Here is a 144,179-nt window from a genome sequence, read left to right as displayed (position 1 = left end):
TGGCTACAGTGGGTGTACCGATCCATGCAGCAATATAGCTGAGCACCTCAGGGCAGGAGGTTTACCGACAAAGTGGGGTACCTCCAGGCACTTGTCAGCAGAGTTAAGAGCTTTGTAACCCTTTATGACCAGGGCAGAGGCCAGGCCAGAGAGAGGGCTAAGGGCTGAGAGAGGAGGCCAATTCTGAGAGGGCTAAGAGAAGCCTGTCCTTGGGCGACCGAGAAGAGCCCTGCACAACTGAGAGTAGCTGAGAGAGCTGTCATGCACTGAAGAAAGGAGACTTTGTCTACTTGATTCCTGATCTCAAGTTGTAACCTTTTGATCCTGATCCCCAATTGTAACCTGTTACGTGCCATCAAGTTGCTTCCAACTCATAGCAACCCTGTGCACAACAGAACTAAACACTGCCTGGTCTTGAGCCATACCCACAATCTTTGCTATGTTTGAGCATATTGTGGCAGCCACTGTATCAATCCATCCTATAGAGGGGCTTCCTTTTTTTTGCTGACCCTCTACTGTACCAAGCATGATGTAGTTCTCCAAGGACTGTTCCCTCCTGATAACACGTCCAAGGATGTGAGACAAAGTCTCGCCATCCTTGCTTCTAAGGAGCATTCTGCCTTACTTCTTTCAAGACAAATTTTTTCATTCTTCTGGCAGTCCATGGTATATTCAATATTCTTTGCCAACACCATAATTCAAAGGCAATAATTCTTCTTTGGTCTTCTTTATTCATTGTCCAGCTTTCACATGCATATGAGGCAACTGAAAATACCATGGCTTGGGTCAGGCACACCTTAATCCTCAAAGTGACATCTTTGCTTTTCAACACTTTAAAGAGGTCTTTTGCAGCAGATTTGCCCAATGCAATGCACCATTTGATTTCTTGACTGCTGCTTCCATGGGCATTGATTGCAGATCAAAGTCAAATGAAATCCTTAACAACTTCAATCCTTTTTCCATTTATCATGATGTTGCTTATTGGTCCAGTTGTGAGGATTTTTGTTTTCTTTATGTTAAGGTGTAATCTATACTGATTACACCTCAACTGTGGTCTTTGATCTTCATCAGTAAGTACTTCAAGTCCTCTTCACTTTCAGTAAGCAAAGTTGTGTCATCTGCATATTTTAGGTTGTTAACGAGTCTTCCTCCAATCCTGATGCCCTGTTCTTCTTCATATAGTCCAGCTCCTCGGACTGGTACTGGAATATGGTTGTTGCCTCTCACTGGTCAAGAATGAGCAGGTAAGGCATGCAGTTTTCCACATGAGCAGCTTTATTGAAGAGGCTTGCAAGCGGGAGATAAAGAGGGCCTAGAGCAACGCATACCTTTATCTCACAGAACAAAAGGCAGGCCTGAGACATGGGCAGGAAAAGATTCATGTTTATTCATAGGCAGGGATATGTTAACTAAGGTGCCCACGCAGCAGCTTTCCAAGATGGCTCCTGTCCTGGAGGCCTCTGGGATTTGTACCTACCTTGTGCCTTTTTTTTTTTTTTTTTTGCCGTTGAGTCAATTCCGACTCATAGCGACCCTATAGGATAGAGTAGAGCTGCCCCATAAAGTTTCCAAGGAGCACCTTGTGGATTCGAACTGCCGACCTATTGGTTAGCAGCCATAGCACTTAATCACTATGCCACCAGGGTTTCCTGGGATTTGTAGCAGGACTTATTATGGGGTGTTGTGCCTGCGCAGTCTCCTGCTCCCCGGGTTCGATTCCCCGGCTGAGGCCGTAGCCCCTCACTGCCCCTTGTGGAAGGTCACACAGCGGTCACAAGTGGATGTTCTGTGCATGTTTCCCTGGGCCTGGTCTTCTCCAACTGTTTCTGAAAGGCAACCTTAAAGATGTTTGCAGGCTATTTTTAGATACCCTGCTCCATTGTTCTGGGGAATGGCTTTGATTCTGCGCCCTGGCCCATTTCTCGTTTTTTTGTTTGCAGATTTCGGGGCCCCTCTGTTACTTGTCTTACTAAATCTCTAGGTTCCACACTTAACCCCCTATTACCTCCCTTATAGTATATCTGTTTCTCTTTTACTTGTTTCTTCTCTAACCACAGCAGTCTCTTTGCTGTTTCTCAAACAGGTACCCTCTGATCTCAGGGCCTTTGCTCCCTGTTTTAGGACTATTTGCTCAGCATACAGACTGAATAAGTATGGTGAAAGGATACAACCCTGATGCACACCTTTCTTAACTTTAAACCATGAAATGGTCTGTAAGTTCTGTGTGGCCATTGCAATGAATTATCAAACCCAGCAGAGAAGTAGAGAGTGCTGTGGAAGGAACGGCTGGTGTCAGAATTTGTAAAAAGGTTGGAGAGATGAGGTTTGTCTGAACTCCATCTCATAGGAGTCAGCTTCAGGCTGATGTTTGATCTTGATTCTCTTGCCCCTTGTGAGGTTAGATGAGGAGGTCTGACATTGCCCTGCCATTCTTATAGAGGGCAAGAAAGGCAAGGGGTTTGGAGCTCCACTGAAGCATAAAACAATAGCATCGCTTCCTCCCACCTTCCTCCGGTTCCCCTAAACCATGCCTGCCTTCCTCCTAGGGAAGGAGTAAGGGATGAGATTCAGAAATATCTTCAGAGATGAGAATATGGAGGGCCTTGTAACTTAAAATGAAAGAGCTGGGGCATTATCCTGAGGGCAGTGGAGAGCCTGACGGACTCTTCTGGCAGCACTGTGGAGGCTGAGTGGGGGAGAGGCAATCAAGAGCAGAGCCAGGAAGCCCATTAAGAGGCTATTGCAGGCGTCCAGGAGGGAGATTCTAGTGGCTTGAATTCTGGTATATTCAAGAGAATAACTCATTTCTCTTTTTCATCACTTTCCCTTGGGTTCCTCTGCCTTTTGATCCAGAAATTTGCTTTTACTATCACTATCCAGCAGGAATAAAGTGGCGATGCCGGTCCTTGTCCTCTGGAGCTTACAACTCTTCCCAAGTCTGTGATGACTTTGGTCCCCAGCACAGGAAGGAAATACTATTTCCCCAGTTCTTTCTTCAGAAAAGTCATTCTTTATTTGCTTTTGTGAGATGTTTGTCCCTGGCCAGTGTCTGGATTCCGTGTGCATGTGTGTGTTCTGCAGCCCAGCGTATGGAGTGACTCTGCTTTTCTTGGTTCCCTGGATCCAAGCAAATTTAAAACAGTGCAGTTTCCTCTTGATGCTTATCTCCACAACCCTTTTCTCAGAAGATCTTGCCCATTAACTTTCTAACAGCATCATTTTCAGTGCCAAGCTGCTTGCTTCAAGGTTTGGAGCTCCACTGAAGCATAAAACGATAGCATTTCTGCCTCCTACCTCCCTCCCCATTCCCTTAAACCATGCCTGCTTTCCTCCTAGCCTCCAACAAAACAAAGCTATACAAAACAAAGCTCCCTGAGAATCCCCCCGAGCCTAAATCTGCCCTTGTTCCCTGGAAAGTATTTGGTTCATAGGCAGGGGCAGATTATCCAATAGAAAAGGAAACCTTACTTATTAAGTAATCCACCCCTGTTCATGGGTCATCTTTTTAAGAAGATCTGAAAACACAGGGAATACCATTCCTGAAAATGTGGTTCTCCAAAGAGGTCAGACATACTGCAACTCCACACATCTCTGAAAATCCTTCAGCGGCTCCATAGTGTCCTCAGGATAAAACACAAACCCACTGAGCATCTGTGTTCTTTTTGGACAGCGGGGTTCAGCCCTGACTCCTTGCTCTTCAAGCCTCAGCTATGTTTTATTCACAAAGGATGGGTGACTTGGAGATCTGTGACGACTGCCTGAACCAGGGGAAGAGCTCCCCCTGCTGGCGGGCAGGTTCACTGAGCCTTAGCCCCAGTTGCCGGTGTACCTTGTTTTATGCACTGGGTATGTTCCTGGAGATTTGTACATTAAATTGAATCACATGGTGAGTGTTCTTGGGGTGTGCACTTTTAAAAGGGAACCCGTGGCGAATCCTTTTTGTGAGGCGAGAAAATCCTTTTGTGATGGGGAATAATCACTGGCCCTCCCCATCCCTTCATTTGTTGATGCTGGGAATTAGGGGGTTCTCTTGATCCTCGTTTCCCTGCTGAAGAACCCGAACATGTTTCCTGAGGCAAGGCCACAGTAGCTGAAGCAGAGCCCAAAATGTTTGCACATTTGATATTTCTATGGTTTGCTGAGGCTCCTTTTAACTCGAAACTTGTCTCCGTGAAGTGGTTGGTGCTTCTCGAAGCCTGACTAGGGAATGTTGTCAGCAGTCCCAAGGGCCCTCCACTGACTGGCAGATTCCACTGCACCAACATACACATTTGGAAATGGGTCAACTCCTCCTATGGGTCTTGGCTATAGAATGATCGGGAGGGAGCAAGAAGGAGAGGGCAAAGAAACACTCCTCCATTGGAAGGGTATCGACCATGTTACCCAAAGGGATTGTGCCTGTCACAATTAGGGATGTTTTTCCTCCCTCCAGATGTTGTGTGTTACAGAATCCTTTGTTGGTAAGCACACACATGGCAGTCGTAGCCGTAGCCAGTGCCAGCTCCAGGCTTGAACAATGGAGGCTGCAATTGGGCATGAAGTCTGATGTGCCATTCTCGGCATATGAATGCCCTGCATCTGGGAACATCATTCTGTGGTGTTCCCAATAACAGGGACCCAGTCTCACTTTGTGAGATCTTTGTCACTTGATATAATAAGGCCCCCATCAAAGCCTAGAGATGTAGCCCCAGGCAATAATTAAGAGGATTAAGCTTCAAGACTCCATCTCTCTTGTGATTTGAACCCTTGCAGTGGGAACTCGCCTTCAGGCTGGCATCATGGTTTTACCTGGATGGATGGGCCCTGGTAGTTCCCAGACCAAAGTCCAAGAAAGTCAAAGTCTAGGGGGTCCAATTTGCTTCTCAATAGACTGTTGGTATGCTAGAATCACCAAGGAGACCGCCTTGTGGGATCCCTGCTAACCCAGTCATCTAAGGGGGCCAGACACCACTGGACTTGAAAATTACGTGCATGGCACCTTGAGCTCAGGGCATGAAGAATAAAAAGCACAAAGGCTCTTTCCTTCTTCAATTGAGAGGGCAGACAGGCTACATGCATTTGAAAGTGGTTATAAACACCAGACCCACCAGCTACAATTTAGGAGGTCTTATATGTAATCTGCCCAGTCCCAGATATTTTAATTCTATGTTGCAGGAAAGTAAGTGCCAGCTGGCCGCTGACCGACCATGCTCAGAGTTCAGTTCTAAACAGCACTGTTTGGGAAAAGCTCAATCTAAAACAGACAGCTCTGGATGTGTTTAGGTTTTGCTTTCTTTCCACTTTTAAATATTAAAAATTGACTCCAGCTGTGGGGTAGAAAGTAACGCCTAACCTATAAAAACATTGACAAATAAATCACAATGCAATTTGCCGCGCATTTTTGTGAGGTCTAAACATCAGTTCTTGAAAGGAATTTTCCATTATTGCATCTTGGGAAGATAACTTCTTCATGAAAAATTCATTTGACTTTTATATTTCATAAAATCATCACATAGCATTCCCACATTTGGGATCTGTGTGTGCTGGAGCACCCATGGCTTTTAGCTCAGCTTCCCAGACTTCTAGGCCCCTCTTCTTTGATTTTAGCAGGAAGCGGGGCAGCATCAGGATACTTACCTGGTGGTTTGGGGTTATGGTGCACCCCGTGCCCTGGAGCCTATCCTTCTGAAAACCAGGCTGAGCCTCACCAACGGGATAGCCCTTTCTGAGTCTGGAGTGAGCACCAAACTCCCCCATGTGTGCATAGCCCGGGGCTCTACCCTTGTCCAAGTGAAAAAGAAGCCCCCAGCTGCATTATTTCTTGGTGTCATCACTACTAGGAAACAGCATTTCCCTTTGTAAGTGGGGTTGAGGGTTTCATGGGGGACTCAGAACCGAGGAGGGAAAAGGAATCTGTGTGACAGATATGGTGCTACGAATTAAGTCTTCAAATGTCCTTTCCAGAAATGGTGCTGACCCCAGTTCAGTTCACATGGTATCAGTCATGATAGGGTGGGTGTGCTGCAGTAACAAACATCCTCAAATCTCAGTGAGTTATTTTTGCTTATGTTACACGGCCATTGAAGATTTTATTACATGTCCATTGTTAATTTGCTTAATTACATATCCATCACAGGTTTGCTTATGTTACATGCCCATCAGGTATGCTTATGTTACAGGCCCATTGTATTGTATTATTTACACCAAGATCCAGCTGATGGAGCAACCACTATCTGAAACATTATCAGTGATCATGGCAGAAGAAAAAGACCATATTTGATCTTTCCCAAAGACCACAAAAGGTCTTTGACCAGCAATTAAATGCTCACAACTCATTGGCCAGAACTAGTCACATGGTGCCATTCAACCTCATGGGGTCAGGAAATGAAATCCTTCTTGCCCAGAAGACAGAGAGCTGGAAAGACTTGATGAAAAACATTGGTGGATATTATACCCATCAAGTCTACCTAACTGTGGAAGTCCTTCTGTGGTATTTCTATCAGTTAATAACTCTTCTAGGCTCTAGCTTTGATAAGATCACAGCCCTCAGAGGGTAGCCCCAGGAATGAGGAAGCCAGGGTGGATCAACTTGTAGGAGAAACCCTCCTGAGTTATCTGTCTAATCCCTGTATCTCTTTCCTGAGTGCTATATCCAAATATCTTACTCATAGGGATGAATGGCTCCAGAAGTTGTCTTCATGCAACCTTTATATGCAGTTGAGGGTATGCACTTAACCAAAGCTGATTCAGTAGGATCCTTTCTCCCAGGAATTTAAAATTTAGAAACAGCTAGTTTGTATGGTTACAAATGAGTGCGTGTAATTGGAGGAGCTCATGCATTTTTTACCACATGCATGGAAAGCTAAGGAAGTTGAACTGCAGGGAGAGAAGAATAAGCCAGACATGCAGAGAGAAGTAGACAGGAGAAACCACATGGGAGAGAGAAAGAGAGAGAATACAAGAATCCCAGCCTCATCCTAGAACACAAACACTTGATACCAGAACAAAACTGGCACTTTGTTGGCAAGGAAGGATGAATGTTGAACGCACAAATGAGAGTGTGCATGATAGGAGACATACATAGGTCAAGGGCATTGAGCAACTGAAGATTCCCGCTAAAACACTGACATTCCCGGAAAAGATAACAGCCAGCACCATTACCAGCATAGCCCCTTTACGCCGAATACACTTAGCAGTTTAGGCAGTCATTTGGCAGCACCCTTAGGGGAAAGAGCCCAGAACTGGTTGATTTTGATATATTGGAATACATGAGATTATAATAATGAGAAAAATGTTTACTTGTGTATAACAGAAAACCTCTCCAAAACAATGGCTTATTTCTGTCACACACACACACACACACACACACACACACACACACACACACACACACACACACACACACACAGTCTGGAGGTAGACAGCCTGGGGCCAGCACAGCAGCTAAACGAAATCGTCACTGATGCAGGTTTGCCTTCTCCCCCCGCCCCAGCTCTCTGCTCTGCCTTCCCCTACAACATCCCATCCCTATGTTCTAAGATGGCTGCCGCAGCTCCATCGTATTTTTGTTCCTGGCAGCTGAATGGAGAAAGGAGAGAAGAGTGTTCTTCTTAAATCTTTTAAAATTTCTCTGAAGTCTAGATATTAAAAACAAACAACAAAAACAGTTGCCATTAAGTCAACTCCTACTTGTGGTGATGTGTTGGAGTAGTCAGAGTAGAACTGTGCTCCAAGGGGTTCTCAATGGCTGATTTTTCAGAAGGAGCTCACTAGGCCTTTCTTCCAAGGTGCCACTGGGTCTACTCAAGCTTCCAGCCTTTCAGTTAGCAGCCGTGTGCACTAACCATTTGCGCCACCCAAAGACTCCTTAGGTGTAAGATGGGTAGGAAAAAACCACTAGACAGTCTTCCTACGTGGAATTGCCTGAGCTCCAACTAGGTGCATCCGGTAAAATTAGCTTTGTTACCCTGTTTCCAACTGATTTCACTAGGAATTAGGACCCAAATTAAGACAACCATGGGTAAATCACCTATAGGGCAAGCCAGTCTTGAAGGTGAGTTGGTTGGAAGCTCTATTCCTTGGGGCTCTCCCTAATGAATGGTGACAGATCAGCTACATGACCAGATCAGCTCCTCCCTTGGGGAGTGCTCCACAAACAAGCAAGGAAGTCACTTCGGTTCAGGCTACGCCCCTTGCCGAAGGTTATTTGAAATGTTTTGTCGTCAAACCTTAAAGACCCTAAGTAATACAGGAATTATTGTTGTAATTGTCATTATTATAATTAATGTAGAAGAGTTTCTGGAAGGGGCTGAGCACCAGTAGGGGGAAGGGAAAGAGGATGATGTCAAGGTTCTATCTTAATGACTTCACCACTTTGCCTCCAACTAGTCTGGGCTTGGAGAGGGCTATGGTCACTATAATTTCTGTCTCCTCTTGGTCCCTTTGGGCTGTGTATCTATATGTTCCTGTATTTGTTAATTCCTTAGGAGTTGCAAATTGATGATACTCTAATTTTATCATTTCTTTTTTATTTATCAGTGGGCTCTTTCTTTTATGTACTATTTGGTTATCCGATGGTATGGTTCATATGGGAAAAAACAGGATAAATAAGGAACTCATTTCCTCTCTAGGTGATAAATTCTTTTTTGAAAATATCATTACGAAATTGTGTATTTAAACTTAATAGGCACTAGTTTTTTAATAGGTTTTAATAGGTTTCAATCCATTGTAATGATTATTATTGAAGCTAAAATTGTCCTTTCATTGGTAGGAGTCTCTTCACGTTGGCTCCTGGGTCCTTTTGACATAACCCTAGTAGTCTTCGATAGACTCCTTGCTAACTTGTGTGACATGGTGTTCATCTTATACATTTCCTGTCTTGCATTTGGAGTCAGTCATCTCTCTAAGGAGCTCTGCTTTCTTCGAGTGAGAAGTGGCAATTCAAAAGCAGTCTGAGTGTTAGGGATGTCTATTGCTACTGGGTTTACCATTGTCTCTAGGCTTTTTAGTGGACAGAAATGGGGTTTAAAAACTTATATACATAATAACTATATATATAAACTGATATGTATAAGATTATAAATATATGCATATATGATTATATATACTATATGTATACATAATTATACATATATAAACCCCCCCAAAAAAAACCCAGTGCCATCGAGTTGATTCCAACTCATAGCGACCCTATAGGACAGAGTAGAACTGCCTTATAGAGTTTCCAAGGAGCGCCCGCCAACCCTTTGGGTAGCAGCCGTAGCACTTAACGACTACAGCACCAGGGTTTCCTCTAATCATATTGGATTACAGGACTTTTGTTGATTTCTTAAATCCTTATCTCCTTTTATCCACATTGAGAATCCTGGTTCTCAGGGACACAAGGGATGGTAGAAGTAAAATATTCCATAACCCCTCTATTGTTTTATTGAATATTGCATACGGATCAGACTCAGAATAACAATACTAATCCTACCTAAAAAAAAAAAAAAAATTTTTTTTTTTTTTTTTTACCTAGGACCCTTAAATTCTAATATTCTGTGCTTCTAAGGGTCTCAAAATATTTGATAGATCTTTTATTTTACACCTTCTTTATATCCTTGGAAATGGAATTCAGGATCTCACCTACCCAGCTACACTGAGGTAGGTGGTAGAATTAGTATCCCATGGTGAGAAATTGATGAGCATCCCAGACTTCCTACTCATGTTCTTGTTCTCCAGTCATACTGCTTTTCCCAACTGAGTCTGTCTAGCCCACTCTTGAAAACAAACCCAGGCCATTTGCCAAGAGTACTAAAAGGCATCGGGCAGTAATATGCCTAAGGAGTGCTAAGTATACTTCACCTTCCTGGACTGTAGGGCTTTCCTGGCAATCGACTTTGTGGGGATGTTTCAGGTGTTTGGCAGAGGTAAACGTTTGTGTTTCTTTGACTAGAGATATAGAGAATCAGGGAAGGAAGTGGGTTGCCCTAGATGAGGACTGTGGCACTGGAAAGCGTGGTGGAATTAGGGTCAGCTTTATCTCCACATAGAAACGGGACCTTCCTAAGGACTTGTCAGATGACTTGCAGAACAATTGTGTTTTCTCCAGTGAGATGGGATAATGTCCAAATGAGGTATTTAGGGTTCTAAGGCCCCACATAGCCCAGTTTCTGTTCAAAATCATATTAAAAGAAAATGTAATCTAGAAGCTAAAACTAATTTTAAAAGGACACTAGTCTCTACTTCTGTCTCTCAAACATGGGGATCCAATTTTAATGCTAGGCAACACAGTTTATAATCAAGTTTTCACTCCTCTGCAATTCTCTCACACTCCACAGCTACCTCCTAACATCTAACTCTCTTAATTTTCTCCAAAACTTTCCCTGACATCTGTCTTATGGGGTCTTTCTTCATACATGAGCCTCTCTACTCTCATTATTCCCTTTCCTGATACCCTCAGATATTGCCACAGGGGTTCTTACTCCACTCTGAGTAGTACCACTCAGTTCTAGGGAAGCTAGAAGATCGTGTGGCTCCATGTCCCCTGTTCTTCCCTTGCTCCCCACAGAGGAAAGCTTGCAGAATCCCTGGGAATTGTTCTTACCTTGCTCTCAATGCTTTTCTTACAAGTAAATCCAGGAGAGAATTACTAATGAATAAAGCTCTTCTCCTTTACGTATTTAATCAATAACAAAAACGCATTAGAAAAAGCTTCCAAATGGGCCTCTAGGGTCATCTGTAGTGATGTGAAGAGGCCTAAGAGGCTGGGAAAGACCTTTAATTGCCAACCCATTGGGTGGGCAGAGCTTTCAAAAGGCAGACCTCTCAGAGAAGGCTAGGAAATGGCTCTGGTTATGGCAGAAACAGAAATGGGTAGTCCAGGTACCCTGGCCCCCACTTTAGGAAAATTCAGGTTTCCTTGTAGGTCACGTGCAAATGTTTCATTGCCACCTGGGGTGGTTTAAACCTAGAGGCCAGATGGGGAAGTTGACGTGGTGGTACTGGGTAGCTGGGGATGGTCAGGAGCTTACAGGTGGGCCTAGGATATAGCAGAATATGGGAGGTCAGAGAGAGGCAGTGGCTCAGGCAAGTAGGCCCCTGTTGCCCGTAATGGACCATCCCATTGCCTCTCAAGGCAAGGATTTGAGCGGGGGAGGGCAGCAGTAATATGCCTTGAGCAGAGATAAAATTTTAAAGGCCGTACAAAGGCTCTCCCGGGCCCACCTTCTCTTGTCGCCATGAGACAGCCCAGCTCTTGGTGAGTTATAACAAATGCCCCAGAATGGAAGGCCAGATGCTCCAATCTTGGGAGTTGGGGAGAGGAAGTGACTGGACTCTGCTTCCTGTTATCCCTTATCCTCACTCTCCTTCACTGCTCCTGCTGAAGCTGCTCTAGTGAGTGGGAATGTCTGCTTTTGCCATTTGCCAGCTGTTGTAAGAGAATTAAGAGCCCCGTGTGAGGCTATGATGAACAATTTAATGATGAGGCTGTGAATTAGGGTCCAACGGCAGAATTGTCACTTCATTTTCAGGCTTGGATTAGTGGAGCTCACTTGATTCTGCCTGCCCTTGAAATGGGCCATGCAGTGCAGCTGTGTGCAAGGGCAGGTGGGATCCTCCTGGAGGGTGAGGAAAAGGAAGAGGAGGAAGAACAGCACCTGCACAGGTGATTCTGAGCCAGAGGAGAGGCAACGGAAAGTCTGGAGCTCAGTTTAGATGGGAGCAGCAGCAGTTCCTGACATCTCCTGAATGGCTGGAGAATAAGGAGCTCTAAATTAACGCTTTTTTTTTTTTTTTTTTTACACAACCAAAAGCATTTCTTTTCCCCAAAAATGGAAACTCCTAAAAGAAAATTTGTCGTGGTTCCATGCTGTACTGGAGCTGTGTCCTAAGGAGCTCTGGAGGCATGTAGGGCCATTTGCCCTGGCACTAAATGACCCCCAACTAATGTGTTTTTCTATTTGGGGACACTTTTGTCTCTTTTTTGCTGCAAGCTACGACCTCTCAGTGTGTCATCTCCCAGCATCTCCCACCCTGCTTGCTTTTCTTTTAACTCGGGAGAAACTGAAAGTTACCAGGGAAAACCAGAAAATCAATCTGCTAGAGCAGTAAACTTACATTTCATTTGATTCTAAGGCAATAGAGTTAGATTAAGGGGCGGGGAGGGGTTCTTTCTCTTAACCCTCTGTTGTTATCACTGCCACCCACCTCCCCAAAACACACAAAGACACACAGACATACACAGACACACATACTCATTCCAGATTAGGGCCCTGACTCAAAGCCTTTCTCTCCATCCCAGTCCTTGCCAGTATTGCCCTTAGACCTGAGCAACCAGGGTCCCTACCCTGAGTCCCATCCTTCAAAGAATCCTTCTCCTGTCCTTCTATAGCCATGCCCCTCCCCAAGGGGCAAAGAGTCCAAGGGTCCAAGGAAACCATCCCACAAGGAGCCCATGCTTCCTCTTTCAAGACCATGTCTTGAGTACCTGGAACCCTGGTAGTCTCTGCCCAAATGGCCCAGAGTCCATTTCCAGGACCTCTCCCACAAGCCTGTCATCCAGAGTGTGGATAGCGTCACTAGTGTGTGCACTTTTGGGGTAGCAAAGAAGCTGATGGTTCAAGGGGTACATATGGAGCTTGGATGTGTAGGTTGGAGTCACACAGGCATAAGAGCAAGCCTCTTTCCTCATAATGGAACAGAGCTGGGGTTTGGAAGAGAAGGGGGACATCTCCATTTGTACTATTGTCCAAATGCCACAAATCTTAGGGGTGGAACATAATCCTTGCTTTAATATGGGATATTTCAAAGGCTTTGTGAATGGTTCCTCCAACAAACTACTTACCTTACACGTTCTTGACCTCCTCAACGCCAAATACATTCACCTATCCTCCAGATCTTAGCATTGCCCTGAACTTCAAGAGTATTCCTGAATTAGCTGGTATGAAACACATCAAATACAATTTACCACAGGCCATTCTCCTCCCAGCCTCTGCCATCTTGGAAGCACTGAGCCTAAGAAACCGGTTGCTATTCCTTTCAAAACCTGGGCCCCATTTCCTTGCCATGTCTGTAGGTCCACCTTTTCGAGAAACCAGCTACTCCCTCTTTGATATGCAACTTTATTGCCTTCATGAGACTAGAGAACTTAAAAAACACAAAAGCCATCCTAAGGAATTTACGTAAGATAGCATATCCTCTGTACCTAAAAAAAAACACAAAGATATGAGAGGGAGTCGTACAAGGATGGGAGAAAAATACTTTTCACATCTCAGCAGACTAGACCCATCTCTCAAAGGCCACCTAGCTGCCCAGGGCTCTCCTTTGCTCAGAGGGTCACCATTTGTAGCTCAGTCTTCTCTGGGATGCCCTGTACCATTTGTTGACTCTATACTTCCCTCCTTCCATTACCTAATACAAACACTAATTACTTCTTGCCTGGAATACTGTGCTAGTCTATCGACTGGCCTCTGCTCTTTGAATTCATCCTTTATGCTGCTGCAGCAAGACACAAACCAGCCTGCCTTACCTGCCTGCTTTAAACCCTTCAGTGCCCTTCCCATACAGAAGACCGCTCTGCTCCTGGGCAGGGGTGACAAGCCACCCATGATCTGCCCCTTCACCTCTCCAGCCTCATTTCTCATCATTTGCAATTCCGGCAACATCAGACCATATGAAATGTATCTCCAATATCAAGCCAATACTTAAATTTTCATAGGTTTGCTAATGGTCTTCCTTCTGCCTGGACTACCCTTGCTGCCAGCCTCATTCCTTCATTGCTAACTTCACATGGCTAACTTCAGGTTATCCATTGATACTCAGTTCAGGCATCATATCTTCTGACCTTGCTCTTACCTCCTAGCAAAGTTGGTTCCCCTCCACAAAACTCCCACAGTACTGGCTAAGCCCCTATATTTTAGGATTTCCACAATGCATTGAAATTATCCACTGATGTGTCTGTCTTCCCCAACTAGACTTTAAGTCTTCACATGTAGGGACTACATTTTTTCACCTATATCCCAATGCCACTGCACCAAGTATTCAATAAATGTGTACTAAACAGATCTGAACTAAGAAGAGTATATGGATTTTTATGGTATGTATTTCTTTACTAGTGACACAATCAAGGAAAGATACCTACCTAGTTTATTTGCTTGTTTCTGGGTCCTCTATGACTGAGGCTGCTAGAATTTTAACTGCTAATTGATCAGCAGAAACCCTGGTGGTGCAGAGGTTAAGAGATTGGCCACGAACCAAAAGGTTGACAGTTCAAATCCACTGGGTGCTTCTTGGAAACTCTATGAGACAGTTCTACTCTGTCCTATAGGGTCACTATGAGTTGGAATCGACTCAACCGAAATGGGTAATGGATTAGTTGATCAATCACTCAAACAGTTAATCATTGCACATTTATTGAGAATCTACTATGTGCCAAGCATCATGAACAATTACACTTAGAAGTATAGTCCCATCTCCAAGGAAATTATAACCTGGAAGATTTTTTCTGAAAATTAAAGATAACTTCATTTACAATAGATCAATTTTTAATAATAAGAACTTAAATAATCCCCCTTTCCCTTTTACTGTCTCACAATGTTTGATTATCAGTTTGCCTAAGGTTCCCAAGCTACAAGGTTCTGGGTTTCCTTTGGTAGCCATGGTCTACCTAAAAGGAGGACTGAGAAAATCAAAGTATTATAGGGAAATGTGTATTTCCAGGCTATGAAAAGACTCTAGAAAGTAGACAAGCAACTACAGACCAGAGAGAGAAAGGTGAAGCCCGGTGCTTACTCCTGTTTAGAGAAAGAATATTGGAACCATGATCTACTTAAAAGAGGTTTTGTGGGATGAGCTTGCTTCCATAGAAGTGATGTTGTGGCCCGATGTCAGTGGTCCTCAACCAGGGGCAGTTTTATCCCCAGGGAACATTTGGTAATGTCTGGAGATATTTTTGGTTGCTGTAACTGGGGCAGAGGGTACCATGGACATTTAGTGGGAAGAGGCCAAGGATGCTACTAAACATTCCACAATGTACAGGATAGCCCCCCTACCCCAGACTAAGAACTAACCAGCCCAAAATGTCAATAGTGCCAAGGTTGAGAAACCCTGCCTTATGCTATGGGATAGGATTGACACTAGCCACATTCCAAAATTCCACAAAAACAACTGAACGCAGTAATGGCTCTTGCAGTCACAAGCTTGACCCCTGGGCAGCTCTGACTCATGCCTGAGGACGAAGTGAACTTTGACAGAGGCCGGAACAGAACTTACAGATGATTTTTGTGCCATAATTAACTTTTAAATACTCTCACCCTTCTCTCCCTTCCTCAACCCCAGCTGCCTCTTTTTAAAGAAGGAAATGAAATAAGTAAGAACAACCTTAAAAAAAACAAACAAACTTCTATTTATGACATTGGCTTTTTTTTCTTTGCTGATGAAGTAAAACGATATAATGGGGAAAGAATATCATCAAAGGCTGCTTCTAAGGATTAGTGGTAGCTCATGAAGCATAACAAAAGCCTTGCTTATGTCAACTACTCAGAGAGTCAAACACCTCAAACGCAGATGAAATGTGCGGATGGAATATGATCAACATAATTTGTTCATTGTGCTTTCCCCACTGTAGATATTTCTGGGTTATTTATTTATTTGAGCACAGTGGTATATGTTTGAAGTAAGAATATCTCAATCCATACTGTTCTATTTCTCCCTATGAGGCTCATGTTTCTTCTGTCAATAACACAGGCTCAGTTCCCCTTGAGCCCCAAATTATACTTCCTCATAAGAGAGGAAAATGCCACATTTTCCTTGAGATCTTTATTCCACATGACTCTGCTAATGACTAAAGTAAAACTGAGAAGTTCAGGAAAAGGAAATCTCTCCTTCCATCAGAGTAAACAAAGTGAAAGAAAACAAGACGCCAGAAGTTAGGATGTGTGGAGGGTTTCAAATGCATTCCATAATTCTGGAGGATATCCTAGATCGACAGTTGAACTGACCTCTTTGCCTGTCCACTCAAAACTCCCTACAATCTACAACTGTGTCATCATGGCCAACGCTGACAAAACCCTTTCACCATTTTGTTGTCAATTTTGTCTCTAGGCATTGAAAAGATCGAATGCACATGCTTATCAAGTCTTTCCAGTCTCACCTCACACCCCATCTTCCCCTTCCTTCAGCTTCGTCTGTACCCACCTACTTGGGATTTCCCACATTAACACACCAGTTCACCTTGCCAGGCCTTCATTTTACATACTACCCCTTTGGTGTGAAATATTTCCCCTACTAGTCCACCTAGAGAACTCCTATTCACCTTCAAAACCTTGCCAAGACAACACCTCTATGTTGTCTATGAAGATTTTCCTCCTGTACAACACCCTCCCCTCTGCACACATACTTCTGTATCCATGTAACGGGTGCTGTCAGCACCTCACTCATGACCTGGGTTCACAAGCTTCACTGGACAATTCCTGTAGACATTTATGGCTTTATTTTTCAAGCATCCATGTCTCTTGGATTGAGGGCTTTTTCTGGCCACAGGAGTATGTTTATCCCTACATTGGGTTGGCCAAAAGCTCTGGGGGGTTGACGCCCTAGAAGCACCCTTTAGCCAGTGAGGGACAGGAATTCATAGATAAGTCCTCCAGCTCCTTCACTCCACAGTGGGAAAATTTGGAAGTGTGTTTATCTGCACGGTGTCTCAGAGAGTTCCTACTAGGACTGAGCCCCAGTTGCCCACAGTGTTTACTCGCTTATGAATACACTCTTGACTGGTTGCATCTCCCTTGTTTTACTCCCTCCCTCATTATACTTCCTGGATTCCATCACAAATAAATGAATGGCACCCAAATTCTTATCATAGAGCCTGCTTTTTAATGGAATCCAAACTAAGACAGTCCCTTACAAACTTACATAATCATATCATTGCTCTGGGCTGTATCTATTTGTTTCTGTGTCTCTAAGATAGCTTCACGAGAGCAGGCACTATGTGTTATTTATCTTTATTTATCCCCAGCACCTAACACATGGTGAACCCTCCGTAAGTGCTTGTTGAAGTGAACTAAATGGGGAAACGGGCTGAGAGGCTTGAGGGACTGTCTACAGAAGACCTGGAATGGAGAACCAGTGGGGCACGGGGATGACAAGGAGAAGGGAGCTATTTAGAGAAACTAGGTTGTGAGGTAAAACAAATAAATTAATGATAATTGAAAAACTCCCAGAAACAGCAATCAGAAAATGCACTTAGAGTGGGGAATCTGTCCAAGCAGACAGAAAGCAACATGATAAATGAGTGGAAGGTGGACCCTAGGGTGGGATCAGGGCCAGATTACCCAATAAGCAAGGTACACATGGGCCCAGTTGTGCCTTCTCACCAATCTTCAGTGCACAATTTCACCTGTCCCCCACTACATCAAAGATCTGGTGAAATTGCTCACCACAAATTAGCAAGTAAATACAATTAAATCCATATCTTGCTTATTGGTTAATCTGCTCCTAGGTGGGATAGAAGCCCAGCTGGCATTCGAGTGGCAAGGAAGAGGATTTACAGCTGGATAAAAGGTGTGGACAGGGACTGAACACAGAGTCAGAGTGGGGGATGACCTGGCTGCTTTTGAGGAGGAAGCTCCTTATAAGACGGCAAATCCCCAGACTTTGAGCACCTGCTGACTGCCCAGCAATGAATGTTAACATGGTGGAAAAAAATACTTGCTCTCTAAGTGGCTAAGCTTGTGCTATGCTACAGACCCATTGCAGAGGGGTTGGTGGAGAGAAGATAAAGGGGAAAGACCATGATCTTGAGACAAAGTGCTCTGGATTCCCAGGTACAGGAAGTAGAAAGCCACAGGAGCAAAGCTCTGGGTGTTTATTTGGTGGTGGTGGGGTAGAGGGTGTTCAGCATTGTTTCATCGCAAAGGTATGTTTTTCCTGGTTTTTTCTCTTTGCATCTTCCATTTTTTTCATTTGTAAGGATGCAGTTGTAATGAAAACTTTCTAAACTGATGTGAATGGAGAGTCAAAATGAATACAGTATTCAACTCAGCAAATGCTTAATGACAGTCTACTAAGTGCGGCCCATGTGCCAGGAACTGAACTTTTAGTAGGTAAAAATATAATCCCTACCCTCAAGGAGCTTACAAGGACTACACTTATGCGTGTATCTATGTGTCGTGTAACAACCCAGCAACACCTGAACCAAGGTCGGCTGCATCTCAAAGAGACCGAAGAAAGACTCCGAAACCAGCGATCATGACATGTGGTTTATTGGGAAGCTTATTTATGGGACTGTGGCCCAGGGTAGCGGCTGGACCAGTTTAGTGCTCTGCAACCACCTAGCAAGGGACACAAGCTTATATACCATTCCAGCTAGGACCAAGGCTCATTGTTTCTCTCCCAAGTCCTTGGGCAGCCAGTGTTCCCAGGGACTTCGGGTCCAGGCTTAGATGTTTTTCTTCTTGTTGCTAAGGCGTTTCTTGGCTTTGGCCACTGGCCCAACCACGCCACTCCTGGCCTTGTACCTTAGCCCAAGTCCGTTCCGAGTTCATCCCCAGCATGCTTCAGGGAAGAACAAAGCTGACTCCATTAGGAGGGAATTCATATAGCTGAATAGCATTACCCTATGCTAAGTATATATACACATACAGTATATGTGTGTGTGTGTATATATATATATCCAAATCTATTGTCATTGAGTCAATTTAGATTCATGGCAACCCCAGTAGGACTGCTCCATAGGGTTTTCTTTACAGTAATCTTTACAGAAGCAGATAGCCAGGCCTTTCTTTCAGAGTGCTGCTGGGGGGTGGGGGGGCTTCAAACTGCCAGCCTTTAGGTTAGTAAAGTGCAAACCATTTGCACCACCCAGGGACAACCCATATATATATTTATATGCACATTTCCAGGAGAACACAGAGAAGGGCTTTGCTAGTTCTACAGAGGGGACAGGGCAGGGACAGCTTTAGATGACAGCAGAAATTGGGGTCAGATTTTGAAGCAAAGCAGGAATTTTATCAGAAAGTGAAGTCAGGACCAAAATTCCAGACATTCTTTCCTTTGTTTATTTGCTCATTTTTTAATGGAATATTTATTAAGTTCCTACTATGTGGCAGAGGAAACCCTGATGGCATAGTGGTTAAGAGCTACAACTGGTAACCGAAAGGTCAGCAGTTCGAATCCACCAGATGCACCTTGGAAACCCTGTGGGGCAGTTCTACTCTGTCCTATAGGGTCGCCATGAGTCGGAATCAACTCGACAGCAACAGGTTTTTTTTGGTTTATGTGGCAGACTTTGGGGCAATGATAGTGAATAAGATGATAATCCTGCCCTTAAGGAATTAACAGTCCAGTCCAGAAGCTGACAAGAACCAAGCAGTGTCCATACTGTGGGAAAAGAACAAAACAGGTGGTTGGCACAGTGTGCTATGGCACTCAACCGGGCCTAGAAGACGCTGGACAAGGGCAAGAGTTGAGGATGGTTTTCTGGAGGAGATGGCATCTCAACTGAGATACGAAAGTTAAGTAGGCATTGGCCAGGTGAAGAGTGGGGCAGAATACTTGGGACAAAGGCAACTTCCATGCAAAGGCTTGGAGATGAAAGAGTCTATTTAGAGGAGGGTAATGAGCTTCTTGGAAACTCTGTGGGGCAGTTCTACTGTGTTCTATAGGATCGCTATGAGTTGGAATCAACTCGATGACAATGGGTGGGTGGGTAATGAGCTATGAAGCTAGAGAGGTAAGCTGCGGTGGGGCCACAAAGGCCCCTTTTAAACAGTTTGGACTTTATTCTGCTCTCAACAGGAAGTTGTTAAGAGGTCTTAAGCACGGGCATGCCACGATTAACATTTTAGAAAGATTACTCTAGCTCCTGCGTAGAGAGAGAAGGGATTGGGGGGAGAAAGAATAGAGCAGGAAAACCACTTCAAAGATGGCTGCAGTAATTCAGGTAAGAAATGAAGGAGCTTAGGAAAGAGTAGTAATGGCAGGTAAGGATGGAGAGAAGTGACCTGAGTAACAACACAAAAGCCTGAAGGCATCGAAGAATGTCGTAGAGCTGAGAGATGTCACCAAATGTGGTCACAGCCCAGAGTGGATGGTGGAAACTGATGAATGTCAAGGCTGGGGCAAATGTTGATGGACCTCCAATGTCATGCAGAGGAGTTTGAAATTCACTGCAGAGGCAATAGTGGGTCCTTGAAAGTTTGGTCTGAAGGAAAAGGTGATCATAACTCTGGTATCTCTGAAGGACATACTGGTGTGAGAAGAAACTAGTCAATAGACCAATTTGAAGATCACTGCAATAGTCCAGATGCAAAACTTGAGCCAAGTTATTTACCTACCTTGTAGAATTGTTATGTGGAGGAAGTCAATTAATATAGGTAACGTGGTTTAGAATAATGTCTGACACATAGTAAGCACTTGATGATAACCTTATTTATTTACTTGTCATTGTGAGAATTAAATAATGCATGTAAAATTCTCAGCACAGTGATCATCCATACAAATGAATCAATAAATGATAACTATTACTATTAGTTCTGTTTTTCTATTATTAATTTTTAGATTAATGTACTTCAGAGCCAAAGGAAGGAGCCATGTCATAAATGTCATGCAGAATATAAACTCTGATAAAAACACTTTCTAAAACTTAATGAAAGAGAGAGCCTTTCTTTTTATTTATCAGAACAGTTGGATATAAAAAACGCCAACCAATTTACCTTGAAATATTATGCTAATAATTAGGAAAAATGGGCATGTGGTAAGAATTATTTGATAGGTTTCAAACTCCTATGTTTGAGCTTCCTAAAATTTTTTTTTTAAATGCACAGACCGTATTGTGAGTACAAATCTTTGCAAAAGCCAGTCATTTCTTTCCAGTCTAGATTCTTTTTGTTGCAGGGAGCTTTCAGAGCTTACCCTTTTTGGGTCAGTGAAAAATTGATTTGTTTTCTTCTTTACATACACACAGAAATGTGTCCACTCTAAAAACAAAACAAAGCAGAAGATGCTCAGCATTTGCAGTCTCTGGTTCTGCTCAGGCACCCTCTGACAGCAGCTCTGTGCTGGCCTTGGGAATAGCCACAGTGCTGGAAAAGTCAAGGTTCTGCAGAATGACGCAAAGACTGTGACCCAGGCTTTGGGTCATTCAGAACCAAAGAACCTGCAGAGGGGTGAACCAGAATAAACCCTCATCTCCTGCACAGAATATTCAAACACACACAAAAATGAAAACTTCTCTTTCCATTGTGTCAGAACAGCTGGAATTTTTATGAGACTATTTTTAAGGTTATGGCTGGGTGAAGTGTTGATTGCCCCTCACAGGACCAATTGGAGAGTGAACACCCTGACCAAGACAGTGTCTTAAACTCCATGAACTTCCCCAGTGGGTAACAAAGAAATAAGTAATACTTATGCAATTCTGTGAACTCATTTTCCTTTCCATTCTCCATGGTTACACAAATTCTCCATGTACCCAAGAACAAAATGGTGGCATTTAGGCCAGGAGTATTTACTTAGCAAGTGCTGGTGTCCTTAGGAGCCTCACTCACCAAATACCCTGTGATCTTTTGAGGGCTGGCTCCAACTGACCTCAGGAAGTATTTTATTTCTTTTCCAGAACACTGGGGATCATCATTTAGACACAAGAGTAGGAACTGCCTCAATCATTCAGTTAGAAACAAACAAAGCTACCTGGTAAGGAAAGAGATTTATTTCCCATTGCTCCCACCGTATTGAAGTCTGTTTAAGAACTTGATATCACCTAAGCCTATTGAGATCCATGTTGAGTAAACAAGACTGAATTTTAAACTACATCATTTTTTTACCCTAAACTTGTCACATCAGCCTCACATATCTTTATAACAAAATTTTCAGAGCATATTCACTCTTTTTCTTTTTAATTGTGGTAAATATACATAACAAAACATTTGCCATGTCAACATTTTTTACATGTACAGTTTGATCGTACATGTAATCCAGACATTAACTACATTCATTATGTTTTACAATCATCACCACTATCCTTTGATATATGCACTCTTATTTTTGTCGCTCTCTTTTATTTTAGAAATGATAGTTTCAAATTAGAGGTGAGAAATGAGGGAAAGGTGAGCTACAGAGTGAGAACAGAACATTTGGAGCACAGAGCCAACAGGAGGGTTCTGAGTCCATATTCTCTCTTCACGTCCCATTCACACTAATTCCTCAGCACACGGAAGCCTGCCGACCACATCCATGGCATGTCTGTGGTTAAAACCACGTTTGATTGGTATTCCTCACTGGGATTTCTTTACATTTTATTTCCCCAGTGATTTGTGGATTGACCTTCTCAGGGTGGTTTCCAGGTTTCAAGAAAAAGCAAACCTGCAATTTAGTTAAGATATTGAATATGTGCAATAAATCAGGACAAGCAATGAAAGAAAGAAAAAAAAATTTAGAACATTGTTGGTTAATGAGTAGGAGTTATACTGTTGGACTTCATTGTGAGAATTCTGTTCAAACATAACCCAGTGAATTGGCACTGAGTTTGGTGTCCAATTCTATTATCCCTCATCATGTAATTTTGGATAAGTAACTTAAACGGAAACATCTTGGACTGGACAGACAATGGTTTCTAGAGTCAGATGGAGCTGGGTTTATACCCTGGCTCTGCTACATAAATAGATAGAGAATTTGGGCATGTTAATTAGCCTCTTGGAGCCAGTTTCCTCATTGGTCAAATGGGGAGGGCAATCCTTACCTCATAAGGTTTTGCAAAGGGTAAGTGAGATGGTGTGTAGGAAATACTTTCCAGTTTCTCCTGTTTTCTTTTCCCAGATTTAAAAGATTAATTATACCTGTCATCGACTTGTCTCATGGCCTGCTGGGAAGATTAGTTAATGCCTAGAAACCAATTTTGTGAGTAAAAAAAAAAAAAAATTCCATTTATAATAAAACTATTGTTAAGAATTAAGCAATGAAAATTCCCAGGGGCCTGAGGAGTAAGTGAGATTCCCATAATGTTTCTAGTCTAGGAAACACTGAAGAAGTTACTCCTTCTCTGAGCCCCAGTGTCCCCCAGAGCAAACTGAGGCTAAAGTCCTTCCCAGCTGTCATACCTTTGATTCAACCAATAACTAAGTCAGTAGTTTGTGAAATGTATTTTTACAGGAAACATTCAAGAACAAATAAGATTTGTCTCGGGGTGACTCTTGTAGATTCTTCTTTCTGTTACTAAGTAAAATTTTCTGATTTCTAAGGCTTTATGATACATGGATGCAGATACTCAAATACGATGACTTTGGGGGTCTGTTTCATGACACGTGTATGTTACCAAATTAAAACTCCCTATTTGACTTTGCCCAATAGGGAATCCTTAAATATTTCCTTCAGCAATCTCTGTGTTCCAAAGAAATAATATGTGTGCATGTGTATTTTTGAGGGGGAGAGGGAACTCTGTTTGTAATTAATTTCAAAAACATTTTAAAGTCAAATAAACTTGGAAAAAAAGTCAGATACCTTTTCACAAGCACAATTGTGGGTGTGCAAATATTTTTGTAAGTAGAATTCAAGAAATTTTGTAAGGCTCTCCTTCCTGTTGTAAAGGGTCAAGATTATAGCAATTTTTCTCCTATTAAAGATTAATATTTCAAAGGATTTCTCTTCAAGGGTAAAGCCTGCAGCAATATCAACTTCTAGAATAAAGGACGATCCTTTTATTCTTCAGATAAAGTGTGCCTTCCTCATTATACAGCAGGAAGCCTGGAGCTGCCTTGCAGAGCTGGCCCGGCAGCTGTGCTCAGGGCAACCCCACCAAGAGAATTTCAGTGGGAAGTTCCCACATGGACCTTATTTATACAAAATTAATTTTTTCTGAAAACATAGCAAAGTGCCAGGGGCTTTGAATGTTTCTAGAGTTTACAGTTATCAAAATGCACATATATTCACAAATAAAGGCATAGTGTTAAACAACATATTTTAAATCATATCCTTACTATTCTTTAAAAAAGACTCCCAGATTTATTTTTGAAAGAATGGACCAGTTATTGGTTAATAATAACCTAAAAATTCAAAATTTTGCCTAATTTACTATGACCTTTAATTTTTTGACCACGACATCATTTTCGTTAACCGAAATGAAAACTCTGGAAGGAAGGTTTGGATAACTCGGTGCTAATAATCAGTTGCTGCTGAGTCGACTGACTCATGGCAGCCTTTTGTGTGTCAGGGTAGAATGGTACTCTGTAGAGTTTTCAGTGTCTGGTTTCATGGAAGTAGATCACCAGGCCTTTCTTAAACAAGTTTGAATCTTTCAAGTTGTCAAAAACAGGCACATAACCAAGCTTGCAGGGCAATTATTTTTTTCTTTCTCAGCTGCCTATCATTTCAATAAGATAACAAAGGTAAAGGACCACCAAATATGCAGGAGTTCCATAAAAGGTCTCTTCTCCGTTAATGAAAATTCTACTTACCTAGCTGATAAAGCTTTGGGTTTCAATACCAAATGCCAATAAGACATTTCCTATTAATTAATAGAAAAAAGTACAGTCCATAGGCTCAAAAATCACAAAGGAGAGGTCTAGAGCTGGACTGGCTGGAGCTGCCTTCAGATTTGTGTTCTTCAACATGCTACTGGAGCTCCAAGATCATGCATCACTTTCAGAAAATGGGATCCCTGCTTCCAAGAACCTCAGTGCAGTGATTTATTGGGAGGTTGGGAATTTGCATCTAAACTGAGGGGCCTCTACCATAACATAACAAATGTTGCAGAGTAGGATTTATAATCCTCTGGAGAGCCTTAATTATTTGGCCACTACATCATTTTCATTAACTGGAATGAAAACTTGAGAAGGTTTTGAGAACTCAGTAGTAATCACACAGGGTATACTGACATCTGGTGGCATTGATTAAACAGATACTTACATGTTAATAAGCAGCGCTATAATTAAAATTATTGACTAGGTTGTTTTTCAATACTCAGAACTCCTTCAGAGCTATTCTAACCTCTATTTTAAAAGGCTTTGTTTGTCCACGGGTTGTGTTTGTCTTCTGGCCTACTTCATTCATGTAAGCCTTCAGTAAAATGTTATATTTTAACTCAAAGTTAATTAATCCTAGATTAAGAATGATAGGTATGATCTGTTGACTAATTTAAGACTCCAGAATTAATAATAAGGTCTAAACAGTAATCAATTTTTATGTTTTTTTTTTTTGTGTGTGTGTGTCAAGAGTCATTTTAAGATGGAAGAAATATAATTTTTCTAGTTTCCCTGATCAGAAGCCAAGAATGGAGAAGCTGCCCACGGTAAAAGTGGGGTGTGGTGTGTACAATTTCATGCTACTAAATCATTTGACCTTTCAAAAAATACATCTAATCAAATCTCGGATAGAATTACCACTGCCTCCTTATTAGCATGCCTTCTCTCCAGAGAAGCTGTTAACCAAGAGAAGTAAAACAATAGTTTCCACCCTGTCTTTCAGAGTGAAAAACAAAGACAGATTTTGACTTGTCTAAAGTCAGTGTCGAGTCCATGAATAGAATCTGAGAGTTGCTAAATCTTGGTTCTTGCCACCTTTTGATGTGTGTTTCCATTTAAGATGAGTGACGTGCAGTCAGTTGTCATGGTTTAAAAAAGATCTCTGTAAGGTCTGGCTTTTGCATCAAATTCTGGACTAAAATCATGTTTAAATTTTGTTTCCTCTCATCTTTTCCTGGCTTTGATTATTTTTTAAGAGTAGTTGATGGTCTCATGACACGAGCCTTGTATTTTTGTATTTTGTGTCCCGTGTTTTGAATTTTATGTGAAATTGTGGGTTTGATCTTTGACCTCTGTTTACTATAATACTGATTTGCCACTAATTTGATAGCAAGCCATAGGGATCTACTGTAAACACGCTGCTCACTTTACATAGCTCTGTTTTACTCTTAAGTGAAGAAATGTGTGTGTAGAATATAATTGAGAGGCTCTTGCAGAAGTAATAAAAACCACATAAGTTTTCGACTTCCCAGGTAGCACTCAGATTAACAGAACCACTTTCTGTGGCAGAAGGATCTAGTAAATTGAGAGGAAGTCATCAATGTAAATAGGTATAACCTAGCATTTAGTTTCCCCTTGGTCATCCGTAAACAGAGGAAATATGGTATAGACCACACCATCCCGCCTAGCTGATGGGGGCTCTGAACCCAGAAAATGCTGATCACAGGTGTGGTCAGTGTGGTCCTAGGAGGAGCAGTGCAACTGGGGAGGAAATGCATAGCACATAGACATGGGAGAGAAGCATTGTCTACAAGTGAGTGTGGCAGGAAGTGGGCATCATGAAGGCTTAGTCAAGCCTGCACTATATTCAGTAAACACCCCAACTGTCAGGTGATACTTCCATGAATTTCCTTTTGCATTTTTCTGACTTTCTAAAGGCAACCATGTTTAGCTGTTAATCCCACAACCAAAGATAGAGGCTAAAACCCTGGAAAAGCTCCAAGGAAGGGTTTGCCTGGTGGCAGCTGTACCCTTGGGTCCAAGCCAGTGAAACACAGAGCACCACTAGCCTTAGGAAGGTGGGGCTATAGCAAATTCAGCACTTTGGAAGGAAAACAGTGTCCTTCTCTTTCTCCATGATAATCCAACTGCCTGTGATCCGCCGGCCTGAAGAAGTAAAAGGTACAAAAGGGTTGCCTTATCCATGTATTTTCCAAGGCTTAATTTCTTATGGGCTGGTTTATGTCATGCCCAGTTTAAGATCAGTCAGCCCTTCTGACCCTGGGCTTCAGCTAAACATGGAGCATCAGTTGTTGCCCTTGGAAAGTTTTGATTCAATAGAAAAGAATTTGCTATTAAAAACACATTTCTGATAGTCAACCTGGTTTCCCTGTTTTCAGCTTCATCTCATTTCACTTAATCATATTCAGAGATAGCATGAGAATGAAATCATTTGTTTGTCCAACACATATTTATGGCGCCCCCACCTTCTTTACGCGCTCCGCAAGGCATTGTGGACGAGAAAAGAAATACATGCTACGTGAACATTCACTCAAAGAGCATGCATTTCTGTTGGAGACGTGGGACATACACATGTGCAAAAGTTAAAGAGCAATTCAAGAGTCTCACTGTACAAATATTCAACAAAGCAAGAGATGCCATAAAACGCTGTAGGACTCTGAGGAAAACGGGTGATGTTGACTGAAAGTGCTTGAGTTCAGAGGAAGGGAGTAAGCCCTAAGGGTCGGGGTGCCCAGGAAGGGTTTGCTAGTGGAGACAGTGTTCCACACGCAGAAGGGGAGGGAAGAGCAAAGAGAAGGTAGGAGAATATAGGGTGTATTTTGGGAACAAGTCTAACTTAGAGGATAAGATTCATGAATATGTTTTATGGTGCAGAAGACACAAGTTCCAGTCCTGACTCAGCCACTTACTGCTGTGTGACCTTTGTTGTTGTTGTTAGCTGTCATTGAGTTGGCCCCTGATTCATGGTGACCCCATGTACAATGGAACCAAATGCTGCCGAACCCGGTGCCATTCCCATGATAGGTTGCACATCAGACCGATGTGATCCATAGAGTTTTCATTGGATAATTTTCAGAAGCAGATTGCCAGGCCTTTTTTCCTAGCCAGTCTAGTCCGGAAGCTCTGCTGAAACCTTTTCAGTATCATAGTAACACACAAGACTCCACCAACCGTTGGGTGGTGGCTGCGCATGAGGCACATTGGCAGGAATTGAACCTGGGTCTCCAGCATGGGAAGTGATGGTTCTACCACTGAACTACCTCATCATGTGACTCTAGCCAGCCTATTAAATCAGCAAAACCTGAGCTTATCTGTCAGAAAAATGGGGATACGTACTCCTCCTTTGGCTTGCATGAGGGGTACTGTAAAAAGCAAATAAAGTAATAGGCATGAAAATGCTTTGTGATACCAGCACAAGGGACAGATTGGAGAAAGCCTAAAATGCCAGCGTGGCTTTGACTTTAATCCTTTAAGTAATAAGAAGTTGTTGAAGATTTTTGAAGAAGGGAGTGAATGACATGATGAACAAGGTGTAAGGGACCTAATTCCTGTCTCCTACTCCCTCCTGCAGCCCAGCAATCAGTCTCTCTTCTCTGCTGACAATTCCCTGTGATGTCAATTCAACATCTCCTGCAGGCACTGGGGGGAAAATCCGGCCCAGTCCTTGGGAAGGGCTGTGTAAGCCTTGGAGCAATCAGGCTATGTAAATCAAAAGGCTTGCTGTAGCTCAGTTCTCTCACTCACTTGAGCAAATCTATTCCTTTTGGAACCTCTTCCAGTTTATTCACATTTCAAGATGCTCCATGCTGCGTACAGACAATTCTTGTACGGTATTACCAGAAAGCATCCTTGTTTTATGAGGTGCTGTTTTTGGCTAGGCAGCCTTAAAGATCATTAGTCCTTTTCCTCATTTCTCTGTCTTGCTGAATTCAAACCCACACCTAAGCCACTATATCTCTTCTAGAATACCCACTTTTTGAGGTGAATTTATTTCAGAATATGTTTACATTTTCTTACATTTGACTTTTGCTTTAATCATTGAGCTGCTAGATTCATGATATTACAGAGTATAACTGAGCGATGAGTCCTTTTGATGTAACAAGTTGGAAAAGAATTCATTCTCCAAAACCTTAATCAAATACATTTAATTTTTAAAGCATATTATCCAGGTCTGCTTTCCTTCTCTTTGAAAAAATTGAAATGTTTGAAACAATTAAAAGACAACGTGTAAAGTTCTTGTGCACTCTATGAGCATTTCAACAATTTTTAGCTCCTGTTTGTTTAGGTAAAAGGAGCCCTGGTGACGCAGTGGTTAAGTGCTCAGCTGCTAACTGAAATGTCGGCAGTTCAAATCCACCAGCTGCTCCTTGGAAATCCTATGGGCGTTCTACTCTGTCCTATAGGGTTGCTAAGAGTTGGAATCAACTCGACTCAAATGGGTTTGTTTTGGTTTTTGTCTCAGTGAATGAATGAACAAATGAATGTATAAACAAATGGACGAAAGAATGAATAACCAAATCTATTGAAATACCTGGATCTAGAAAAGCATATTTCTTCTTTGTATCATTCAACTAGCTCAGGACTCAGCAAACTTTTTCTGTAAAGAGCCAGATAATAAATACTTTCAGGTTTGCAAGCCATACGGTCTTTGTCACAACTACTCAACTCTATTTCTGTAGAGTGAAAGCAGCCATAGACAACACAAAAATGAATGAGTGTGGTTATATTCCAATAAAATTTAATTTACAAAAACAGGCAATGGCTGGATTTGGCTTTTGGGCCAGAGTTTACCCATCTGGGGTCTAGTTCACTTGTTCTCAAACTTTGGTGTACATCAGAATTTCTTGAGCAACTTGCAACACATGAAGATGCCCAGACCCCAGATTGTGATTCCATAGATTTGGGCTGGGCCTGGGCCTGGGCCTGGGTTCTGGTGAACCACAGCTTGAGAACCTCTGCTCTTTTTCCTTAAGACATGTGGCTCCGAAGTCTTATATTAACTATCAAAATTTTGATAAGAGACTCATCAAAGTGACAATCAAAGTCTAGCCCCCCAAAATTATTAACAAATTCGAAGTGAAAAAAAAAATTCTGCATTTCTAGAAATTTTAGGGCCCCATAATTTTGCTCCATAGTTCTAGCTAGCATCAATTTTTATGAATCATCTAGATGGTGACATTTAAATACATCATAGAACTATTGCTACATCCAAATGATATTTTGGATTTAGTCCATAAGGTGTAAATTGAATTTAAATAATCTCAATTGATTTTAAAAGGCTTATCAACCTTCCAGCCTCTAAAATGTTTTACTATTATCATTATTAAAATTATCATAACCAAAAAATTACTTAATAATAAGAGCTTTACAGCCCATAAAATATCCCATTGTTTGAGCATAGCATCAGTTGATACTTTATAAATCTGGATCTACACTTTTTCCAAACACTTGTTGAAAGCTACTCAGCAAAGCAATGAAAAGGTAGAAAATATTTTTTTTCCATATAGAAATTGAGAGAAGCGTGGGTCCCACCCTGTACAAAAGCATTTCTCATACAAAGAAAAGACACTCAAATTATAAACAGATGGCCAATCACATGACAATCAATTAAAATATATCAGGTGAGGTCTGGTTCCAAATTTGAATTCCATTTTTGTTGGCTAACCCCACAGTTTCTTTAACAGTGGGATGAGCTGCTACGTGGAACTGTGAGCTTTGGTCCACTCCCTGTCCTCCCCTCCCCAGATGGCAAGGACAAAGACTGCTGCATAAGCACTGAACTTGGCATCTAAACAGCTTACATTATTCTTGAGTCCATCCGCCAGCCGGTGGTGATGGATGGGGGAGTGAACTACAGCCCTTCTTGGCTAGTGGATGAGTATCCATTTGGTGCTCCTTTGTTATTCAACTCAAAGCTAATAATTTTTTTATTATTTTCCTTCTTTTGTTGTAACAGCACACCACCTGCCTGGCACACTATACAAATGCAGACTGGGTTAAAAAAAAAATCACAGTTCAATTCTTGAACTTTAAAACTGGATTGATGAATATATATATACAAATTGCCTCATTTCATTACATGTCAATTTTTGATATATGAGAGAATTAAAAAAAAACTAAACCCACCACCATCAAGTACATTCCAACTCAAAGCAACCCCACAGGGTTTTCAAGGCTGTAAATCTTCATGGAAGCAGACAACTATATCTTTCTCCTATGGAGCTGCTGCTGGTTTTGAACCTTTTAATTTATTTAAGGATGAGACAGTAAACAGGTTAATCTTGATTGTAAGGCAGCTGGACACTAGAACAGAAGAAATTCAATAATCTGATATTGTAAATTGTTCTTATAAGTGATACAAAGCTGTTTTAAATGTGTGGTTAATGATACAAGACTTTACTGCCTGCATAATGAAGAAATGATTTTTATATTTGCACTTGGCAAATATAAACTAACTTTTAAATCCTTAATAACATAGTAATGACCCATCCCTGCATGTGTCCAAATCCTCTTAAAAACCAGAGAACCCCCCGAATGATGACACATTTAGTACTCCCTGCTTTTTGTTTTGAAAAGCTGCTAATCTCCAGATTTTTCTCACTAATGTGAGTACTGGTGATCTCACTGGTTTCATTCAGAGCAAGGTGAACCACACTGGCACCATCTCTGAAGCCCCTGGTGATGTCTGGGAAACAATTCTCAGCAGTGAACCAATGTCCGCCACACACCACAGCTGCCAATCCTGCTCCAATACATGGTCTGTAAATCTTGTCGTACTCTGGAACTGATTCTTGGAGGTCAGACTTGTATCCATATTTTCCTCAAAGACAGTGGAATGGAATGCCTTTATTTTTTTTCCCAAATGAACCAGCATCATGGCCCAAGAATGTTGGTTTACTACCAAACCGATATTTTATCTTTAAAGTCATGATAGTCTCAACCAAGTATATTCCTCTAGATAGTATTTCCTATGTGACTCTCTTCAGTTTGAAATCAACCCCTGTACTTCTATCATATTGTGACCCGAGAAGACATACCTTCGTATCACATCTACAATATATACATCTCCCAGATCTCCACAGTGTGACCTTCCCTTTTGATCTCTAAGTTAAACAAAGAGTTGCTTATTTGTACCCCTAGCTATAAGTACAGCACAGTGGTACTCTGACACAAATGGGGTCACCATGAGTCAACTGACTCGACTGCAGCTGGTGGTGGTGGTGGAGTTATAAAGTGGGGGACTGTTAAGAGCTACTAACCTCTGTAGGAATAAAAGAAGCATCATTTTGGTGAAGCCTTTCAGGGTGCTGTGAAATAGTAATAGCATCAGAACCTGTCTAACTTCATGAGGGATAATGACTCACCATTAGCACAAAGCTGATTCCCATGAGATGGAGCTTAGACATACTTCATCTCTCCAACCTTTTTACCAATTCTGACACCAGCCATCCCTCCCATGGCACACTCTACTTTTCTTCTAGGTTCCATAATCATTGCAATGGTCACATGGAAATCACAGACCATGCTTGGAGTTAAGTGGTTTATTAAAGAAGTAACTCAGGATCACGATCAACAGGCTACAACTCAGCATCAGGATCAGGAAACACACAGGCAAAGTCTATTTTCTTCAGTGCAGGACAGATTTCTTAGCTCCTCTCAGTTGTGTAGGTCTCCTCTCAGCCCCCTCAGAACAGGCTCCGCTTGGCTCTGCCTCTTGACTTTGCCATCTGTCACCACCAACTCAGCCACTGGGCCCTTTCTGGACCTCTCAATGTCTTCAGTGTTATAGCCCTTGTAGGAGTTTCCTTGCCTCCTCTCTCTCTCCTTCTTTCTTCTCTCTCTTTTTCATTCTGTTCTTCCTGCTGTTTCTCTTCCTGCTTTCTGTCTGACTGAAAAACTTCTGTGGGGTTGGCTGCTTATGTACACAACTCCTTGTCAATCTCATGGCATGGCCCCTTCCATGGGAGACCACAAACTAACCAATCCCCTCTTGGTAGGCCACAGACACTTCATTTGCATGGAAGGCTATAGTCTCCTCATTTATATAGCCTATTGCTCAATCCTTGTAAGGTTCATACCAATCACAGGGCAGGCTGTAGCCCAGGACCAGACAAAAAGTATCAAAACCAAGTTTTTTACAGCTTACCCAGGAAATGTCAATCAACCTGGACAAAAGTAACAAACTCTCTGAGGTAGAAAACTAGGGCAAATGTAACTCCAGAGTTTAGGGGAAAAATCTCTTAATCTGTTTTCCCAAAGAACCAAGACAAAAGGCCACATAAAGGAACTCATTTCACCACAGGTACATTTATAAAATGAATATGAATAAAGTAAAATAAAGAACGGTCTATTTCTTCTTTTTTTCTCTCCCATCAAGCATTAAACTACAGCATATCAACATCTCAAATAAACAAGTCTCCTCAGTTCCAAAACAAAGAAAAGGGAAACACAAAGATTGTCTTCTTAGGAGAATTTGTCTTCAATTATCTCTGCTCCAGATGAGGAGCCATCATTTTTTAACCATGCATTCTCCTTCCACTGCTGTACCTGCCTAAATTTTTTTTATCCTTCAACACCCTACTCAAGTTCTACATACTCAGTCATGTCCTCTAACTTCCTCAAACCAGACAGCTACGCTCTTTGTGACTTTGGATTTTTCTGACAACATTTTGTACATAGAGTAGTCTTCAGTTCTCTACAGGTCTTACATCTGTGCATTCTGTGGCTTGCCCAAGGTCACCCAATGACTAAGTGGCTATGAGGAAATGAAAATCCCTAACTGTGGCTCGAAGTTCTGTGATTCTTCTCTCCACAACATGCATTTCCTTCAGCGTTGCTCTCTACTACTCTTTGCTCAGAAGGTAGAGGTTGTCTTGTCCTTTCCCTAAAGGACCATAATTTAATTTTTTCATGTGTTGTCCAACTACGTCCCCATAAGTTTCACTTTTCTAACACAGTTCTCTCGCTCTTTGGATTGCCCCTTCTCTGTCTCCTTCAGGGGTTCCTTGTCCTCCTCTTGCCCTTTCCATTTTGAAGTTCTCCAATGTTTATTTTTAGTCACCTTTTTTTTTTTCTGCTTTTGTGTTGTGTACATCAGTGACTTTATTTATACACAGGAGTTCAACAACTGCTTCAGTGTCGATTGTTCTTGTTTTTGGGTGCCATGGAGTAGATTTTGACTCTTAGTGACCCCATGTGACAGGGTAAACCTGCTCCATAGGATTTTCTAGGCTGTTTTTTTTTTTTTAAATCTTTATGGGAGCAGATTGCCAGGTCTTTTCTCCCATGGAGTGGCTGGGTGAGTTGGAACCACCAACTTTTCAGTTATCAGCTGAGCACTTAACCCTGGCACCACCAGGGCTCCTTCAAATTGTCGTTGTTGTTAGGTGCTGTAGAGTTGGTTCCAACTCATAGTGACCCTATGTACAACTGAAAGAAACACTGCCCAGCCCTGCGCCATCCTCACAATTGTTGTTATGCTTGAGCCCGTTGTTGCAGCCACTGTGTCAGTCCATCTTGTTGAGAGTCTTCCTCTTTTTTGCTGACCCTTTAATTTACCAAGCATGACGTCCTTCGGATTACATAGTTTAAATCTCTAGCCCTGAACTCTTCTCAAGTCCACTACTTTATCTTCCGGTGCCTGCATAACATCTCCAATATGTTGGGTTTTTTTTTTCTTTTAATATTTTACAGGCAGTGTACAAGTTATGAACGTCCAACTTATAGATAACTCCTACCTGCCCTTTAATGTTATGTAAATTTGCCCTTACTTTGAAACGATTAAACCAACCCCTAACCAAAACCAAATACCCATCATCATCAAATTGATTCTAATTCCGACTCATAGAGACCCTATAGGACAGAGTAGAACCGCCTCACAGGGTTTCAAAGGAGCCACTGGTGGATTTGAACTGCTGACCTTTTGGTTAGCAGCCGAGCTCTTAACCATTGCGCCACCAGGGCTCCAAACCAATCCCTCACAACAAATTCTTTATCACAATCACCTTCACTTGCTGCATGTGCACCTTTTAAATCATAGAAAAGGCTTCGAGCCTTTTCTTGCACTAAAGTAAGGCTAAATAAGAACTATGTGCACCTGTTCTGACTTACCTACAAATTCTTAAAGACACAGTTAGGAATAGATCTGGTTCATAACCTGGAAGCTGCCTGTATTGTGTTTTGGTGAGAGTTTACACTGCAAATTAGGTTCACATTTATCAACTTCTATATATAATGATTTTTTTTCTTTTTTATATATAATGTTCAGTGACATTTGTTATATTTTTCACAATGTGTCAGCATTCTCTTTTTTTCCACTCTGGTTGTTCTGTTTCCATTAATCTAGCTTCCTTGCCCCCTTACTGTCTCATCTTTTCTTTAGGGTGAATATTGACCATTTGGTCCCATGTAGATGATTTTTTTTTTTGAAGGGCTTAGTACTCACTAGAATTATTTTTTATTTTATGATCCAATCTGTTATTTAGCTAAAAGGTGCCTCCAGGAGTGGTTTCAGTTCCAAGTTTAAAGGTTATCTCTGGGCGACAGTCTTGGGGGTTCCTCCAGTCGCTATCTGTCCAGAAAGTACAGACTTTTTTAAGAATTTGAGTTTTGTTCTACATTTTTCTCCCATTCTACGTGGGGCCATCTATTATGTCCGCGGTCAGAACGGTTGTTAGTAGTAGCTAGGCACCACCTAGCTCTTCCGGTCTCAGGATAGATGAGGACATGGTTCCTGTGGGCCATTAGTCCTATGGACTAGTTTCTTCTTTGAGTCTCTGGTTTCCTTCCTTCTCTTTTGCTCCAGATGAGTAGAGACTAGTGGTTGTATCTTAGTTGGCTGCTCACAAGCTTTTAAGACCCCAGATGCTGTTCACAGAACTAGAATGTAGAACATATACTTTATAAACTGTGTTGTACCAATTGACTGAGTTGTCCCATGAGAATAAGGTCCTAAGCCTTCGAACCCAGTAACCTAATCCCCTGGGGCATTTGGTTATGTCTAGAAAGTCTCCGTAACTGTGCCTCCTATGTGCCTTATTATATAAAAGAATATACAAGTAGCACACACAAGCATGTATATACGTATGCCTACAGATACCCCTACACATGCACACGCATTTACTCACATCTGCCTTCCTATACACGTATATGTGTACACATCTACCTATGCAACCACACACATTATTTCTTGGTCGTTATTGATGTTACAAAATTGTTTATGTTGTAGCATTTACTACAAACATCCCTTATTTGTGTGTAGTTCTTAATGTCATCATTTACCTTGGTCAAGTTGTGCAGACTTCAGCCACATCCGGTATTGCCTTTTCTATCACCAAAAATTACAAGTGTCTACTATCTAGAAAGTAATTTTGCCTTCCACCCACTTTCATTCCTGGTAACCACGAAAGAACATTGCTTTTTGTGTGTATACCTATTCTCATCTTTTTATAAAAGTGATATCAAACAATATTTATCCCTTTGTGATTGACTTATTTCACTCAGCATATTGTCCTCCAGATTCAGTTATGTTATAAAATGTTTTGAGAACTCATCATTATTCTTTATAGCTGCATAGTATTCCACTGTACGTATATACCACAATTTGTTTATACATTCCAATGTCTTTAAAAATGAACTCATCATTTTTCCTGTATCAGCGCCTCCTCTTGCCTTTCTGAGTTTACCCAAGCGAGAATCTCTAAGTCATCTTTTCTTTCTCCGGCATCCCTAGTGCCAGCACTAGACAAATCTTCTGGGTCTCTGCCTCTTTTCCATTCCCAGTGGCGCTTCCCTACTCAGGGCCTCTTCATCTATCTCCTGAACAACTGCAATAGATGTCTGTTTATCTCACTTCCATCTGTTTCCTCACCCGAATCCTTCCTGCTCATCACTTGAAGCCAGGGTAGTAAACGGTGATGCCAAAGCACAGGAGATAAGGTTCAGCAGGTACCTTTACCTCAACAGAGGAAGAACCAATGTTTAAGGATCAAGGCGGAATAGACTTTTTAAAAACCTTGGCAAGTACAGGTAGAAGAGATACACTGAAGCAATATCCTGAAAGCTAAGTGAGGAGAAGCGGGAAGGGGCCAAATACTGAAGAGATCAAAGAGGATGTTTCCTTATCTCTGATACACCCTACTTTCCTACCATCTGTCTTCTTATCGCCAACAAGGAATAGTACTTAACTTTAAAGCAAAAATAAAAATTATAGCCGTTTCATTTTGGTTTTCATGATTAGTTGGACCTGTCAGAGGAGTCCCTGGGTGGTGCAAATGGTTAAGTGCTACGCTACTTACCAAAACGTTAGTGGTTTGAATGCACCCAGAGGTGCCTCAGAAGAGAGGCCTGGTGATCTGTTTCCAAAAGGTCACAATCATGAAAACCCTATAGGGAATGTAGTTCTACTCTGACACACATGGGATCGCCATGTGTTGGAGTCAACTAAACGGCAACTAGTTTGGCTTTTGTGTTTGGACCTGCCAGAGTAATGACTCTCACAGGATTGGCAGAGGAGAAAGTCAGAGCAATGGTGAATAGCATGAAAGCCTGGATCCTGGGAATGCGCTTAAGCATTCTTTTCATGAAAGCACCAATTACTACAGCACCAGTCTCAACACCACTTCTTTGTAAAGTTGTATTGTGTGTATTTATTAATCAAAAAAAAGAGGGGAGGCAGGTTTTATTAACCTCGTGTAAGCCATTAGACTTTCTCTGAAAAAATAAAATCATTGCATCCTTGAAACAAAGTGTTTCTCATTTGCATCTTAAAGTTATTTGAAACAGAATCAAGAAATTGCAGAATAAGCAACCATTAAAAACTTCTGGGTACAGTTAGGCCTGAGCCAAAGGTAATCAGCCCCTAGTAAGGTTTACACATTACAGAATGAAAGCATCTTTATTTAGAGCAGTGTTTTGCAAACTGTGGTTTGCAATCCATTAGTGAGCTGTGAAATCTGTTTAGTGGGCAACAACCAACATTTAAAATAATATAGAGTAAAATAAAAAAACTGTTAGAGCACATCACAGATTGTAAGGGCACTATTTCATGAAACTTTTATGTCAGTAAACTTATCTGCATGTTGGTGTTTCCTATGTCATGACATCAAACATATTTCTTCTCGAGTGTTATGATAAAAAAGTTTGAAAAACTGGTATCGGGCAGTATAATATACTTCTTGTTGCTTAAAAAAAATAACAGCAGCATATTCCATCAAATTACGTGGGTGGCGCAAGCCGTTTGTGATGCGCTGCTAACTGAAATGCTGGTGATTCGAACCCACTTAGCAGTTCTGGGGAAGAAAGGCCTGGTGAACTGCTTCCATAAAGATTACAGCCAAGAAAACCCTGTGGAGAAGTTCTGCTCTGTAACACTTGGGGTTGCCATGAATTGGGGGACAACTCAGCGGCAGCAAACAACAACATTGTCCTACCTATAAAAAAACCCACCCTTTGGGTGAAGGGAAAGACAACACTCAAAACAAGGAAGGTCAGCCTAATTGGACAGGATTAAAAGTAAAGAGGTTTCCGAGATAAAATGAAAGCTTCAAAGGATAGCGAAGCAGGGGCTGGGGTCTGGGGAACTTGGTTTGAGAGGACTTCTAAATCAATGGGCAAAACAATTCTATTATGAAAACACTCTGCATCCCACTTTGAATTGTGGCACCTGGGGTCCTAAATGCCAACAAGCAGCCATCTAAAATACATTAATTGGTCTCAACCCACCGGGAGCAAAGGCAAAGGAAGAACACCAAGGTCACACGACAACTAAGAACCCAAGAGACAGAAAGGGCCACTTGAACCAGAGACCTACAATATCCTGAGACCAGAAGAACAAGTTGGTGCCCGGCCACAATCGATGTCTGCCCTGTCAGGGAGCACAAGAGACAACTCCTGAGGGAGCAGGAGACCAATGGGATACAGACCCCAAATTCTCATTAAAAGACCACACCTAATGGTATGATTGCGACTAGAGGAATCCCAGAGACAATGCTCCCCAGAACTTCTGATGGCACAGGACAGGAACCAACCCCGAAGACAAATCATCAGGCATGAAAAGGACTGGTCAGTGGGGGGGAGAGAGATACTGATGAAGAGTGAGCTAATTAAATCAGGTGGACACGGGAGAGTGTGTTGGCAACTCTTGACTGGAGGGGGGATGGGAAGATAGAGAGAGAGGGAAGAAGGTAAAATTGGCACGAAACGAGAGACTGTAAGGGCTGACTAAATAGGGGGAGAGCAAGTGGGAGAAGGGAGTAAGATGTATGTAAACCTACATGTGACAGACTGATTGGAATGGTAAATGTTCACTTGAAGCTTAATAAAAATTAAAAAAAAAAAAAAAAACCCACCCAAAAAGTAGCTACTTTAAAAAGATACCCTGCCTCACTCCTATCCACCATCAGTGCACTCTTTGTACCAGTGATTCACAAAGTGTTGTCCATGGACCCCTGGAGGTCCCTGAGACCTGGTTCAAAACACATAGTTTAAAAAATTTTTCATAATAAGGCTAGGATATTACTTGCCTTTTTCTCTGTGCTGACATTTGCTTTGGGGGAGCAAACGCAAGGTGAATAAAACTGCCGGGCCCACTGCAGCAATCAAGGCAGTGGCACCAAAATGTACTAGCAATCGTGATTACCGTCATGTGTCATATGTCACTGCCACCCATCCTCAGGTTTTTTAACAGCATCAATTTTACTTAACAATGACCTTGGTAAAGCAGTAAGAATTACTCGTTTTATTAAATGTTGACCCTTCAGTACATACTATTTTAATATTCTGTGCGAGGAAATGGAAAGTTTTCATAAGTACTTAGATACATACCTATTACAATAGTTTTTTCAAGGAAAATCACTCGTGCGATTATTTGAGCTGTGAGCTGAACTACCTGCTTTTTAATGGAATTTCATTTTTACTTGACAACAAACTACGATTATCCAGATGTGAGTGTTTGGCAGGCTTTTTCTCTCAAATGAACCAAGCGAGGCTATCACTTCAAGTAAAACAACAGCAAATATTTATTGCCGATAATAGAATTCTCGCTTTCAAGTGAAAATGAGAATTTTCGAAAACGTGACAGCAATACCAATACTTGAAGAACGTTATGATGAGATCACTGGTGATATTAATGAAAGTGATATTTTGATGGTACATGACGAAATGTGTCAACATTTAGATGCTCTGCATAACTCAGTGAGCCAATGTTTTCCAAAGGACCAACGTAAGATACAAGATAGACCAATGGATTCTAAGGCAACGGAGCACAGGAAGTCATTAACATGGCTTCAGGATCCACACTGCAACCACCTTTTAAGAAACCGCCACTTGTTGTGTTTCAGTGTCGAATCAAAGAATAATATCCACAATTTTATCTGAAAAGGCTCTGGAGATACTCCTCCCTTTTCTAATTCTGTATCTCTGTGAGGCCAAATTTTCTTCATCTACTTCAACCAAAACGATGTATTGCGTTAGATTGAACACAGAAGTAGGTAGGGAGCTACGGCTGTTTTCTATTACACCAGACCTTAAAGAGATTTATAAAAATGTAAAGTAATGCCATTCTTCTCACTAATATTTACATTAAAAGTATCTTATTTACATTATTAAGTAATGAGTTTCTTATTTTTAATGAATCAGTATTTTTTAAAATTGTTCTCAGCTTTAATTTCTAATGCAATAAACATTGATTGATATTACCCACATACACAAAAGCTCTTTGGGGTCCTCAATAATTTTTAAGGATATAAAGGGATTCTGAGACCAAAATGTTTGAAAACCACTGGCTTAGATGCGATCTGATTGCTCTCTCAAAATTCATCAAACCTAAAAATATGAATTGCATACTTGAGCCTCTGAGTCAACAATCAGTTGAATTGCTTAAGAAAAGCTTACTAACGGCTAGAGATTGGGGATATTTCAAACCATTTCTGGGCTAAAAGTGAATTTCCTAACTAAAGAATATTTAATATACATGTCACATGGTAGGCAAGGATGACTTAAGACCCAATTTAAGACCTTTAATGACTTCTCTCTTGCTGATTTTTATTTTTAAGTATTCATTTGTAATTACTATCCTATCAAGCTGGGTATCATATACAAATGTAACCTTTATTAGGGGTCTCCATCATCAATAGAAGCCACAATTCTAATCTGACACTTCAAATGCCTCATCCCACCTGAGATGGATATCATACACGAGGCAAAATGCCTGCCACACAGTTCCCACCTCCAAGGCCTCTTCTTGATGAAAAGCCAACGCAAGAACCCATGTGCACGTGCCTGCTGGCTAGGGGTATGATGACCGTACCTCTAACACTCCGGAACAGACATATTCTCCTGCAGTGAAAGTTCGTATGAAATCAACATGACTTAATTACATTTATCACCCTGAAAATCAAATTCTATGCCAATGATACATGGCACTTGGAGCTTATTTTACAAACATTAAGTGATTAATCTGCACAACATCCCTGAGAGGCAAGACATAATGATATATGAGCTGACAACCTAATTATGTCTAATCATTCATAAAATTCCCCCATTCCAAGTGTTTTCAATTGCAATTTCGGAGAAGGGGGCCCTGCGATGCTGTGAAATCAGACACAGAAATCAACTATGACTTTTTCCGTGCAGAATTCTCTTGCTACAAAGCACCCACGTTTCCTTTTGGGACAGATCAACCTGCCCCAGTTTCCACTGGAACAGCTCATAGAAAGTCTCAAACCAGCAAAAACCTTAATTGAGTGTTGAACTCATAGTTCTACATCTTAAACTATATTCTTTGCTCCTTTTTTACTCCCAAGCAATTTTGATTATTACCCGAAATGCTTTGATAATTTTGCTCTAATGTTCTCTTTTCTTTTCACAGTCTCTTTCCACGGTAAAGATACTTGGAGGCACAGGCTCTATTATCCATGCAGTTTCTTTTCCTCAGATTTCGTGATCAAAAGGCCACAGTTGCCTTCTCTGTGCTTTCATTTCTATTGCCTCCTTCTCTCAAGCCCTTCTTTGGTTTTCTCAAGTTCTCTGCATTTCCGCATTTCTCACTCCCTTTGAACTCCAGGAAATGCCATTTCATCTAATAACTCCACTTTGGCTTTTAAATTTTCTCTTCAGCAGCAAGTAGGGCCTTGCAAGTGAATGCCTTATGTTTAAAAACATTGCTAGAAGACATATTGCTAAGTGGGATGTTACCATTTGTGTTAAAAAAAAAAAAAATTATACAATTGTGCTTAAAAATGCATAAACTATCTCGGGATTGGGAAATAAATAACAGTTCTACTGAATGCCAGCTTGTTCGAAAGCATTTAAGGTGACTGGGAGCCTGTGTTTTTCATTTATGTAATCCTACCATTTAGCAAAGCTTCTCAGATACCAGGTGTTCCCTACTTATTGAGTGGTCAAGTTAATGAATGTGTGTTAGGTTTGTATTTCCAGTCAAATAGTAAGTTTGAAGGACAACAGTTCTCCTGTAATTCCTATCACTCTGGCAACCACATAGCTCAGGTTGTCCACAGTAGTACGGCTTTCAAATGCTTATCCCATTGTCACACCCTGTATCCTGGTTTTTAATTTTAGAAAACATGGTCACCATACCTCTAACCAATAGTTTCATGCAGAATACAGTCAGTACATCTCAATAAATGCTTACTGATTGAAATGGAGTTTCCAGCCAGTGAACATTTTGTTTAAAATATGACAAAACACAACTGGGGAAAATTATAATTTCTCTCCTCTTTTATTCCTGAGACGCAAAATATCATCTGCTTCTTGTGTTTTAAAATTTCCATGTCCAGCTTTCAGGGCATGGTTAGAATGAATTACTGAGCCAACATGAAGTAAGATACTCGGTAATCAAGTAAAAGTTTAAACAGTGTTGAACATTTTTGGGGGTAAATGAAGAGGCAGGTAACTTACCCAGGACAGGGCTTGTACAGAAAGGAAGGGATGCAATTAGATAAATTTTAAAAACCTACTTATTTATTCTTTATGTAGATAATGAACCTTATAACTTTAGGAGGAAGGCAGATGAACTTTTTAATATATAATAAAACAGTATAATCAAAGAATAAATAGAATGTTAAGGATGATCTTTTTCCAATAAAAATTACTTGGGGCTTTTCTGGACTGCTGGAATTATTTTTCTACTTTATAATCTGATGTGATTTTGAAAACTGCTGGTATGTTCCAAAATGATATCTCCAAGGAGTGAGTACAAATTATACCACTTGGAATTTAGATAGCCTTGGTGAAAATTTAAAGCTATTATAGAAAATTGAGTGATAAATTGTCTTCAGGCAAGCCAAGAAGTGCCTGAACCAAAAGCCTTTAGATATTCAGTTGCAGAATTAGCACAATTTAGTGACAGCTTGGACACAGCGGGTGAAGATATGGGAGGGGTAAATGATGTCTTAGCTCTGGTAGGAGACTGGAATTATGCTGATCTCATTATTAGAGACAGAGAAACTAGGACAGAGAACCTGTTTGGAATATTTAGTAGAGGAATGAAGGTGATGAGTGATTGTGAGCATGTTGAATTTAAGTGAAACTTGAAGTTATCCTGTAAACAGCTGGAAATGCAGAATAAGAATGCAGGAGAGAAATCAGAACCAGAGCTGAAGTTTCCAGGATCTTTATAATACAGTTTAAATGAAACCCTAACTATTCACCATGATTATCATTTTGCCCTCCCCCCACAAGCCTGCCCAAGCCACAAACTTAGTCTTTTATATTTTTCTCTGTTTTATTATATTTGACTTAGCATAATGTTTTCAAGGTTCATCCATGCTGTAGCATGTATCAGTACTTCATTCCTTTTTATGGCTGAGTAATATTCCACTGTATCTATGTTCCACAGTTCAATAGAGTGATTTGCAGGCCCCCCTACTCCATCTTGGAAACCCTGGTGTCACAGTGGTTAAGAACTACGGTGGCTAACCAAAAAGTCAGTGGTTCGAATCCACCAAGCACTCGTTGGAAATGCTATGGGGCAGTTCTACTCTGTCCTATAGGGTTGCTATGAGTCGGAATCGACTCCATGGCAACGGGTTTGGTTTTTTTGGTTACTCTGCCTTAGCACTCTCTAGGATGTGTACTGCCCTCCTCACATGGAATGCTCTCCTCCTCTCCCCAGGCCCACATCCCAGCAACCCTGCACCCCAACTTTAACTCAGCCTTCAGGTCCTACTTTAGATGTTGCTTCTCTGACCGCCCTCTGCGCACACAAACGTGCACACACACACACACACACAGATGCATACACTCACACTCCTGTGTTAGGTTAGTTACCCTCCTATGGGCTCCTAGAGCACCTAGTATCGATTTCCCTCACCACAGTATGTTATACGGTCTTGCTTAGTTTCAGCTCACTCAACTCGAGTTTAAGGTTCCTGAGGGCAAGGATTGCATGTGTCCCTCATTATTACATCTTTAACTGTATTACACATAGTAGGCACTCAGTAAATTGAATAAAAAGATGAATTATCAGAGAGGATTAAACACAGGCAAGATTGGAGTGGATGAAGTTCTCCAAAGTCATGTCTGAAAAAGAGACGGGTGATAGTTGCCTACCTCAAATAACAGGCTTCGCAGCACTATTCACAATAGCCACAATATGGAAAAAACCCAAATGTCCATTAACAGATAAACAAATTGTGGTATATACATACAATGGAATATTACTCAGCCATAAAAAGGAATGAAGTGCTGATATATGCTACATGAATGAACCTCACAAATATTATGCTAAGGGAAATATAATAAAGCATAATAAAATATATTACTAAAATTAATTTCAAGTGTGGCTTTGTTTTTTGACATTTTTAATGTGGTTACTAAAACTTTTAAAATTCCGTGTGTGGCTGTATTATATCTCTATTGGACAGCACTAGTCCAGACTTAAGAGGAGGTCTAGCTGTCTGAGTGCCCTCCTGAGTCGAGCTGTTAAGACAGCAGATGGAAAGGGCCTGAAAGTCTGGGAACTAAGCCACATCTTGATTTAACTGATGATTTATAAGCATCCTTGTTTTGTTTCTACCATTAGTAAAGGCTTTCTTTCCAGTGCCTGCTATGTACTGGGCATTATGCTAGGTGTTGGGGCTACAGGATAAACCAGGCGAACGTGATCCTGCCCTCTTCAAGCTTGCTGTCTAGCTACATGGCTCAGTCTCTCTCCCTCATCAGGTTTTCTTGCCACCACTGTCAACCTTGGAGGAAAGTGGGAGGGTAGGGAGCATAATATGTGTTGTTCATTATTAATTTTTTTCTTTTTATCGTGACTAAATGTATTAAATATTTACTCTGTGTCAAGACTGGCTAAAAAAAAAAAATAAGCACTTTTAATTCCTGTCTTGATGAATCCTCTTAACAATCCTGCAAAGAAGGAACTGTTATTATTTCCATAAAGATGGGGAAACTGAGACTTGGAGAAGTAAAATAATTTGCCTAAGGCCACAGAAAGCTATGGATTGCGCCTCAACATAAAGAAAACAAAAATCCTCACAATTGGACCAACGAACAACATCATGATAAACGGAGAAAAGATTGGAGTTGTCAAGGATTTCATTTTACTTGGATCCACAATCAACAGCCATGGAAGCAGCAGTCAAGAAATCAAAAGATGCATGCATTGGGTAAATCTGCTGCAAAGGACCTCTTTAAAGTGTTGAAGAGCAAAGATGTCACCTTGAAGACTAAGGTGTGCCTGATCCAAGCCATGGTATTTTCAATTGCATCATATGCACGTGAGAGCTGCACAATGAATAAGGAAGACCGAAGAAGAATTGACGCCTTTGAATTGTGGTGTTGGTGAAGAACATTGAATATACCATAGTCTGCCAAAAGAACGAACAAATCTGTCTTAGAAGAAGTACAATCAGAATGCTCCTTAGAAGCAAGGATGGCGAGACTGAGTCTTACATACTTTGGACATGTTGTCAGGAGGGATCAGTCCCTGGAGAAGGACATTGTGCTTGGCGGAGTACGGGGTCAGTGGGGATTGACACAGTGGTTGCAACAATGAGCTCAAGCATAACAATGATTGTAAGGATGGCTCAGGACCGGGCAGTGTTTCGTTCTGTTGTGCATAGGGTTGCTATGAGTCGGAACTGACTCGACGGCACCTAACAACAACAAGGCCAGAGACCTTATCATGGTGACCTTATAAGGTTGCTATGAGTTGGAATCAAGTTGGAGGCAATAGGTTTGTTTTGGATTGATTTGGCTTGGTTTAAGGCCACAGAGTTGGCCAGGGACAGAGCTAAGTTCAAACCTAGATCTGTCTGAATCCAGTGTTGCAGTGCTAATCACTGCACTACACTGCATGTACTTAGAAATACACTGGAAATAGTCAAACTAATGGCTCTTATTTGTTGAATATTTCCTATGTGTAGGCACTGTCCCCACTACTCATCTGTCAGTTTGTCATACTGTGGTGGCTTGCATGTTGCTATGATGCTGGTAGCTATGCCACCAGCCTTTCAAATACCAGCAGGGTCATCCATGGTGGACAGGTTTCAGCGGAGCTTGTAGATTAAGACAGACTGGGAAGAAGGACCTGGCGAAGAATGGGAATTCCAGAACACTTAATTGTACTCATGCAGAACGTGTAAATAGACCAAGAGGCAGCTGTTTGAACAGAAAAGGGGATCCTGTGTGGTTTAAAATCAGGAAAAGTGTGTGTCAGGGCTGTATCCTTTCGCCATACTTATTCAATCTGTATGCTGAGCAAATAATCTGAGAAACTGGACTATATGAAGAAGAATGCAGCGTCAGGATTGAAGGAAGTCTCACTAACAACCTGCGATATGTAGATGACCCAACTTCGCTTCCTGAAAGTGAAGAGGACTTGAAGTACTTACTAATAAAAATCAAAGACTACAGCCTTCAGTACGGATTACACCTCAACATAAAGAAAACAAAAATCCTCACGACTGGACCAATAAGCAACGTCATGATAAACAGAGAAAAGATTGTAAATGTAAAAGTTTGTCTAGGCTCATACTTCAGAGTTGGAAACATTCTGAAAGATTATCTAGTCCAAACATCTCATTTGTAAGATGAAAAAACGAGACCCAGGGAGGAGAAGCAACTTGCCCAAGGCCACACAGCTGGTTAGCGCCAGAGTCAGAACTGGAGCACATGTCAACTGAAACACATCTCTTTCCATAACCCCACACTGCCTCCAAGAGCTTACAAGAGAGCCTTGGGGTAAGTCGGGGTGGCTCCTATGTGGTCTGTCTCATTACTGGACAGGAGGTGGAGCTCATACCGTGTCACCACGCTTTGAGCAGTTTCCATCATGTTTCCAGAGTGCTCATGAAGTACCCTGCGGAGCAGTTGTGGTTCAGTGGCAGAATTCTCCCCTTCCATGTGGAGACCCAGGTTCGATTCTGGCCAATGCACTTCACTGTCTGTCAGTGGAGGCTTTGGTGTTGCTATAATGCCGAACAGGTTTCATCAGGTATTCCAGACTAAGATGAAAGAAGGATTAAGAAGAAAAGCCTGGCAATCTACTTCCAAAAACCAACCAGAGAAAATCTTATGGACCCTAACAGCCTGATCTGCAACCTTTTGTACGTGAGATTACAATGAGTTGGGGGCCAACTCAGCAGCAGCTAACAACATCTTGTTAAGTATATGTTCTATCTCCTAAATTGCAATTAAGCCACTCAAAGCAAAGGACCAGATCTAGTTTCTCCCATGAATACTGAATTCCTCCGCCAGCACAGAGCCAGGTGAGCAGCAGGCCAGTCAATAAACCTCGGATGTTGATGGAGGTGATGACAATGATGATGATAATAATGGCGGAGCAGGAGGAGAAAGCTAGAACATAAATCCTGTTTAGCTAGAATGCTTATAGAAGCCTAAATGCCAAACTGGATGATTATAGACATCAAAAATTGGATGATTATAGTGATTTATCTGTGTCCACAACATTTCTACGGTCTTAGATTATAGGACTCCAGGCCAAAGAAAAATGGTAGAAATTATCAAATTTATGCCTGTGAAACTTCTACTTGCCACATTTGTCATATCTAGTTTTATAGGCCATTTTGTCAGTATTAAATATAAAATAGAATCTTCTCTTTCTTCCCCTTGCTTGAGAAGCCCATCTACCCAGGCTGTCTTAATTGAGCAGAAGTCCTGACTCCACACTAACTAGCCGTGAAGATTGAATAAGTAATGTAGCTTCTCTAGGCCAAAATTTTTCTTTTTCTCCTTAAAAATGCAAATTTTAGAAATGCTTTTTAAAAATGCAAATGGTCTGCCTACTTCACAGAGCTTTTGTGGGAATCAAGTGGAAGAGCAGAAGTGACGTCCTTTGTAAACTATGAACTAGAGGGGAAGGATGACCAAGAGGTAGAGAGATACCTTTTGACAGAACATCTGCGACCATTTGTCTAGTCCTGTATTTCTCACTTCAGGGCATTTTTATCTGGCTATTGCATCAAAAATCTGTTGTGTTGTCACCTAAATTTAAATATTTTATTTCTAAAATTAAAATTTTGTTTTTTGTTTTCTCTTTCTCTAATTTCCCTCAATACTTTCTCCAATTCAGGACCAGTCCTATCAGTAAGAAACCTATTACAGGTTAAGATTTGAGAGGCAGTTTTTCATGCCCCACCTCCATCTACCCAAATTTTTAACCAGTAACCAGTTGCCGTCAAGTCGACTCCAACTCGTGGTGGCCCCAAGTGTATCAGAGTAGAACTATGCTCCATAGGGTTTTCAATGGCTGATTTTTCTAAAGTAAATCTCTAGGCCTTTCTTCCAGGGTACCTCAAGATGAACTCCAACTGTCACTAGGACAGAAATATTCTTTTGGGTTTAGGAGCTGTATCGCCAGGAGAGTCCACTGAGAAAGCAAATAACCACAGAAGAAGAAAATCTATTATGTTAATACCATGGCATGGATTCACTACCAAATACTTCTCTGAAAAGTAGAGAGTGAGGAATGAGATGTGAGACAGTAGGGTTGAAGATAAGGCAGGGGAGAGAGGGTTGTGTACTGTCTGAGGAGGATGGCCTGGGTGGGACACAGCCTTGGAAAGTCCTATACAGACAGCCACAAGCCAATAAAGGCAGATGGGATGGGGCACAGAGGACGGGATGGGCAGGGGTAAGGAAAGACATCTTTAAACAGGCAAGAAAAGGTCAGAGGCCTAAAAGGGGGTGTGTACTAGATTAACATGTTGTCTGTTGGGTTTGGTTTTGGTTCTGTTTCTACTTCTCCAGGCCTGATAGCAGATACTCTTATCAGCTTTCTCCTCCCTTGGTCTCACCCACCTCCCTTGTGATCTCTCACTAACCCCTGCTGTTTTAAATTCCATGTTGCTTGGATCCCACTTTCATGCCTGGTTCCCAGAGACACAATTCTGCCTCAGGGCCTAAGGGTCACACCAGGACTGTGCTCAGCCTTTTAGCCCTAGTTCAACCCTCAAGGGATCTCTCCCACTCTGAAACGGTCTCCCTCAACCATGGACTGACCCCAACACTCCCTTCTCAGAAGCCTCCGGTGGCTTCAAAGTGAGGTGCAAAGAATGAAACTCCTGGTTCCCTCAAACCAACTCCTATCTAATGTCCTTTTCAGTAATAACTAATGTTTCTGTTGTGAATTACAGTTTATTGAAATATTATAATTTTGAGAATAACAATAAAATGAATACCCATGTAACCCACCACTCATCTTGAAAAATAGAACATTGCCAATACCTTAGAAGTTTCTCAGAGGTAACCACTATCCTGAATTTTTTGTTTATCATCCTTGCTTTTCTTTCGTTTTTCTATTCCTTAAAAATGTAGTGTCTTTTTTTTTTTTTTTTTTTGCATGCTTTTAAATCTTATTGTATGTAATCTTCTGTGGACTTGCTTTTGCCCCCCAATATTATATTTCTGAAATTCACCCATGTTGATATGGGTACTGTGTCGCTGTAGTTCAGGCAATTTCACTGCTGTAAAGAATCCCATTGTATACAAATTACCTGAACTACAGCTGCCCAGTATCTACCTCAAAAGTACAGGGAGCCCAGGTGGTACAGTGGTTAAGCCCTCAGCTGCTAACTGAAAAGTTGGCAGTTCGAGCCTACCAGCCACTCAATGGGAGAAAGACGTAGTAGTCTGCTTTTGTAAAGATTACAGCCTTGGAAATCCTATGAGGCAGTTCTACTCTATCCTATAGAGTTGTTAGGAGTCAGGACTGACTGGATGGTGATGAGTTTGGTTTTGGAGTTTGGGTATTAATGTATCATAGTTCATTTTCCCACTACTACAGTTGATGGATACCTTGGACACTTGGGTTGTTTTCAGTCGATGTTGTCTTTGTGGGGGGGGGGGTTGTTTTGTTTTTGCTATCACAAGCAGTGCTCTTATCCCTGCACACCTCCCCTGCTGTCCATGTATAAAGATTTCCTTGCAGTGTATACCTACGAGTAAAATTGCTGGCTCAAATCATATGCATATCTTCATCCTTACCAAATAATGCTAAACTGTTTTCAATTTCACTTGCATCAGCAGTGAACAAGAGTTTCTATTGCAGAACAACACTTTGTATATAGAAAAAATAATAATAATAACCTTCACCAATCTAGCAGGTATAGAATAGTTCTCATTAGGTTTTGATGTGAAATTTATTTTTCTAATAGCTGGTAAGACCAAAGCATTTTTATATGTTTATTAACGCTTCATATTTTCACTTATGTAAATTGCCTGTTTATTTTTTTGCCCATTTTCCCACTGGGTTATCTGATTTTTCCTTACCAACCTGTAGGAATTATTAACATATTCTGGATGTGAATCCTTTGTCAGACATATCTGTGACAAATGAATGTTCTTGGTTTGTAGCTTAGTTTTTCATATCCTTTATGGTGCCTATTGAAGTATGTTGTTGTTCGAAAAGTTATTAATTTTAATGTACCGTATTTGTTAACATACGTTTATTTGCCAACTGTGCCCTCCCTTCACGAGGTATTTTCAATAGGGCTGCTATGCTAATTTTTTTTACGTTACTGTTAAAAAAAAAAAAAAGTTAGCATAGCGGGCTTACAAAAATACCCTGGGGGTAGGCGGGTGGTTGGTAAACAAACATAGAAGGCAGCATTATTTGCATACCAAACCAAACCAAACCCGGTGCCGTCAAGTCGATTCCAACTCCTGGTGACCCTATAGGACAGAGTAGAACTGCCCTGTAGAGTTTCCAAGGAGCACCTGGCGGATTTGAACTGCCGGCCCTTTGGTTAGCAGCCATAGCACTTAAGCACTACCCACAAGGGTTTCCATTATTTGCTTAAAAATATGGTAATAGCACTTATCAATTTTATTCTCTGTGGTTTGTGCTTTTTTGTGTTTGTTTAAGGAATTCTTCCCCACTCTAAGGTCATAAATAGCCAGCATTTATTGAGTAATTTCTGCTACAGGTACTGTTAGTACTATTCTAAGTGCTTTTTATATTTTAACTTGTTTAATGCTTGCAAGAGCCCTATGAGATGGATACTGTCTTAGTTATCCAGCGCTGCTGTAATAACAAGATACCACAAGCAGATGGCTTTAACAAACAAAAATTTATTCTCTCACGGTTTAGGAGGCTAGAAGTCCGAATTCAGGGTGCCACCCCCAGGAAAGTCTTTCTCTCTGTGTCAGCTCTAGGGCAAGGTTGTTGTCATCAGTCTTCCCCTGGTCTAGGAGCTTCTCAGCACAGGAACCCCGGGTCCAAAGGGCACGCTCCCTCTTGGTTCTTCATTCTTGGTGGTAGGAGGTTCCTCTCTTCTCTGCTCACTTCTTTCTTTTATATCTCAAAAGAGATTGACTCAAGATACAGCCTAATCCTATAGATTGTGTCCTCCCTCATTAACATAATTGCCTCTAATCCTGCCTCATTGACATCACAGCGGGTAGGATTTATAACACATAGGATAATTACATCAGATCACAAAATGGGGGACAACCATGCAATACTAGTAATCATGGTCTAGCCAAGTTGATGCATATTTTGGGGGGACACAATTCGATCCCTAACAGGTACTATCATTACCCTCCTTTTACAGATGACAACTGTAAGGCACAGAGAAATTAAACTAGCTTAAGGTCACACAGCAAATAAACAGTGGAGTCAGGATTTGAGCACCGGCAGTCTGCCTTCAGCATCTGCACTTTAACAACTGCTCAAACTGCCTCCTCTAGAGATCGTCCCATATGTCTTTCTAAAAGATTTAAAGTTTTGCCTTTCTCATTAAAGTCTTTAATCTTGAGTTAGCTTTTTGTATATGATATGAGATCCCTGAGTTAATATTTGCCCTAAAAATCATCTTAGCCCCTTAGACACTCATCATTAAGGAAATGCTTATTATAAGACAACTAGTGTTGAGTGATTCATGCTAAAGATGAATTTAAAAAAACTCCTTTGTGGATGTAGCATGTGGGTGATCTCAGGCAAGGTGGGCAAAATGTAACCCTGCTCTCTAAATGTGTGATAAAGCTCACCTTCAAATGACCTGGAACCTGCATAGAATTCTTTGAATTAACCAAGCAAGACAGACTTCCATGGTTTCAGCACTGAGAACAGGAGGTGGATCATTTTGATCAAAGGCCCTTGTCGTCTTGTAAAGTGAACAGATATCCCCTGAAGAAACCCCTCAAGAGGCTGAGGCCATTGAAAAGCACAGGACAGTCTCCACAGCTCTGCCTACAATGCTGGGATCAAAATAGTTCACAAGGCGATCCCGCCGCCCTCTTGTGAACTGTGTGGGATGGAACGCTGGTCACGATTTCTTCATTTCAGCCACCCCCACATGCTAGAACAGCAAAGGGTAACTGCATCCTGGAATCTGGAGAAGAGCGTGTCACAGGCCACATATTGTATCTTTTCTACACCAAATATTGTCCTCCTCCAAAATTAGAGGTTTTGGACAAATGTAAAGGAATTGTAAAATATTTTTTAATTAAAAAAATAAGATGAGATCGAGCATAGCAGAGTATGGAGGCCAAATCATAAAGGGTCTTATATGCGAGGCTTAAAAAATGTGAACTTTATTATGTCAATGGGGAGTTTTCAAAGCTTTTTAAACAGGAAAGTAATATGATCAGTTTATTGTTTTGCCTGTTAGAGACTGTATGACTACTTACAATCTGGCTGATAGAATTTACTAAAGAACGATTGTGCCAAGCTCTGCTGGTTCTTATCCAACAGCTATTCCCTGCCTCTATCTCTACCCTTTGGAGTCTCTGGGTGGCCAAAGTATTAAGTGCTTGACTATCACCTGAAAGACCGGTGTTCAAACCCACCCAGAGGCACCTCAGAAGAAGGGTCTGGCCATCTGCTTCTGAAAGGTCACAGCCTCAAAAACCCTATGGAGTGTAGTTCTACTGTGCAACTCATGGGGGTGCCATGAGTCCAAATTGACTTCATGGGCAACTGGTTTGGTTTTAGTTATCTCCACTCTACTTCGTTTCTTCCTTGCTAGCTAGGCCTTGCCTCCCATTCTAAAGGCTGGAAATACTCAAGAATTACTTTCCCAGCCTCCCTTGCAGCTATAACATGAGCATATGACCCAGTCCTGGCTAATAGGACCTTAAAGGGATAGCCTGTTGGGGTGCTTCTGCAAAAGGTTTTCTTCTCTAATAAAAAGATACATAAGAAATGCCCCTTTTTGCTAAATATGGCCATGTTTGCATTCAATGCCCTGGCTGTGTCAGTCATTTTGCCACTATCAAAAGGGACAGGACCACTATCTCAAGGATGGCAGAACAGAAAGATGGAAGTGGCAACATCATAGAACCACATAGAACATAGAACATCACAGAACACACATTGCCTCAGGAGATAACATATGCTTATTGTTTAAATGATTTTTAATTGGATATTCTGTTACTTGAAGCCTAAAGCATTCCAACTGGAAGAAGCATTAATAAAGTCCCCAACATATATTAATGTGATGTTATACAAAGTATTAAGAAGATATTTTTGTCTTCAGATATTTATTTGAAATAAATCAACCTCTTAAAGCCGGGACTAATTAGCTACCATACCATATTAACTGTTAACTGAATATTTTGGGTGCTCAAACAAGAAACTATACAACTTCTGAAATGACATGTCTTCTTTTTTCTGTGTCTAAAATGACTTTTTCTCATTTCCTTCTCTCCTTTGCACATTCCCCCTAAGAAGTAATGACAACTTTCTCCCTGCCCCTCAGTAAGCAACAATTTGCTTTTCTTGAAAGCCTTTCTTTCACAAAGTCATGGAAGTCAAAACACATCATGTAAGAAGAATCTCAGCATTCTGTAAACAAAAGAATTCCAAGCCCCAAAGCTTCAGGCAACAGTATAGAATCATTGGATTCTCAAGGTAAGAGATACCTCAGAGACCGTGTGTAGTGACACAGTACAACTAGAATACAGGTAAAACCGGATCATCTGGTTAGAGTTATTAAGCCCATTAACAACAGTTGCCTCCCATCCTAAATGTTTATATATAATAGCTAGCAACTCTTCAGCAATTTTTTCTGTTCCTATTCTGTTAAAAAAAAAAAAAAAAAAACACATTCCGTAAGGAACCTGATCTAGCCAGCGAATATACAACTGGAGTCCACCTGCTACCACTGGGGATTCCTTCTGTCACTCCAAGAATATTTTCTAAGCATCTAGCAGGTGTTGGCACTGAGATTTAATTGACCCAATTTTATTCTCATGATACTTACAATATTTTGGGGAAGTCATGACTTTTTCAAATAAAAAACAATTTTAAAAGTTGAAATGTTTTTACGACAATTTTAAAAAATCCTGATGGACATATTGTTGTTGTTGTTAGGTGCCGTCGAGTCAGTTCCGACTCATAGCGACCCTATGCACAACAGAACAAAACGCTGCCCGGACTTGAGCCATCCTCACAATCATTGTTATGCTTGAGCTCATTGTTGCAGCCAATGTGTCAATCCACCTTGTTGAGGGTCTTCGTTTTTTCCGCCAACCCTGCACTCTGCCAAGCATGATGTCCTTCTCCAGGGACTGATCCCTCCTGACGACATGTCCAAAGTATGTAAGACTCAGTCTCGCCATCCTTGCTTCTAAGGAGCATTCTGGTTGTACTTCTTCTAAGACAGGTTTGTTTGTTCTTTTGGCAGTCCATGGTATATTCAATATATATCTATACCTATATATGTGGGAAAAAAAATTTTTTTATATATGTGGAGCCCTGGTGACACAATGGTTAAAGTGATCGACAGCAAACTGAAAGTTTGGTGGTTCCAACCTGGTTCCAACCCTGTTGGAACCTACGAGCAGCTCCCTGGGAGAAAGATGTGGCAATCTGCTTCTGAGTTGTTATTAGGTGGCGCGAGTGAGATCAACTCACAGAGACCCTACATACAACAGAACAAAACACTGCCCAGTCCTGGGCCATTCTCACAATCATTGCTTTGTTTGAACCCATTGCTGCAGCCAACGTGTCAATCCATCTCATTGAGGGTCTTCCTCTTCTTTTGCTGACCCTCTCCTTTACAAAGCATGATGTCCTTCTCCAAGGACTGGTCCCTCCTGATAATGTGTCCAAAATATGTGAAACAAAGTCTTGCCATTCTTGCTTCTAATGAGCATTCTGGCTGTACTTCTTCCAAGACATATTTGCTCTTCTTCTGGTAGTCCATGGTGTATTCAATATGCTTCGCCAACACCATAACCATTGTCCCACCAGGGCTCCTTACATATATGATAAACCCCTTGCCATCGAGTGGATTTCGACTTAGAGCCACCCTGTTGGACAGAGTAGAACTGCCACATAAAGTTTCCAAGACTGTAATCTTTAGAAGAAAGGACTGCCACGCCCAGTGAATGGCTGATGGGTTTGACCCACCAACCTTTCGGTTTAGCAGCCAAGCTCTTAACCACTGCACCACCAGGGCTCCACACACGTGATCCAAACCGAGACCCATTGCCGGCGAGTAGATTCCGACTCATGGCGACCCTATAGGACAGAGTAGAACTGCCCCATAGAGTTTCCAAGGAGCGCCTAGTGGATTCCAACTGCTGACCTTTTGGTTAGCAGACGGCGTAGCTCTTAACCACTACACCAAACAAATGATAGATAGAAAGCTGGAAGTGCCAGGTATGGCGGGGGCGAAAGTAGCTCCTTTTAGTTAGTCAGTGTCTCCTTTCTCCCCTATTCACTTCAATGAACGGCATTTGCTGAACTTCTCAGACCACACCGGAAAATGCGGAAAAAGGGCGCAGACTGCGAGGTGATTCCCTGGAGCAGTCTGGCCAGTGAGGGTGTTGTGCACAAAGGCCTGGCAGGCGGAGGACGCTGTGCCAGCCCGGCCGCCCCGCGAGGCCGCGGACCCCCTGGGCTGCCTGCAGGCACTTCGCGGCGGAGCCGGGAGGCCACGCGAGGCTGGGCAGGGCCGGTGGGCATGCGGGCGGGTGACACACCTGCCGCCGCGCGGGGGCGGGAGCCAGGTGCCTGGGCGCGCCCGCCTGGCAGGGGCGCGGAGCAGGAAGTGGCTTCAGCGCCGGTCCGGAGCGGCCTCCGCAGGGCGCCTCTCAGCGGAGCCTCGTGGTGTAGCCGGGTCCGAGGAGCCCCAGAGCGAGACCTAATGGCGGCCCTGGCTCCCGGGGACTCCAGGGGCCCTGGGGAAGCCGCCTCGGCCGCCGTGGACGAGCTATCCCAGAACTTCACGTATGGGGCGCCCGGCACCGGCAACGGCTCCCTGTCGGGCGCGTGGTACCGCAGGAACCAGGTAAGGGTCGGCCGCCCCCGGCCCGGGGCTGGGGAGCAGGGCGGTGCCGCGGCGCCAGCCATCCGCGGGCGACCGGGAAGGCTCCCGGCGCCTCCTGCTCCGCGGCCGCTTTCCTGCCAACTCTCAGAAAGACACCCGGGTTTCCCAAGTGGGAAGCTGACATATGATGTTTACATTCACTGACTTAACTAGCCCTCATGTTGGAGAGCGATGGTACCCCGGTCTTCGTTCTCCAGCATCTGTCACTGCAGGGGGTCGCCCAGGTCTGTGACCCTGACATCTGTGGGGTCATTCCCAGGACTCTTGGTGCCGAACAATCCCGCCTCTCCAGTCTGAATCCGCCCTCTTCTCCCGCAAGGATTCTAGGGAGTGTGGGGGTGATTCTCCACTCATATTCACCTCAGGATTATTTTACAGTTAAAAAAAAAAAAAAGTGACACCCCGTTCTCATAAGCAGGGAATTGATTACGGGCACCCGAATATAAGCTGGCGCAGATGCTCTGCGCGTGTGTGTCCCCAGTGTCCCCAGCACAGCCCTTCCATTTCCGTGAGAGGAACACTCATCTTCTCAGGTTGCAGTTGGCGTGACTCTCTCAGTCTTTCTCACCGGCCCTTTGGGAAAACACTGTCAGCCTTAACAACGCCAGTTTACGCTGGAAATATACATTTAACAAGATCAAAGGGGGTTGGAGCTGCCCATTTATTTTTGGCTCGGTTTAAGATCAGAAAACGAGTCCTGGCCAGCCCTTCCTCTAGCAGCGTTTCTGTTCTTTCAAGTGGGGGCGAGCCAGCTTGATATGGTGGATTTCAGGCTTCCTCCTCTTTTCCTAAGTGTGTTACTTTGTTCTTGTTCTTTAAAAAACCCATGGATCTTTTTATTTCACCACCATATAATCCCAAAATATTTGTTGCTGTTGGTCAAGATTGAGGTTTTCAACCAATAATCGAAAAGTCTAGGATCCCTTTATGCTTGAAAAGTGTCTTGAGTGTTAGTTTCTAAAATGTTAAAATTTTGTTTAAAAACATTAATGCAAAAGATTATTTATATTAAGAAAAAATAAGTATGTTCACCATTATTAGTTTTCAACACAGAGAGGAAAGTATTGCTTTAAGTTTGTTTTCTCACAAAGGGTACTGAAATAGGAGAAGTGGAGGAACTGAGAGCTTCTTGATCGCTGTACTGTGACCTATCCCGATTTTCCTTTTTTCCACCCACAGGCAGTTGAAAGAAAATAATCACTTTTTAAAAAATGATTTGTTTTTGTTATTGTTGTTGAAAATATACACAACAGGACATACACCAGAAAAGAGTTGCTTTTTATGGGAAGTTCTTCAAGTATATCTGTTCTATTCTGCTTAGGTTATAAGCACTCCCAAGAAAAGCTAAAGAATGAATTCTCTGCTTTTGGTAAAGAAATTAGAGGGCTAGCAGTTGTGACCTGCTGTGGCATCGTCCAAAACAGGACAAAGCATTGTTTTTACAGTGGAAACCTCTGTTTTCCTTAGTTTTCTTGAGCGTTTCCTGGAATTCTTGATTGCCTTGGCTCTCTGTCACCTGAATGCAGATTGTCACGTGACATAATGTGAGGCTAACAAGTTATGTTGACCAGGCTTAACTTGCCTTTGACAGTGTGTATTTGAGTAGGTTAGAAAGGATGGATCTAGAAAATGTTAATTAGAATTATTAATACCTAAACTATTGCTTGTTCAAGATAAGACTGCATCAGCTTTCCCCATGATTGTGCAAATTAGACCAAAAGCAAAAATTCATTTTTTTAATCATTCAACAAATATTTATTGAGTGTGTCTGGTGCTGGCCAGGGCAGCAAAAATAAAACGGAGTCTAACGTTTCTTTTCTTTCCTCTTGGACGCTAAATGAATATAAAAAATTAAAATGGGGATGGGTCCGGAAGAACATAGTGTGAGATATAAAATTTTGACTCCCATCAGTCAAAATTAGTCTTGCTTGCTGTAAAGTCAGGGTTTAATGATGCTTGTTCCCTTGCTTTAATCAGTTTTATCACAATTGAATATTTGCACAGTGTCTGTTCACTAATAGCCCAGTTCTCTGTGCCTTTCAAAGTGATAACCATCAAATCTGATAAATTAACCGTAGGCACAGAAAAACACCGACTCTCCTGGATCGCTTCCAGGTACCAGATGAGTACTTAACAGTGGCCTCTTAGAGTCAATGTTGTCTGAGGCAAAATTGTGAGGGCTTCTGGAGAAGGAAATCTCAAAGCAAGTAGAAAGTAGTCATACAGTGGGGAAGATGTTTGGGGGAGCCAGGGAGGTGAGGCCTTTGCCCCTTTTGTGCCATTCAGGTGTCTGCCAACTTGGTGTACAGCCTGCTTATAGGGTGTGGCAAACGGTTCAGCACTTGACTACGAGCTGAAAAGCTGGCAGTTGAAACCCACCCAGAGGTGCCTTAGAAGGAAGGCCTGGCGATCTGCTTCCAAAATGTCACAGCCTTGAAAACCCTTCAGAGCAATTCTACTCTGCACACTTGGGGTCTCCATGAGTCAGGATCAACTCGATGGAAACTAACGACAACAACACAGACATACAGAAACTATAGGTAGAGTTCTGCAAGGGTGTTTTATTTTTGATCTACAGGTTTTCAGTACAAAAGATAATGTTCTTAGGAGGTTTATTGAGCTCCCTGCTATATACAAAGCACTATGGCAGTATTCAATATAGTCTAAGGCCGAAATCCTTCTTCCAGGAATGTTATTAGGTGCTTGCGGAAATGAGCTATGAGGGCAACTCCAAAGCAAGGCAGTATGTGCTAAGTGTCATGTGAATGATATAAAGTCCTTTGGAAATTCAGAGCAAGGTCACTTCTAGCTGGGGCCATCAGGAATGTTGTGGAGAGGTGGTATTTGAACTGGACACTTAAGGATGGACGTGATTTCATTGATAGGAGTGTACAGGTAGAAGGATTCCAGGAAAGGGAAAAGCACAGAGTCTGGAGTTGGTAGGACATATCTGGGGACCGTGGAGCAGCCCATTTGGCCTGGGCAGGTGATTCTCTGAACATTTTAGCACCTAGAGAGTAGAATTCAGTAACTCTTCTGGTTACAACGGAAAAAGGAGAAGGTCATGGACTGAATTGTGTCCCCCTAAAATATGTGTCAACTTGATTAGGCCATGATTCCCAGTATTGTGTGGTCATCCTCCATTTTGTGATTGATGTAATTTCCTATGTGTTGTAAATCCTAATCTCTGCCTGTGGTTAAGGAGACAAGATTAGATTATGTTAAAGAGGATTAGGGTAGGATGTAACAACCTTACTCAGGTCACATCCTGATCCAGCATAAAGGGACTTTCCCTGGGATGTGGCCTGCACCACCTTTTACATTACAAGAGATGAAAGGGAATCGAGTAGAGAGTTGGGGACCTCATACCACCATAGCGCCAGGAGCAGAGCACATCCTTTGGACCCAGGGTTCCTACAACAGCAAGCTCCTAGTCCAAGGGAAGATTGATGGCAAGGACCTTCCTCCAAAGCCGACAGAGAGAGAAAGCCTTCCCCTGGAGCTGACGCCCTAAATTCGGACTTCTAGCCTACTAGGCTGTGAGAGAATAAATTTCTTTGTTAAAGCCATCCACTCGTGGTGTTTCTGTTATAGCAGCACTAGATGACTAAGGCAGAGACAAATTGTAAAGTGGAAATACAGTTTGGGGACAGATGGTGGATTGCCTTCAAGGACTGGTTAAGAGGCTTGGACTGTATCGTTTAGACAGTGGGGAGCCATTGAAAGTATTTTGTACAGGAAGTGAGAGAATCAAAGCAAATTAAATAAAAGACATTTAAATTAGGATTAGCTGCCAGCCTCAAACTGGCCAGCTGTGGACTAAATCCAGCCCATGGATATGTCTTGTTTGACCTACAGAGAGGTTTAATAAATATTTAACACATTGCCAGCATTTTAAAGCAAGAAGATTATATATAAAATTTCAGGTTTCATTCATCTGTTTAGAAATTACAAGTTCCAGCAACACTGGGTCCTCTGTCTCACATAACTGTGAGCTGGAACTCATGGTTTAGACCAGGTGTGTGTGCCTCACTTTACCTCCTCTCCCCTTGCTCTCGGCTCTTTTTCCTTCTGACCCTGTAGGCACCTAAATTTGCAAGCAGTCTTAGAAGCTGTTGTCTTGTCACTGCTGTTAACTAGCTGAGTATACTTGGGCAAGTCACTTCGTTTCTCTGGGCCTCAGTTTCCTCACTGGTAAAATTAGGGTTGAAGTAGAAGGTCTCCAGGCATCTTTTTCCTATAATCCACTGTCTCCAAATTAATTCCGATTCGTGGCAACCCGGTGTGTTACAGAGTAAACTGCTCCATAGGGTTTTATTGGCTGTAATCTTTACAAAAGCAGATTGCCAGACCTTTTTTCCGGGGTGCCACTGGGTGGGTTGGAACCACCAACCTTTAGGTTAGTAATCCAGCGCAAACCATTTGTGCCACCCAGGGACCTTCCTCATGCTATATGGCTGAATAAGCTAGGGACAAACCGGGAAGGTAATGGCTGGGAGAAGATGAATGTGAGAAATATTATGACAGAGGTTTTTGTTGTCATTTCTTTCCGTTTATGCATATTGCTAAATATCTAAACTCACAAGGACATTGTCAAAAAGGTTTATTCTTCATAGGGTGAGATGAAAATCCAGAATTTTTTATGTCCCTTATTTGAACTTTTGATTTTCAATGGCTTGAATTTTTAAAGTCAACATATTTAAAAGGAAATTGATACAACTTGGCAGGGAAGAAGCGAAAAGGCTGACATTTGTTATGCATTTACTATGTGACACTTTATAGCTATTATCTCATAGCTCTATAGTCCCCCAACAACCTCGTAAGGTACGTATTATCCTCACAAGGAAACTTGTGTTAAATAACTTGCCCCAAGATCTTAAAGCTAGTAGGTTTAACTGCAAAGCTATTTTTATTCCATGCCTGAAGGTCATTGCTTAGAAACTGAGGTTTGAAAAGAATGTGATGTGAAGAGTAAGGGAAGGGGTGGCGAATATGGCTTGTCTCCCTGAGCTGAAGAAGAAGCTGTGGCGCATTATATTACCCTTTTAGTGATTTGGCTTTGCTACCATCCATCTCTTTCCTGGTGGTAGCAGTGTATGACCACCTCTCAAAGAAAGGAAGGTGCCAAAACGTTCAAATAACCAAAGGGCTGGGAGGAAGTCTTAGGTCCTTTCCATTTCCTTCTTAAGCACTTTAAGAAAAAGCCTTTTGTTTTGTTCTTTTTTTTGTTTGTTTGTTTTACTTTTTCTTTGCCTTCCTTTTATATCCAACTAGACATTTTCCCTTTATCAGATATACTTGGAGATTTATGTACCCTGGTGGCATAGTGGTTAAGTGCTACAGCTGCTAACCAAAAGGTCGGCAGTTCAAATCCAGCAGCACTCCTTGGAAACTATAGTGCAGTTCTGCTCTGTCCTATAGGGTTGATATGAGTCAGAATTGACTCAATGGCAATGGGTTTGGTTTTTTTTGATTTTGGTATGTACTGTAAAACCTGCAAAAGCTGGAACCTGTGTAAGACGGAAATGTCAGAGAAGGAACACTCATATATATCCCACTAAAATGAGCAATAGAAAAGTAGTAAGACTGCACCCTGTCAAAGGTGGGAAACTTTAGAGACCAGGGAAACACAAAGCAGTCCCTTCGAGTTCCAAGTTCCGGCTGCAACAGGAAGGGAGGGAGGGAGGGAGGAAGGAAGGAAGGAAGGGGGGAGGGAGGGATTATTTCAAAACAACTGCATCAGCACTTCTGTTAAAAAAAAAAAAAAATGATCCTTGTTCGAGGAACAGTTTTAATGCTCCTGTGAATTTGGCAGATTACAGCCAGGCATTTACATTTCAATCTACCTGAAACCCTCCTTATGGCGTCATTCATACTAACTAGTTATAATGATAGCATTGATGCAATCAGCAAAGTTGAGGCTCTGGGAAGCTTTTCAGGTTCACACCTTTGCGAGGACTGTTTTCTTCAAAAATCATCTTTACAGGAAACAAAAGGGGAGGATGACTGGAGGGGAACGGAATTAAAAGACATACCAGAAAAAAAGGCAACATTCAGCTAGAGTGTTTACTGATGCAGAGGGGGTGATAAAACTATTAAAAAAAAAAGGGGGGGGGTGAGGAAGTGATTGCTACAACCACAAGCCAGTGGTTCTTGGGGGCAGGGAAGGGGTTGTGCTTGGATAGGGCAAAGGAAGGGCTTTGGGTTGGTGCCAAATTTCTGATTTTTTATCTCAGTGGTGGCTACAGAGGTGATTATAATTCATTCATCTAGATAATTCTCGTATGCCATTTTCTATACCTGTATTATATTTTACAGTTGAATGTTCAATTTGTATGTTTCTCCTAGGTGTTCATTTTGTTTGCTTGTGAGAATTATTTTTAAAATTTCCTCAAAAGTTGATGATTATTCAAATTGGCATTTGAGAGCCTACCACGGAAAGCATGACAATTCCCAAGGCTCTCTTTTTATTCTAGTAGACCCACCCAGTGCCGATTCTAGTAGAGGGGAGTTTTAAAAGCTCAGCCTCTTTACTAGATGTGTAGGCAAGTTTCTTAATTTCTACAAGATTTAGCTTCCTCTATCAAAATGGAAATAATAATACCTTACAGTATTGTTGTGTGAATAAAATGAGAGAATGTATGTCAAATGCTTAGCAAAGTGCCAGACACACAGAAAGTAGTAGTGATACTAGCTATCACTAATAGTAGAAGTCCCTGGGTGGTGCAAATGGTTAACAAGCTCAGCTGCTAAACAAAAGGTTAGAGGTTTGAGTCCACCCAGAGGCACCTCAGAAGAAAGGCCTGAGAATCTACTTCTGAAAAATCAGCCACCGAAAACCTTATGGAGCACAGGTCTACTCTGACACGCTTGGGTTCAGAATCGACTTGACAGGAACTAGAAATTATTAATAACATTACAATCAGTCTATTTTGGAATATATACATGTATGTATATGTATATTTAGGGATTTGTTGTTGCTGTCAAGTCAATTCCAATCATAGCGACCCTCTGTACAACAGAACGAAACACTGCTCAGTCCTGTGCCATCCTCATGATTGTTGTTATGCTTCAGCTCATTGTTGGAGCCACTGTGTCAGTGCATCTCCTTGACAGTCATCCTATTTTTTGCTGACCTATTTTACCAAGCATGATGTCCTTCTCCAGGGACTGATCCCTCCTGATAACGTGTCCAAAGTATGTGAGACAAAGTCTTGCCATCCTCACTTCTAAGGAGCATTCTGGTTGTACTTCTTCCAAGACAGGTTTGTTCATTTTTTTGGCAGTCCATGGTATATTCAATATTCTTTGCCAACACCATAATTCAAAGGCATCAGTTCTTCAGTCTTCCTTATTCAATGGCCAGCTTTCGCATGCATATGAGGCGATTGAAAACACGGTGGCTTGGGTCAGGCGCACCTTAGTCTTCAAGGTGGCATCTTTGCTTTTTAACAATTTAAAGAGGTCTTTGGCAGCAGATTTGCCCAGTGCAATGTGTCTTTTGATTTCTTGACTGCTGCTTCCATGGGTGTTGATTGTGGATCCAAGTAAAATGAAGTCCTTGACAACTTCAATCTTTTCTCTGTTTATCATGATGTTGCTTACCGGTCCAGGTGTGAGGATTTTGTTTTCTTTATGTTGAGGTGTAATGCATATAGAAGGGTGTGGTCTTTGATCTCCGTCAGTAAGTGCCTCAAGTCCTCTTTCAGCAAGCAAGTTTGATTCAGCTCATTAGAAAATGGAAATAAGAAAAACTATGACAGTTTAAGATGTAAGTTTACTTTCTTTTCATCTGTAACTACTGATTTCTCAGTCTGTGGTGCCTTCCTCACTCCCTTTGATGTTTGCCTCCCCTTCAGTCTCCAAGGACATTTATATTCCAGAACACTTTGTAACTGGAGTAATTTTATAATTAGAATAGTTGGTATCTTGGCGTGCTAAGGCAAGGATTCTACCCATGTTCTTCTGCCACTTTCCAGACTTCTAAACTGGGGAGATGGGCTGTGTAGCACTGCGAGCAGCTGACAGAGGTACTTGGTGATTTGGTGACAGTAGTGGGATTGCGTCTCCCGAACACCAACTGTGGTTTACCTAACTAACCAGCAGGACCAACATCCTCAGTCTGGGAGTGCTCATTCAGTGTCAACGCAAGACTTTGGTGCCATTTACTTTAGCTTCTTTGTTGTTTTGTTTTATTTTCCTGAAGGACCAATACTCCTGTATTTAGTTTACACCTTTCATATGGGGTTGCCATAAGTTAAAGTTGACTCAATGGCAACTGGTTTGGTTTTTGGTTTTCCCCTTCATGCACGTAGCTCTCAGCATGTATGTACCTGTTCATTTTCCTTACCTTGTCACTTGCCCAGCCCTTGGTCACTCTCAGCATGGTCTCTTGTCATCTTTGGCACATGTCAGGAGGTACTGGCTAATCCCTCACATAAACATAGGCTAACATAAGCTTAGTCATGTCCTATATGCCTCAGTGAAGCTTATTTTTGCCCTGGCATGACTCCAAAGATCCAACCTGAATTTTGCAAGACACGCTGAGGTCTACATAGCATGAATTTCCTGCTGCCTGCCCGTGACCTTGGTTTCCTAAGCCACCAGACCTCACCTTCTTCTGTTGTCAAGTTGTTTCCTTCTTTCAGTGCCTCAGACCACTGGCCTGACTTGCTATAGGAGTCTCTCTCTCCTGGCTTTTGAGCTTGGCTTCCCCCCAAGAATGCTTTGATAGTTAAGAGGCTTTAAATTACAAGTTACAGAAAGCCTCGCTTCAAGGCTTAAATAATAAAAAGAAATTAGACAGTTTAACCAAAAAACCAAACCAAACCCGTTGCCGTTGAGTTGATTTAGACTCATAGTGACCCTATAGGACAGAATAGAACTGCCCCATAGAGTTTCCAAGGAGTGCCTGGTGGATTTGAACTGCCAACCTTTTGGTTAGCAGCCATAGCACTTAACCACTACACCAGCAGGGTTTCAGATTTAGGTGATGTAAAATGCAGAGGAGGTCTGGATTCAGGCAAGCCTTGACCCAGGGGCTCTAACAATCTGGGGAAGATTCAGTTTCTCATTCTCATTTTCCAACTTTTGTTCCTCAGGGTTGTTGTATGCACCTTTAGCAGATCATTGTTCTAGGCTACCTGCTTCCTTTCACTTCCAGGACAGACTAGTTTGCCTTTCTAAACCCCTAAAGAAGATATGTAGGCTTTAGTCTGGCTGGACCACGTGAGGTCGGTGTCCTTTCCTGAACCAGTCACTTAGGTCAAAGTTAACTGGGCTTGGTGTCTCTGAAGCACATGGGGCCTGCTGGGAAGGGCTGAATGTCCACATGAAATAGGGGTCCTGTAGCAAAGAGGAGGGACATTGGTGGTTCAGTGGTAGAATTCTCATCTTCCATATGTGAGACCTGGGTTTGATTTTTGATTCCAGGTCGATGTACCTCATGCACAGCCACCACCCATCTACCAGTGGAGGTTTGCGTGTTGTTATGATTTGTTGTGTATTGGGGTCACCATGAGAGGGAGAGTGGTAGAGAGAGAGAAGGAGAGAGAAGGATTTAGAAATACTTGAAAAACAACATTTGAAGGAGTGGATTGAAGCCATCCTTACTTGTACTAACTGATGGACTACATATGTTAAGCTTCCATGGCTAACATAGTATAGTTATGTGATTGAAAATACAAAAGCCAAAGCCAAAAAGGAAATATTATAATATACCTTTAGATATGGCTGCCCGAGTCACAGCAGTTGAGCAAGGTATAGGCAGACCTCATGTTCCAAGCAGCTGCCATAGTCATAAAGTAGAGAATAATTATAAGTTACATGCGGAGCATCTCATTAGTCTTTTCAGCTTCACTTGCAGACTCAAATAACAGTAACCATTAAAGAGTTCTATGAGTGTCATATGTGGGTTGACCATGAGGTATCTTGGGACCTGGTTACTAGACCAGTGGGATGGAACAATTTTGCCGGGAATGTAAGACTTGGGATAAAGGGAATTACCTTGATTATGAGGACTGGCCCTTTAGAGGTAGTGAAGAGTCCAAGGCACAGTGTCCAAGAAGTGTAGTAAACCTGAATTTGATTCCTGCCTGGATCTCAGAAAGATCTGGTCTGGTGGGTGGTAAGGGCCATAGGAGACTCTGGCAAAGTCGGTCAGTCATAATCCCTCCCCCATATTGGCAGAAATTCAGCCAGTGCGGGGGCCTGACATGGACAATAGAGTTCAGTCTCCAGGGAGAAGGAGCTGGCAAAATATAGTTGGCAAACATTCTTCCCAATAGGAGCATGTACTCCAGAAACCAAGGCAGGTGTGGGAGAAAGGGCTGCAGCTGAGTAAGCTCACAAGTATCCAGCTTTAGGATAGGAAGACTCTTTCCAAACCCTGGTCTGGGCTGCACAAGGCAGCCTGCAATCCTGCTTCTTTGGAAACAAAGGATTATAGATGTAAAAGTTATTGTTATGAATATGTTGTTGCAAAATATGGAAGTTCTGGGACCCCGTATTGATTTGGATGCAAACAATAGCATTCTTTGTGTTCAGCACATCTGTCCTTGTTTCAGAGTTTCCCTTTCCAAGTATTATACAGGGTTAATTTGTTTTGTAATAGAACCAAGTTTAAGACTTCCTTAACTGGAATCTCGCCCTTTTTGGACAATTGTTGCTCTCCTTTTAACAGAGTGTTAAAAGCCCCCAAAGGATATGTTATTAAATGTATTACTTTTCTCATACATTTTTTTCTGCTGAAACTTAAATTTCTCAAAATCAAAAAACATGGTGGGTTCTTAGTAAAAGAAGCTTATTGGAGTTCAGTTTTTGAAAATAATGAATGTACAATTATGTAAGTAAATGTGTTCCCTAGTAAAAGACAAAATGTAATAGTTCTTAACTGTATGGGAAGGCGTTATGTTGGGCCCTTCTGCCTAGGTTTTAAGGTTGATTAAAAATTGGCATGGAACAGCTTGTAGAAGAGCAACGATATACCGTATTATGTAACCTTGACCTTTTCTGTTGGCTTTTAAATCACCAGATTTGGATCCAATTTCATGAGACTTTCTCAGAATAGAAAGGCAATAAACTTATAGCATATAATAACCAAGATAACAAATTAGAAAATCTGTTCCTGACTGAAATTTTTTCTTAATTCTTTCTCACATATGGGATTATAGTTTTAACTTGATTTGGGTTAGTTTTCTAGTCAACTCAGTTACTTACAAGAGTGAAGGGAAATGGATGGTAGGAATAATCCAACCCACCCAGTAATCTAAAAAGCATTACTGTATTCCAGGTTATCTCCAATGTTTGCCGCCATGAGTATTGCTTCTGGATGGCCCTACTTTAATTGACCATCCTCACTGCCCCTACTTCTTCACTGAACTTGTTAAGTAGTTTCCTGATTGTCTCCCTGTTCCCTGATCTCCCTCTTTGCCAGTGCCTCTTCCACACTGCAGCCAAGATGAGTCTTCTAAAAGCCAAATCTGGACAGATCCTTCTCTAGTGTAGAGCCCTTCATGTCTTAGTACTGCCTCCAGATGCATGGTACACTAAGGCTCCTGCCTGCCTTTCCAGTCTAGCTGAACCATAGTCCTCTGCTTCAAGACCCTTCGGGTCCCCTGTTTACTGCTCCTCTGTGCCACTGGATTTCTCTTCCCTTTGCCAGAATTTGCCAGAATGTACTCACTGTGCTGAATTATCGTCCTGTAAAGCTTTCCTAAGTCCCTCCCCAAGGTAGACTGAATGATTGTCCCCCAAGAGATATTCACGTCCTAATCTCTGGAACCTGTGACTGTTTGTTACGTTAGATGGCAAAATGGACTTTGCAGATGGGATTATGTTAAGGATCTTGAAATAGGGCAGATTATCCTGGATTACCCACGTGAGCCCTAAATGTGGTCATGTGCATCCTTATAAGAGGGAGACAGAGGGAAATTTCACACAGAAAAGGAGAAGGCATTGTGACCACAGAGGCAGAGATTGGAGTGATGCAGCCACAAGCAAAGGAATGCCAGTAGCCATCAGAAGCTGGAAGAAGCAAGGAAGGGTTCTCCCCATAGAGCCTCCATAGGGAAGGTTACCCTGCCAATGCCTTGATGTCAGCTTAGTGATACTGATTTTAGACTTCTGACCTCACCAGAACTGTGAGAGAATAAATTTCTGTTGTTTTAAATGACCAAGTTTATAGGAATTTGTTACGGCAACCATAGGAAATTAATACATTCCCCTATTCTGGCCAATTTACCCTCTCTCCTCTCTGTACACATGGGTTATATAGAGCATGCGTCTGTTATACATTTAACAGGCTGTGGTCTGTTTGTTATTGGTTGTTTTCTATACTTCTGAGCTTCCTGAGGGCACTTTGTATCCTCAGTGCCTGACATAGGAATAAATATTGAATGGATGTGTGACTAAATGGATACCATCCAATGTGGGCTTCCTGAAGTTGTCTTTCTCCCATATCTATTATCTTCTTTCCCATCACTTTCATTTCATGTCATTTTCCTCCACATTGTGTTTTTCTCATGCAATGTCTACATGTGGTTTTAAGTTGTGCAATGGTTTTATTTTTCTTCTTAATATCTTTTTTTTTGGCTCAGCCAGTTTCCTTTTTATTTCTTGCTTTTAATTCTTTCTTCTTTTTATTATCTCCTCTGATCTCTATTTGCAAATGAATCGTATTTTCTTTCATTTCATTTAGCCTGCAAAACAGTTGTTTTGTTTGTTTGTTTTACTTATTCTGAAAAATTTCAAACCTATAAAAAAGAAAGAGTAGTACAATAAACACCCATATGTCCTTCACCAGTCCGTAGCATTTTGAAACATTTGTTTTTTCTCTCTCTCTTGTTCTATCTCTCTCTCTCAGGACATATTTTTTCTTTGATATTTTTATGGACCATTTCAAAGTAAGTTGCAGGCATTGTGACTCTTGACTCCTGAATGCTTAGGGACTTATCTCCAAGACTGTGGATATTCTCCTGGCCTCTCCTAACTCTTCTGGAGACAGGCTCTGTGCCTACCTATTTAGTTAGTGCAAACACGAAGCAACCCCAGCATATTCCCAAGAGTTTACTGTGACATGAGGCAAACTGTGCACCTATTTCTCAGGCACATGATCCCCTCACCAGTTCGATTCCTTGAGGCCATTCTCAGTGATTAGTTGCCCTAAATCACTCAAACTATGGTATTGCAGTACTGGAAACTAGATCTTTCATTTTCAGATCAGGCATGTCGTACTCCCTGGAACAGGTGGTAGCGTCCTTCTGGTTGTGAGCTGAATATGACTCGCACACTAACTCTGAATCTGTGGGTCCTTTGACCCATGTACTGGCTCCACTGAGGTCTGATTATGAATTTATGTTTTGAATGCAGAGCCAGGTATGTGGTTGAGTTCAAATCAAGAACTAGGATGAGGCTATTAGCAATTCTGCACACCCCTGTGTTATCATATTCCATCTCTGTCTGGCCAAACCACCCACCCCTGGATTCCAGGTCAGTAATTTTATGTGAAATATATAAAGAACATTCTGGCTGAAAAAAGTAGGATGGAAGATTGTTATTCCAAATGAAACAAAACATTCTTAAAGCTTATCAGTGCTGATATTTTGAGCCTCATTCTTGATTGATTGTTTGCTGTGGCTGCCACCATCTAGTTGCCAAGAGATCCTGGAAAAGCCAGAAGTTAAGCTCTGGTGGTGACAGCAATAAGCGCTGCAAAAATTAAGTCATCTTTCTGTGTTTCTGGCCTGAACTATTAACTGCATTATTAAGCGATGTGCAACCTTTTTGCATAACTATTGTCTTCATTTTATTTGCACTGAGAAAAAGACATAAATATTGCTAATTAAAAAATTGTGGGGATTGATATAGTCAGAAGTTTATCTATGACAATCTATAAAGAAATAGTGACTCAGACAACCTGGGTGCCTTAGGACCAAAATTTGACCACTATCTAGCTCTGTGACATTGCACAAGCTACATTCCTTCTCTGGCCCTCTACCTCCTTCCTGGCCAGTCTCCAGGTCAGTTTGGAGGAGCCAAAGAGAAAGAAAAAGGTGCTGTAATCCTCCACTAATTCTAAAATGCTAGAAAACAGATAACATACTGAAAAAAGTAATGATGTAAACTAAAGGAAAAACCAAACTCATTGCCATCAAGTCAGTTCCGACTCATAACGAGTCTATAGGACAGAGTGGAACTGCCCCATAGGGTTTCGAAGGAGCAACTGGTGGATTCCAACTGCCGACCTTTTGTTTTGCAGCCAAGCTCTTAACCACTGTGCCGCGATGTAAACTAGACATGTTTCATCTAATGTACTCACCCACTGCCATCGAGTTGATTCTGACTTATAGCAACCTCATGGGACAGAATAGAACTGCCCTATATAGGGTTTCCAAGGCTGTAAATCTTTACAGAAGCGGACTGCCACATCTTTCTCCCTCCGTGTGGCCGGCGAGTTAGCAGCTGAGTGCTTAACCACTGCACCGGTGGGCTCCTCCTTAATCTGATGTAAATGGCATATTTCTAAGAGCGCCTTCACTGTACGCAAATGGTACTTCTGACTGCAGATGAGAATTTTGTAATCATTAAAGCACATTCACCACAGCTGTTAATTGGAAACGCTCTTCAGTAGTGGTTACCTTAATTTACTGTATGTCCTTGAAGGTAATACAATTACTTTCTTTTAAAAACACTGTAAAATTGAAGCCTCCTTTCCCAACAATTAGGGGCATTAATGAGGATGTACTGTATTTTTAAATAGAAAATGACTACTCACAAAAAAAAAAAAAAAACTCACAGGGATGTGTTAATTTAATGGTCATGTAATCAACCTTAAATAATTAGTCAAAATTTTGGAAACACTAAAGAAGAAGATATACCAGTTTATTCTGAGTAGTATCAAGGAACCTTTCTATACCTGTTTTGTTCTTTGAGTGTAATATGAATTCACTGGATTTTAAAAATCGATATGCAACTTCTATTGCACACTAGTGAATGCTCTTAATTGTTGAAATCTGAATTCTAAGACAAGCTTTTGCTCTCACAGAAACTGAGTGTTTGATATATTCAAACCCCAGTTGAATCTCAGATCTCTTTAACAATCAAGATTTTCTATTTCTAGACAGTTTGCAATTGATCTGATAAAAGTTTAGTTCAACTTTGATAAGCAACTTCTCTGTACCAGGTCCTTTGGTAGTCATTAGGGTTACAAAGATGAGTTGATAAGTAAGTCACAGCTCTGCCCTCAAGGAGCTTATAGTCTAGATAGGACATGGACTTGTAAAAAATAATTATATTACTGTACAACATATGACCTGATAGAAGCATATAAAGACTCAATTCAGAGGAGGAAAACTCAACTAGAAGATAGAAAAAAAAAAAAAAAAAATTTTTTTTTTTTTTAGAGCTGAGGAAATTCTCCACAATCCAGCACAAACAGATAAGAATTAAAAAATATGAAAGAGTTGTTAGGAAGTGAGGAGGAGAGAATGAAAAGGTCTAACATACTTCTAAGAGGAGTTCCAGGTGGCAAAAATATAGAGAACAGAGGAGAGATGGGGTTCACAGATAATGGCTGAAAACATAACAAAATTGGTGAAAGGCGTGAATCATCAAATTGAGGAAATATGAGTCCTATGGAAAAAGTAATTCACAAGCAGAGAAATTATAGTGATGCTGCAGAAAACCAATGACAAAGAAAATCTTAAAAGCATCCAGAGTAAAATGACAGATTACCTACAAAGGAGTAACAACTAGACTAGCAACCTACTTCTCAACAACAGCAATATGGGCCAGAAGATAATGGAACATTATTGTCAGTGCAATAAATGATATTAACTGTCAACCTACAATTCTATACTCAAGAGGAAAGTTAGCATGAAGATATTTTCAGAATGACAGAGAATTTGAAACTCAAAGAATTTCACTGAGATAGCTACTAAAATATTCTTCAGAAAGACCGTGGAACCCACGTAATAGCCAAGAAGTGAAAAGAACCCAAATGTCTATTAACTGATGAATGAATAAACAAATTGTGATACATCCATTCAATAAAATATTATGTGGCCATAAAAAGAAATGAAGTACTGATACATGCTGAGCTTTGAAACCTAATGCTAAGTGAAAGACGCCAAGGAAGAGGTGTCCTTTGATAGATGAGGGAGACTGGGAAAGATTTAACTAAGAAGGTGATACCTAATCTTCACATTCTTTATACAAAGGAATTATGCATATTCAAATATCTCTTTGCCCATTCATTTCTCCTTAGTAGTTTAAAAACATGTGATTTACTTAGATAGAGTTTGCAGTTGTTCCCACCTGTGTTAATTGTTATATAATATTCAGAACCAAGACTTAGGGATGGTCTTCCTTTTGTAGTTTCTTAGGATGTAAAATTGCACTCCCACATGGTTTGGACAACTATTGTTTAATTGTGGGGAAGGTGTATATGGCTAATTTTAAAGATTCCAGGGGATGAGGAGGTAACAAATCTGAAGTTAATTGTAATTTCAAGAACAGAAAGTAAATTTTAGATTCAGACCATTTTGAAATATGAGTAACTTTTATAATAATGCATAAGCTTATGGGGAAGATGTTAGAAAAGCAAATATTATAATGAAAGTTCTTTTAACCTTATAATGAAGGTTAAAATAATAATAGTTTATTGACATTACTGGTTAGAAAATATAGAATGTTTCCTCTAGTTCTACCAACTCTATAAGTCGTTTCCTGAAAAAAAGAAACTGCTACAGATTTGTATCTCGGCTTCTGCAGCACTTTAAAAAAAAATTGTAATTGATAATTTCTATATCATCCCTGTATTAAGAAAACCATAAAATTATTTATAGTTTATAAGGACTTTATACAGAATTCATTGGACTTGGAAGACATTATTAAAAACAAAATGTAGGTTTACAAAAATATATCATTAAGGTGATGCATGAGTGGTGCACACTTGGCTATTAACCAAAAGATTGGAAGTTTGCGTCCACCCCAAGGTGCTTTGGAAAAAAAAGCCTGGTGAACTGCTTCTGAAAAAACAACTGCTGAAAACCCTGTGGAGCATAGTTCTACTCTGATACACATGGGATCGCCATGAGTCAGAGTCAACAACTTTTTTTTTTTTTTTTTACGGTGGTGCATACATTCTCATGCAAAAACCAAGGAGTGGGAAACGGTGAACCCATGCACTTACTGCGTCTGCCAAGCAACAGGTTGACAGTTTTTAAAAGAGCATTTAAGTGATTGCTTGGTCATTTTAGATACACACAAAGCCTAAAAATAACTTTATTATTATTTTAACCCCTCACTTTAGATCATTAGTGTTTTGTATAATGTTTTCATGGGCACTATTTAACTCATTTAGGCATCCCCAAAAATCTTTGAGATTTTTACAGTTGACAATACCAGGAGTCAGAAAGGAGAATGCTTTCCCAAGGTTACTTATGATGAACAAGTGGCAGAGACAGGTCTCCTGACTTTCTGTCTGCCTCTTAAAATGATACACTGCCTATATGACAGGATATAGGCAAAATGTCTCACCTTCTTTTTTGTACCCCCGCTTTCCTTACTATAAGTACTCCATAATATCCCCACCCTGTTTTCTGATTTTCTTACTCAGACCTTGTCTATTATTTATTGCCATGTAACAAATCACCCCAAAGCTTAGTGGCTTAAAACTACAACCATTTATATTGCTCATGAATCAGTGGGTCAGCTAGGTGGTTCATACATTTAGGTCAGGCTTAGCTGATTTCAACTGGACATACCCATGCTTCTGTAGTCAACTGGCATGTCAGCTGGGGCTGGCTGGTCTAGGACAACCTCACTCTCACGTTGGCCATTGGTGGGTGATTGGCTAGGTCCTAACCACTGAAAATCCCTTCTTTTGTAGTGTCATGTAGGTCATTCCAAAACCAAACCTGTTGCTGTCAAGTCAATTCTGACTCATAGTGACTCTAGGACGAAGTAGAAATTCGACCACGTCACCTGTCTGTCATCATCCAGAAGGCCAGCCGGAGCGTCTTAAGAAATTTCCAAGAAAATAAGCAGAAGCATGCAATGCCTTTGGAGGCCTGGTCTTGGAACTAGCACACCTTCACTTCCTTCGTATTCTATTGGCCAAACCCAAATTCAAGGAATAGGGAAATAAACCCTACCTCTTGATGGGAGAAGGTACAGAGTTACCTGGCCAAGACTGTAGATACAGGAAGTGAAAAACTATGTCCATTTTTGCAATCTACTGTACCTAGGTTCCTTTCAGTTAGTTTATATTAATGATTTAATAGTTTAAACCTTTCCAGGAGTATCCGCTTTAGGGAAAAAACATGTGATAGGACAATGTTGAATTTAAAGGGATGACAACAAATTGTTGACTGTCAACCCTATGCCAGCGAGCTAGTCTGTAGCAAGTGAGCTTTTCCTTATGTTCTTCAAGTCCAACTACAATCAGTGACTCGCTCCACCACCATGGTTGAAACACCCAGCCTGGTGCCATTTAAACTGCTCAGTGAATGATTTAAGGAATTTTGAAGTAAGTTATTCCTATTCAACAATTTACTTATATAATTATATATGATTTTCATAATTATCCATTCAATGCCAAACTTCTTATGAATCCTTATTTTTATTACTGCCAAATGCATTAGATTGTAAATAGAAAGCATGGAAATAGCGCATAGTATTGTGCTATATTTGTTCCCCATGAGGAGCAGAGATCAAAATTATGGCCAAGTGCCCTTATTAGGAAAAGAAAATTCTTAACTGATTAAAGGACATGGATATTATGTATCAACTATAAAATGGGTTTTCAACTTTTCTGCTTCATTTTTTTCAAATACTTTCATTTAAGCACATGTAATAAAGCTCGAGAACTTCAAAGACATTTTGCATTCTACAAAGGGTTCCTTGTGGTTGTAATGTACATTTGAAATTCAAATAACTCTGTGGAATTCGAAGCTAGCTAGAAATTATGTACTACAGAAGAAGAGGGGAGACATCCCTTAGATTGTTGCTAATATATACTATTACAAGATATTATACCTTTATACCTAGATGGGAGCAGCAAATGCACCTTTTGAAGTCATCAAATAATGCATGAGCTATGAGCTACATATGGTAAATAAACATTTGGGCAATATGTAAGAACTCATTTTTTTAACCTCTGTGGTCTTTGTTTTAAACAATTATGTTCTTTTTCAAGCAAATATTTATTAAGCCCCTCATTTTGTAAAGTAGGTGATGTAGAAAATCCAGTATAAGATGGGATTCTTTTCCCTTGGAGAGCTTACCTTGTATTTGTAGAACCTACCCTTGTGGCAGAGTGGTTAGGTGCTACGGCTACTAACCAAAGGGTTGGCAGTTCAAATCCACCAGGCGCTCCTTAGAAGCTCTATGGGGCAGTTCTACTTTGTCCTATAGGGCTGCTATGAGTTGGAATTGACTCAACAGCACTGGCTTTGGTTTTTGGTTTTTTTAATGACTTACAAAGGAGCTCTGGTGGCACAGTGGTTAAGCACTTGGCTGCTAACTGAAAGGTTGGTGGTTCAAACCTACTAGCGTCTCCACAGGAGAAAGATGTGGCAGTCTGCTTCCATGAAGATTAAAAACAAAACAAAACAAAAAAAACAGTGCTGTCGATTTGATTCCGACTCATAGAGGCCCTATAGGACAGAGTAGGACTGCCCAATAGGGTTTCCAAGGCTGTAAATCTTTATGGCAGCGGATTGCCACATCTTTCTCCATGGAGCCACTGGGTGTGTTTGAGCTGCTAACTTTTCAGTCAGCAACTCAGCGTTTAACCTTTATGGCCTTGGAAACCCTGTGGGGCAGTTCTACTTTGTCCTACAGTCACTATGAGTCAGAATTGACTTGACGGCAACAGGTTTGGTTTTGGAAAGACCTACCTGACACTACAAAAGAAGGGATTTTCACCCTTAGAGTCTGAGGAAGTAAAGATGGCCTGAGGTGGTCTGAGAAGGTTTCATGGAGGTGAATCTCAGCAGGCCAGTAAGGTGAGGTGTGATTGGAATGGGCTGAGGGAGAGTCGCACGGTCCAGATGAGCAGTATGTTGGGAGCAAAAGTATGATATCTGACCAGAAAATAGCATGTATGAGGTATCCAAGGTAGAGGGTGCATATTATATGTCCTGTGGACGATTGGGTGGCCAGGATGAGGATAGATTATGGGGGGCTAGTATAGACTCTAGAGAGACATTGCAGGTTCTTGATCAGGGGAGTGGTGGGAAAAATAAGTCTGTCTCCAATAGAAATCATAGAACTTTAGAGGTGAAAAGGGTTTCTGGAAACTTCTTATCCAGCATCACATTTTTTACTCAGGCCCAAGGTCTCAAGGTCACCCAGTTAGAAAGTAGCACACCTGAATCTTAGATTCATCCTTTAATTCCAAGTCCAGTGTTCTTTCCTTTATACCACAGTCCTCCAGGTTATATTAAGAGGAAAGAAAGAGGAGGATCACCTGCTCTTGTTAGGTACCATCAAGTTGGTTCCAGCTCACAATGACCCTATGTACAACAGAATAAAACACTGCCTGGTCCTGTGCCATCCTCAAAATCATTGCTATATTTGAGCACCTTGTTGCCTCCACTGTGTCATTCCATCTCGTTGAGGGTCTTCCTCTTTTTCACTGACCCTCTACTTTACCAAGCTTGTTGTCCTTCTTCAGAGACTGGTCCCTCCTGATAACATGTCCAAAGTATATGAGACAAAGCCTCACCATCCTTGCTTCAAAGGAGCATTCTGACTGTACTTCTTCCAAGACAGATTTGTTCATTTTTCTGGCAGTCCATGGTATATTCAATATTCTTCGTCAACACTATAGTTCAAAGGCATCAATTCTTCTTCAGTCTTCCTTATTCATTGTCCAGCTTTCCCATGCATATGAGGCAATTGAAAATACCATGGCTTGGGCCGGGTGCACCTTAGTCCTCAAGGTGACATCTTTGCTCTTTAATGCTTTAAAAGAGGCCTTTGGCAGCAGGTTTGCTCAATGCAATGTGTCATTTGATTTCTTGACTGCTCCTTCCATGGGCATTGATTGTGGATCCAAGTAAAATAAAATCCTTGACAACTTCAGTATTTTCCCCATTTATCATGATGTTGCTTATTGGTCCAGTTGTAAGGAGTTTTGTTTTCTTTATGTTGAGGTGTAATCCATACCGAAGTCTGTATCTTTGATCGTCATCAATAAGTGCTTCAAGTCCTCTTCATTTTCAGCAAGCAAGGTTGTGTCATCTGCATGACACAGGTTGTTAACAAGTCTTCCTCCAATCCTGATGCCTCATTCTTCTTCATATAGTCCAGCTTCTCAGATTATTTGTTCAGCATACAGATTGAATCAGTACGGTGAAAGGGTAAAACGCTGACGCACACCTTTCCTGATTTTAAACCATGCAGTATCCCCTTGTTCTGTTTGAACAGCTACCTCTTGATCGATGTAGAGGTTCCTTATGCAGGATCAGCTAGGGAAAAGTTATGTAGTCCATCCTTTGAGTGCGGTTTTAATTCGTTATATAGTTTTTCAAGCAAGTATTTATTAAACCCCAGAGGGGTTCTTGAGGAAAATGAACAAAAAAGATAAATAAGCATACTAGTGGAGGAAAGTCAGAACCTGGCGACTATTTTCTTTATTCTAGTGAATGAGACAAATATTTGAGAATTCAGTTAAAGAGTGAGCTATTTCTAGAAAAATGTTACTTGACTAAATATTCATATTCCAACCATACTCATTTTCTAAACCGACCTGGCAAATAGGTGCTAAGTAAATGTTTGTTGAATGTATGAACAAATGTCTGAGTGAATAAAAAAAAATGCATCAGCTTAAATTTGTCTTGTTTTTTTTTTTAACCCCCTAAATATCTTATAAGAACTATTTAAGGTACCCTTCAAAGGAAACATGATTTTCTATTACAGATTCACCTTTTTGGAGTTTTGTTGGCCATTTTAGGAAACTTGGTAATCAGCATTTCTCTAAATATTCAGGTAAGAAAAAGCCTTTTTTCCTAACTCTTTAGTTTGATGCAGGACTGCATTTTTTACTTTCATGGGCCCTGAGCACTTTTATCTTTGTGGGCCGTTTAATTCTTTATGTATATATAAATAAATAAATATTTAGTTATGGCTGCACTGATATAAAGTCATATAATCCGGTTGGCACTTTATTTAATGGCCTGTTTTTCAGGGATTTATGTTTTAAATATAAAGAAATACTCAAACCAGATATAAGGGCCATCCCCAGCCCCCTACCACCAAAGTACTCTGACCTGCCAAGTTATTGTATTAGGTATTTTGATCCATTAACTTGAATCTCTTTTACAAAAGATTTCACTTTAGTATTTTATTATCTTTATTTCATTAATGTTTATTTTGGCATCTGAATTTTTTTACATTCTAAAAGAAGTGTTGTGGTGTAGTGGACTAAAGAGTTAACTGTTCAACATATACATCATCTTTAAATAATATTAATAATGATACTCATTTTACAGTGTTGTTATGAGAATTAAGCAACATGCATGTGTGAAAAGGCATTTTAAACTCTAAAATCCTTATAAATGTGAGTTGTTCCTGCTGTTAACATGTTTGGAACAAGCACGAAACCATGATAACTGCCCTGTAATAATCTGCAAATAACCTTAAAAGCCATGATGTTAATTTATAGGACTAAGAAATTCAAGACAAGTTTTAATTGTGTGGAAATGTTTTCTTACTTGCATTCTGGTTTACTTCCAGAAATATTCTTATCTTCAGTTGGCACACCAAGAGCGTCCTAGGCCATTCTTCAAGAGCGTGTTGTGGTGGGGTGGAGTCGTACTCATGGCCGTGGGAGAGACTGGGAACTTTGCAGCCTACGGATTTGCTCCCATTACTCTCATTGCTCCTTTAGGTTGTATGTCTGTTACAGGTGAGCCATTCTTCTGTGTTTAGATACATAGAAACTTTAAGAGATCAGAATTATTTGCAGAAAATGTACAAATGAACCAACATATGTACAAGAGAAGAAAGTCTATTCCCTGTTTACTTAGCACCTTGACTTGGAACAACTGCACTACTAATTTATGTCATCCGCTTCCATTAAGAGCCCAGGCTGCTAAAGAAAACGTCAACAGCTCAAATCCTGCAGCTGTTTCTTGGAAACCCTATGGGGCAGTTCTCCTCTGTCCTGTAGGGTCCCTATGAGTCAGAATTGACTTGACAGCAATGGGCTTGGTTTTTCGGTTTCATACTGCAACATTATCCATGGAGAACCTTGCAATTTGTAGCTGTAACACATATGTTTAAAAGCCCTATTCCCAATGAATGAGTCTTAATAAATCAACAGTGACAGCAAATGCTATCCTATGCTTTTAATCATTAATGAAAATGATTTAAGTGAATTTAAATTATTAATGAACTTTATCAATGAAAACTACCTTGAGGCATTTGTAATACAATGCTTTATTTTAATCATACGTTAAGCTGACATGACATGTAGTTAGATGCCTGATCTTGACTCTGTAGTTTAGCACATCTTTTACATTAAAAATTAAACATTGGTGATTCTACAGTTTTTTTTTTACAGTACTATTTTATAAGAATATGTAATTCAACAGCAGTGTTAAAATGATCTCAAAATTTATGTGATTTACTCAATGCATTTAGAAAAGAGAAAATGACATTTTTCTATAAGCTAAAAAAAAAAAGTAGCAAAAATTACTGCTAAAAAGGAGAATGAATTCTCTAAGCCATATTAAAATCAATAAAACCTTAGTTTTACTCTTTATCTGCTGCTATGGAAACAGCATGTTTCTAAATTTCCGTGAGTTTAGAACTTTCATTGAAATAGACATAAGTTGTTAGTTCTTGTCTGTTAACAACTAGATGGAGCATAATATGTGCTACATATCCTGATTTTAATGTTTCTCCTAAAAAAAAAATGTATATGATATTCTTAAAGAAAGCATAAAGTGGAGTAATATCTGTTCAGAGAGAATTTCATTCTATTTTGAAAGTAGCTTCCTTTTCTTAATCGTTTCAAATATTTTATCTAAAAATACTTCCATGATGCAGAATAATAGAATATATAGCAAAGAGCACTTTTTTAGCTTTCTAGAAATTGTTAGGATCACCATGCTATGGCTACTCTCAACACACACATAATTTCTGTAATCATTTACCACTTTTAACATTCCAGTACAATGAGCAAATTGGTTATAGTGTATCTCTTTACTGTAAATAACATGTACATGAACATTCTAGATGGTTTTTTTCCTTCTTAAAATCTGAGAAATAGTAGATAAAAGATTTAGTTATATTGTCAATGTGGGGCCTCTAGAGGCTCCAACTGTTCTGAAAATACTGCATTATTTTTCACAATGATGTATATATGGTGCTGATTTTTAGTTTTGCTTCTTACTCTGCATTACGCTTAGTCTCCATAAAACAGCCAAAGAAAAATGTGTCTGAGCATATGAGATAGATACCTGGAGGAAAGTTGAGTTCGTCACATTCTATTGAAATTCTCCATTTATCCTGGTTTCCCTGCCCTAGGAAGCCTTTCTTTGGATGTTAGAAAAGGGAACTACTCCAACTAGCTCAAATATATTTATGGGGCTGGATTTATTGTAAAGATCGGTGATTTCACAGAAATGAAACATAGCCAGCCTTCGTGAGCCCTGAAGAATAGACAGAGATTAAGGATCAGCCAGGTGCCAAAAATGGTTTGCACTCGATGATTTGAACCTACCCAGCAGTACCTCCAAAGGAAAGGCCTGGCGATCTGCTTCCAATAAGATTACACCCAAGAAAACTCTATGGACCAGTTCTACTCTGTAACACATGGGGTCGCTGCGAGTCGGCATTGACTCGACAGCAGCTAAGAACAACAAGGGTCAGCAGTTACACCCCTCACAGGCCCTTCAGTGGAAGTTGTCTGTGAACTTGCTTATCATGGTATGACTTGCTCAAAGCTTTTGTCCTCTCCACTGGGTGTAGTAGTGATGAGGGACATTAATAAGCAGAAGCTTAAGTGCAACCTTCCTTCCAGAAATGGTGTCCTGTCATCTCCAGGTGCCCTGTGAGGCCAGTTCACCTATCTTGTTCAGACTTGGAGCTTCTTGCCTTGGCATGTAGGCTTTTCTTAAACCTACAGGTTTTTTTTTCCTGCGTGCTCCTAGCCCCAATTGATGTTTCAACTTCAGAACATTTTTAGCTACCTCCCTCTCTGCCCATTTTAAGTGGTTGAAAGAAGTGAACTTAAGGCCTCAAATACAAATCATTTCCTATTTTACAATCTTTGCAAACAGTACTATGGGCTCATAAGTAATATTCCCACAGTACTCCTGAACTGAATGTGAGGTTATTGCTATGTGTCGTGGGGTAGGTAAGGCACTGTTGGTAATCGGGACTGCTCTCTGGAATACCCTCACCTCTCTCAGATCCTTTATGAAGATTCTAGAATCCTCTGGAGAATTTGAAGCACAGAGGAAGGTATTTTTCAAACCGATGTATCTTCTGACTGTGTCTACAGATGAGGCAGTAGAGCGTTTCCATTCTTCTATGCTAGAACTTTTCCTATTGTTTCTTGGGAGCTTTAAGAAAGAAATCAAACCTCCCTCTGAATACAAAAATAAGTAAATAATATCCGTTGCAATGTTGCATGTGAGACCGCGTATTTTTCCCTAGGTTTTCTTTAGTCTTTTGTTGCTTTTCAAATAAACATGGAAATTACCATCCAAGACACTAGTTTTAACCCTTCATTCCAAATGAAGGGTACTCCCTCCATCCTCATCCCTGTCATTGGGTGGTCTGGCTCATACCTACACACTGTGCTGACTCCTTTGTTCTTTCCACAAGTAAGGAGATGCTGTTGGGTAAACAGGTGTACCAGTCTTACTACACATAAGATTGCTAATATATCAGGCCTGCTGCTTTGTCTTGCATAAACAGAATTCCTGCCTCTTTTGTACAGTTCAATTGAACAGCCATTTTTTTAGGACTAGTATGTGAGAAACACAGTGGTTAAGCACTGAGGATTTCAGCTTGCACTCTACCCAAGTTTTCCCACCTTTAACCATCTTTCTTCCTATGCTTTCTTTCGCTCTCTCTGTTCTTCACTGACACACCGAGTCCTTTCCCAAAGGCCAGCTCCCACAGGTGGTCTCACAGCTCTTCTAAGAAACAATGAATTCTATGCTCAGGCAAGTTTCTGCAATTGTGGGTTTGAAAGTTAAATAGGTCTCACTGGGGGCCTGTGAAAGGCTTATGTGCACTATGAATCTTTCACAGAAAGATGTAGTAGGCCAAGATTCCCAAACCCCTTGACCACAAGGTGCTTTTATAAGAAGCATCTCCAGGGATGATAGTTGTGGAGAAAATTTTTTAGAGAATCCTTAAGGCAGCACTCACAATCAGTGCCAGCATCCTAGAGAGTCTTAGCCTAGATAACCGGCCTGTGCCTAAAAAAAAAAAAAAAAAAAAAAACCCACTGCCATTGAGTCGATTTCGACTTATAGCGACCCCATAGGATTTTTAAGGCTGTAAATCTCTACGGAAGCACACTGCCACATCTTTCTCCCTCGGAGCTGCTGTTGGTTTCGAACCGCCAAGCTTTCGGTTAGCAATCTAGCACCTTAACCACTGCACCACTGGGGTTCCTTGCTTATGCCTGTGCCTAGGGACTGAATAGTGCGGGTTTGAATAATGGGAAATAAATCAGTGGATGGGCTGATCTGAACGCCCAGGCCCGTGTCCAGCTTTTTGAGAGAGTGTCAGAGTCCTTGTATTCTTGTGTTGTCTTTCACTTTCCCAATGATTACTAGACGCTTATTCTGACCAAAATGCTAGTTATACTGGTAGTGTAATTAAGTCTGAATATTGATTTCTCTTTGTGTTTCCATCAGTTAAAAGAACTTAATTGATTGTTTTTCAATTTCATCTAAATTCCAGACTGGGTACCTGCCTCCATAACCGGTGTAGTACAGTGGTTTAGTACACAAGCTCTAGAGCCACACTGCCAGGGTTCAAATCTCAGTTCTGCCACTGACGAGATCTGGGACCTTGGGCAAGTTGTTTCAGTCATCCTACACCTCAGATTGCTGACCTGTAAAATGGGGATAACAATAGTTTCTAATTCAGAGGTTGTCATGGGATGAATTGAGTAAACACAGGCACCTAAGAACAGCATTTGACACAGAGTATACTGCTTGTATTATGTACACAGTACACTAGTCCTAGTATTGTCATCGTGATTTATAATTGTTATTACGTAGAAACAAAGAACAGTATTCATTGTAATGGGGTTTACTTCTGTGCTCTGAAAGATGGCTGATGGTTGGATTCTCCAAAACACATAAACCAATTGAAGAAATGTCTTTACTCCATGCAATGCCCTTATCCACACAGTGGGTAATTGCTAGGAACTTGCCGGTTTGGAGTTCAGGCTTAGAGAAGTAGGCTCCTCAGGGCTTGTTTGTTCAGTCATTAAGCAGCAGTTCAACTTTGACTTCTCCACAGAATCCTTCCCCAAACATGTTGGAAAACACCAGAATTTCCAAGTAACCTATCAAGTCCCAAAACTTGTTGCCGTTGAGTCGATTCTGACTCACAGCAACCCTGCAGGACAGAGTAGAACTGCTCTATAGAATTTCCCAGGAGTGGCTGGCGGATTCAAACTGCGAACCTTTTCTTTAGCAGCCGAGCTCTTAACCACTATGACACGAGGGCTCTACCAAGTCCAATCACCTTTTAGAAACAAATGCAGAAGCTTGGAAGAGGAAAAACAGTCTGTGGTATGTAAGTGCAGGCTTCTCTCTTCTTGCTCTAGGTGTACAGCACTTCTGTTCACTGCCAATCAGCTGCTGGTACCGGTGCAGTAGAGACGATTCCGATTCTTGGTGACCCCACGTGTGTCAGAGTAGAACTGAGTTCCGCAGGGTTATCAGCGGCTGATTTTTTGGACGTAGATCACAAGGACTTGCTTCTGAAGCACCTCTGGGTGGACTCGAAACTCCAACCTTTTGGTTTACAGCTGAGTGTGTTAACGGTTTGCACTACCCAGGGACAGATTTCTTTCAGGTCTAACTGAATTTGAGAAATTTCTCAGCTGTGTTTTTTGGGAAACTATTTATTATACCAAAAGTCCATTAAAAAACACTTTGAATATTCTGTAGAGTTTGTTATAAAATTTTAAACTACTCCCAATCTTTCATGTCTCAGGTAAACCCTCTTTCTCAGGAAGCCTTGACTGGCTTCTAGACTAAGTTAAAGGGGTTTATTCTCTGTCCCTGTGGCACCCCTCTTAATGTATGTGGCGCCGTTTTGTGAGTTAGGAAAAGGCAACCCTTTCTCAAGATACCTTATTTCTGTCTGTCTACAAATTATTGTAATAAATGCACTGACTGTATTAGAGCAAGATGCTGGTGCCATCTGTCGGAAAATTGTCTTAAGAAATATACAAATCGAAAAGGTCTGTGATATGGATGGTGCCTCCTGAGATGTGGTGCCTTTGTACAATGCACGACGTGCCCAACTGTACACAGAGGCCCTGACCCTACGCTTCCCCTTTGGCAACTCTATTCACATGCTGACTTGTCTAATATTCATTCTTGCCATTTGACTGAGATTCAAAAGACTGGCAACTGTGTGTGTCTCACTGCTGGCCATCTGTGCCTTCCAGGAGAGTGTGGCACAGGGAAATCACATGATATGACATTGTAGAATTGGTATGAATTTGAATTTTCATAGAATGTTCTAGAATGTCATTTGATGACAAAAAACACTTGCCTAAAAGATTTTAGTTCCTGATGAAGCACAATAATTAAATAGTTTATTGCAAGGGACTAAGGAGCCCTGGCTTTGCAGTGGTTAAAGCATTCAGCTGCTAACCAAAAGGTCAGTGGTTCAAACCTGCCAGCCACTCTGTGGGAGAAAGATGTGGCAGTCTGCTTCCGTAAAGATTTAAAGGCATGGAAACCCTATGGGGGAGTTCTGCTCTGTCCTATAGGGTTTCGCTATAAGTCAGAATCAACTTGATGGCACTGGGTTTGGGTTTTTTTTTTTTTTTTTGCAAGGGGCTCTTGCGAATAATCATTTTTGGGAATACTTACAGGTTTATAAGCTTGTCCTTTGAGGACTGAGTTAGATTATTTGTGTATCTACAAAGTGTGACCTTGCATTTAATGTTTTCTTTTTTTCTGTTTGTTCCATGGGTATGATCCCTCCTATGTCTAAGCATTTAGAAAAGAGTAGAAATAATGCAGTTATCAACAATCCAAAGATTTGAAGACATGGAATTAAGGAAATTCATGATAGACCCTACTCAGTATTAAAAAAAAACAACTTTCTACTGGGTGGCAAGGGAGTGGAGTATGGAGGAGAGGTAGGTTATTGCAGGGGCAGTGAAAGGAGAAAGAGAACTTGATGGAAGCACCAATGACATATTTTAGTCATTGCCTCTGGGTGTATTGGTTTAAAGTATAGTCATGTGTCCCTTAATGTCCGCAATACAACAAAAACCCACTGCTGTGGAGTCGATTGCAACTCATTCTGTGAAATGGGATGTCACGTGATTTGGACATTTTGTGAGCACCACATTATATATAGGCAGTCCACGAGTTAGGAATGCCCAACTTACAAACAACTCGTACTTAAGAATGGACTACCATAAAGCCTATTATATGAAACATTTGAGTTAAATACATGCAGTGGTTCATAACACACACAATATTTTGTGACGCTCATGAAAACGTTGTGTGGTTTGGAAGTGTTTCTTAAGTATTACATCCACCACGTCCCATTTTCCAGTGGGGATTTCTGAATTCTGTTATAACCTTAGGGGATCATGGACGTGTATGCAGTCGGACATTGCCCAAGCATTCAGAGAATATATCACCTTTTTACAAGTTAAATTCAGACAGTCTTCTAGACGAAATAATTAAAGGCAAGAAACTAATATTGAATAAGTATCCATTAGCAATGGGTTTTTTTGGTTTTAGCCAGGTACTGTATCAGACACATAAACTTGTTATTTTACTTAACTGAATAGATTTGTGAGTAATAAGTAGATTAAATTTAAGATGAATTATATGATATTAAACACATGGAATTTCATACGGAAAGATATACGGTAATTAATAGCAGCAGGGTCTTCTTGGCCCTGCAGTAATTTCCTAAGAGAAGTAGAGGCTCTGTAACTGGGCTAACTTGGATTAAGGTTGGAGAACTAACTGCACTGAAACATACGACTGATAAGTCTTTTCCATCTCTGATTTTCCCTAATATGCTGGCTTTTGCTCAAATTGAAATTCATGATGTGGAATATATGTTGTTGCGCGTATTTCTGTTGTGTGTGTTTCTGTTGTGCTGTTATGAAGCTGTAAACTGAAATGTGTCTGTAATCCATTAGACGATGGTCATAGCGTAGCCAGAAAGCCCTAGTGAGGCCTTTTGGAATTCCAAAGAAGTCATCTCAAGCAGAAACTTTCGTCTCCAAGATTTTTATTAGAAACAAATGAAAGGAAACATAAACAGACCAATGAGCAAGGTCCCTGTAGCATTCCACAAACCTAAAGCAAAACCAAACCCGTTGCCATCTAGTCAAATCCGACTCATAGTGACCCTCTATATAAGACAGAGTGGAACTGCCCCGTGGGGTTTCCAAGGCGTGACTGGTGGATTTGAACTGCCCACCTTTTGGTTAGCAGCCGAGCTTTTAACCACTGCCCCACCATGCTGCTAGTTCTCTTTGTCCTTTACAGCAGTCTGCTTAGGGCAGCCTGGATGACATCTTTGGAACTCTAAAACCTCACCGGATGCTTTTTATAGTGACACGTTATATGGATGTTTATTTTAACACTGGAAATATGCAGAAGATATCCCTCTTCTCAGTGGCTTACTGGGTTGTATGCTTTAGAACATTTGTCCAAAAACCAGCTTAAATGAAATGTCTAGAATAAAACTTTGAAGTTTTTGTGGTATGCTTCTGCACTCTCAGCACAATGCATTCCTAAAACCTGAAAATATTGTTTGAGACATCTTTTTCTATCCCTCCTTATTTTTTTGAGAATGCCACAAAATATTTCTAGAGAAATCGCTAATGTGCTATTGTTATGTGCTATTAGATTTATAATACAGAGTTAGTCTTCTCAGTGGTAGCATTTTTACCTTTTTGGGGTCTTTTCAAAGTTAATCATTAGTGTGTGCCAAAAAAATTTGGAAGTGAGAGGATTATTGTTCTTAATCCAGGTAAATTTCCTCATTTGAAATTATGTAGATTACCTATGAACAATAGTATGTCTTCATTATCTTCAGTAAATGATAGCAATTTTTTAAAGCAACATGAATTTCCTGACACTTTCATTCCTTCCAGCATGGATGGCAGGGTAACTTTTCTGTCTGTAAGAAACATCTTTCAAACTGTCACATCTTCAAATCCTAACTCTATGGAAGATATTGTAATTGACATAACTTCTTCCTAAAATTCTACAACTAATGGGGAATGATAATTATCAGTACGGTTGGAATTGATTGAGCCCGTAAGCACGTTCGGTGTGTCCATGTTTTTGAAGTTTGATTGTGACTGACATGAAAGTGTTTTTGTGGTTTTGCTTTTTAGCAGTACAATAAAGTTGCCATTGTAAGTGGTCAGAAACCACAAGCCAGATATTTACATATGAGCGTATATTTGTAGCATTATTATATAAATATGTTCTTTTCATGTCATGGGTTACTTTTTTATAAAAGAGAGTTTTCTTTACTACTTTGTCTCCTACTTTCCTGTATTATAAACATATACTTTGGTTTCTTTTCAGATCATAGTGGTTGAACAATAAATCTAATGGCCAGGAAATGAAAATTGATGAAATTTTCATTTGCAAACTAGACCAAAGTTAACAAACTGGTGGCCTGTCAACCAAATGTGGCTGCTGCTATGTTTTGTTTGGCTGAAATAATACTTTTTTAAAAGCGTGAATTAATTTCCCATGTTTAAAATTAGATGACGTCACACAAAAATATGGATTTTTGTCTTCTTTTAAAGAGTCAGAGTTGGTAGTACTGGCCTTGCAGTTGGCTAGAGCTGAGTACCTGCATGATGCAGATAGTTACGCGCTTGACTACTACCAAAAGGTTGGCAGTTTGGACCCACCCAGAGGTGCCTCTTGAGAGAGGCCTGACAATCTGCTTCAGAAAGGTCACAGCCTTGAAAACCGTATGGAACATATTTCTGCCCTGCAACATTTGGGGTCACCATGAGTCAGAGTCAACTCCACGGCAACTGGTTTGGGTTTTTTGTTATTGTTGTTAGGGTTGAGCCGGGGCTGCCTCTCACTGATCTTATATTCTCCAGTTCACCGCAGTCCCACTGCTCCTCATCACCACAGCCCACCACTCCTCATTACATTTTCCTCGTTAAAGCGTTGCCTGACTGGACTATGTAGGCAATTGAGTTTGTGTCTGTGGACCAAAGGTTTTTTTCTTTCCAACTGAATCAAATTAGAATATCACATCCATAATCACATTTGAGTAAAGTGTAATTGATTGTTTTAACTTTGGATTAGATTTGCCTTTTAAAAATTGGTCATAAAAGATTTTAAAAAAGGGAGTAGAAATAAATGTGAACAAAATCATTAAAAACAGTCATACCATTCAAATTTAAACAGTTATTGAACTTTCTTCGGTGCTACTGAGTCTTTTTTAAAAAATCATTATTTTGGGGGGAAAGAAAGTTTAAGTAAAAAGTGTACTTATGTCTTAATGTTATACGCATTATCTACAGATGCCACTATGTAAACTAACGTAAGAATATGCCCTTGAGTTTAATTTCTAACATATAGAAATTTGATGCTTGACTTCTGGTTCACAATCCCCATTAGTTGCTATCACAGAAGAAAACCTAAATCTGAACTCTGGTGCGCCAGATTAATTTACAGTTGTGCTTTTATCTAACTTGTGGCCTGCTGTGGATTGTAGAGCATCAACTGTTGGCCACACTAAGCTAAATAACTTCCACAATAATGGCCAGGCCTTAAGCTGCATCTGATAACCCAACTGATGTCAGAGAGAGGGGGCACATGAAGGACAAACTAGGATTTTTTCCTAAGTAAATCAGGAAGCATTAGGAAGTTCAGTACCAGGGCATATACTTATGCCTGGCACCCTCACCCATGTCTAGACTTGGTTTGTCTGAAACCAGTGAGAAACTTACATGTCTTTATTTTCATCTGGAAATCTGAATCAGAATGCCCATGTATAGGATTCCTTATGTCGACCTTATCCAGAATGGATCTGTAGTCTGACTGCTAACTTGAGTGATTCTTAATGGTCTGTTTTAGGCTGGTTCTCTAGAGAGGCAAAACCAGTGAAGCATATAGAGAGAGACAAAGATTTATCTCAAGGAAATGGCTGATGTGGCTGTAGAGGATGGCAAGTCCCAAGTCCATGGGTCAGGCATCAGGCTGGAAACTTCTCCTGACTCACACAGATGAAGGGGCTGATGAACCCAAGAGAGACAGGTCAGATGGCAGGCCACTGTCTCATGGGCTGTGGAGGCTGATGAATCCAAGATCAGCAGGTAAGACAGCAGGCTGCTGGCTCACAGGCTCAGAGGCTGATGAATCCCAAGATTGGCAGGCAATATGGCAAGCAGCTGGCTCAAGTCCCAAGAACCAGAAGTCAGATGATGACGAGCCAGATGTAGGATTCAGAGGAAGCAAGCAAGCTTTGCCAGAACGTCCATATATATATATTGGATGCAGGCCACATAACCAAGGAAACTTCCCTTACAACTGGTTAGTTGATCACATCAGATCACATCATGAAGGATGACTACATCATTACATTACTGCCAAATTACATCATTACATAACTGCCAAACCACTGAGAATCATGGCCCAGCCAACTTGACACACAACATTAACCATCATATGGTCTAAAAGATAAGAGATGACTCTCTAATGTGAGTCAGTCCATTATAATTGTTGCTGAGATTCTTCCTGTACATAAAGTATGAGAATTTCAAGGCCAAGTGAATACATTAATAAACTGCCCTATGGGAGCACTGTTTTGCACCAGAAAAAATTCTAGAAGAAGCATTTTTGTCCTTTAGCCTATGAATAGTAGAAGAATGTGCCTTCCTGCTTTCTTTCTTTTTTTTTTAATTCCATTACTCCTATATAGCACTATTTGAATTTTGGTATATTGCCTTTCATATGTTATCTTTCAACCTTTTTTTTTTTCTAATGCAGTTTGGCCATTGTAGCAGCTCTGGTGGTACAGTGGTTAAGTGCTCAGCTGCCTGCTGTCGGCAGTTCAAACTCACTAGCCACTTCACAGGAGAAAAATGTGGCAGTCTGCTTCTGTAAAGATTACAGCCTTGGAAACCCTATGGGGCAGCTCCACTCGTTCCTATAGGACACTGTGAGTTGGAATTGACTCAAAGGCAACGGGTTTGGTTTGGATTTTTTTTATGGCCGTTATGGTTTAGCACCCAGCTCTGGAGTCACTGTGTGACACTGAGTAATGAACTTAACCTCTCTGAGCCTCAGTTTTCTCATCTGTAAAATGAGTATAGGAACACCTATCTCGTAGAGATGTCAGGAGAATAAAAAAACAAAAACCAAACCCATTGCTGTAGAGTTGATTCCAATTTATAGCAACTCTATAGGGCAGAGTAGAACTACCCCTTAGGGTTTCCAAGGAGTGCCTGGTGGATTCAAACTGCCGACCTTTACAGTCAGCAGCCAAACTCATAACCACTACATCACCAGGAATTCCATCAGGAGGATAGAAGGAGTTAATTATTCCATGTCCAACTCTTAGTAGAATAAACCACCATCATTATGTATACATTCCACATCATTATTATTATTATATAAATACAATTGTCAATTGTTTTTTCTAACATTACAGCATAAACATTTTCAATATCGCTCTATCATTTTCCATACTTTTTATTGACTGCGTAATATTCTGTCCATTATTGCCAACCATTTAGAATGTGCCAGTTTTTCACTGGGCCTATTTAAAAATTGGAAAACAGTTTTGCAGTGAGCATCTTTATGCTTGAAACGCTTTCCATATTTAGGTTCTTCCTTAGAACAGATTCCCAGATGCAGAATTACTGAGTTAAAGAATTTGAGTAGTGAGATGGACCTTGACAGAAACCATGAAATCACTCTTGAGAAGGGTTATATCAATTTGCAATGACACAAATACTAGCTAACTTCACTGCTTCCTTATCATCTCTGAGCATTAAAGTTGTGTGTGTAGAATAGCACCTGGCTTTAAACTGTCTTTCTTTTGTTACTGGTGGAGTTGGACTTTTTCCTATGTGTTTGCTTACCCTCATTTGTGAATTATTTGTGTACTTGACCATTCATGTATCCACTATGGTGTTGGTTTTCCGTCAATACTGGTGGGAATACCTGATTCAAAACAGATCAGCACTTAGTACAGAAAGGACAATGGGTCAAATCTTGGCGTTTTCAGCCATATCTGCACACATAGATCATGGACATTTTGGAGAACAGAGGACCTGTCTCTTACTTTTCCTTCAAATATGCCAACCGTTGGGAAAAACACAAAGAACTCTATGCTCTTATTTATAATAAATGGCTATCTATACATGTTGGAGCAAGAACAATTAGAAAACACATAGCTCGTGTGTTTTATCTCACCAGTGAGGAAACCGACACCCAGAAGCTAATGCGTTGATGTGTGTCATATTCCATAGCTGGTTATTGATAGAGCCCAAACTAAAACCCAGGTGTTCCAACCCTCCCAGCTCAGGGCCTTGCTGCCATATACAGCTTTGTGGCTCTGACAGTTCTTCAGTAGGACCTGTACCTCTTCACCTGGAGTCACATTTTGAGTAATAAAGAGCAGGGAGGTCTTTTTGGCTAATTCTTGCCCACATTCCATTCACGGCATCCTCATTAATCAGCCCATTCCCTTCTGACTGAGCATTTCCTTGAGGATAATGAGGTAAAATGAATTGAAGACAGCTCAGATTGGGTCCCCTGGTCACAAATTTTATAAACCCAACAAAATTATAGGCCCCAAGATGAGATGGTTCTTTGGGCAACTGCATCCACCATGAATTGTTGATAAACTTGAGGTGGGCGGGCATCAACTTTTGTGAACACTGCCCACCTGCCAAGAATAACAGTTCATTGGCTATGGGTGCTAGGTTTTGCCTGAGAAGATAACAGAGCTTGCTCCTTAGAGGAAGGACTGTGTGAACAGAAGGACATTTTATTAACCTTCTGACATTTTTTTGAGTGTCTAGGAGAACTAGCATCTTCCTCTTGGTTTTCCTCATATCTATTTTTTTTTTTCCTGAATAGGTAGTTATTAATTAAGCACCAAGATGAGTACTCCATGTGTAGACCGAGGCCCATGAGCACTCTGTGTAGACCAGTGGCCATGAGCATTCTGTGTAGACCAGGCTCCATGAGTACTCTCTGAGTAAACTAGTGTCCATGAGTACACTGTATAGACTGGGATCCATGAGTATTCTCTGTACAGACTAGTACCTGTGAACACTCTGTATAGACCAGAACACTCTGTATAGACCAATGTCCATGAACATACTTTGTAGACCTATCTGTGAGCAGTCTATGTAGATCAGGGTCCATGAGCATGTGTGTTGACCAGGGCCCATGAATACTCTCTGAGTAGACTAGTGTCCATGAGCACACTGTGTAGACCAGGGTCCGTGAGTACTCTCTGTATAGACTAGTGCCTGTGAACACTCTGTGTAGACCAGAGCGCTCTGTGTGGACCAGTGTCCATGAACATAGTTTGTAGACTTGTCTGTGAGCACTCTGTGTAGACTTGGGTCCATGAGTGCTCTGTGTTGATCATGGCCCATGCATACTGTCTGCGTAGACCAGTGTCTATGAGCACTCTCTGGGTGGAGTGGTGCCTGTGAGCACACTATATAAATTCTGTACACTAGTGTCCGTGAACACTCTCTGTAGACCAGTGTCCATGAGCACTCTGTGTAAACCACTGTCCATGAGCACTCTGTATACTCCAGCGTCTGTGAGCACTCTGTGTAGACCAGTTTCTATGAACACTCTATAGACCAGTGTCCTTCGAAGGACAGAATAGAAAAGAATTTATGAGCCTCTGCCCACATATGTCCCAAGCCAAAAATTACACACAATACTGTGAGTGCTTACGTAAATACTCAGCAATAACTACAGTTTAATCATACCTACCACAAATCTAAGGAGCCTTGGTGGCACTCCACTGCTAACTGAAAAGTCAGTGGTTCAAACCTACTAGCCACTCTGTAGGAGAAAGATACGGCAGTCTGCTGCCAAAAAGATTTACAGCCTTGGAAACTCTATGAGGCAGTACTACTCTGTCCTTTAGGGTTGCTATGAGTCGAAATTGACTCAGTGGTAATGATTCTGGTTTTGGGGTTGCACAAATCTGGTTAGTTTACACATGCGTTCTGTTTTAATGCTTTTAAATCCTTGATCTTGATATGCTCTTTCTAATTTTTAATATTGAAATTTATTCTAGGAATAAAGGTATAATAGTTTTTCCCCCATTCTAGGTGGTCATTAGGCAAGAGTTGTTGTTATAGCAACTACTTAGAGAAGGTTGAATTTGACAGATCTCAGTTTCAAAAATTTATGGGAGCACATCATTTTATGTATTTTTTCTCATTTTTTAAAAATTTACTACTCTCCTTAGAAGTCATGTTATTAGCTGTTGCCCAGATACTGTCTTCTTAACCATATTTTGCAAGATAAATGAGTTAAAAGTAAATGTATCTCATAGATTGTTCTTTTTTCATTACTTTTTCAAAATTAGATAAATAAAACCAAAAATCCCCTCTTGTCTAAAAATTTTACAGAAAATCTCATGTTCTCTTAAAACAGAAAAAAAGATATCATAGGGTGAATGTGGAACTGCATTAGACTTCTAAATTCTTTTAGTAGAAAGTAAAAGTTATATTTATTTTTCACAAAACTCTGATAATTATTTTATAACGATTGATATAATTTGGTGCATATAGTATATTTCAAGTTTATTGTTACCAATTATGTGCTTTTTGCATCTAGCAATGAAGTTATCTCCCTCATAACATTTTTCTCTGTTCCTTCTGAAAGTAAAATTATTTATGAATCTGTGGTTTAGCAACAAGCAGAGAAGAAAAATGATGTCTTTTCTTACTTCAAAGGAGGCAATGGAGCGTAGCGTACTAAGGAGAGCCCTGAACTGGGAATAAGGAAATAAGGGTAATGATTCCAACTCATCTGTAATATAAATGTTTGTTAGATGAATGAATCAATGAATAAACAATCTATTTGGACCTCAGTTTACCAATTACAAAGTTTAGGACTTGGAGGAGATTATCATTATGTCTCCTTATAGCTCTTAAGATTTCCTTATTCCACGTAAGCAGTGTGTCCCTTACTGGAATCCTTTGCTGAGAAATGATCATCTCAGGGATTGTTATCTTGGAATGCATTTCATATGTTTTAGTTTAGCAATACTTCTCCTGCTTTTTATTGCTAATCTATCTTCCTCTGCTTGGAAACATTCCTTAGCTAATTACAAAGGAAGTCAGTGATTGGGGGGCCTTGGTTTTCATACTTTTTCTGATGTTCTAGTATGTGAAATTAGTTTTCCTAAATTGTTTTGATCCAAATCTGAAATAGAAATTTTAATGCATTTATTGTTTTAGTTGGTTGCCGTCAAGTCAGCTCTGACTCATGGTGACCTCGTGTAGGACAAAGAAATGGTGCTCAGCCCTGCGCCATCTTCCCAGTCGTTGGTATGCTTGAGTCCATTGTTGTGGCCACTGTGTATTTTCAGTGCCTCCCAACCTAGGGGGCTCATCTTCTCACACTATATTGAACAGTATTCTTTTGTGATCCATAGGGTTTTCACTGGCTGCTTTTTGGAAGTAGATTGCCCAAGCCTTTCTTCCTAATCTCAGTCTGGAAGCTCCACTGAAGTTAGCCCGCTATGGGTGACCCTGCTGGTATTTGAAATACCTGTGGCATAGTTTCCAGTGTCATAGCAACACACAAGCCACCATAGTACAACAAACTGACCGAGAGGTAATGAAAATAAATCTTAGGTGTAATGATACAGGAGGTAATCATGGCATAACAGTGGAGTGGTCAGCTCAGCCTAGGGGAATTTGGAGGTGATGCTTGAGTCTGGAGTTGTTCAGGAGGATGGAGGCAGAGTTGCAGAGGGAATAGCACGTGTAAAGGCCCTTGAGCATAGAACTGAAGGTGGATTCTGGGAACTGTGATTATTTACTAAAAGTGAAGTGTAAAATATAAAAAAAGATAAGGACAAACATGGTGAGAAGTGGCAGGAGCAATCATGGTGGCCCTTGATTGTCATGCTCAGAAGTTTGGCCTTTGTCCTGTAGGTGACAGGAAGCCATTAAAAGGTTTTAAAGCTGAGGCTTGACGTTAGATTTGCATTTTATAAAGATTATTCCGGTGGTGGTCTGAGGAAGGGTCTAAGTCGGAGATGAAGCTACTTGAGGGAGTCAGTGACAGTGAGAATGAAGGAGAGAGACTGAAACATAGACTTCGCAGACCCAGTGGCCTGTCTGCTGTGTAGTGTGAAGAAGAGGAGAGACTATCAAGAGTCTCAAGACTCAAATTCTACCTCCAAAAGAAAGACCAGACTTTCTGGCCTGACAAGAGACTGGAGGAACCCTGAGAGTATGGCCCCCCGACGCCCTTTCAGCTCAGAAATGAAGTCACTCCTGAGGTTCACCCTTCAGCCAAAGATTGGACAGGCCCATAAAACAAAAGGAGACTAAAGGGGCACACCAGCCCAGGGGCAAGGACTAGAAGGCAGGAGGGAACAGGAAAGCTGGAAATAGGGAGCCCAAGGTTGAGAAGGGAGAGTATTGACTTGTCGTGGGGTTGTTAACCAATGTCATAAAACAATACGTGTACCGTTTGATGAAAAACTAGTTTGTTCTGTAAAACTTCATCTAAAGTACAATAATAAAAAAAAAAGAGTCTCAGGACTCTGGTGTTAGCGGTGTATAAAACCAGAACCCATTGCTGTTGAGTCCATTCCGACTCATAGCGACCTTATCAGAGAGAATAGAGCTGCCAAGTAGGGTTTCCAAGGAATGCCTGGTGGCTTTGAACTGCCGACCTTTTGGTTTGCAGCCATAGCTCTTTAACCACTATGCCACCAGGGTTTCCTAGTAGTGTATGGAGGTAGTAATAACTGGGGTAGGGATTATAGGAGGAGATCCTGGGAAATAATGAGTTTCAGTTTGGGACATATTTAAAGTTAAGACTTCTTCCTGATAAATGCTACAAAATGGATGAACCTTGAAAACATCGTGAAGTTAGTTAATCACAAAAGGACAACTATTGTGTGAAATATCTAGAATAGGCAAATGTATAAAGACCAAAGTTTATTTGTAGCTACCAGGGGTGGGAGGAAAGGGGAAAGGAGAGGCATTTTTTAGGAAGCATTGAGTTTCTGTTTATGGTGATAGAAAATTTGGCAATGGAATTGGTGATGATTTTACAACATAGTTAATGTAATTGATCTCACTAAATTGTACATGTGAAAAACATTAAATTGGCAAATGTTGTGTTATCTGTATTTTTACAATTACAAAAAAGTTAAGACTTTCTCCCTTGTTTCTATCCTTTCCCACTTTCCTTTTCTTCTGCGTTTTCATGCTTTTATGCCCGTTCCAGCTCTTTTCTGCCTTCCTTCTTTCTTCCCAATCATTTGTTTAGTTATTTAGTAAACTTTTATTAAGCCCTCATACCAGGCCCTATCCCAGCCACTAGGCCCAGTGGGAACCAGGCTAATTTCCATGTATCCTCAACCGTGAAGGGAGATGAAAGGCATTCTTACAGCTACAATTGCTGGGTGCCTCTGACCAGGACACAGCTAGTCAGGCATAGGACACAAACTGCTTAACTTCTTTGAATTAGCATTGCAGAATATATGTTTTTCTACTGGAAACACTACTCATGGCCGTTTTCTTTATAGGTAGCGCTATTATTTCTGTTATTTTTCTGAAAGAAAATTTGAGAGGCTCAGACTTACTAGGTAAGTAGTTATTTAATATATATTTAATGTTGTTAATATTTATATATTAGATGTACCCACCAACTACCTAATTTGTATTTAGCTCTTTCCGAAAGTAATACGGAAAGTTGCTCTTCAGAATTGTATTTGTAAATGTAGCTATTAGTGGAAAATAACAGTAGCTTTCCTGTCTGTAAGAATGGTTTCTGTTATATAGCAAAGCCGTCATTTATTGATTGTATCTTCTAGCTGTTGTTGGAAATACCATTGCTGAGAAGAATTATAAGGTTTCATATTTTCTTCATTGACAAGCCCTGTCTGAATGGCTGCTGACATATAATAATGAATACAGATACTTTAGGTACTTGAAATAAAACAATACTTACTCTCCTCCAGGGAGATCATATTTTTTATAAAAAAGTTTGAGCTCTAAATGTGACACCAGTGTTGGTCTGTTGAGCATTTGTTTTCAGTGATCATGCTTCCCTTGAGCCTAATGTCTTGAAAGTGTTTTCACTTTTTCTTTTCCTCCTTGGTTTGGTTCTGCCAGTAGAGTTTTTAGTCAACATTGTCAAATTTTTCATGGTTAAAGTGTTTTTCCAAATACATTCATATGTGGATTGTCTCTTTTCAAATATATTATTTTTCTATACCCTTTATTATTATTATTATTGTGGCTGATGGAATCCCTTAAAGCAATGTATGGAATCAGAAATAAGAATGGCCAATGCCTGGGTTTTATAAATTAAAAAATTAGGTACTACATTATTTTTCTCATTTATTAGCTGTCTTAAGGAAACTTTAACACATTTTACCTAACATATGTCATCTTTTGTAGTTAATCTAAGGTATTTAATGAGATAGCACAGATGGATACATACGAGAAATTTGCTAATTATGTTGAATATCAGTGATAAAAAAAGATGATTAAGACAGAATCCCTGTCTTCAAATAATTTATAGTCTATGATAAATATAAAATCTGTACATAAATAAGTTTTTTAAAAGTAGAAATGACATGTAACATAATGCCTGTGAGCTTTTAGTTTAGAACAGGCTTTCTCGGCTTCGGCACTATTGGCATTTCGTGCTAGATAATTCTTTGTTAGGTGTCTACATGTGGTGGGTGGTGAAAATGGTTAAGCGCCCAACTGCTAACTGAGAAGTTAGCAGTTCAAATTCACCCAGAGATCCCTTGAAAGACAGGCCTGGCAATCTGCTGTCGAAAGGTCACAGCCCAGAGAACCATATGGAGCAGTCTACTCTGTACACATAGACCCCCCCCCCAAAAAAAAAAAATACGCATAGGGTCAGCATGAATTGGAATCAACTCTACAGCAACTAAGGACAACAACAACTCTTTGTTGTGGGGGAGAGGGGCAGTCCTGTGGATTGTAGGGTATTTACAACATCCCTGGACTCAACCTACTAGATGGCAGTAACACCCTCCACCACAGTTATGACAACCAAAAATGTCTCCAAATATTGCCAAAGTTCCCCTGGGGGATAAAATCACCCCCAGTTGAGAACCACTTGTTAGAAGAAAGAGAGATTACTTCACCTGAGAAGATCAAACAATCTTTTAGAGCAGAGGTAACACTTGAATTAGTTCTGAAGGCTGGATAGAATTTGAACATCCAAAGATTTGGAGGAGGGCTTATAGAGGGAATAGCATAAGACATGTTGCAACAGTAGAAAAAGGTAAGGTAAGTTTCTGCTTAATATTGTACGACAACTGGTGCCCACGAGGATTAGGAAGAAATCAATGAAAATCATAACAATGGAAAAGGAAGAAGGAGAACTATCAATATATGCAGATGGCTTGCTTATATGCTTAGAAGATCCGAGATCAACTAAACATTACTAATGAATTAATTCAACATTAGATGATACAAACTCACCCTCATGGGTTCAAATCTGGATTCAACTTCTGCTATCCACTGAGTGGCCTACCTAACATTACTCAACTTCTCTGAGCCTCAGTTTTCTGACAAATATATAGGTTTGCTTTGAGGATCAAATTGGATAATTCATATAAAAGCACTTTGAGAACTGTAAAGCCCTGTCAGTATAATTGTCATCATTTTTATGGTAACTTTAATTTCTGAGCTGGCAATGAGTTTAGCAGATTGCACAGTCAGAGGGCACAACCCTCCTCAAGATTCCCTCACTCACTTCAAACACCAGCTACAAGTTCAAGTATCCCCAGGGCCACCGTCACTTCAGATCAGCTGGCTATAAACTGAACCACCCTCAGGTTCAGTAATTCACTAGAACAACTGGAATGCAAGAAAGTGCTACACTTATGATTACAGTTTTATTATAACAAAAGGATACAAATCAGAGCCAGCCAAAGGGAAAGACACATAGGGTGAGGTCTGGGAGAGTTCCAGAAGCAAAGCTTCCATTGTCCCCAGGGACGTTACCCTCCCAGTATTAAAGTGTGACAATATTCAGAGTATTACCAGCCAGAGAACCTCACCTAAGCTTCAGCGTCCAGAGGTTTTATTGAGGTTTCATTAAGTAGTCATGATTGATTGAATCATCACCCACACACGGTTGAACACAATTTCCAGCCTGCTCCCCTCTCCAGGGGCTGGGCTGATATTGGAGACTAGGCTGCTATCACCTAGCTCAAAGTCCCAACCCCCTAATCACAGGGTTAGTCTTTCTGGTGTGGCCTGCCCCCATCGAAAGCTATGGGTGTTCATTCATTAGCATAAACCATTAGGTCAGGGGCTAGGGGCACCGTGAATAACAAAGACACTCCTATCACTCAGGAAATGCTAAGAGTTTAGAGGTTACCTCCTAGGAGCTAAAATAAAGGCCAGACCTGTCTTTGAGTAAAGTTAGTTCTTCACTACACAGAAGTAATACAAAGATGTAATGTACATAAGTGATACGAAACACATACACACTTTCTAAAAAAAGCAATGGTTTATAAAGATTTGGTTATAAGAAAAAACATTGCCAATATGTTCTTCCTTTTTTTCCCCCTTCATGAAGCTAGGTAAGAGTAGAGCTGAGTTCAGCAGAATCACTCCATTATAGAAATAGATTCTTTAAAAAAAAAAAATGTTCTTTAGGGTCCTTACTAATTTCTCAAAAGAGCTAACATTGATTCAACATTTACCCATGCCAGGTATATGTTAAATATTTTACATGGAGAGCCTCATTTAAATGTAAGAACAACCCATTTACAGAGCAAAATCTAATACTTAGAGAAGTTAAATAACTTCCTAAGGTCATATAACTAGTAAGTGGTGGGCCAGTATTCTAACAAAGGCAACATGATATGGTGTTGTGGTGTAATGGTTGAGGGTGAGTCTCTAGTCAGAGAGCTGTATGCCTTAGCAAAGTTAGTATTTTAAAGCCTCAATTTCTTCGTCTTTAAAATGAAGATAATATGACCTACCTCACAGGATTAAATGAATTTGTATATGTAAAACTTTTAGAACAGGGTCTATCACATAATAAGTGCTGAATAAAACCAAACCAAAGCCAAACCTGTTGCCGTCGAGTCAATTCTGACTCATAGTGACCCTATCTACAGGACAGAGCAGAACTGCCCCGTAGGGCTTCCAAGGAGTGGCTTGTAGATTCAAAGTGCAGACCTTTTGGTTAGCAGCTGAGCTCTTAACCGCTACGCCACCAGTGCGCAATAATGTCAGTTGTTATTATTAGCAATACTACCGGCTACCACCCACCATTACACTCCACTAGTTAATCAGAGAACACCTTGGTTAGGGTATTTCTGTGAACTTTAGTAATCCAGGTAACATTTTCTACTACTCTGGTTGAGTTTACTTTGCCTTCATAATTTATTGCTTTTTAAATAGGGCTGTATAACTGATAAGTCACATTTGTTTCATAGCGTCATTAAAAGTGATCAGTTCTTGACTTTAGTGTCATAGGAATGAAAGTGGATTTAGTCACCTATTTTATACCCATGCCTCCAATGAACAATATTGTAAGACTGTCATTATCTGATATGTAATAAGCCACTTCATGCTTAGAGAAGTCCAGGGAAAATCTTTTGCTTGACCTCATTCAGTAATGTGTTAAATCACATGTATTTTCTTTGGGACTTTTGGTCTTTTGAGAAAAATTGGCTCTTTCTATTAAAAGCTAAAAATGCATTTTTCTTCACAGGGACTAAAGTCAAACAGGGAAAAGAGTAGTCAGTGATTTCTTTTAAAGATTAACATATGAGCATGCTAAAAATTAAATTGTCAAAATGTGCAAAGGAAAATCATTTATTTTTCCCTGCTTCAAGCAAATGAAAGTTTGTTTTTCATGACGGAACAAACGAAGACTTTTGAGCCGTGTGGAAACAAGCTGAACTAATTTATTGCCAAATGTTGCTCTGTGCCTATGAAGCTTTTCACCACTAGCTTCAGAAAAAAAAAAGGAATTGCCAACTATTATTAACTCAATGACAGGTTTTGAACTGTGCTCTGGTTCTTAGTGGATTAATAATTTTAAGTTATTTTAATGGTTATTTTTTTCTTTTAAAAAGTACCAAATATCTCTCTCTTTCAATCAGCCAAAAGTATAGCATCTTCTGCTTGCTTCTCCCTTAGTCATCAAAAGTACTGGATCTAATAGTCTGTGAGATCCTAGTTGATTTAAGCCCAGCTAGTGTTTTTGGGTTAGTGTCATCATAGAAATAAAAATTACAATCAACTCATTGGGACTCTCCAGAGACCAGTACCTTGATTGCTCCAAGTCACCTATAAATGACTTCCCTAGACAGAATGCTAAGGGATTAACAGTGAAATGAAGACTATCTCCTTACTTCTTCCACACCAGAGGTCAGCTTGGTTTGGGGCCAGTATCTAGAATACAAATTTTGCCCAACCAACCATCATTTCTGGTTGAGAAGACAGACTGGCCACTTGGGTTTCACAGTTGCCTCAAGAATGAAAGACTTTCTGCAGGTAGGTCCAGAACTATTCAGATTTACTACATTATTGAGAGTTCCCAAACCAAGACATCCCCAAGGTTTAGCTGCTGTAAGCCTGAGGAATCTGGACAGATTGCACTGATTAGAGGAGATCCCAAATGGTTTTATGTTACGGAGTCCAATTTATTCTGTCACAGAAGAAAGAGCTAGATCCTCTTGATCAGGAAAGATACTGGAGAAACCAAGAGAATCAGATAGCAGTCTTTCTTGGTTGGAGTCAAGTTAGCTAAATAGTAAAAAAAAAAAAAAACTCTTCAGGCTACCAGAAGTCAGGTCAAACCAGATTCTAGAAGCCAGGCTGTTAATACTAGTCATCATCTCACCAGGCAAGTAGGGACAAAGTCAGAGATCTCAAGTGTTAGTTAATAAGAGAAAGGGCGGTCTGGGAAAAAAAGATGTCAGCTGAGCAAAGGACTGTGCGAGTAGATCTTAGAAGTCAAGGCTTGCCTAGGTGAGGCAGTAGTTGTTAACACTGGGGAGGGGAACAAGTGGGTCATAAGGATGTGAGGGATACTGAACTTTTCACTAATTATTGGAAATTTCTGAGACTTTAAATTGTATTCAATGCATTTATGCTACTTTTATTATTCTAAGTTTAGGAGAGTGTTTTTTTAAAAAAAAAAACACAAAAAAAACTCTTCCTCCAAAGAACCTACTTTTCTACACTGTAAGACCTTTCTTTTTTTCCCAAGGAAACATTGCTGACCAATATTTTTTCCAAGTTCTTAGTTTCATTATTTTGCTTTTATTATAATTTGTTGTTTTCATTTTAAAAGTTCTCATTAGAAATAGCTTTTAAAATGATGTATATAGTTCCTACCTTCACAAGGTATTACAGAATAAATTGTTACACTACAGGGAGCTTCTTTTACAACTTCTTCAATACCTGGCTGTTGTTTGGCTGGTATGAAAAATCAAATGCTATTTCTTCTCGGAAACTAGAGTTCAAACACCTAAGTCATTTGGCTTAGAGGAATGGGAAATTGGTGCCCTCAGATTGTGAGATTGTCTCAGTTTGAAATCAATGGTGGTTGTAAATTATATGCACGACAGTGCTGCCCCTCCCCCAGTGATGAAACAAGTTGGATTATGTTTTCAAGTGTGCTATCTGAAAAATGCTACGTATATCAGTTTGTTTGGAGAGAGGCCTGCTAACTATGTATAAATAAGCAGTTTTCAGGGTTATATGGATGTGTTATTTCCTTTTGTGGCCACTCCTCCCATAACACATTCCCTTCCTCCATCATTTTAAGGAATGTTAAAATGACGATCGTGATACATTCCTTACATTGGCTTATTATGTGATTTTTACTAAACTAACCCTGAGATTCTAGATTCAGTAAAATGAAATCCTGAAGCAAAATCAGTGTTCATCTTCATTATTTCTGCTAAAGGCAGACTCCAATAAAGGCAGTGGTTAAGAGCTTGGCTGCTCACCAAAATGTTGGCAGCACAAATCCACCAGCTGCTCCTTGGAAACCATGTGGGGCAGTTCTACTCTGTCCTATAGGGTCACTATGAGTTGGAATCGACTCAACAGCAACCGGTATATATAGGTATGGAAGGCACTTGTTTATCAGAGTTTCAAAGTGTAACTTGAACCAAGTATGTGTAAAGCCTCCAAGGATGTGTGAGTGCAGAGCAGATCACCTGGTGATCGGCTCTGCCATCTAGTTGGCTAGGGCAACCATCACTACCATCCACTTACTGGCTTACCTGGTTCTGGAACAAACAACCCACTTGGATATATTTTCATGTCCATATGCACGTGTACTGATCTTTTGGGGGAAAGCACCCCTGAAGAGGTCAGGATTCATTTGGAACAACAGAGAAAAACCAGAAGTTATGTCCTACTCCATCCATTCCCCGGCCTGCATCACCCTTTAAAGCAAATGCCTTCAGGCAAATGCATGATGCTTACCAGGGATGGGTTTGGTGATCATGTTTTCTGTCAGTTGAGCACTTTTACAAGTAATGCTCAATCTATAATGTTTGCGTCAACGGAAGGCTTAAGTCCCTTTTTAATTTGGTTTGTCTTTTCCATTTTAAAGGTACAGCATTGGCATTTGCAGGAACATATTTATTGGTGAACTTTGCTCCAAATATAACTCAGGCTATCTCAGCAAGAACCGTACAGTGTTACTTTGTTGGCTGGCAGTTCCTGATCTACATGGTAAGAATTCTAAGTATTTTATTGTTTCTGAAGCTTTATTATCCAGGCCACCGGTACATGCATTTACCAGAGAACTTTTATAATCTTTTCTTCTCAGCCCTAGTATCTCCTTAAAATTTAAATCTATTTGACCAATAACAAAAGGATTTCAAACACTAAGTCAGCAATAGGAGGGAGCACCCTCAGTTTTTCAGGGTGATCTGTTGGTGGAGCGATTTCCACAATGTTTAATCCAGCAAATCCCAGAACAACATGTTTTAGGACAACTTGAAGTTAAAAGGAAAAAAAAGATGATCTTCCAGGGTCAAGAGGCAATATTTGAGAACACATTTTACTTCACCGAATTTTATTCAAGATAGATACTCTCTTTTTTAAAAAAGTATTCACTGGTACCAATGGAACAGATTGTCTGGGGAGATACAGACAGGGTAGAACAATACTGAGAGGTATGCAAAAGAAAGTATAAGATGAGCTGATCTAGACATTTGAATCCTGAAGCTGGGATATTTTATGTAATATGGTGGCTGTATCTGGTGGGTATAAAGAGAGAGCATAATTGAAGTGATTGGTATGAAACTTGTTATAGAACTCAATTTTGATTGGAAAATAAGGATATTCTAGGAAGAGCAGATAGTAAGAAAACTGGGGTAGGCCAGATGAGCATTTCACCAAGAACTCTATTGATAAAGTAGTCGTGAATTCCGTAAAAAGACCAAAAATACGTGGAACCAAGTATTTTTAATAGGACTGTAAGTGACCTCAAAAATGTATCTGGTCTAGCCCCATGCTATTAAAGCAGGTAAGATAGTATGATCCTACTTCATACACCTATTATTTAAGAGTGTGACACTGACATTTGCAAAGACATGTTAGTTGTGAGCTTTGCTTTAAATATAACTCAAGATATTACAGCAGGAACAGTATACGTTGTCTGGCAGTTCCTAGTCTATGTGACAGAATTCTACATATCTTAACTCTTGCTGATATATATGATCACTGGAACACAGATGTTTATAGTTCTTTTCTCTCGTAGTCTCCATCTTTATTCCTTTCCCTAACCCTACAAATATAATTAGATTTCTCTGTTAAAAAAAAAAACTTCCTATACTACATACCCTTTAATAAACTGTCCTATTCCCCTTCTTCCACTCACCACCAAAAATTTATTCAAATAGTCTACTTTTGTTGGCCCCCTTCGCTTTCTCACAACTCCCATCCACTCCTCACTCTCTGCAATCTGGTAGATCCTTCTCCACTATCAAGTGGAATTAATTTTTTTGGTCCTGATTTCTCTTGAACATTGTACAACATTTACCCTATGGCTTATCCTCTTCTCCTTGAAGCTCTCCTTGGTTTTCCAGGTATCCTCACCCTGTTCCCACTCTTCTCTGACTAGCCCACCCCAGCTCTCAGATGGGCACCTCCTCCTTCTCTGCAACTTCTTTATCTCTTTATGCTGTATACTCTTCCGGGGTCTTCTAGGGTGATCCCATTGGCCATCCCACCATCCTCCTTTCAAATGGCTTTCAAATCCAGACCTGCCTCTCCTTCGCAGGCATCTCTTGAGCTCCAGATCTATGTTCTCATCTGCCCCCTTATTACTCAGCCCTGCTTGGATGTCCTATAGGTTCCTCAAACTTAACATATCAAAAAACTGAGCTCAATGTCTTCTCCTCCAAACTGGCTCCTCTGTTATACTCCCTGTCAGCTCCCGAAATAGGAAACCTGAGCTACGCATGACTTCTTCCACACCCTATTCCTGCCTCCCCACATCCTGTTGAACTTTTTTAAAACCTCTTGAACTTGACCCCTCATCTACATTTCCATTGCCATTGTGTTTGCTAGGCCTTCATCATCTCTTGCTTGGACAATGCCAGCACCTCTTAATGAGTCTGTCCCCCAGCCCACCATTAACACTGCTGCTACAATTATCCTCCTAAAATCAAATCTGATCAGTTAGCCCAAAACTCCAGCCACATAACTCAGTGCCATTGTTTCTATTGTTCACTCTGCCAAGAAAACCCCATGCCTTCCTTAACCCACACCTCGACCGCCTTACAATCTCCCGCAAACTCACCCTCTTTGACACAGCTCAGCTGTAACCTCTTATCTGAAGATATTGCTAAGCTAATTGCTCCATTCTCTCTGCTTTCCACAGCCCTGGCTACATTATGTTTCACTTATCAGTTTACCTGTCTGTTTTGTTCCAGTGGACTGTGTGGTTCTTCAAGGCATGAATTGTTGTTGGTCATAATACCCTGCCTGTTTAAGTACCAGTTACTTATACGTCATGGCCTGACCACCGCTCTCATGGACCTTATTCCTGTCCTAGCTTTGCAACTTCCTGCCTGCTCCCCCTCCCCTGGCCTCCATCAGCCTTTAGAATTTGGCATCCCAATTTGTGTTAGCCTTCCTTGTATTTGTCATACTTTGTGACTCTCCCCTGCCCTGTGGTGTCTTCCAACTTATCCACCATACCCAGTCCTTAACCATCACAGCTTCCTCCAAGCAAATGTAAGTACTAGAAGGAGTTTTATTCCCTGCGATTTGCTTCTGTTCTTTATACTCTGTTGAATATTTCATGATAGCCTCAACTTGAAGTCCTACCAACACATTTTTACTCTTTGCCTACAAGCAAAATAAATTCTTTATCCACTAAGAAAAGGGTCACAGCCTGTGACCAGAAAATTAATAGCTTAAGTTGAATCCCTTGGAGATTAAAGATGCATCAAGACTTGTTTCCTGGAACAAACAGCATTGTTTGATGATGATGTATCTTGTATGGTTTTAACACCAGAGAAAACATTTTAAAAGAACAAAACTATTTTTGTTAAGCCATGTATTTCCAGAAAAAATACTCTAAAATTAATTGCATTTTGCCATTTTCCAAAGTCAACTCTTGTAATAAATTCATTCATTCATTTATTCACTTATTCATTCAACTGATTAGACACCTGGGTTAGAGAAGAAACCCTGAGGCAGGAATTTTCTATAAATGCAGAAATAAATATCTCTATACAGTCCTAGGAGAGACCCATATTCACATAAAATTATATAAAGATAATGAAAGTATATTTGAAAGTAAATACCACAGAGAAAAATGTAAATAATTTCAGGTATTTATAAGGTAAACTTTCAATAAAGTTGTATTGGTGGCACAGTGGTTAAGTGCTTGTCTGCCAACTGAAAGGTCAGTGGTTCAAACCCACCACCCACTCCACGGGAGAAAGATGTGGCAGTCTGTCTGCTTCTGTAAAGATTATAGCCTTGGAAACCCTATGGGACAATTCCACTCTGTCCTATAGGGTTGCCATGAGTCAGAATCAACTCACTGGCAACGAGTTTTTTTTTTTTTTTAATTGGTAGTAGGTCCCTGGATGATATTAGCCAATCTACAATACAATTTTACAATCCCACTTTTGTAAAATAGAAAATTTATCCAGATTTTTAGACATTTTTCTTTATTAGTTATTCGATCAGCTCTGAAAGGCAATTCAGGTATGTATTGTACTTGGTGTAATACAAAATCAGTTAGGTGAATGATACTTCAAAGAATAGTCTTAATTACTATAACTATGGTCTTTGCAGTCATAGTTGCAGAAAAAGCACAGAATCTGCCACATCCAAGGATTAAATATTAATTACTTAGATATTTAACAGATTTAAACCAGACTTTTTCTTTCAACTCAAGATTTTACTATACAATTGACCGCTTCTAGAGCCTTTAGAGATACAGCAATATAATGGATTAAAATCCAAACTAAGATAAAACATATCTGTTCCTGTTAGAGTCTGATGCTAATCAAAAAACTGGTTGCTGTCAAGTTGATGCCAACTCATGGTGACCCCATGTGTCTCAGAGTAGAACTGTTCTCCATAGTTTTGAATGGCTAATTTTCCAGAAGTAGATTGTCAGGCCTTTCTTCTGAGGTGCCTCTGGGTGGACTCAACCTCTAACACGTTAGCAGCTGAGCATGTTAATGTTTGCACCACACTTGACCTCCAAAATGCCCTTTACTCTCCCATTACAATGGCCCTTGTCAACCTGTATTCTACAGATAGGTGGCCCCCTCATCCAATGCCAAAAAACAAAAACAAGTAGATTTTCAAGGTGAAACTAGTCTGGCAAGATGCTGTTTAGCATGGTCTCCTCTGAGAAATTCATCTTTGTTAACATGTTAAAAGCTAAGAGCAGTCCTTTGCCATGAGACCAGAAAAATTGGATGGTGCCAGGTAACCATTACGGAACATTCTGATCAATGATTCTATAGAAGATTCCTGATCAAAAGAGGGGAAATGCTGAAAGAATTTCGAATTCTCATGGTCTCCAGATTTTATGGAGCCATGGTGGCTGGATGAAGCCCTGAAACTATTGCCCTAAAATAATCTTTAAACCTTAAACCAAAAATGTCCCCTAAAGTCTTCTTAAAACCAAACAATAGTCTAGCTTAACTAGTAAAAAATGACTGCCTTGAGCATTATGCTCTTTTAAGAACTATCTATTTGGTATGAAAGTGACACCAACTTGGAAGATTAGATAGGAAATTTAGGGGCAATGAGTTTATGTTAACGGGGGAGGAACAGCTCAGAAAGCGATGATGAGAAAGGTTGCACAACTCAAAGAATGTAATCAATGTCACTGAATCGTACATGTAGAAACGGTTGAATTGGCTTATGTTTTGTTGCATATATTCTCAACAACAACAAAACAAAACAAAAGAAATTGGAAAAAAAAAAAAAAAAGCTAGAAAAAGTCCTTCAGGAAAGAGACCAGTTAATTTTGTTAATCCGGCATGCCCCAGGTTTACTTGACCAGAAGCCATTTTCTCCAAAGATTTTAGTGCCTCACAGGGCCAGCGTTCTGCAGAGCCCACGCTAGGAAACGCATCCCTAACCCTCAATTACTTCATGTTCTTTGGCAGCCTTGATTAGGGCCATTTGCCCACCCAGATTCTCCAACATCCTATTCAAATGAAATCTCTATTGTGAACATAAAACCCTTCATTTTCTTTCTGCAAGACAAAAAAAATTAAATCAGCAGAAGCAGGAGCCAAGTTTGTTTGGTGTAATGCTATACCCTAAAGCTGATTATTAAGTCAGCCCTTCCAAATCCACCATCAGGTGTTAAAAACCTGGAGGGAGAAAGCTATTTCTAATCCAGAGGCATAGTAACCTTTCAAACAATAGAACCCCCATTTAGACCACACGTGGTAATGTATTCAATAAAGTGGGCCTATAAAAAAAATAACCAAATCTTCAAGAAAAACATGCTTTCCATCACACCACGTAACATGGTTGCCTAGGCCAGTCATGATGTGGTCCTGCCTTTGGTGAATTGTGCCCAGGCCCCTCTGACTCTCCTCTTAGATAGAAATGATAAATGAACATTGAAAAGAGAGATAAAGAATAAAATTATCACTGCATATGACTAATTTAGATTATATAAGGTGCTCTTGAAACTGTGAAATATGCATTTGATATGCATGTAACATTTAGCATTTTTAAGCTGCTGTGTGGTTTATATTCAACTACTAACTGAAAGGTTGGAGGTTCAAACCCACCAAGCGGCACCGCAGAAGAGAGGCCTGGAGATCTGTTTCTGTAAAGATTACAGCCAAGAAAATCCTATGGAGCAGTTCTACTCTGTAACACATGAGGTCGTCATGAGTCAGAATTTACCCAATGCCAACAGGTTTGTTTTGTTTTTTTAAAATATTATCGAGGAAGTAAAGCTATGGAGAAAGGGAAGATGGTAAGAGAAAAGAAAAAGGTTAAGAGGCAAACATGGAGCAAAACAGAGATAAAAACTCCTTCTGTGTTTTTGTAAGACATCAATGTCTGTAGCATGGTGTTCATTTGCTTTGTTGTCTGAATGCAAATGGCATCTGTACGTCCGCACTAGAGGATGCTTCTACAGTCCCTTGGCCACAGCAGTAGCCAACTGTCACTGAGCAGCACAGCAGGCTGAGCCCATGCTTGGCTCAGACTGTGTTCTGTCATTAACCTGCAAAACAGCCCTCTGCATCTGACAGATGGGGAAACTGAGGCTTGTCCAAATTTACATAAGCACCAAATGGCAGAGCCAGAATTCAAAATCAGTCAGTCTACCTCCAGCACTTCACTAGATACCTCTCCATGCAGAATTAGAAAAACCTGGTCTCTAAGGACCAAGTCTTTGTCTAGGCTGGGCCTTAGAGAGAACCTTTGCAGAGCGTTGTTTTTTTGACAGAGAAACTACAGGCAGTCCCTGGGTTACAAACATCTGACTTAGGGACAACTCCTACTTGCCCTTTAACGTTATGTGCATTTGCCCTCACTGAATCGATGGAACCAACCCCTGCTCACAACAAATTCTTCATCACAGTCACCTTCACTTGCTGCAGTTGCAGCTTTTAAATCATTGAAAAGGCTTCATATTTGACTTAAAGACACAGTTAGGAACTGGTCTTGTTTGTAACCCAGAGACTCTCTGAATATCAAAGGCTATTCTTGGAGCCCTGGTGGCACAGTGGTTAAGTGTTAAGGCTGCTAACCAAAAGGTCAGCAGTTCTAATCCACCAGCTGCTCCTTGGAAACTCTAGGGTGGACAGTTCTGCTCTGTCCTATAAGGTCGCTATGAGTTGGCATCTATTAACAGCAATGTTTTTTTTTTTTTATTATTATTCTTTGAGGAAAGACTTGGTGAGAACAGATGAGGTAAACTCAGGGTCAGATTTTGGTACTGGAAATGAGGTGACCAGTGGTGAAATTTTGTGTCTCTCTTTTGTCACATCGTCCCATGAACTGCCAGTACTCTTTTTACCACTGAAAACAGGTCATTAGTGCCTTTAGAAGGAGCCCAGGTAGCACAGTGCTTAAGCACTCAGCAGCTAACCAAAAGGTCATTGGTTCAAACCCACCAGCCACTCCATGGGAGAAAATTGGGGCAGTCAGCTTCCATAAAGATTTACAGCTTTGGAAAGTCTATAGCACAGTTCTACTCTGTCCTACAGGGTCATTTGAGTTGAAATCGACTCAACAACAACAGGTTTTGCTTTAATGCCTTTAAATCTAATTAAATTAGGAAACCAACTCAGAATAAATTCAGAAAACTCATCCTTAAGATTCTGTTCCTCTGGAAACTCTTCAGGTACCAAAATTTAAATTAGTTTTATGTTACTTCCATAACAAATTGACACAAACTTAGTAGCTTAAAACAACACAAATATTTATCTTATAGTATCGTAGGTCAGAGGTTCAACACAGTCTCACTGGGCTAAAATTAAGATATTGGCAGGGCTAAGAAAACCAAAACAGAAGAACATGCCCAGCATTTCTCAAGCTGAAAGAACTGAAGAAGAAAGTCAAGCCTAAAGTTCCAATGCTGAAGGATTCTATGGGCAAAATATTGAACGACACAGGAACCATCAAAAGAAGACGGAAGAAATACACAGAGTCACTGTACCAAAAAAAATTGGTCTATGTTCAGCCATTTCAGGAGGTAGCATATGATCAAGAACCGATGGTACTGAAGGAAGACGTCCAAGCTGCACTGAAGGCATTGGGAAAAAACAAGGCTCCAGGAATTGGTGGAATATCAGTTGAAATGTTCCAACAAATGGCTGTAGCACTGGAGGTGCTCACTTGTCTATGTCAAGAAATTTGGAAGACAGCTACCTGGCCAACTGACTGGAAGAGATCCATATTTGTGCCCATTCCAAAGAAAGGTGATCCAACAGAATGCAGAAATTATCAAACAATGTCATTAATATTACACACAAGTAAAATTTTACTGAAAATCTTTCAAAAATGGCTACAGCAGTACATCGATAGGGAACTGCCAGAAATTCAAGCCAGATTCAGAAGAGGACATGGAACGAGGCATATCATTGCTGATGTCAGTTGGATCTTGGATGAAAGCAGAGAATACCAGAAAGATGGTTACCCATGTTTATTGACTATGCAAAGGCATTCAACTGTGTGGATCATAACAAATTGTGGATAACATTTCAAAGAATGGGAATTCCAGAACACTTAATTGTGCTCACGAGGAACCTGTACACATACCAAGAGGCAGTCATTCAAACAGAACAACGGAGTTCTGCATGGTTTAAAATAAAGAAAGGTATGCATCAGGGTTGTACCCCCTTCACCAGATTTATTCAGTCTGTATGCTGAGCAGGATCTGAGGAGCTGGACTATATGAAGAAGAATGCAGCATCAGAATTAACAACCTGCGATATGCAGATGACACAACCTTGTTTGCTGAAAATGAAGAGGACTTGAAGTACTTACTGATGAAGATCCAAGACTATAGCCTTGTCTTAGTTATCTAGTGCTGCTGTAACAGAAATACCACAGTGGATGGCTTTAACAAACAAATTTTATTCTCTCATGGTCTAGCAGGCTAGAAGTTTGAATTCAGGGCGCCAGCTCCAGGGGAAGGCTTTCTCTGTCTGTCAGCTTTGGTGGAAGGTCCTTGTCATCAACCTTCCTCTGGTCTAGGAGCTTCTCAGTGCAGGGACCCCAAGTTTAAAGGATGTGCTGTCCTCCTGGCTCTTCATTCTTGGTGATAGGAGGTCCCTCTGTCCCTCTGCTTGCTTCTGTCTTTTATATCTCAAGAGAAATTGACTCAAGATACAACCTAATCTTGTAGACTGAGTCCTGCCTCAGTAACATAACTGCCTCTAAACCTGTCTCGTTAACATCACAGAAGTAGAATTTATAACACATAGGAAAATCACATCAGATGACAAATGGTGGACCATCACACAGCATTAGGAATCATGGCCTAGCCAAGTTGACACGTATTTTGGGGGGGACACCATTCAATCCATAACAAGCTTTCAGTAAGGATTACACTTCAACATAAAGAAAACAAAAATTCTTACAGCTGGACCAATAAGCAACATCATGATAAGTGGGGAAAATATTGAAGTTGTCAAGGATTTCATTTTACTTGGATCCATAATCAATGGCCATGGAAGTAGCATCAAGAAATCAAATGATGTACTGCATTGAGCAAATCTGCTGCAAAGATCTCTTTAAAGTTTTGAAAGGCAAAAGTGTTACTCTGAGGACTAAGATGCTCCTGACCCAAGCCATGATATATTTAATTGCCTCATATGCATGGGAAAGCTGGACACTGAATAAGTAAGACTGAAAAAGAATTGATGCCCTTGGCGTTGGCAAAGAATATTGAATATACATACCATGGACTACCGGAAGAATGAACAAATCTGTCTTGGAAATACAGCCAGAGTATTCCTTGGGAGTGAGGATGGTGAGACTTTGTCTCAGGTACTTTGGACATGTTACCAGAAGGGACCAGTCGCTGGAGAAGGACATCATGCTTGGTAAGGTTAGAGCATCAGGGAAAAAGAGAAAGACCCTCGATGAGATAGAATGACACAGTTGCTGCAGCAGCAGGCTCAAACAAAGCTATGATTGTGAGGATGGCACGGGACTGGGCAATGTTTTGTTCTGTTGTATGTGGGGACCAACTCGTTGGCACCTAACAATGACGACAACAACAGAATTGAGTTTCTTGCTAAAGGCTCTAGGGGAGAATCCATTTTCATGCCTTTTTCACCTTCTAGGGATTTTTTAGGGGCAGCCAGTATTCTTTGACTCGGGTCCGTCTTTTGTTGGAAACCCTGGTGGCATAGTGGTTAAGTGCTATGGCTGCTAACCAAGAGGTCAGTGTTCGAATCTGCCAGGCGCTCCTTAGAAACTCTATGGGGCGGTTCTACTCTGTCCTATAGGGTCACTATGAGTCAGAATCGACTCCACAGAAGTGGGTTTGGTTTTGGTTTGTCTTTTGTGGCCTCTGTCTCTGACCACAGCTGGAAAGGTTTCCTGCCTTTAAGGACTTGTGATTACATTGAGCCCACCCACAGAACCCAGGATAATCTCCCCATCTCAAGGTCTGTAACTTCAATCACATTTGCAAAATCCCTTTCACCTTGCAAGGTAACACCTTCACAGGTTCCTGGGATTAGGGCATCTTTATTGTTCTTGTTGTTAGGTGCTGACTCATAGCGACTGTATAGGACAGAGTATGACTGCACCATAGGGTTTTCTAGGCTGTATTTTGAGTTGTAATTGACAGGATGGCAATGGTTTTTTTTTTTTTTTTTTTAATCTTTACAAGAGCAGATCACCAGGTGTTTTTTCCCACAGAACAGCTGATAAGTTTGAACTGGCCATCCTTCTGTTAGCAGCTGAGTTACCAGAGCTGCATCATTTAATCTCTCTGTGCCTCAGTTTCCTCATCTGTAAATGGGGATGATGGGGGGCCAGTGGTGGTTCAGTGGTAGAATCCTCGCCTTCCCTGAGGGAGACCTGGGTTTTATTTTCGGCCAACGTACCTCATGCACAGCCACCACCTGTCTATCAGTGGAGGCTTGCGTGTCGCTATGATGCTGAACAGGTCTCAGGGCAGCTTCTAGATTAAGATGAAATAGGAAGAAAGGCCTTACGATCTACTTGTGAAAAATCAGCCCATGAAAACCCCGTGGATCACAGCGGTCCGATCCACAACAACTGCAGGGATGGCGCTGTGCATGCAGTCACCATGAGTTGGAGGCCAACAACAACAAAAAGAGGATGATAATAGCGCCTACCCCCTAAGGTTTTTGTGAGGGTTCAGTGAGTTAGTACGAGTAAAGCGAGTAAAGCGCTGAGAACAGTGCAGGCACGAGGTAAGCTCACAGTAAGTGCTGGTATGTCTGACCTCTGAGATAGCAATCAGCAACACAGCATCTTCCTGGCTGCAGAAATCACAGCTTCTTTAATATTGATATTTCCAGACAGAGAAAAAATACTCCTAGAAAAAACTGACGTTAATTCATGCTGCTTGAATATTTTATTCCTGGGAGCTGCGTGACCTCTTGCCAGAAGGCAGAACCCAGGGCAACTAGAGTCATTCAGTGAATAATGGGAACTCATGTTTTATTTATCTTTAGCCGCAGAGATGAAATTTGTAAAAAAGTCATACATAGTTTTTTGAACCAATAAGAAATACTCTCCTCTACCCCAAAAGTAATAATTGGCATGTTAATAGATTTCACTAGCATGCCCTGTGTGTTAAAAAAAAAAGTCTCCACCGAGGACTACAGCGGCCACACATACTGCTGCTTTGAGTTGCATGTTGTAATTGTTATCACGTGAGAAATGGAAGCCTGTGGTTGAGGGAAGAACAGGCCGGGAGGGTTATTTCTGTTAATGACTGATGAGTTGTGCAGAGATTGGGACACCCCATGTTTTGATGGCAGCTTTAGGGAAGGCTAGGAGATAGGAGTTTAATAGCTTTTGCAGCACAATGTGAGTGGATTAAAGACTTGGCAAATCAGCCCTATAAAGGAGAGTTAAAATAATTGGTTGAATTTACCCAGAAGGAGAAAAAACTAAGGGATGATTTAATCCTCTCTATTAGATGTTTTTTTTTTTTTTTTTAATTAGATGTAAGGGTTTTTAAATGAGGGAAATCTGGTTCTACTGCAGATCCGGTCCTCCTGAAAGGATGAAAGGGAAAACCAAACAAAAACAGTATAGATTTAAGTTGATTTATAGAGGGCTCTGTAAGTCAGTGCTAGAAGCAGTGAAGTCCCTAACTCTAGCAATTTTTAACTGAAAAATTAGTGGTAGTACTTTTACTTGTGTAATGTCAGGAAGTAAGGAGCCCTGGTGGAGCAGCAGTTAGTTCAGCTGCTAGCCAAAGGGTCAGCAGTTCAAATCCACCAGCCACTCTGTGGGAACCCTATGGGGCAGATCTACTCTGTCCTATAGGGTCACTATGAGTCGGACGGAATCCACTCAACAGCAATGGGTTAATGTCAGGAAAGTCAACCTTCCTTTTATGATTTCAGTGCAGGGATAGTCTCTTCTGAAAAAGTAATAACTCAGTTTCAGGTTATGTTAAGGGCTGCAAAAAAAGAAAAGTTAAAAGAAAAATTAAGCTGAGAATTCAAAACTTACACTAGATTTTTCTTAAGGGCAGGAAACTTTTAGACATTCAGCCAATTAATGTTTATTGAACACTTACTTATTAGACATCTGAGTTTGGGGGCTTTTTTGTAAGTCATTCATAATAAATATAAGGTGCAATTTACTCATTGGCATGTTTTTACATGAATAACATGTGCCTTCTGCGTTTGTTTGCTGGCCGCACCGTCCCTCTTGAGGCACCCTAGCACCACCATGCCACAATCCCCTTCCACATGCTGCTGTAAAAACAGTTAGCATAGTGCACTTAAGAAATTACCTCTCTCGGGGAGGGTACAACCAGCAAACAAACACAGAAGGCCTGCACATTATTTGTGTAAAAACATGGTAATTCTGTAAATACTTAATGACCTACTGTGTGCCGATAGCAGACAGATAAGGCGCCTGCTGTCACAGAATGGAGACAGACAAGAAACACAAAATATGATAGGAAATATACCGGATGATGACAAAACGTTCTACAGTGAACTGAAATTGGGGATGTGATAGAATGACTGGGTGGCTCTTTTAGATCAGAGTGGTCAGTGAACGTCTCTCAAGCAGATGACATTTCAGCTGAGAACTGAGTGACTAGAAGGAGTCATTTTGCAAAGGTCAGGGAAAGAGCACTTCACAAGGAATTTCAAAGAACTGACAACAAAGCCATTGTCTTGTTCACCCATGTTCATTGCATCATTATACACAGGAGCCAAATGGTGGAACAACTCAAGTGCCCATCAACAAATGAATGGATAAACAAAATGTGGTACATCCATACAATGGAATATTATTCAGCCATAAAGGGAAATAAAGTTTTGATTACAACATGGCTGGACCTTAAAAACATTATCTTGAGTGAAATAAGCCAAACACAAAAGGACGAATATTGTATGATACCTCTTGTATGAAATATCTAGAGTAGGCAAATGTATAGAAACAAAAGGTAGATTAGTGGTTAGTAGAAGCTCTGCTGGCACAATGGTTAAGAGCTACGGCTACCATTATGGCTACTAATGGTAGCCGTAGCTCTTAACCAAAAGGTCAGCATTGGAATCCACCAGCTGCTCCTCAGAAGCCCTATTGGGCAGTTCTACTCTGTCCCATAGGGTCACTATGAGTCAGAATCAACTCGACGGCTACTAGTTTGATTTTTTTTTTTCATTTTTTTTAGGGGCTGGGTGAAGGGAGGAATGGGAAGTTATTCCTTAAGGGGTACTGAGTTTCTATTTGGGGCAATGAAAAAGTTCTGGAAATAGATAATGGTGATGGTTGCACAATATGGTGAAGGTAATTAATGTCAATGGTTTGTGCACTTCAGAATGATTTAAATGGCAAATGTTTTGTTTTATACACAGGCAGTCCCTGGGTTACAAATGAGATCCATTTCTAAGTCTGCCTTTAACTCGAATTTGTAGGTCAAATGGAACGGGTATAAATGGATCTCATTTAGCATCAGTTATTCAAATGTTTGTCTTAGTATATAATATGTATTTTACCTTTCTATGTATATGAAAGATGATGGAGAAGCTCAATATCATCAGTTAGAACAAGGATGGGGTCGACTGCAGAACACACCATCAATTGCTCATATGCAAGTTCAAGTTGAAGCTGAAGAAAATCAACACAAGTCCATGAGGGCCAAAATACAACCTTGAGTATATCCCACCTGAATTTAGAGACCATTTTGAGAATAGATTTGATGCATTGAACACTAGTGACCAGACGAGTTGTGGTATGACATCATACATGAAGAAAGTGAAATGTTATTTAAAACACAGGAAAGAAAGAAAATACCAAAATAGATGTCAGAAGAGACTCTGAAACTTGCTCTTGAACATACAGCAGCTAAAGCCAATGGAAGAAATAATGAAGTAAAAGAGCTGAACAGAAGATTTCAAAGAGCAGCTCAGAAAGACAAAGTATTATAATGAAATGTGCAAAGACCTGGAGTTAGAAAACCAAGAGAGAAGAACACTCTCAGCATTTCTCAAGCTGAAAGAACTGAAGAAAAAGTTCACGCCTTGAGTTCCAATATTGAAGGGTTTTATGGGCAAATATTGAACGACGCAGGAAGCATCAAAAGAAGATGGAAGGAATATACAAGGTCATTGTATCAAAAAAAAAAATTGGTCAGTGTTCAACCATTCCAGGAGGTAGCATATGACCAACAACTGATGGTATTGAAGGAAGAAGTCCAAGCTGCACAGCAGACATTGGCGAAAACAAGGCTCCAGGAATTGACAAAATACCAACTGAAATGTTTCAACAAACAGATGCAGCACTGGAGGTGCTCACTTGTCTATACAAAGAAATTTGGAAGACAGCTACCTGGCCAACTGACTGGAAGAGATCTGTATTTGTGCCCATTCCAAAGAAGTGATCCAACAGAATGTGGAAATTACCAAACAATATCATTATTATCACACACAAGTAAAATTTTTCTGAAAATAATTCAAAAACCGTTGCAGCAGTACATCAATAGGAAACTGTCAGAAATTCAAGCCAGATTCAGAAGAGGACGTGGAACGAGGGATATCATCACTGATGTCAGATGGCTCTAGGTTAAAAGCAGAGAATACCAGAAAAATGTTTACCTGTGTTTTATTGACTATGCAAAGGTATTCAACTTTGTGGATCATAACAAATTACGGATAACATTGCAAAGAATGGGAATTCCAGGACACTTACTTATGCTCATGAGGAACCTATACATAGATCAAGAGGCAGTGATTCAAACAGAACAAGGGGTTACTGCATGATTTAAAATCAGAAAAGGTATGCAACAAGACTGTATCCTCTTGCCATAGTTATTAAATCTGTATGCTGAGCATAGCTGAGAAGCTGGACTATAACATGGCATCAGGATTGAGGGGAGACTCATTAGCAACTTTCAATATGCAGATGACATAACCTTGCTTGTTGAAAGTGAAGAGGACTTGAAGCACTTACTGATGAAGATCAAACACTACAGCCTTCAGTATGAATTGTACCTCAACATAAAAATCCTCACAACTAGACCAATAAGCAACATCATGATATATGGAGAAAATATCAAAGTTGTCAAGGATTTCATTTTACTTGGATCCACAATCACTGCCCATGGAAGCAACAGTCAAGAAATCAACACATTGCATTGGGCAAATCTGCTGCAAAACACCTCTTTAAAGTGTTAAAAAAAAAAAAAAAAAAAAAGTCGACTTGAGGACTAAGGTGCGCCAGACCCAAGCCGTGGTATTTTCAGGCTCCTCATATGCATGTGTCTTAGTCATCTAGTGCTGCTGTAACAGAAATGCCGCACGTGGATGGCTTCAACAAAGAAAAATTTATTCTCTCACAGTCTAGCAAGCTACAAGTCCAAATTCAGGGCATTGGCTCCAGGGGAAGGCTTTCTCTTCTCAGCCCTGGAGGAAGGTCCTTGTCATCAATCTTCCCCTGGTTTGAGGAGCTCCTCAGCACAGGGACCCCAGGTCCAAAGGGTGAGCACTCCTATTCTTCATTCTTGGTGGTGTGAGGTCCTCATGTCTCTCTGCTTGCTTCTCTCTTTTATGTCTCAAAAGAGGTTGGCTTAAGACACTGTCTAATCTTGTAGATCTCATCAATATAACTGCCACTAATCCATCTCATTACACCATAGTGATAGGATTTATAACACATAGGGAAATCACATCAGATGACAAAATGGTAGACAATTATACAATACTGGGAATCATGAACTAGCAAAGTTGACAGATATTTTGGGGGAACACAGTTCAACCCATGACAACATGTGAAAGCTGGACAATGAATAAGGAAAACCAAAGAAGAATTGATGCCTTTGAATTATGGTGTTGGCAAAGAATATCAAATATACCATGAAATGCCAGAAGAACAAACAAATCTGTCTTCAAAGAAGTACACCCAGATGCTCCTTAGAACCAAGGATGACAAGACTTCATCTCACAGACTTTACACGTGTTATCAGGAGAGATCAGTTCCTGGTGAAACCATTGTATTTAATTCTTTATGGCAGTCCATTCTTACATAAGAGTAGTCTGTCAGTCAGACTTTGGCAACCTGGGGACTGCCTGAATTTTACCGTAATTAAAAACACGATAAAGGGCATTGTGATTGGCACAGAGTGGACCATCCAGCTGTGAGTGTAAAAGATGAGGTCTGAGAAGTCAGCAGAGTCTTTGTAATCCAGGGAGAGCATTTGGATTTTACTCTAAATGTGATGGGAAACTATAGGAGGTTTTAATAAGCAAAGGAAAAGACTGGATCTAATTTATATTTTTAATACATGTATCATCAGGGACGAATCTCCTAAACAGAATGCACAGTGAAAAAGCAAGCAGTAAAAGCAAGTATGATTCGACTTACATAAAGTCCAAATGTATGCAAAAATAAACAGGGTGTTGTTTGGGGATACATAAAATGTGATAAAGAAAGTGAGTGATAAGCACAAAATTCAGTGCTATTGTTCCTGTGGAGGCAATAGGAGGAGGGGAGTATAACTGGGAAGGGCACACAAGAGACTTCAGAGGTATTGATAGGTTTTATTTCTTAATAGAGGTAGAGGGCACATGAGTTCTTAACATATTACTATAAATAGTATATGTATACCACATATATTCATCTCTATGCATGAAATACTTCATTATCCAAATTATATTTTTAAACCAATTCCTCTGGCTGCTCATTGACCGGATTGTAGAGAAAAATCAAAGGAGAAGAATTAAAAGCTATCGTGTAATCCAGAGAGATGATGGCAGGGAGGGAGAGGAAGGGAGAAATCTGTAGTTTGTGCAACAGGGTGTATAGTGGCGCCATTTACCTAGGGGGTAAGGGCCCCAGGAGGAACAGGTTGGGAAGGTAGGAAATTAAGAGTTAAGTGATGCCAAACAGTGTGATAGGTTTATTAAACACGCATGTGGAAATGTGTAGTAGATAGCTGGATAAACAAGACTAAAGTTGCAGGGAGTTCAGGACTGGAGACCTAGACTGGAGCGTTACGGCTGTATAGGTGGTGTAGGGCTCTGGGTCTGGATGGCTGAGGCTCTGTTTATTGTGCTCAGATATTTATATTCCTCCTTAGGAACCTCCAAACCAGTTGCTGTCAAGTCAGCTCCAACTCATGGCGACCCCGTGTGTGCCAGAGCAGAGCCGTGCCCCGTAAGGTTTTCGATGGCTGATTTTCTGGAAGTAGATCACCAGGCCTTTCTTCCAAGGCACCTCTGGGTGGACTCAAACCTCCAAACCTTTAGTAAGCAGCTGAGTGCATTAACTACTTGCACCTGCTGGTTACAGCTGCAAACTGAAAAGTCGAAGGTTCAAGTCCACCCAGAGGTGCCTCAGAAGAAAGACTAGTGATCTGATCTACTTCTGCAAAACCAGCCATTGGAAACCCATGGAGCACAGGTCTACTCTGACACTTCTGACACACACGGGGCTACCGCGGGTCAGAGCCGACTCAATGGCAACTCAATGGCCGCCCTAAACTATTGTATGAAAACTGTTGCAATATCAAAAAGAAAAGGGTGGCATTTAAAAAAACTTTGTATAAAATAAATTTATACTTAACTCTTTTTCATTTCTAGATTTTAGAAATATTAACTTTCTGCATTCTCCTATATTTCCATAAAAGAAGAGGAATGAAGCACATTGTGATTCTGCTAACCCTGGTGGCACTTCTAGGTGAGAACATACTTCGTTTTCTTATTCTTTAATCTAGCTGTGCTAATTCATAAAAAGAGATTTGAAGCAAAATACTTGAGCATTCTATTTCTTGCTCATTGTTTCTGTGTTTTAACTCTGATTTGTAGCAAAGAAACGGAGTCTTAAATTACGCAAATTATGTTTCACGTCTTTCTATAATTGATACATATTTCATTATTTTTAAAATATATTTAAAGATATTTGTTTCTTAGTAATCTTTATTTGCATCTGACAGTTTGAGAATTTTTTTTCTTAGTAAATAATTGAAAAATATTAAAGGAGGAACAAACTAATGAACCCATTTATAACTTGCGTCAGGAATTAGTAAGAAATAGCCTCTTTGCATTTTTAAAACATTTTAAAATATGGCTAATATAAATATAAGCAGTATGCTTTTCTTAACTGCCATTTTTCTTTCACTCGTTGTTTACCCACTCATTTCCTTTTTTTCCCAGAGGCACTTTGTAAGATTTGAAAAACTGATGCTTAGATATGACCATTATACATATATCGATGTATTCTTTCTCTCTCCCCTGCTTTCTCTCACTCACACACTGATATATACCAATACATAGAAAACTCTTTAACCACTTGGGAAATTCCCTTTTTTTTTAAGTTCATTTATAATTCTTCCTTTGCCTCTTTGCCAATAAGATGATCCATACATTGTATGTTGTATCCTATTGCTCTGTAGGTTGTACTTGTACCATTGGGGTGGGCTGCCAGCCCCTGCGTTAAATGGGGTGCTGGGATTTTTATTTCTCCATCTCGTCTAGTTCTCTCTTTAGTATTAGCAAAATTTTTGTTTGGAATAGTTACTTAGAGAAACAAATTTACACCATACATGCACAGGAATGCTGATGATCAAGAGAACAGGAAAGGAACTTTTGTATTTTTTCCTAAGGAGAGAAAATATACACTATATAGGAAAAGATGGGAAATAAGGAAAATTTTAGATTGCCAAATTAAGATCATACCTATCGGTGATGATCATAAATATAATGGAGTAAATTTACCCAGTAAAAAAAGAAAAGTTCTCAAATTGGATTCAGCCGACAGCTAGTGAGAGTTATTGAAATAGCTGCTGCCCAAGGCCCCTGAAGGTCTCCTTCCCAATACTCCACCCTCCCAACCCCCAGGTCTGCCCTGATTAACAACTAAGTATTAATGCAGTAGAAACCTTGGTGGCATAGCGGTTAAGTGGTACAGCTGCTAACCAAAAGGTCGTCAGTTCAAACCCACCAGGTGCTCCTTGGAAACTCTATGGGTGGTTCTACTCTGTCTTATAGGGTCCCTATAAGTTGGAACTGACTCAACAGCAATAGATTTGGGGTTTTTTTTGTTTGTTTTTTGGTATTAATGCAGTGGTAAGCTCTTGGCTGCTGAGAGGTCGGCAGTTTTAACCCACCAGCTGCTCCACGGGAGAAAGATGTGGTAGTCTGCTTCCATAAAGATAACAGCCTTGGAGACCTTATGGGGCAGTTCTGCTCTGTCCTGTAGGGTCCTATGAATTGGTACCGACTTGACGGCAGCGGGTTTATTAATGCAGGGGGCCCACATGAACCTTGCAGTGGTGGAAAGAAAGGAGGGCTAGCACCTTACTAATTGGCCAGTGCCCTTGCTGGTCATGAGATATTTTGGCTACAACCATAAAATTCTTCTAAAGCAAGGTAACTTAGGTTGAAAGTAAAAGAAAGCAGAAGGTTATGATATTACTATCTACATTAAAATCAGGGCAGAAAACATTAAATGAGACAAAACGTGGTCATTTATACTGATAAAAGGGTACAACCCACAAAAACATCGTATTCTGTTACATATTAGCTGACACCTGATGTGTAGCAGAAAACTCAAAACTAAGGGGAATAAGGACTTCTCTCAGTTCATGGAAGATAAGTAGACAGACAAATATGTAAAGATGGTGGTAGCTTTAATATTGAACTCCAGATACAGAAAACTGCAAATATACCTTCTTTCAAGTGCCTGTGTAGCATTTTAAAAAGTTGGTCATGTATTTGGCTACAAAGAAATCCTTGATAAATTCCAGGAAGTTGAAATAGTACAGACCACATTCTCAGATCATGGTGAAATAAAATTAGAAGACAACAATGAAAGTAAAAACCAATAAAACCCTACTTTTACCTAGAAATTTTAACCCTATTTCTTTAAAGTGTACTGAGCCAAAATAGTAACCAAGGTTTCACTGAAGCCTGTATTTTAAAAATTATTATGAAAACTCTTAATCTTAAAACCTGTAGTTTATGACTAAAACTATATTCAGAAGAAAATTCATTGCTTTAAATGTAAGTCAATTAAGCACTCAACTGAAGAAATTAGGAAGACAAAAATTTTGAAATAAAGCCAAGGAAAGCAGAAAGAAGGTATTAATAAAGATTAAAGGCAAAAATTAATGAAATAGGAAATATAAAAGCAATAAATCCAGTAATCAGTCCTTAAAAGAGAACTAATAAAAGATGCTCCATAGGAAAGAAAGGAAAAAGCACAAATACCCAAAATTAGAGATCAGACATATATTATGCAAATAAAAATAAAAAGTTAAATAAATTGCTGAGTTTTTAAAGGAAAATAAGAAGGAAACAGAGGAGGTTGTTAAAGCTACATCCTAAAAACCATCTAGACCTAGACAATTTCCAAGGTAAAATCTTCAAATCTTTAAGGAAGAGATCATTCTGATATTGTTTAAACTATTTGAAGACATAAGAAAGAAAGCTTATATACATATATATTTTTTACATACTCAGTATAATACTGATGCCATATCTGCAAAATAACCCACCGACTGCCGTCGAGTCGATTCCGACTCATAGCGACCCTATAGGACAGAGTAGAACTGCCTAGTAGAGTTTCCAAGGAGCGCCTGGTGCATTCAACTGCCAACCTCTTGGTTAGCAGCCATAGCACTTAACCACTACACCACCAGGGTTTGCATCTGAAGATACAGCCCAAATAAAGAACACTGTAAAGTAATTTCACCACTGAGTACTGAAATTAAAACTCTAAATAACATATTAACAAATAGAATCCAAAGTGAATAAATACATCGTGGCCTAGTAGTCTCAATGTAACCAGTTCTTTTTCTTTGCAACATTTATAACACTTTGTGATTGCATATTCTACTTACATATTTACATATTGTTATAAGCTTGTCTTCCTCCAGATTAGTCCCACAAGGGCACAGACCATGTCTGTTCTATTTATATTATAAAGACTTTCCTAGAGCTGAGCATACTAAGCACACGATAAACATTTGAATTAATTACCTAGCTAGTCATTTAATTGTGAGAATAAAAGAATGGTTTTTTAAGAACTCCATTAATATGGTTCATAATTTTAATGACTCAGAGGAGAAATATCATGTAATTATCTCAATAGATGCTGAAAAGGCATTCTAAAATTTAATATCCATTCCTATTCAAAGACTTGAAACAATACAGGAATACTTGTGCATTAAAAAACATACTTTTCGTAAACCAGAAGCTGGAGACTACCCAATGGTGAAATACCAGAAGCATTTTCCCTGCAGTAAGATACAAGAAAAAAATGACCTCTCTTTATACCCTTCAGAGCTGTTTGAGCATCTTATAATGGTGCCAATGACTTTTAGAAGACATGGACTGATTATGAAAATTAATTGAAGCAGCTTTGATGAAGATTTATAGGGTTACGTTAAATGAGAAAAGCCACACACAAAATCTTACCTACCTTCATTGTGATTAAAAGCATTTATGAGGCAAAAACTGAAAATGAATGCAAGTTGGTGGGAGTATAGGTGAATTTTTTTTCTTTGTTGTTGTCATAACATTGTTTGTAGGATAAATTAAAAATGGAAATAAGAAGGAAAATAGAGACAATTGGATTTCCACATGCAGAAGAATAAGCTGAATCCACACCTCATACCATAAATGAAATTAACTCAAAATGGATCAACAACGTAAGTGTAAAAACTAAAACCATAAAATTCTTAGAACAAAACATAGGCGTAATGCTTTGGGATCTAGTTTTAGGTAATAGATTCTTAGATATGACACTAAAAGCATAAGCAACAAAAGATAAAATAGATAAATTGGACTTCATCAAAGTTAAAAACTTTTGTGTATCAAAGTACTTTATCAACGAAGTGAATAGACAAACTACATAATGAGAGAAAATGTTTGGGGACCATATATCAGATAAAGGCTTAATATCTAGAATACATAAATAACTCCTGCAATTTAACAACAAAAAGACAAAAAACCCAATCCAAAAATGACCAAAGGACTTGAATAGACATTTTGCCAAAGAAAATATACAGATGGCTAACAAGCACAGGAAAAAATGCTCAATGTCACTAGTCATTAGGGAAACACAAATCAAAACCACAATGAGGTACCACTTCATCTCCACCCACCCACAGTAGCATGGCTATGATCAGAAAAACAGAAAACAGCAAGTGGTGACAAGGATGGGGAGAAATTGGAACCCTTATCCATTGCTGATGGGGTTGTAAAATAGTGCAGCCACTGTGGAAAATGGTTTAGCAGTTCCTCAAAAAGTTAAATATAGAATTACCATATGATCCAACAATTCTACACCTAGTTATATACCCAAAAGAATAGAAAGCTGTAATGCCAACAACACTTGTACATCAATGTTCATTGCAGTACTATTCACAACGGCCAAAAGGTACAAACAACTTAAATGTCCATCAACAGATAAATGGATAAACAATGTGGTATATACATACAATGGAATATTAGTCATAAAGACAAATGAAGTTTTGATACATGCTACAACACAGATGAACCTTGAAAACATTACGCCAAGTGAAATAACTCAGTCACAGAAGGGCAAGTATTATATGATCCCATTTAAATGAAATATCTTACTTAGGCAAATGTGTAGAGACCAGAGTTTATTAGTGGTTATCATGGGCAGAAAGGAGGGGGAAAGGGAGAGTTATTGTTTAAGGGGCACTGAGCTCCTATTAAGGCCAATGGAAAAATTTGGAAACAGATAGTGATGATGGTTGTACAACATGGTGACCATAATTGATGTCACTGAATTGCACACGGTAAGAAATATTGAAATGGCAATTTATTGTATATATATATATATTTTAACCACAATTCAAAAATAGGAAGTTGAGGGCAATCAGGAAGAAAGCAATCTGGCTTCAAGTGAGTGAAGACAGAAGGCTCCCTTGCCTGTGCCTGTGATCTCTTTTCTGAAGCTGCACAGAAGAGTTTTTCAAGTTGATCAGCTAGGAAAGCCGGAAGTCCTTCCCTATCCTTAGCACACTCTAGTTGCCAAAGCAAAATTAATAAATAAGATATTTATGTCTCTAATAAAGAGATCTAATAATAATATCACTGTGGTTAGGAGCTTGGCTGCTAACCAAAACGTCAGCAGTTCGAATCTACCAGCCGCTCCTTGGAAACCCTACATGGCAGTTCTACTCCATGACAAGAGGTGAATAAGGAGACATCAATGGCAAGCTAAGAAAGCCTTTGGAAGGAGTTATTGATGAAGAAAGAATAAACTGAGAAGGCTAAATTTCAAAAACAGGTTAGCATATGTTAGGAAAAAAATGGTACTGTTACCACAATGATACAAGTAGTGTTTATTGTTGAGAATTAGGAAAACAAAGAAAGATACAAAGAAAAATATATTAAAAATTTTTTTTTTTTTTTTATAAATCCATGTAACTAAACACTGTTGTACAATACTGACGGGAGTGTGACTGGTACTTTCTGGAAGGTAGCTTGCCAGCTTATTTCAAAGCTTAACTAGTGGCCACTGACACAGTAATTCCCCATTAGGTGATTTTCCTAGGAAACAAGCAGAATGACATACAAAGACTTGTGTACAAAGAAATTCGTCACAGCCTCATTTTTAATAATAAAAATATTAGATATAATCTAAAAATCCAAAATCAGGGAGTTGTTAAAGTATACATTCATATAAAGGCCAATAAAAATCACGCTTTAGAAGAATGGCATAGAAAATGCACAGAGACAATAGTAGGTTCCTAAGTAGTGTATAGTAAACCCTGGTGGCGTAGTGGTTAAGAGCTAAGGCTGCTAACCAGAAGGTTGGCAGTTTGAATCCACCAGGTGCTCTTTGGAAACCCTGTGAGGCAGTAGGGTCGCTATGAGTTGGAATCGACTCAAGAGCACTGGGTTTGGTTTTGGTTTAAGTAGCCACATGTTGTGGTATATGCATACTTAGAAAAATAACTAAAAAAAAAGGTACTAAAATGTTAGAAGTGATTTGGGGTTGGGTGTTGAGATTATAGGTGATTTTAATTTTTCTCCCATGCTTTTCTGCATTTTCTAACTTTTCATAAGTGAACACATATATCTTTATCTTTAAAAAAATGAGTTTAAAGACTATTCATAAACCCAATACCTAAAATTAACCACTGATAGTATCTTCATGTAGCTTCTTCTAGTCTTTTTTCCTATACATACATGAGTGCTTCCTATTTTTATGTATCTAACATTGGAATGATACTCCATATGCAATTTTATGATTCCACCTATTCTCATCATCCCTTCCCCCCGCCAAAAAAAAAGTTTATAAGTACTCTACCAGCCTAGAAATAATTTGGAAAGTTATAATAAATAGTGATTAATCAGCTGGTGATTGTCCATGCTTTGAAAATATGATAATTAACTATAGTAATTGGTAGTTTGTTTAGCTGTTTCATGAAGAACTCTAGTTTTGTTTTTGTATTAAGTGCAATTCAACATCAGATGGTGGTTGAATTTGATGACCCTTAGGGTCCTGTGTAATTCTGAGGTTTTGGCTCTAATGGAACAGTACGTTCAAATCCTTCTCTCTTAATTATTCCTTTGGGAAACCTGGCTGTTCAGACCCCAAGACCATAACCACATTGTGCTCTAATTTCAGGCAGTGTTGAGGAGGAAATGAGTGTCCCTCAACAGCTAACTTCACAAACGTAAACCATCCAGTGACACACAGATCTCTATAAAAAAAACTCTATAGATATTTAAAATTCATGGATCAGCTAAAATATAACTATTGTCAAAATCAGTAGAAAATATGTAAAAGGATCAGGTCAAAAGACATTTTAAGATGGGGAGGGGCCCAGCTATAAGGGCCTCTTTGTTCCTTTGAGAGCTTTGTTTTTAGAATTTGTCACCTGGGTCCCCTTTAATTATGACTTTTAACCGAAAGAAAATGCCTAATTTGGAAGTTTACCCTAAAAAGTTCTTCCAGGTTGGCCATCACCATTTATTTTAAACATATATTTATATATATATATGTATATATAAAAAGAGAAATACTATCTTTTCCAAAGCTAAAAGGGATAAATAGCAACAAAGGGAGGATGCCTATTTCATATTTATTGCCTTATAATTATTTGATTTCATGTAAAAATTATTTTTAACTTTCTGTGGGTTTCAGTTAAATTATGGAATTCTATGCACCAGTAACTTCAAGGCACCTAAGACAAAAAAAAAATCCCTGTCTTTTTCCTACCAAAACGTAGTGTTACCAGGAAATACTCCATTGCTTTAATTTTGATATAACCATATCAAGTCACTTTTTATTAATTGTTATTTAAAGCCTATTAAAAATTTGCTCTCATAGGAATAGGTTCCTCTTTAGTATAGGAAACATCCATTGATCATGTAAATCTTAGGTTTATGTGGCCGACTCTGAGAAATGAATACTCAGCTCTGGCTCTGTTTCTAGTCAGTGTCTTTGTCAAAGAAGTATTTTTAATGATACTTCTAGGCATTTATAACAGAAAGGTCTCGTACAAGTCTTAGTAGACTGAGGAGGTGAATTGATTTTCACTTTCTGCTCTTCTCATTTATTTGGCTTTAACATTTTTCCATATAGTTGAATAGTTATTTTCCTATTAATGTCACCTGGACAATCTGACTTTTCTTATCTCCTCCATTGTTTGTGCCTTTCTCATCTACCAGTGATTGTAACATCAGTAGCATCTTTTCAGCAGTTAGGGCTAGAAAATAAGCATCTTGCTCCAAAGCTAAAAAACACCCAGTCACGCAGCAGATCTTTAGCTGATTTAAGCACGTTTAAAGTCCAGCATAGCCAATGAGGCTGCTGCCTGGATGATGTCGCACCCTACCCATGCCTCTCACAACAGTGTTTGTTCTTAAAGCACAATTGATGTTTTTAACTCTACCATGTTTACTTAAGATACTTGTTTGTCATTCTCTCTCAAATATGTATTTTATCTTTTTTTTTCTTTTTCAGCTTCATTGACTGTTATTTCAGTAAAAGCAGTCTCAGGCATGATCACTTTTTCTGTGACGGATAAAATGCAACTAACTTATCCCATCTTCTATATCATGTTTATCATCATGATAGCATCTTGTGTTTCCCAAGTCAAGTAAGTTAGCTTCTACATAACTCATTACTCTTTCAACATCCCTGTGTGTCTCTGAGCATTAATCTTTATTGGCTTCAGATGATAATTAAAATTAGCTACAACTGATTTCTGAGGGTGAGGGGTCAACAGTTTATTCTCGGCCAACATGCCTTGCTTTGTCCTTCGCATCTAATAATACGTTTTTACTAAGCATTGCCTTCATGTCTTGTGAGTTCTAAAGTGCGGCCATAATCCAGCTAAGTGCGCTTTGATACTTTCCTGATGCTCTTCTGCTTGTAATTAATATCCATCATACACAGGTTGTCATTAGCAATAAATCAAAGGGGCAGGTCCACATCCAGGAGTTCATTCTAAATGTAGGAAATACATGAACCCTTCACCTTCATTTCTTAGCTCATGCTCATTAATTGCCCAGAGATGGACGAAACCAGACGTTTGGCCTGGAGGGAAATCCTTTCTCCAGAATATTGCATCTTTGGCCAGAATTTTCTTTGAACCCATGGGATTGCAGAGTGATTGTTTTATGTTTCTCTTGGGGCCTAATAATGGTGACATGGTACATTTTTAGTTTCTTGCTCTTCTCTCCCCCCACCTCCATCTGCTCTGATCATTTCCACTTCATTTCACATTGTTGTGCCTTTGCCTGCTGGGCTCTCTTGAGTTGAACAGAAAGTTTTCTGCTCACCCCAGAATGCTGTGCAAAAGCATCATCCCAGTGGCAGCTAGGAAGTCAGATCCCAGTAAAGTCGAATCATTATGGGTGGGATATAGGCCCTGGTGCAAAGTCTGTGGGAAGTTACTGGAGAAAGCCAATCTTTTGTTACCGTTTTGTTGGTCATTCCCTTATAAGACTTAATGTGTTTCTAATTCTTGAATCTTACTATTTTGTTTCTTATCTCTTTCTTCTTCTGGATTGATTAGGGCTGCTACAGTAACATTTGGAATTTAGTAATTAGCATCATTATACTATGCTTTATGAGCTTAAGAGGCAGATACAATTGAAGGGAAAGTACATTCCCATCACCCTTGTTTTGGTCCCTGCATCTTTCACACTGCAGAGCTGTGGTTCTCAACCCTGGCTGCCCATTAAAATTACCTGAGGACAATGATTTGTTTGTACATGTATATGTATATCCATGTATATACATTTATATGCATATGTATATCCATATACATATGTGTGTTTGTATTACCCATGCATGCATGCACACATACACATGCCTGGGACCACAAGTATTTTTTTCGATTGCTCTGGGGTAAGACCTAAGCATTAGTGCTTTTTTAAAGCACCCAGGTGAGGTCAGTACACTCCACTGCTTCAGAAGAAGAAAGGTCTAGTCCCCCATGGGGACAGCACAGCTGTGGGAACCTGAATTCACGTTGGTGGCGAAAGTAAGTGAGAAGCTGAGCTCGCCACATGTGCTCTGCAGCTGGAGCGTTGAGCATGGCTTTTGAAACATTAAACATTCCTTTGCTTCTCCATCTTCTTTCTTGGCACGTGGCATGTCAATGGATAGCTACGCTATTCCCCAGATATGATATTTAACAGATTCTAGGGTCTTTTTTTTTTTTTTTTAGGGTCTATCCTAATGAATCAGCCCCAGTGTGATACTGGTCCAGCAGCTTGAATCACTTCCAACTCAAACTTCTGTGGCCTCGGAATATGATTAATTGCTTTTCATTGTTACTGTTGTTGGTTTAAACAGACCATAAAACCCGACATCTGATCTCATATATCAGATGCATATAAGCTATGACTGCTGATTGGAAATGCCCTTTTACTGCACTTGGTTTCTCTTTGTAGTTCTAGCTAAAGAACATGCGTTTCTTGACGTTATTGTTAACTTCTTGCTGAGCGTCTCTTAAAGCCAGAGATTTAGTAAGTGCCTTCTGCTTTAGGTTCCTGAATCAAGCCACGAAACTCTACAATACGACGACAGTGGTGCCCGTTAACCATATTTTATTTACAACCAGTGCCATTATTGCAGGTAAGTTTTGGCTTTTTATACCATATGTGATTCCACCTACACACAAATGTAAATCAACAAGTCTTTGGGTTATGAGGAATTGTGTAGTCCATACCACCCTAGCCTCCATCCAGTGCTGAATTTCCTCCATAACCTCCACTAAGGGAGATTATTCTACCCTGTATGATTGCATCCCAGTGCTCACTGCCTCCCAAGACAGCTCCCTCCCATTTCAGATCACTCTAATTATTTGAAGAGGACTAATTATTAGAAACTGTTTTCTTATATTGGAGCTGAAATTAGCTTCCCTGTGAATTCAAGACACTCATCTTAGTTCCGTTTTCTGGCATCTTCCCCTTGTCAGCCCTTCTGGTAATCAAAGCAGCTGTGATGGGCGTCTTGAGTCTTGTCTTGGGGCCAAACATCCCCAATTCCATTAACCCTGCCTACATGCCCCTCACCAGCTTGAGCAAAGGGTGGGGCTCAAAAATTAACTCAATGTTCCAGGGAAGGCCAGACAGATGAGAACAGAAACTATTGTCTCCCCTGTTCCAGCTCTGTTTGTCTACTCTTGCAGGTCTTATATTTTTATGGACAGTTATATTTTAATATGACAAACACAATAGTGTTAAAACAAAAAGTATAAATTTGAAACTTGTTCCAAGCTAAATACAGTGTATTTGAATATATCATTTCTAAATTAGGTATTGGTATGCCCTATTTTATTGGCTTATTTGATGTGCTTACCACCTTCTTGTCTTAGGGGTTCATTTCTCAATACAAAGTTAATATATTTTGGGGGCAATTAGGGATTATCTGTTTCCTAACTGGCACATCTTTTTTATTTCATGGCAAACAGTGTGACTGCCCGTGAGCAATTTTTAAAAATAATTAGTGCGTTTTCTGTTTCCCAAAATGGAACTTTACATTTAAAGAAAAAGATTATATAACTAAGACATCTAATTTTTTTCTTAGCATTTTACACTTGTCGATAAAAGAAGGTAAGAAAAGATGGAGAATTTGTGTGCCCTAGAATTATGGGGAAAGGAAAATAGGGCCAAAAAGAGTTATAGGTATTACATACAGCCTAATAGTTAATATTAATGTGCACGAAGGTGTATAAAGAATGTGGTTCCTATGAGTGGAAAGAGTTTTCTAAGAGGACCAACAAGGCTGGGTCTTAATACTCAGCACACTGAGTAATCAGGGAGGCAGGGAGGCTGGGACTTCCTGAGTGCTAACAGTTAATCTGATGTTACTCAAGTAGAATATAGGTGCAGCTTCTTGACTAGCTTCTCTCTGCCTCCATCAACAAGTATAGTTTAAAATAAAAATTATAGGGCAGTGAACTATTCTATATGATAATGTCATGGTGGACACATCGCATTATATACTTACCAAAACCCATAGGATTGTACATGAAACCTGAACCCTAGTGTGAACTATGGACTTTTTGTTAATAATAAGGTATCAATATTGGTTCATCAGTTGTAACAAATGTACCACAGGAATGCAAGATGTTAATAGTAGGACAAATGGTGTGTAGGGAAAGAAGGGGCATACGGGAACTCTGCACTTTCTGCACAATTTTTCTGTAAACTAAAACTCCTCTGAGAAATAAAGTCTATTTTTTTTTAAATAAGATACCAATATTTTGCCTACTAACTTAGTGAAGTTCTTGTTTTGTTCTTCTTCCTAAGTAGCCAATGCCGACTAGACAACAGTACTGCAGTAGCCATTCTCATGGGGTCGGGTAATATGGTACCACCCTCCTAGAACTGAGTTGCACAGTTTTTATCAAGAGCCTTAAAAATGTTTCTACTCTTTAAAACACAAATTCCACTTCCAGGAACCCATTCTAACAACAACAGTCACAAATCCTCAAATACCGGGGAAAAAATATGTGCAGAGAAGTTCATTGTTACTTTACCATAGCAAAAAAAAAAAAAAAAGTAGAAGCAATTTAAAATGCTCTTTAGAAAAATGAATATTATGATGCATCAGCTTAGTAGAATAACATGAAAACATCAAAATGATTACAAGATGTGCATAATAACATGGAAAAATGTTTCAGAAACATTCATTCATTTGACACATACTCATTAAAATTGGACATGGCTTCTTTCTTTAAGAACTTTATTCTCCACATAAGGAGCTCCTTGAGGACACGACTCTGTCTTGTTCACAGTGGTATCTCCAGCACCTAGAACAGTTAGTGACACATAGGAGACTCTTCATAAATATTTGTTGCCTAGCTGGCAAGGTTAACACCACACACAAAAATATTAATTCCATTTAAAGCTGTATTATTTAATAAAAACTCTGTGAAGACTTTAGACCAAGAGGAACCATTGAAACCAACAGAGGAGAAAACCTATCAGAGCAGATGACACATCCATGATGTTTTCTTCACCCAGAAAGAAGACAGGAAGGAGCAGATGGGAGATGGGATCGGCAGTGGGAAATAGAAGTGTGGTAGCCCTTCAGTTGCTAGAGTGTTCTTCAGGACTTCTGCTGCCCAGGTGGGCACATGGTCACACAGCATTGCCAAGGGTGGCAGCACAGGCAGTAGCAGCCAGAGAATCCACCCAGGCACTCAGGTCAGGCCTGCTGATTCCTGGCCTAAAACCGTAGGTGGGAAATGGCCACTAGAGCTTTGTTTACTTGCATGTTTCAGTGGGGCAAATCCTGGACCACATAAGAAATTTCTATTTGTAAAAGTTATGTCAATTATATTGACCTACTGATACTTACATGAGGTCTACACATTTATTTTCTTTTCAGAATAATTGAAAATGTAAGTATGACATATGAATTTTTTAAAACTGAGCTACTGAACATGTATTTTAAGGATAATTAAATTCAGAAAAAAAATATTAATTTTTAAAACAACAAGTAAACCCATTACTGTCAGGTTGATTCCGAATCATAGCATACCTATTGTAAATATCCTTACTCTAGGAGTAATTCTGTCCTCTCTTCCTATTATAGGGATCATATTTTATCAGGAATTCCTTGGTGCACCTTTTTTTACTGTATTGATATATCTTTTTGGGTGAGTAAATGCCTAAGGGGTAAGATATGTGAAATTCTATTACATTTATATAGGATTTTTGGCATTGTAACTGAGGTATAGAAAATCAGAAAATTATATAAGAAACATCAGTTTCCTGAAGTCCTAAAAGAAACATATTTTTCAACTTAACACCCCACACAGGGCTCAGTGCCTTTGACTTTATAATTTAGGGATCTCTCTGAGAGTTCTGGAACATTGGAGATTTTAATTCCAGCAAAAGTTGAGATAAATCCACTGGCCCTTGTAGTTATTCCATGGCCTTTTAATACTATATCAGGCCTACCCTACCCTTGGGAGCCCCCTTGATTAGATTTCAAGCCAATCAGAAGACCACAAATGCCTCTAGGAACACCCAGAACAAAAGGCCAAGACCAGGGCAGTTCCCAGTCTTGAGACCTAATAATAACAGGTTGATAACATCCCTTTTTTGTGTTGGGGTACACAGTGGAAGCCTCCCTGGCAATTTGGTGGACAGCTCTGCAGCATTGCTTACAAACAGAGAGTAGAACTTCAACAGAATATCACTGATGTTATAGAAGCTTCCATTGGCTCCACCTGGCACTCCATTAATGTTTAGCTGCTTCTTGAGTTTATATTCAGCATGATCATTTTTATGCAAACTTGAGCCCAGACTATTTTCAGTATAGGAAACCATCTATCTAAAAATTCAATTCCATAAAATATTTGGGTGAGGCCAACCTTCTAGGGTCTGGAAACTCTGACTACTCTTATGGCCAAGAACAACTGAATTTCTTAGAAAATTAAAGAGTAAATTATTTTTTCACTAGTGTTGCATGCCAGTAATGAGTCTAGGCATGCATGGATAGAAGATGAGAGCTAGTGTCTGCCCAAAGGGCTTAGAGCCTCAATTAGCCTCCAGATGGTAAAAACCTGGGGCAGAGATTTATTGGAAGCTGCCCAAGTCTTGGTTCTGGGTGCAAGCATGATTGGCTATAGCAGTTAAGACAAATTCTAGGCAGTTTACCATGAGAAACAGGATGAACAAAACCAATGGAATTTATGTCATTGTGTAGATTATGGAGCTCAGTTATTTCATACCATGAGCCGTTTCAGTGTTCTCGTGTTCTTTGTTAATTCTGTTCTTACAGGTGTTTTCTGTCATTCCTTGGAGTGTTTTTGGTCACAAGAAATCGAGAAAGAGAACATCTGCAACAGCCTTACATTGATTTTGGAAATATTCCTGGTAAAATTGTGTATTCTTTCATTCGTAATAGAAAATTTTATCCTTATAAATTAGTCACTGCTGGTATTATTTTGGGTATTAAATTACTATAAAGTAGTCACTGCTGGCATTATTTTGGGTATTAAATTACTACAAAGCACACTTTTTATCCTCAAAAAACTTACCTTTAATGATGAAACCAAAGGTGATGTTTTAACTATAAATGTTAATAGTCATTTATTGAATGTCAGGTTTGCACAGGATACTGGGATATAAGAGATCTGACCATGTTTTGTTGACTTCGGTGATTTTGAGATTTCGTTTTGGGTTTCCTTAAATGGGAAAAGAGAGGGGAATGGCTACCAGCAGTAAATCCCTGCAGTAAGAAGAGCGTCTGAAGGAATAACTAAGGATAAAGGTTAGGCTACTAAAGAGCACATTCCTGGGAAGACCGAGGTGGCTTGTGCCCTGTGGTACCAAGAGTAATGTTCGTCACAGCCATAGAACATGAGTAGCCTCTTCCCCTTCTTACCTCACTCATCAGATTGGTTTAACATGTATCATCTTTCCAGTTCTCACTCACTGAGAAATAACTCGCCTTAGTCATTTAGACAAGAGAAGCAAAGTCTAGACAAAGGGAACAGTCCGCTGTGTCCCCACCTCCTTCTTATCTTCCCTCCCTCAACAATTCTTAGCTTTGTTGGGGACTTAAATTGACCTGTAGGTTTCCAAATAGGAGTGGAGAGGTTCTCACAGCCTCCTCCACCATTCTCTTAGGACTGAGGCCTTGAGGCGAAAATCATTAAACCCTTACCCCTAAGCCTGAGAAAATACAGCTCTTTGAATCGAATTCTGTGCTTTCTTTCCTATTTGAGCCCCACCTTATCAACCAGGAGTGTTCCCTGCGAGAATTGGCATTTACGACAAGGGTTTGCATTATTGATGCCTTCTATTGTTCAAGGTTCTTTGGTAGGAAATAAAGTTTACTTATTTTTAACTCTATTTTTTTCATTTCACAAAGCCCCACACATAGGATCAGTATTAGAAGCCACTATTTTTCTGTGTTCATTTTATGTGTTAAACTAAACACGGAAAAGAAGACAGAATACTGAAGAGAAAGGTTTGGAGAAGGATGAATGCTTCTTGTTATTCTCTGTGTTCCTCGCCCAGCATTATAGATCCGTGGGGTAGGGAGAAATAATCTCTCATATGGGCAATACATAACCCCGTATCAGTGGACAGGGTGCTCCATGGGCCTTTTCTTCCTTGACATTTATCTCTTCAGTTTAAAGCGTTACCACATAGTATAAAAAGGGAGAAATAAAATGTGGTCTAGATTGAGAGGAAATTATTAGGACTTAATCTTCTGTAAGAGCTCAAAAGATTTTTTATGATTATTATCTCCACAGGGAAACAAATGTTGGACAAAATACAACCAGATTCAAATGGCTTATCCTATGGAACTTTGCCTGATGGAAGTGACTCAACAAAGAGCCAAACTGGAGAGAAGAAAGAGGTCTAAAATGCCGAAAGGGACGGCTGTTGGCCTGTTACTCGATACCACCTTTTTAAAAAATTGCACATGTTCAATCTGTGTCAGCAGCTCTTTTATGCTGACATGTGCTAGCATTAGTCTCAGTCTTTTACCCCACCTCAATTTCTACAGACAATCAGGGCCTTCCCAAGCTTTGACAGCCTAATGTTTTCATGGAATGTAATTTGAAATGTTCCCCACACCCTGGCCCTCTCCCTAGTGATCATCCGACCAGCTAGATCTTAATTAGAGCCTGGCTGCCTAGGCAGGAGTGTCACACAAATATGTGCACACGTGACTTGGCCATAGTGTGCATAGGTTGATTTTCCCATGTGTTGTGTAGTGTGTGTCTCTTGACTTTATAGATAAACACTTTAGTCCTACAACCTCAGCCCTGAAAGAATGGTCTGAGAACATTCTTTTTCCCTAGGACACCTTGTATGAGCCTTCCCATCAAGATCAAGATCTCACCTTTGTATTTCTAAATGAGAATGGTGAATCATCTTTTCTGGAAATCTAGCCCTGTTTTAATCTTAATCATCCCTTGAAAAGTAAATGCTGCTTAAAAATTAGAAGTTATAAGTAGCTTTCTGTGATGGTGTATACCCCAGCTAAAAGACCTTGGCTGGTGGCATTTTTAAACTTAAAAAAGGAAAAATTTCAAAATTAGGACCTTTTCTTTTTAAATAAAACTATAGAATGTAACATCTTCTTCAGCTGTAAGAACCTATTTTATGTTGACTGAAACTGAAGAAAAATTTCATATTCTATGCCTATATTGGGAGCCCTGGTGGCGTAGTGGTTAAGCGCTCAGGTCCACAGCTCAAATCCACCAGCCACTCCTTAGAAACCCTGTCCTATAGGGTTGTGGTGAGTCGGAATCAACTCAATGGTACACAAAAATAACAACATACCTTTATTAGCTATAGATCTTATAATTTATCAAGTAGGTTTATGTGCTTTAACTTTTAACACAAGTCTCAAAAATCACATTCAAACTCTTAGCAATATTCTCACTATATACTGTTCTCTTCTCCCCCCTGCCCCCAAGTCATTATTCCAAGCTTCATAAGCTCTTCTAGGGAAAAAGACAGTTGTGATTAGAGATCTGGATTGCAGCGTTTAAATCTGTGGACACACAACACAGCCAAGTGGGTAAACCTAGGCCTAGAAAGGAAGCCCTAATGCCCTCACATTTGAGTGGCGTTTCTGCTGCAATTGAGTCACGTGTCTACTAAGATACATTTGCAAGTAGAATCCATAACCATATCTGTTATTTATGACCTACCTAATATTTAAATGATAGTCCCTGGATGGTGCAAACAGTTAAGTGTTTGACTACTTGCGGAAAGGTTGGCAGTTCAAACCCACCCAGAGGTGGCTGAGAAGAAAACCCTGGCAATCTACTTCCAAAAGGTCACAGCGCTAAAAACCTTACGGAGCACAGTTCTACTCTGACATTCTGACATGGGGTCAACACAACAGCAACTAATGACAACCACAATATTTAAATGAGGAAAAAAGAGGTGGTCTTCCATGGTTGCAGGGGACACCTGAGTCAATTGGCATAATAAAATCTATTAAGAAAACATTCTGCATCCCACTTTGGAGAGTGGCATCTGGGGTCTTAAATGCTAGCAAGTAGCCATCTAAGATGCATCAATTGGTCTCAACCCACCTGGAGCAAGGAAGAATGAAGAACAGCAAAGACACAAGGTAATTATGAGCCCAAGAGACAGAAGGGATCACATAAAGCAGAGACTACATCATCCTGAAACCAGAAGAACTAGATCCTGCCTGGCCACAACTGATGACTGCCCCGACAGGGAGCACAACAGAGAAACCCTAAGGGAGCAGGAGAGCAGCGGGATGCAGACCCCAAATTCTCATAAGAAGACCAGACTTAATGGTCAGACTGGGACTGGAGGGACCCCGGAGGCCATGGTCCCCAGACCTCCTGTTAGCTCAGGACAGGAACCATTCCCAAAGGTAACTCTTCAGACAGGGATTGGACTGGAATAGGGGTGGAAATTGATACTTCTTGGATCAAGTAGACACATGAGACTATGTTGGCATCTCCTGTCTGGAGAGGGGATGAGAGGGCAGAGGGGGCCAGAAGCTACCGAATGGACACGAGGAGAGAAAGTGGAGGAAAGAACTGTGCTGTCTCATTGGAGGGAGAGCAATTAGGAGTATATGGCAAGGTGTATGTAAATTTTTGTATGAGAGACTGACCTGATTTGTAAACTTTCACTTAAAGCACGCTAAAAGTTAATTAAAAAAAAAAAAAGAGATGGTCTTCATTGCATTCAACATCAAATAGTAATCCCCATCCTTAATGACGTTTCCAAACCTTCAGATCACTCTGACACGTGTTGTTCCAGCCAATTATCTTGCTTTGTGTAGGCTGTTTAACTCAGAGCTGTTGAGGCTATAGTAACAACTGTTTTCGGTCTTTTGGCTTTGTTCTTTTTCATAACCTGCACTCCTAGTCAGACTATCCAACTCACAGAGTTACCAACCAAAGGAGAGATTCGAATCCATTACCAATGTATGAAAAATAACCCAGAGCACCATGACCTTAACTACCCTGAAATCGGAAGAACAAGATGGTGCCTGGCTACCACTAATGGCCGTTCTGATCAGGGCCACAATGGATGGATCCTGACAGAAGGGGAGAAAATGTGAAACAGAACTCAAATTCTTAAAAAGTCCAGACTTACTGGACCAATTTAGACTAGACTCCCAGAGACTATCGCCCTGAGATACTGGAAACGAAACTACCCCCTGAAGTCACCTTTTAGCTAAATAACAAATTGGCTCATAAAATAAAGAATATTACCAGTGAGTACTGTGCACCTTTAAAAAACCATCTTTATAAGACCAAATGGTCAACAATTACTGTAAAGCAAAGTTGAAAGGGCAAGGGGACAGGGAAACCAGTTTACTGGAAGTGAAACATCCAAAAGGGATTTAGTGAGAATGTTAACACATTGTTAAAAATGTAACCAATGTCTCTGAACAATTTGGGTAGTAATAGTTAAATGGGAACCTAATTTGCTGTGTAAACTTTCACCAAAAACACAATAAAATATTATTTAAAAAAAAATAACCCAGAGCCCACGTCTGGCATCTGCACTCTGAGTAAAAATTCCTGCTGTTGTTGAGGGTGCCCCACTAATTCAGATAAACAGTCATATAATTTATGGCATATTGACATTAGGAAGGTTCAGATGATCAGATAAGAAATGTGTCTGGTGCCTTAAACTACAGATTTCTGGTGACTCTTAAAACTGGTTTCAAAGATTGGGAAAATAATTACACTGAGTAGTTTTACTTGAACTAGGACTACCTTAATTGCTACGGCACATGGCTTTGAGCATTGTAGTATTTTGTATAGACATGAGCATAATGCCAATACTTTAGTGGTTGCCAGCATTTGGATCTATTAAAAGTTTTGAGAAATGACATTGACTTACATACATTTGAGCAAACCAGCCATGCTTTAGAGGTCCAGGCAGCACATGAAATACATTCAGACCTCATTTTACTTTCCATATTGTTGTACCAAAGGAAGGTGAACAGCAGTTTTAGTTGTACTGGCTTGTAGGATTTTTAAAATGACACTGTGCGTGAAAACAGCCAAACCAAACCAGTCCTCTTGGCATTGTGAGCTGGGGACCTTTAACCAACACTTGGCTCATCTAATTATTTGTCTAGACCCACCCAGTGCCGTCGAGTCGATTCCGACTCATAGCGACACTATAGGACAGAGTAGAACTGCCCCGGAGAGTTTCCAAAGAGTGCCTGGCAACTTTTCTATAAGGACCCATAGAATAAATATTTTCAGATTTGTGGGCCATACAGTGTCTGTCGCAACCACTCAACTCTGCCATTGTAGCTCGAAAGCAGCCCTAGACAATTTGTAAATAATGAGCATTCTTTATTTACAAGAACAGGTGGCCAGCCCACAGGCTGTAGTTTGCCAGCCCTGGTCTAGACACTTCTGCCGCTGCTCTGCAGCCTCTTTCCTGTTCATGGTATTTAAGAGCAGCACTTCAAGGTTCATGAAAAGCCAAATACTATCGGAGTGTGGAGCCATGTGTTGATATTTACATTAGGATCTTTTTGTTTATATAAGATAAATGGAAGCACTGAGTTCTTTATTGGTGCTCAAGCTTCCCTTTTGGAAGCGGCAGTTCTTTTTTGAGCACCACTAACTATATTGGAAGAGCCTCTTGATCTCACACTCCCAGCTGATAAGAGCTTTGGAAATGAGTAATTGTTACTCATTAACTAGTCCCAGACTAGTAGCAGATTAAAATGGAGGTCTTTACCATCTGATTGTTTTCCATTTAAATGTTGCTTGCCCTAGAAGACTTTTACTACCAAAATCACTGGAGGAGGGGGAGGAGGGAATGGAAAAATAAAAAGTTCTGAAACAGTGACTCAGAATGTAGTCTTCAATTCACCTCCCCACTCCCACAGGCTCCAGAATTTTCTATTCTGTGGCAGAGAAAGAAAAAGATTTCATAGATTAGTGCAATTCCAATGCTATTAAAGAGCAATGGTGATAATGTGTAAGTTTGGCTCCAAAAGAAGCAGGTGCAATGGCGGACATGACACAAAGGGATATAATCGCTGAGCCAAGTTCTTGAAGCCAAGAGCCCTATCCGTACTCCTTGTTTCCAAGCACAGTTCATCCAGGGATGGTGACTACGCTCAGGCCACACCGAAGGCTTCCTCATGCTTGCCAATTTAATAGTGATACTGTGGACATAAATATAACAGTTACTAAAGTGAACCTTCCCAACACCCTTACAGGCTGCTTAAAGTCCAGGGCTAGATATAGAGGCAGTCCTTGAACTGGGCAACTGCAGACCAAACGCACATGTCTGGCACCAGTGAATGTGAGGGCTTTGGTGAGGATGCTAGGTAAACACCACGCATTTTGAACTTTTAGAACCAGGTCTCAGAATTGAACTTAACGTGAGTGGGTGGGGAATTCAGAGGCTGCTTCTAATCGTTAGATCCATCAGCAGTCTGGCTCTCATTATGGCCATCTTGAAGTAAAAAATAAAATTCCACACAAACACAGTTTCCATGCAAACGTAGACCAGCCTTGGTCTATTAAACATAGTGTTTTAGCTGTTGTGGTCAACGCAGGGAAGAGCCTTCCCACCCAGGAATCCTTGAGTCTGTCCCCTTTCTCACCAGCCTCAGGGTACCACACAACATGCTGCCCGGTGCCAGGGTTGCAAATCAGTTACAGGAGCTGTGGTCCATCCAAAACAACATTTTTTTTTTTTTCCTGGAGGGGGAGGAAACCTCTCCTCCAATGCTGGTCCTTATTGAGAGTTAATGAGTCCCAACCACAATGTAAAAGGGGAATACCAATCCCAATATCAAATAAATGTGGTGTTTCGGGGTGCACCCAGCTGGGCCAGCCACTGTCAAAAGTTTCACAGAGTTCCAGGCAAGATGCAAGATGGTCTCCATGTTCCAGGAAAGAATCTTCTTCCCAGGGTGCTGGCAAGTGCAGAACTGAAAACCAGCCCATCCGTTCCTGACGGGACCAGCACAGATGGACCAAAGCCACTTAACACATTTGAGCTGCTGGTATCCAGACACGAACTAATCCTTTCAGTGTGCACGCATCCCACTTTCTGAGCCTTTCCCTTCATGGTTCTAATTTGAAAACCAATCTCAGCAATTTTCTGAGGCTTGGGCTCTGCTCCCTTAGGCCAAAGCACCTCACCTAAACCTGCTAAACACAAAACATGAACAAGGAGATGAAATCAGCTCAGGAATTCTTGTTGCAGGGACCCGAAGCTTGAGTTGTTTGCCTGATTGTAGGCTAATTTCCTGATTATCATGTCTGTAGCTCAGCAAAGGAGCCCTTGTGGCACAGTGGTTAAGCGCTTAGCTGCTAACCAAAAGGTCAGTGGTTCAAATCCGCCAGCCGCTCCACGGGAGAAAGATATGGCAGTTTGCTTC

General features: G+C 40.3%; 1 protein-coding gene across 1 annotated transcript; it reads left to right on the top strand.

Annotated features, from left to right (window-relative positions):
- The first annotated feature begins 56,011 nt into the window (after nt 1-56,011).
- Nucleotides 56,012-141,284, top strand: NIPAL2 (NIPA like domain containing 2). The gene is made up of 11 exons (XM_003408410.4): nt 56,012-56,155; nt 78,122-78,190; nt 78,938-79,109; nt 97,199-97,258; nt 104,254-104,375; nt 121,916-122,012; nt 130,287-130,422; nt 132,322-132,410; nt 135,381-135,444; nt 136,575-136,669; nt 138,058-141,284. Exons 1-11 carry the CDS (start codon nt 56,012-56,014, stop codon nt 138,168-138,170), a joined length of 1,161 nt encoding a protein of 386 aa, XP_003408458.2. The 3' UTR covers nt 138,171-141,284.
- Nucleotides 141,285-144,179: the final 2,895 nt, after the last annotated feature.

The sequence above is a fragment of the Loxodonta africana genome, chromosome 14, assembly GCF_030014295.1.
Source record: "Loxodonta africana isolate mLoxAfr1 chromosome 14, mLoxAfr1.hap2, whole genome shotgun sequence".
NCBI lineage: Eukaryota > Metazoa > Chordata > Mammalia > Proboscidea > Elephantidae > Loxodonta > Loxodonta africana.
This window is presented reverse-complemented; position numbering and strand designations above follow the sequence as displayed.

What these genes read in the sequence shown, in the direction of transcription:
- NIPAL2 (XM_003408410.4), top strand. Translation starts at nt 56,012, where the DNA reads ATGGCGGCCCTGGCTCCCGGGGACTCCAGGGGCCCTGGGGAAGCCGCC. An exon ending in GCATTTCTCTAAATATTCAG is followed by an intron (nt 78,191 to 78,937) that starts GTAAGAAAAAGC and finishes GTTTACTTCCAG; the next exon opens with AAATATTCTTATCTTCAGTT. An exon ending in TCTTGTGTTTCCCAAGTCAA is followed by an intron (nt 130,423 to 132,321) that starts GTAAGTTAGCTT and finishes CTTCTGCTTTAG; the next exon opens with GTTCCTGAATCAAGCCACGA.